At 42.2% G+C, this 134,675-nt stretch overlaps 1 protein-coding gene across 1 annotated transcript; it reads left to right on the plus strand.

Moving 5' to 3' along the window:
• The first annotated feature begins 268 nt into the window (after positions 1-268).
• On the plus strand, positions 269-102,512 carry SERINC5 (serine incorporator 5). The gene is made up of 12 exons (XM_079145555.1): positions 269-458; positions 43,107-43,274; positions 75,748-75,926; positions 76,469-76,551; positions 78,006-78,099; positions 84,862-85,073; positions 86,878-86,973; positions 89,075-89,201; positions 95,009-95,075; positions 97,815-97,854; positions 98,468-98,612; positions 100,825-102,512. Exons 1-12 carry the CDS (start codon positions 432-434, stop codon positions 100,970-100,972), a joined length of 1,386 nt encoding a protein of 461 aa, XP_079001681.1. The 5' UTR covers positions 269-431; the 3' UTR covers positions 100,973-102,512.
• The last annotated feature ends 32,163 nt before the right edge of the window (positions 102,513-134,675 follow it).

The following is a 134,675-nucleotide window of genomic DNA, read 5'->3' on the forward strand; positions in this document are numbered from 1 at the left end:
AACCAGTCTAGTTCTCCCGAGCCGAGGCGGAGAGGCGCTGCGCCCTCCTCGGCGAAGGACCGGGAAGAGGCTTTGCTGGCGCATCAGGGCGGGAGGATCAGAGCCCCAGCGCCCCAAGAACAAGCGACCCCAGCCACTCAACAGCCTGACGCCAGCGGAAGTGCGAGCCCAGGGCGAGCCTGCTCCGCCGCCCGGCGCCTGGCGCCCGGGAAAGGGCGGGCACGGGGCGTGGCCGAGGCGGGGCCTGCGCCGCGGGGCGGGGTTTGGCGGCGGTTGTTTTTACCCAGGCCGCGGTGCCCAGCTCTCAGCTGGGGCTGCTTGGTTTGGTTGCGTGAGCTGGTGCGGAGAGCGGCGCTCGTGTGGCCAGGGAACCAGGAGGGCCTGAGTGGCGTCGGGAGCGGGTAGCGCCTCTGTTGTCGTCGGCCGCCACGATGTCTGCTCAGTGCTGTGCGGGCCAGGTGAGCGAGGCCGGGCGCCAGAGGGGCTGTCAGATCGGTGAACCCGGCCAGGAGCCTTTGAGTTTCGGGCTGGTCTGCGTGAGCGTCCAGCTCCGCGGCCGAAGGTGGGGCTGGTGGTGTGTGTGCTCGGCCTGACCCCGCGCCGCCTGAGTGACGTTCTCGGGCCCGAGCTAGAAGCGCAGCGGTTCGAGAAACGCTGTGCAGCCGGCGGGCGGGAAGGACCGTGGGGAAGCCCGAGAGGCGACCCGGGGTCTTTCTGAACGGCCTCCGGGATTCCGTGTGGGGCGGGGCATGCAGGGTTCCACTGGGGATCCCCATGTCTCCAGAGATGTGTCAAATTCCGCATGAGACACGGGCGAGAGGCGCCTAGTTCCCTAGCCCTCCGGGTTCTGTCTGTCGGATGAACTCAAGAGAAGACGAGGGTTTGGATAACATCTCCTTCCCCAACCTTGAACAAAACTCAAGTCAGACAGTTCAGGCAGGTTGCATTTGGCATCTCAAACCCAGAACTTGGTCTCTGTATGGCTGAGAATGTTTCGAAGTCTAATTTCCAAACCCCCGGGCTCAAGTCTGGGCGCAGGGGAAGTTAAGCTTTGCTTCCTGAGTGTTCCGACCTGTCTCTTCTTGGGTAGGGCGCTAACCTTCCCGTCCCTTTGTAACTCAACTTGCCCGAACCTGTTTTATAATCTCGCTTGTTAAACCCATGGTATCTAAGCCATATAGGTCCACTTGGGATAGGATCTTCTGCCAGTTGCATCAGGGCAGAATTAGTAATGTTAGCCCTTTAATGCTAATTTCATTTCTTTCTGTAGGGTTAGAAAAAACGAAGTAGGTAAAACCTGCCAGATTTGGAGTTCCATGTTGTCGGTATTTTTGTACCAAGTTTTAATGGTGTATTTTAAACATGACTGATGGCGGGGGCCGTCAGGAATTCAGGTGCAGGAGGGGTGTTCTTGCTTATATTCAACTTCAGGACAATCCAGGCAAAGCTGTAAGTGATGCAGGGGTTAAGCTGTGGGTTTCTGTAACCCACCGATTATAGGGGTAGATAATCCGTCCTCTTTGGAGTAGCCGTGTGGAGTTATCTTGGTTTCTGAGGTCTAATACTGTGCTTGGCATGCATTCAAGTTGGCATTTTCAGAGAAGAGGAAATTGAGGCTTTTTGACTTTTAAGCAAAATAATTTTTTCTCTGAGACAGTCAAGGGAAGAGACAACAGGGATGCTCCCAGGGCTTTTGAGACCAAGACACCAGAGATGTTTGTTTTCAGAAAACTGCAACTATTTTTTTCTTTCTTTTTGGGGTACTGGGGCTCTAATTCAGGGCCTTCTGCATGCTAGGTGAGTGCTACTGCTGAGCCTCACCACCAGTCTCCTGCAGATCTTTTATTCTAGTTGTTTTGAGATAATATTCTCTCCAATAATGTGATGCTTTTCATTATGTAATAATTATGTATATTTAAGATGTTCATCTGATTGCTTGAAAGTCCCTTGAGGATTTTTCAGTGACACCCAGTACTCAATTTAGGGCTCTGGAAATTATTACCCGTAATCAAATGGATATTGTAAAAGAATTATTGGTACCATTGATACTTCGCTGGGATGTAATGACTTGTTTCTAAAATACCCCCACTCACGATGTTGGAAAGAACCAAATCCTGGCCATTCATCACAGGAAAGTTAGCTTCTGCTTTCTCAGTATTGCTGCAGGCATCATCATAGTAGTAGGTTTCAGTGCAGTGAGCTGCTGACCAGTCCATGATTTTATGTGAATGGAGCTGTCAAGAAGTTTACCTGGCTGGACTGGGTGGCACAAACCTGTTATCCCAGTAGCCCTGGAGACTGAAGCGGGAGGATTGTGAATTCAAAGACAGCTTTAGCAAAAGTGAGATGCTAAGCAACTCAGAGCCTGTCTCTAAATGAAATACAAAATAGGGCTGGGTATGTGGCTCAGTGGTCAATGCCCCTGAGTTAAATCCCCCCCCCTACTAAAAAAGAAAAAAAAAAAAAAAAAGTAGTTTACCCGGAGGGCAGGGAAGTCTAGCGTCTAGCTCAGTGGTAGAGTGATTGCCAAGCATTCAAGAAACCCTGGATTTGATCCCCAGCACAAAACAAAACAAACAAACAAAACTCACAGTTCAAAAAGAAGCTAATTCTGCCAATTTTATTGTTTGAGCACCTATTATGTTCCGGGGGGTGGGGGTAGGCAGATTTATATAAAATAGTAAGATAAACAGACATCTTTTCCTTCAGTGGTCTGTGTGTGTGTGTGTGTGTGTGTGCGTTGTGTGTGTGTGTGTGTGTGTGTAGACAGAGAGCGAGAGCACATTCCATAAGCATGTAAACAATGGAACAATAAATTCACTAGTTCTGTAACAAGGCCTTGGAAGGGTTGTTGGTAGAGGAGTCTAATATGCCCCTGTGGTTGATCAGTGCAGAAAGGCACCCACAGCAGGACCTGAGTAAGGAGTCTTCCAGGGTGTTCAAGGAATAGAAGGGGCTGAGTGAGGTCTGAGAGGTGAGCCAGTCCAAAGAGACTGTCAGCCTGTAATGGAACAATGGATGGCGCTTCTTGGTGAGTACATAGCTAAAAAACACAACCACAAGATTAAAAACGAAGAGAGATTTATTATTTGCAGTAAGGAAGGAGAGCACTGGGACAACTCCCAAAGCAGTGTGTCTCTAACCCAAGGAAGCAAGGGGATTTGGTGGGGAGATTTATGCATATTCATGTTAGAGCTGGGCATATTTCTGATGTGCTTAGTTTGAGATCAAGCTTCTTTATACATGGCATGTTCAAAGATTGCCAATGGGAATACTTCCAGGTCAGAAAATCTAGCATTATAATGAAATTATAATGAACACGGTTTACTCTAGGTCAACTGGAAGAGTAACTGGGTGATTTTGGCTGGTTTAATCTGGTTCCTGTGTTTTTTTTCTCAGGGCCTTGTCTGTTTTTTGTTTGTTTAGGCACTGGGGATTAGGCTCAGGGGTGGTTTACCACTGAGCTACATCCCCAGACTTTTTATTATTTATTATTATTTGTACATAATCTTTTTGTTATTATATAATTATTATATTATTATTTTATTATTTTTTGAGACAGGGTTTTGCTAAGTTGCTCAGGCTGGCCTGGAACTTGTGATCCTCCTGCCTCAGCCTCCTGAGTGGCTGGGATTACAGGAGTGCACCTCTGTTCCAGGCTAGACAACCTTATCTGAAATAAACAAAAAAACCTGAAGAAGGAATGCTAGCAGTCTTTGCCCAGGCTGGTCTCGAACTCTACAGCTCAAGTGATACTCCTGCCTTAGCCTTCTCCAAGTGCTGAGTTTTGGGATTATAGACTGGCACCACCCAGCTCAGCAGTCATTATAAGGGGACCACAGCTTCTTCCACAACAAGCACAAGTGTTTGCTCCTAAAAGTTCCTGCCTAGCAGCTAACAAGCCTCAATGGGAATGGAATTAGAATTTTATTCTGGTTTCAGTGAGAAGCTGTGGGAGGATTTTGAGCCGTGGTGAGCTGTGGTTCAGTTTACACTCAGAAGATACCTTTGGGTGTATGTAGACTGGACTGTATCAGGGCTGGAGGGGAGGTAGGGAGAAGAGTATGAAATATTTTATCAGTTACTGTTCTTTAGCAGCCACTTTGTATAGGTGAGCAGAAATTCTTTTCTGATGGAACTTGAATCCTGGTAACCAGCTGTTACTGTGTAAGAGGACAGAGCATGGTACTTTGATTTAGGCTTTGGCTGTAGAAATGGGTTCAGTGAGGTGTCTTTGGTTTCATAGAGGTAGAGCTGAAGTTTAGAGGTAGAGCATGGATTAGAAGTGGTGAGTGGGAAGGAGAGAGATTTGGTGTTTGAACTGGATAGGTGATGCCATTTACTGAGGTCAAAGTAGGAGACTGAAAGGGAGGTGAACATTTGGCCAGGAAAACCTGTAGTTTTCTTTGAGCCTTGTTGTATTTGAGATGCCTATTATAAATTAAGTGGAGATGGCAAGTACTGTAGTTTTAATGTGCCCCGCAAATTTCATGTGTTAGCTGAATACTCAAGTTCATAGATTAATGACATTTGGAGGTAGAACCTTAGAGGAGGTGGTTGGGTCATTGGGCCTCTGCCTTCATGAGCAGATCAATCCATTAATGGATAAATGGGTTATTGAGGGAGTGGTTTTGTTATAAAATCCAATTTTCCCTCACACATTTGCTCTGTCTCACCATGTAATGCCCTCTGCCATGTTACAGTGCAGCAAGAACTAAACAAGTGCTTGACAGCAAACCATCAGTTGGACATTTAAGTCAGAGGGAAAAGTTTGAGGTCAAAGTTAGAAATTTGGCTTCTTTTGGTGTATGTGTGTGTGTGTGTGTGTTGCTAGGAATCAAATCCTGGACCTTATGCATGCCAGGCAAGCACTCTACTGCTGAGCCCCAGCCAGTGCTGGGTTCGAATTGGGACATCTGGACAAGAGCTGTTATATCTGTGGACAAGTCACTTGCCTTCTATAACATCAGTTTTCCTCCACTATAGAATGGGTGTAATCATACTTCTTAGGGTTATTATGATTATTACATGTGATAATAAAGTCTTTATTACAGGGTTCTGCATAGTGTGAGGAACCTCTGAAATTTGTTTTCTAGTAGTCTACAGATCATCTTACTTTCTTTTTGTATCTACTCTTGATATTCCCTTAGGTTTTGCTTTGGCTGTTGGCTAATGGATGTTATTGGAGGCCCAGATGATAGGGGAGTGGTCACTCAACTCTTGGATATAGAGCACTGTGATGGGCTCCTTGAGAGAGGGAGAGGGTGATAAAGAGCTTCTTTACTTTTCTAATTTTGGGGCTGGTTAGGAGGGGAGGCTAGATATAGAAAAGGGCAGTATACACTGTCAAGGGAGAAAAGAGGTGTGTACTTAAAAAAAAGTCTAGACAACCCTTCAAAGGCAATTTGAAAATAGAGCCTGGCAGGGTTTACTGCAGATAAATATAAGAACTGATGATGAGGATAATAATAATAGCTGAAATTTATTTTAGCACTCAGTATGCTATATATTTTTACAAAAATATATTTTGTTCTTCATAACAGCCTGGTGAGGAGGGTTATGTTCTACTTGGCCTCCTTTCACAAATGAGGCAACTGAAGTACAGAGAAATGAATTAACTGATGGATGTTGCATGGTGGGGCAGCCAGGTCTTTGAACCCTGGTCCACATGGCTTAAGTGGACCACCTCTGTGCTGGACTGATACTCCTTATTATTCTTAGTATTACAGTATAAATAAATAACTTTCAAATGGACTTAAAGCAGTTTTGAGTATACATTGGTAAGGCTGTCTTGGTAGATACTATTGGCTGCCAACAGTGGAATTTAGTTTCTTCCTCATACTGATCCAGGTTATAAAAAATCAAAGTTACAGACCAAATTCTACCATACATACTGACATTTATTGGTAAGCAGGCACAGAAGTCATGTAGTCTGTCCTGAGGCTGCGTGAAGTTCCAGCTCTTTGCTCTTCTTAGTGTGGTGGTATGTATCTTGCATGAAAAAGTTCACCTGGGACAGATGTGCCAGTATTCCAAAGGAAGGCCTTGGCTAACTTTCTGGGTAGACTCCAGGCAAACTAAGACTACTGCACCAGCAGAAGGATCATGTTAATTGATCAACTCATGGTTCCCATTCAGAGTGAAGACTCAGTCTGACCTCAGCTAGTTCAGGTAAGGGCAGGAATGCCCCTGCAGGTATTTCCAACCAGCTCATAGTCCCAGTCCCCTCTCCCCACCTCCCTGCATTGCAGATCAACTCTAGGGCCTCAAGCATGCTTGGCAAGCACTCTGCCACTGAGCTACACCTCCAGCCCCCCTGTTTTGTGTGTATGTGTGTGTGTGTGTGTGTGTGTGTGTTTTGAGATAGGGTCTTGCTAAGTTGCCCACACTAGCCTCTAGCCTTGAACTTGTGATCCCCTTGTTTCAGCCTCCTGAATAGCTGGGATTACAGGTGTGCACTGCCTACCACACCCTGACTTATATTTCTTGATCACTGAGATTTCCTCAATGAAACCCCACTTCTGGATGTCTATTATATTAATTAACAAAACCTTGAATACTACCAAGGACTATCCATCATCAAAGATAAACAAAGAAGAATCTTAGTTAAAGGATAAAAAGATTTTATTCAGTAACAATAGGGGAAAGAACTGAGCTCCATTCCCTTTTGTACAGAAGTAAGTAGGCCTTTTAAAGGGAGAAGGGAAGGGGATAGGGAGGGAAAAAGTGGGACTCACTCAGATGGAGTCCAAGAAGTTATAACTTAAAGTTACAAAAGCTTGGTCAGTGTAAATGTGATTAAGTCATCTGGGCCTACTAGCTGGATCTGATCAAAGTTAGGATCCTGTCCTTAGAGACTGGGAGATAGGATCTCCATCCTTGTTGATTACGTTTTAAAAGAATGACTTTAGGTCCTTTTTTTTGTGTGTGGGGGGGTACTCTTGCATGCTAGGCAAGTGCTCTGCCACTGAGCTACATTCCCAGCCTGTTTTTAGATCCTTGAGAAAGATACTCTGCAGCATTGTCCCTGTCCCTTGGTATTGACGGGGGATTTGTTCCAGGACCTCTCCCTACCAAAATTTTTAAATGCTCAAATTCTATTATAGCAAATGGCACAGTATTTGCATATAATCAATGCACATTTTCCCATATGCTTTAAATCATCTCTAGATTATAAGACCTAATACAATGATGCAATGTAAATGCTATGTCAATACTTGACATGCTATGATTTTTAGGAAATAATGGCAAGAAAAGTCTGCTGATGTTGGGCTTGGTGGTAGACACCTGCAATCTCAGGGTTTTAGGAGGCTGAGACAACAGGATTATAATTCGAGGCCAGCCCCAGCAATTTAGTGAGACCCTCAGCAATTTATCGAGGCCTGTCTTCAAAATAAAAAAGTAAAAAGAACTGAGGGGGGGTGTAACTTGGTAAAGCAAAAAAAAAAAAAAAAAAAAAAAAAAAACAAAGCAAAAAATAAACAAATAAAAGTCTGTGTTCAATACACACACGTATTTTTTTTCCTTTTTTTTTTTTTTTTCCTACCAGGGATTGAACCCAGGGGTGCTTAACCACTGAGCCACATCCCCAACCCTTTTTTGTGTTTTATTTAGAGACAGGGTCTTTCCGAGTTGCTTAGGGCCTTTCTAATTGCTGAGGCTGGCTTTGAACTCCCGATCCTCCTGCCTCAGCCTCCTGAGCCTCTGGGATTATAGGTGTGCACATCATGCCTGGCTTCCAAATATTTTGGTCCTTGTTTGGTTGAATCCATGGATGTGGAGGTCTGACTGTACATATATGTCCTCAAAGGAACTGAGGAAGATTCATAGGTGTAAGTTCTTTTAGTAAATGCTCTAAGAAAAAAGATTAGGTGCCTATCTTCAGATGTTGACTAGAACAAACAGTAAATTCTGACAGCTCTGAGCTTTTCCAAGTTGGGATTCAAAAGGAGGCTGGGTCAGGGCAGGGGAACCCTGTTGCAGTCTGGCTGAGTCTCTGAGTATGGGAGTTGTTGAACAGAGTGAATGCACAGAGAGTTCTTGCAATCCTTATCATTTCTCACCTATGCAATTCACAAACCCTCTGGCATCATGAGAGTTGGAAGCAACTAAACCCCAACATGGGAGACTTCTTTAAAATGTGACCTCTTCTCACTGAGTATTAGCTAGAGTGGGTGCGCCCCCCTCAGGGCAAGTGATTGAGCACTTTCAGATTGTAGCTTAAAACTCATATGCAAGTTCATGAAGACTTATTTAAAAGGTAAATTACTTTGGGCATGGTGGTGCATGCCTATAATCCCAGTGACTTGGAAGACTGAGGTAGGAGGTTGGCAAGTGTGAGGCCAGCCTCAGCAATTTAGGGAGACGCTCAGTGACTTTGTGAGACTCTGTCTCAAAATAAAAAATTAGAAAGGGTTGGGGGTTTGCTCAGTGGTGAAGCATCCCAGGGTTCAATACCCAGTACAAAAAAAAAAAAAAAGTAAATTAACACACCACTTAATAACAATGATACCCTTGAAATGTCCTTTCTTCTCTATTAAAACCCAATCTCTATACTTTCAAGGATATTTCCCCAATGTAATATTAATGTTGTCTATCAAAGTTAAACCTGCAATATAACACAAAAAACATGGTAACCTGAATTTCACCCTGTATAATAGAGCCGTTTAAGTTAGGAACCATGTGGTGTGGGTCAGAATGTCGCCATTTTATAATTTCCCATGGGTATTCAGGCACAGCTGTAGCCCTCCCCAATTTATAAATAGCTAATCCGTAGATTGAAACTCGAACTCTTCCTATCAGAGCAAGGGGCAGCACTTCATTAGGGATAAAAGCAGGCTGACTGCCTGGCCAGGTATGCTTGTTCACCAGATTCCTTCTGTAGAAGTACAGCTTTTGCCTTACCCACCCATTTTTGAGCCCATGTTTGATTTCTTGTAGCACCTCTCGGTATTTCTAACGCCAGTAATGAGCTTTCTCTTAAGGGTCTTTGCACCTAGAACCTGCCCACACCACCTGGTTTGGTCATGGGATTGCATTGGAACTGTATCCTGTGTATCGCAGGGGTGTGTTTGGGTCTCTTCTGGGCAGAGCCGTATATACAGTGACCTTGTGGGACCTCTGTTGAGTGAGGCCTTTTGGTTACAGTACCCTTGTTTTCCTACTGCTCTTTGTTGTTGGTAGTGATTGGAAATGAATGTTAGGTCCTCATGTCACATGTTGCTTCTACCCTTGGAAGAGATCCAGACATAGAAATTCATTCTTTCCATCACCGATGCTCTTTTGAACAATATGGGGTATTTGCGAAACAGGGAAAACCACATATTATTACTACAGAGAGAACTATTATTTTGATGTTCTACGTCCAGTCATTTAAATTTAATATATGTGATTTTACTTTGCAAAACTGGGATTATATTGAAGGTGCTGTATGTGATCCCATTCTTTGCTGAATTATCTGGGTGACCACAGAAGTTTTTAACATGCTCCAGCCACTAATTAGCAGCCATTAATGCTTTCTGGGTTTACATGCAGATGTAAATAGTCCTACCTTCAAACCAGATTTCTCTGGAGGTTTTAAACTTGGATGTGTGAAACTCAGTTAATGGGTTAATGTGTTAATAGGTTTGGCGTTAGTGTTTCTATTTCCAAAAGACTAAGGTACTGAGGAAAACATCTAATCATACCTCCTTAAGATGTCATTTATAATATATTTCAGTCGTTTTCAACTTTTTCTTCAACTTTGATCTTTTTCTTTACAGCTGTGTACACAGATACCAGCTGTCCAGTGGTATCTGAGTTGCTGTTTTTTGATTTTTCCTGGTTGATGGGGCCCAGCCCCTCTTTGTTTCAGATGCTTTAAGTTTGAATTTGGTGCTTTTTATCACTAGTATGGGACACTTTTTTTCTTATCATTTTTTGTAAAACGCAGGTACAATGCAGTAAAATACCCCCACACTGGCTCTACTTACTGACACAGGTGGTGATCCTGCTGTTGTTGAACTCTGGCTCTTGTGGCTCACAGTGAGCTGATTCTGGAAGAGTGGCTTGGGGAAGTCCTTGTGTGCTGTGTAGTTTCAGGGTCTTGGAAAGATAAGCCTCTGCCCCTAACCTCAACAGGACGGGCTGGAGTCGGGGGTTGTGGTGTTAGCTGAAGAGCTGGCAGGAAGGTTGTTCCTTCAGATAGTTTTCTTGGGCTGCCCCATAGCTGACTTGGGCCAGCTGACAGATAGCTCTGGTCTGCCATGAAACTGAGTGTGAGAACTGCATGGAGGACTGAGGCAGTCTGCAGGGAATGGAAGGCAGCCTCTGACTCATTGTGTTGAAGAGATAAAAGGTAACACCCTGCCCCACTGTAGGCTTCCCAGCCCGCTTTCTGTGTAAACACAGGCAGTAGATTTCCCACAGATACTGAATAACTGGGAGTGGTGTATGAAACTTGGAAGGTTTACTTATCAGTTTCCCAGGTGTTTTAACCTAATCAGCATTTAGGAACCTCAGAAGGAAACTGAATTTGCCCCGCCCCCTTCTGAAATTGGGAATAATTTCCTCAGGCTGACAGCGGAGACTGTAATCCCCCCTCCCCTTGCAACTGTTTCTCCAATCTATTTCTCCATCTCTAACATCCTCTCTTGGTGTTCTAAGTTCTGAAGAAAGCACTCTAATATCTTTTCTTCTCCTCAGTTAAAAAGATAGCATGCTTATCTAAAAGGGAGATACATATGCTGGCCCCAGGAAGTCCTAGCTTCTTTTGATAAGGAGGCTCCAGGGACGTGTGAAACTCCTTTCAGCCAAGGACTGAAGGAAGCTGAACCTGTGAAGCTCTGGGCTTTTGTCTTAATACATGCCTTCCCCCCTTGAAAGCTTTTCTCACCCTGGAGCTTTTCAGAGATGGAACTTTCTTTTTTTGAACAATGAAGTTTCTTCAGTCTTTTTTTTTGAAGCTGGCTTTGAATAAAGCCCCTCTTGCTCTTGCTCTCTTTTTTTTTTTTTTGGTACTAGGGATTGAACCCAGGAGCACCTAACCACTGAACATATCCCCAGCCCTCTTTATTTTTTTATTTTTTATTGTGAGACAGGAGCTCCCTAAGTTGCTGGTTTTGGACTAGTGATCCTCCTGCCTCAACCTTAGTCACTGGGATTACAGGTGTGTGCCATCTTGTTGGGCTAAAACCTCTTTTCATACCAATTTGAGTCTGAATATTTCTGGAGCAGTGAGCATTATGGCCTGGATTCTTTCCTCCCCTGGGCAGGATGTCACCTGGTAACAAGTAGAGCAGTGATTGTGGCAGCACTTGGCCAGCTCTTCTGTGATAATTTGACCTTAAAAAGGGAAGTTCTCATCTAAGATAGTATGTCTGCAGAATGAGGCAGCGGTTGCAATTCCTTTTTATTCCTTGAACAAGCTGTTTTCAGTATTATAAAAAGGTGGGAGTTCCTGGCTAATAGCTCAAGATTATGTGTCTTCATAGTGTTCACCATCAAGCAGCCTCCTTGCTAGTGAATTTTCATCACATACTGCTGTTGTCAGTTGGATGTAAGGTTACAACTGGGTGCTGAGAGCAGTAGCCATTGAGTTACTGATGTAAACCACTGTGATCGTACCAAAATATTAGGTTTCTCAAGTAGTCCAGAGTGAACCTCTGCAACCCTATTTAAAATGTATTTAAAATATTTCCTATATTTTTCAGCATGTATTGAGTGATATTTTAGATGATTTTAAAACAATCTGGAAGTCAGGGTAGTGTGTGTAAGACATTCTAATAGTGGATTGGTCTGATTTATATAAAACATCTGTTTGGATTTTAAAGGAAATAGGGTTTTACTTTTGGCTTTTAGTCTATAGTTTGTCTTATGAGATTAAAGTTGCTGATGTTTCAGGAAAGCAGCTGTTATGGAAAAACTTAGATTGGTTTTTATCACAGTTTTGAAACACTTTGTGGGTTTGAACTAATGTTACCGTATATAGGGATTAGACAGCATTTTTTTCTTCTCAAGAAAACTGTCTAGTCAAAACAAAAGTAGGATGAAAACCACACACAACCCCTTAAGTCTTTTTACAAAGAGTTGGAAAATCAGGCTTATGTTTGTTTACTTATCATTTTTATAAACTGGCTAATTACATTTTGGAACACAGTTCATGAGGTCTTAGTGGAATTTCTTTGGCAGATTTTTTGTTCTTGCATTGTATCCCAGTAATCTCCTAGTGCTCTGATCCTTGGTAAGCATGGTTCACCAAAACTGGGGAGGAATTCAGTCTTTTGTTCCTGACTCCATGCTCATTGATATCCAGGGGTGTTCTGGGAAACAATGGCAGTATTTTGTAACCATAGTGATGAAACTGGTCTCTATGACAGGAGTCTACTATCTATGCACTTACTTCATCTTTGCTATATTATCCTAAGGATTTAGGACATCACTGACTTATTTCATTTGCTATTTTTGTTTTAAAGTTAACAAAATCCCTAAAGTAGTATATCAACTGATAAATATTTATGGGAACCCAGAATAATATCATTCGAAGGCTGTAACTAGGTCCACTTTTGTGCTCTTGAGCAACTTGTGAATTGATGCTGGGTTTCCCAGCAGTGTAAGATGGCCCCCGAGACAGAATTTCTTTATAACCAGATGGAGGGTTTGTGTACCCCAGCTTTGAATTTTTGCTTCTGAGGAAAGGAGAGGAGGCTGGGGGTCCCTTGGTTTGGACACTTCCTTTGGGAGTAGGTGAGCCCACCCACAGGGGCATGTGGAGAGTGGGTTCCCATGAACGGGCTCTAAGGCTTTCATGGAGCCCTGTAGTTACACACAGTTGTGTCTCTGGGTATTCTGAACACTTTTCCCAAGAGGGTCCACACAATTTCTCAGCTTCTCGAAGGAACCTTCTTGCTTCAAGAAAACAATGCTATAGAATAAGAATAAAACATGAACATGGAACCTTGAGAGACACCTTCATTTAAAAAGTAGACATTCCCTGTAGCGAATGAGGAAAGAAAGAAAATTTTAGTGAGAGTAGAGCCTTCCTGGAGAGGAAAGAACCTGGAGATTGGGTGTAGGTGCTGGAGCTGCTGGCTTGATTCTGTGACACCCAGAAGTCAGGAGAGAGGCAGATTAATCAGTGCCAGGGCTTTTGGCAGCCTCATTTTTGTGGGATTGGAAGATAAGAGTACTGTGTTGGGTACTGGAGAGCTGAGGAACTCAAGCCAGGGAAGAGAGATTATTATTTTTTAAGATAAAAGGAGAAGCAAGTTGGAAGCCTCGGAGGTTTGAGCCTATTCTTGAAGAGTGGTGGAAAAGTGGCCTGAATACTTCCTGCCCCTAGATTGCAGGATGCTGAAATTGAATTGCTCTTTAGCACTGGCATGGCGGATAGTCCAGCACTATTGAGGTAGAATCGGGAGGAGCACTTGAGTCTGGGAGTTAAAGATCAGTCTCTGCAACATAGCAAAACCCTGTCTTTTACTCCTTAAGTTATCTTGTAAAATTTTACCCTGCTAAAGTTTAGTCCAGAGGTAGCCTCTATCCCTTTGATCCATGTTTTCTTCTTTTTTCTTCAATATTCCTGCCTTTTTTCTGTTTAAATTTGCTGAATCTTTTGGTAAGTTTTGCTTTTAATGTTAATTGATGCATAATAATTGTACATATGTGTATGTTACCTCTTGTTGTTCCACATGTGCATACATTGTGTAATGATCAAATCAATGTGATTAGTATAGCTATCACCTCAAATTATCACTTCTTTGTGGTGAGAACATTCAGAATCCTTACTTCTATTTTGTGACATATAATATGTATTGTTAATTATAATCACCCCACTGTGCAATAAAACACCAGACCTTTGTCCTCCTAATTATAACTCTGTACCTGTTGACTAATCCCTCTTCCCCTCTTCTCTCCCTCCCCTAAATTTGTGGAGTATTATTAACTGGGATTCTATTCTTTGGAAAATTCTAGAGAAGTAAGTCAAGTTTGAAGAGGTAAGTCAGGTTTTGCTGCCTTCTTATTGATTTTTGAGGCAAATTAAGGATTCAGAGACACTCTTAGAAGAGGCCTTCAAAGTATTCCTTTAATTTACCACCCAAAGTTCATATGTCCTTTTTAATGCCTCTCTGTGTATCTTTTTGAACCTCTTCAGTATTGGGGGACTCACCGCTGTTCCTAGTTCTTAAACTTTCTGGGTTTTGGTTTCCTTGCTTGTCAAATGGGGAAAATTCCTGTCTTGATTTCCTCATAGGATTACTGACAGGATCAAAGACATTATAAAGAGTCTTTGTTACCTGTGAAGATGGTGATGCCATTGTGTCAGGGCTTTGTGCAAGAGGCTGAGACCACTCTAGGTATTTTAAGTAGAAGAGGATTTAATGGAGGAAATTAGGTGTTTAACAACAGTTGACAGAACTAGAGTAACAAGGATCCAGGGGGCTGCTAGGCGTGGTGGCACATGCTTGTACTCAGGAGACTGCTGCAGGAGGATTGCAAATTAAGGCCAGCCTGGGCAACTCAGCAAGACCGTCTCAAAATAAAATAAAAAGGGTTAGAATGTAGTTCAGTGGTAGAATGTTGCCTATCATTTGTGAATCCCTGGGTTCAATCCCTAGGGCTGGAGAAAAACAATCAGAGGGCCACTGGGGAACTCTTGAACTTAAGAACTCAGTGACCCAGAGGCCAGGGGCTGATGCTGCTCTACCACCTTGACGTCTACCCCTGGTGGCTTTAGACAGGAGCTCCAAGTCTGATTGCTGCAACTGCCTTTCCTTTTCCAATATGACAGGGAGCTAGAGGCTACATTTGCTAAAAGCACTGACTCTTCACTGGAGCCTGCAAATGCCCGATAGGTAACTAAAGGCATCTTTGCCTTCTGTGTCTGTCTCCTTTGTTACATTAAACTTTGGGTCAGATTCCCGTTCAACTCTGTGTATAGGCATGCTTATCACTTACGGAATGTGTCTACAGACTTGTAATAACAGGTTTATTAGCCCTAAATTTACCTAACCTTTCTTGTCCTCCTTTGAGACTGACAGTTCCAAGTTAAGATAATTAACTATAAAGTATTTTCAAGATTTGCAGGGCCATTCAACTGCCAGCTTTCATAGAAGCCTGTTCCAGAAACCCTTAAATCTTCAGTCATTGCCCCACACCTCACAGGAACAGTGGAAACTTGTAAGCAGATCACCCCTTGATTAGACTGTCTCCCCAAGCAGGAGCAATCATCTCAGGAAAACCAAATTGCCCCAGATCAGATAGATACAATCAGATAGGAAGCAATGGAGAGTGCCCCTGAGCAGAATCAATTTCCTGGACACTGAAAAGATTATGTGACCAGAACAGATAATGATCAGCCAGACCACAGTTTGACCAAGACTCCTCTGCTGTGCATACCTCCTGTTCCTACGCCAGATCTTCCTCAGTTCAAACCTTAAGCTCATGTCAGTACCCCTGAAAGCAGAGTTGGAGCACTTGATCCCTCTTGTCTTTCCAGGATAGTTGTATTGATTAAATTCCTTTCCTGTCTTTCACCATTACTTTCTCTGTGTGATTTCTGGGGTGAGTGGCTGGACCCAATTTGTTGTAACTCTTTGAAGTCAGTCAGGTTCCCTATTATCTATTTAGGTCTCTGATAACCCCAGGACATTGCCTGGCAGCAGAAGCCACAGCGGGAGGGTGACTTGTACCCCATTGTCACTTTCTAAATATTATGGAAGCCACTCATTGTCAGGACCCCAACATCAAAGTCTGTTTAACTTTGGGAAATGCAGTTTAACTTTCCAGATTCTTGAGTACTGGAGGATACCCTGGAGAAGGTGGACATGGAGGCGTGTGAGATGATGGAACGTATGGAGCGCTAGCTGTGAGCAGCAAGTATAATAAACCCTAGTACTTGCATGTACTTTTGGGATATAAAACTACACAGAAGAAAATATCACTTGTAATCCCAGAGAGAATAAACCCTCTTATACTTCGTTGTATTTCATTTAGTGTTAAAATAAACTGTATCATTCTTTATGTTCTCTTTTATATCCTAACAATTTCACATAACATTGAACATTTTCACATATCATGAGAATTCTCCAAAAGTGCTGGGCATGGTGGAACATGCCTGTAACTCCAGTGACTCAGGAGGCTGAGGCAGGAGGGTCACAGGCTTAATGCCAGCACCTAGTGAGGCCCTCAGAGACTTAATGAGACCCTCTCTCAAAATATAAAAAGGGCTGGAGATGTGGCAGAGTGGTAGAGTGTGTTCTTTCCCCAGTATCAGAAAAACAAAACAAAAGCAAAATACCCCCAAACAAAACTGTTGTACGTTATGCCTTTTATTCTGGCTAGAGCCCTGGAAATTGTCTTGCTATATAACACAGTATGACATATGAATGCTAAAAATTACCACATTGTGAAAAATTGCACAACAAAAACACAGAACTTATGGGAAAATTTGGTTAGGGACACAGCGTTCAAATACTTTGTTAGTAGCATGTTTAAAAAAAAAAAAGCCTGGTAAAAATGGTATTACAGTTTTACAAATGTTAAATAGTTAAAAATACATAACTACTATGATAAATTTGTCCCTTTACTTTGAAAAAGACTTGAAAAATGTTTATGGAAGTTGATGTCGGAAGTTACAGCTTTTAAAGTTATGAAATGGTAGGAGGACGGGTATGTGAAATTGGATGCAGGTTGTACCACCTGCAGGGGTGTTTTGCGGTGACTCTGAATGCACTTGTTAAGTTGTGCATTTGGATATTACTATGCAGCCCAGTTCAGTTGGGCAGTTTTCTGCCTTCACGTTGTGTTTCTTGCAGACAAAATTGGATTTCCTGTTATGCTCGCATTGTTCCCTAATGTGTCAGTCTGTTACAGGGGTCCACTGACGCGTTCAGTGTAAACCGTGCTGCTCTACTGCTGCAGCTTTTTAAAAACATGTTTAACTGACATGTTTCCCCCATTTCTTCTCCCTTTCCTTCTCCCTAACCATGGGGAAAGCGAGATTAACCTTCCCTCCTCGTCCGGGTTATCTGCCTTGGGTTATCTGCCCTTTGACTCAAGGACCACAGGAATGAAAGAATCCAGACTTCAGGACTGGCACCTGCAGATCTAAGAAATGGCTGTCTTTCAAGGCTACAGATGAATTATGACTCCTGATGCACAGCTGGAGTGTAGCCTTTGTATCCCCTCTTCAAAAATCCACCGTTCCCCCTGCCAGTTAGAATCACAGCCTCTGGGACAGGAGTCCCCTGTGTTTCTCCTTTGCTAGCAAAACAATAAAACTTTTTCCTTTTTCTTGAAACTTTGTCCTTGTTATTGGATTGGCATCAGGGACAAGAACGGAGCTTTTGGTATCAAATCCTGCTGGAGCAAGTGTCTATTTTCAAAGCAACTGTAGGATGAAAAGCTTAGAAGCCTTGGACTTGCAGACTTCCTTCTGGAAGACTGACCGAGCCATACTTCAGTTGACTGTGTCAGGTTTGGAGCTGACCCAGCAGACTCCCTTTGGACCTGATCCCAGAAAGTTGGTGCTGGAAGGATCTTCTGCTCTTCTGACCCAATTGTGCTCTGCTTTCTTATATTGTAATAAGCAAACAATTCCAGAGAGGGAAATTCCTGTGTTCTGGGGCAGCTCTACTTTACTCTTAGGGACCTCTGGTTTAATTCCTCTTCCTGCTAGCCCTTTAAGGCTGAAGTGACTCACTCATCCTGGAGAGGGACACAGTAGTTTTTCTATAATTGAGTTAAAAGGGGTGCCATGGAAGGCAGGCCTCATCTCTGGCTCCTGTGCCCTAGAAAAGTACATTCAGGTTGAATTCTTGCTTCCGGTTGTGAGAGTCCCCCGTGTCCACCCAAATCACAAACTGAAGATTAGGACATGATGACAAAAGAGAATCATGCCCCAGGGCATGAGAAATTTCACTTGGAAGCTAAAATATTAGAACTTATAGCACATTCATTGAGTTCTAGGGTAATAGGCAGGCAATTTGAAATTAGAACCATTGTGGGAAGTCTTTGATTGTCAGGAAAACAAAGTCTCACTGCTTACTGAGGAGATTTCTGAGGGGAGAGCTTCCCAGGGCTCCAGGTCAGGGTTACCATTCTTAGATGGCTGTGGAATATCCAAGGGGACTCTGGGAAGTCACTCAGTCCTCTGCAGATTGGAAGATCCTTAATGGAGTAGCATGTTCACTCTTCTCAGTATTGAGAAAGAAACATGCAGTGGACTTTGTTCAAGGCCACACAGCTTACCAGAGCATAGCAAGGACTGTCACCCAGTTTTCCTGGCTTTTGCAGTGCCCCAGTGCCCAGTACACAGTTGATAGTAAATGTTGAAAGTGAGTGGGTGGATATTAGGCTAATTCTGAAGTTATATGCTGACTTTGCGGAGCAATGCAACAAAGAGCTCAGAGCTATAGATTTTAAACATCTTGTGGTTTAAATCTCAAATCGTTTTTTATATTGTATTTTTTTGTAATAAAGTCCGTTTATATTTTATATTTTTTGTCTTTTCCTGTTAAGCTCCCCAGCAATTATTGTTTTTCCCCCCAGAAAATTCTACTCTGTATGCAGATCATAGGATTTAACAGAAAGCAGTTTTAAGAACACACTTTCTTATCCAGCGATGTAGTTTGTGAAAGTTGCAGGTTGCTGAGTAAGGAGTATTAGGCATTTAGACAGAGCTGGTTAACCAATGAGGCACTTTATGCAAATCGCCTTGCCCAGCTGCAGCTTCTGGCTGGAGGCTTTGAAAAGCATGAAGCAGTAAGTTATTTCCTTATGATGGGGGGAGGGTCGGGATGAAGGCTGCTCCAGAATTGCCATTTCTTGGAAGCTAGAGGTCCAGTGGAGCTGTCTCTGATGTCTTTTTCCCTTGCAGTGGTGTGGCAGAAAAAAAGCAGGACTTAAGCGTTTGACAAGAACCATGATGCTTATTCCATTTGCCCTTCTTTATGGATGGTCAAAGGGTATTTCCTGATTATTAGAACCCCTCTTCTGCCACTCAGCATGATCCTTCCATTCCTCATCCCTGACTTTTGTAAGACTTAGGGAGTAATAAAAATTAGCTACAGTAAACAAAGCCTAAAGCTCCTGATCAAAAAAGTTATCTAGTCTATTAGGTTACAAGCAGGAGAGAGTAATGAATCTGTAAGTGAGCTGCAGAACTGGCGAGAAACAGCCTCAGATGGAGCTTCCAGTGGTAGTGCTGCCAGTGTTTTGGGTGGAGAGGTTCTTTCTTATGAAGGAGGGGTCGGTCCTATGCACAGCTGATGTTTGACATATCTGCTTGACCCCCAGATGCCAGAAGCACTTATCAGTCTTTGCAAAAATACTGCCCCTATTTTTACTACCAAGGATCTACCAGACCTCTGAGAATATGATGGGGTTGATTTTTTTCATACAACTTTGAACTACCGGAAACAGGATCAACCTTGCTACTGGTAGTCCAGAGCTGCAGACATTAAATAAGACAAAAATAAACAAGGTAGATGATTCTAACGGTAGCACCATCTTGACATACATAACATACACACTTAAGAATATCCTTTACATCCTTGACATAAGGATATAAAGTTGTACTTTAGTTTACTTCACACTTTGCCCAGAAGTATCACATAAAGATTTGTATAAATTAAGCTTGATAAAGTTATGTTTGACTTGGAAAGAGAAAAACATGTTTTATAGCAAGATAATTCATTTAAACATTTTTGGTGTGCATTTTTAAAGCTTTTTGATCAGCTAGTGTAGAGGCAAGGTGGCTAAATAGTTGAGAGCCAGTTCTGAGCCAGGCATAGTGGTGCACACCTGTTATGTCAGCTGTTTGGAATGCTGAGGCAGGAGGATTGCAAGTTTGAGGCCAGCCTAGACCCTGTCTTAAAATAAAAAGGACTAAGGATGTAGCTCCGTGGTAGAGCTCTTGCCTAGAAAGTATGAAGGCCCAGATTCATACCCCAGAACCCCTGTCCCCACAAAAGAGCCAGTTTTGATAACAGGAAGCCTGAACTTAGAGGTGTTTTCTGTCACTTAGCAGCACTGTGCCCTGGATCAGTTACTTAATCTCTCTTTCCTTTAGTTTCTGGATCTGTAAAATGGTTAAACACTAGTATTGCCTTTATAGGATTTTGAACTTGGAACACTGGCTGACTCAGTACAGACTCATAAATGTTATGTGCTGCTGTTATGGGGAGAGTTGTTATTCTCCCTTGGGATAGCAGCATCCAAATTATAAACTGTGAATAAGCATCTTTGGAAGTTTGATTTGTACCTTTTACTTCAAAATAATGTGCAGTTTCAGTATTTACTTATTTCTTTCTTTGAGATGAGGTCTGTGTTGCCCCAGCTCAACTTGAACTCAAGCGAGTCCTCTGCTTCCTCCTCCCAAGTAAAGATCCACTGTTAGTATATATTAAAGTGGGTTACAAATGGCTCCATCAAAAACATCAAGAAGCCGGGTGTGGTGGTGCATGTCTGTTATCCCAGTGGTTGGGGAGGCTGAGACAGGGAGATCACAAGTTCAAGACCAGTCTCAGCAAAAAGCAAGGCGCTAAGCAACTCTGTGAGGCCCTGTCTCTAAATAAAATACCAAATAGGGCTGGGGATGTGGCAGTGGTCCAATGTCCTTGAATTCACTCCCTGGTACCCCCCGGTCCCCAGAAAAAAAAAAAAATTAAGAAAAGATGGGCAGATGGGGAAGCTTTTAAAATAATAATCTTAGAATGGCCAAGGTTTTTCTAAACATGTCATAACATCCATAGAGAAATTAATAAATCTGACTGTATAAATCTTAGAGACTCATCTATAGCAAAATATAAGCAAAGTCAAAACACAAATGAGATCCAGTGATTTGTAGGCCAGAAGTCTGCTTTTTAAGTTTATACCAAGTATAAATTAATAGATAAGCAATAGAAAAATAATGTGGAAAAAAATACAAATGGTCAACAAATGTAAAATGCTTCGTCTTATTCATAATTAAAGAAATATAGTTTAAAACAAGATATTTTGCACTAATCACATTTGTAAAGTTAGTAAGTATTAATACCCAGAGTTGACAAGATGATAGAAAAAAAATTGTTTTTCATGGTATTACCTCATGATAGCTCAGCATATGATGGCTGAGCTACACCTTCAGCCCTTAAAAACTCACTTTTGTGGGTTCATATTTGTTCACCTTTGGAGAAAAACTTAAATTAGCATAATCTCTTTGAATCGTAATTAAATATGTCCATGTTCTGTTTCTTTTATCAGAAGTAAACTGAGGCCCTGACCCGGTAATCCCAGCAACTAGAGAGCCTGAGGCAGGAGGATTACAAATTTAAGACCAGCCTTAACTTAGTGAGACCCTGTCTCAAAATAAAAATTATAGGGCTGGGAAGGTAACGCAGTTGGTAGAGTGCTTGCCTTGCGAGCACAGGGCCCTGGGTTCGATCCCCAGCACCACAAAAAAAAAAAAAAAAAAAAAAAATATAGGTCTGGGGATGCAGGTTTGAGCACCCCTGATTTAAATCCCTTACTGCCAGATAAACAAACATACACAGACACACAATTTAATATGATTAAGATTGTATGTTTTGTGTGTTTTTCCACAATTAAAAAAATAGGAATGAAGTAAATTTGTGTGTGCAGAGGAGTCAGCTAGGATGGTGTGAAGTAGTGGTGTTAAAAAAGGAAGTTAAAGGATAAGGTGCATTTTGAATCCATGTGTACGGTTTTCAAAAAGGAAAGGCACTTAAATATTTATATGTGTAGCTATTTGTGTATGCATAAAGATTCCTGATAATTTAAAAATGTACCAGGGGTATAAGTGGAGTAGGAGGAGGAAGATGGACAATGTGGGGTGCATTTGTTTTTCATTTGATATCTTGCTGTGCTGTTTGAATTTATCGTGAGCATGTGTTGGTTAAATTTTTAAAGCTTATTTTTGCGAACCTAAATGTTTGAAATTCCATGTTAATAATTACATTTTCTAGCATTGTTTTCATTTTGATATTATTGAAGGAGGAGGCGGAGGTGGTTGTGTATAACATATTCAGGAAGAGAGCCTGGCAGTAACAGATTTAACCTATTTTTGCAATGGAAGGGAAGCTGAGATTATCAATGTGGTTGCACATCTGGTGTGAATATGTGGTATAATTTATTTTCATCTGTGTGTCCACAATTTACATATGTAAATGTGAATTTTTCTTAACTAAAGTACTGAAATGAATAGAAGTAGAGAAAGAGAGTGTGGCACCCGTAAAAGGGGGCTCTGAGATAATAGTTAAGCTGTCAGCTCTTATTCTGTCCGAGTGCTCCAGCTGGCTGTGGATTGTTAGGAAGCATTGTACAAAGGGCTGCTTTGGTAGAAGACAAGAAAATTGTAGAGAAATGGGAGCCCCGGTGCTAACGGTGAGCCATTTCAAAGTATGCACTCTCTTAAGAAAACTAACCATGGAAAGATCCATAAAATTCTTTATGTAAACTTTACAAAGCATTTTACAGCAGACTAATAACTTAAGAAGCACATGAAGCAATTTCAGCTCCTAAAGTGCTGGGAATTTGCCTTTGGGGACACTTTATTCCTGTTTAAATTAACAGGTGTTCAAAAAAACCTGTTTTATTTTTATTCTTAAAGTGGAATTGAAGAAATGCCCAAGCTTTTATCGCTCCTTCAAGCAGAAATGTTCAAATAGCTTAAAAATTATTATTTGAGGGTTTAAAAAATACTTCATTATGTATCCTAAAAGAACTATTTTATATTAGATTTTAATTCAAAATCTTCATACAAATTAAAAAAAAAATAGTTCATTACCATACTGCCCATCTGATTTAAGTCTACAAAAATTCAGTGATTTTTTTGGTGTATTTACAGGGTTGTCTACCTGTCAACACAATCTTAATTTTTATCTCCTCCATGCCCATTAGCTGTCATTCTGATTTCCCTCCAAACTCACCCAGAGCCCTGGCAAATATTAATCTACTTGCTGTCCCTATTCTGGACACTGCATGTAATGTGAACCTTATAATGTGTGGCCTTTTATTACCATCTTCTTTCATTTAGCAGGTTTTCAAGGTTCATCTGTGGTGGCACGTGTTGGCTCTTCATTCCTTTCTAAAAATTATGCCATATTTTACTAGCCATTTATCAGTTGATGATCATTTGGGTTGTTTCCACTTTTTGGGGGGTGGGTACCAGGGATTGAACTCAGGGGCACTCAACCACTGAGCCACATCCCCAGCCCTATTTTGTGTTTTATTTAGAGACAGGGTCTCACTGAGTTGCTCAGCATCTGTTTTTTGCTGAGCCTACCTTGGAACACGAGATCTTCCTGCCTTGGCCTCCCAAGCTGCTGAGATTGCAGGTGTGTACCACCGCACCCGGCTTGCTTCCACTTTTTGACAATTTAAAATAATGCTGCTATCAACATTTGTGTGCAGGTTTTGTGTGAATCTGTTTTTATTTCTCTGGGTGTATACTTGGGAATGGAATTGCTGAGTCTTGCAACTATTAACCCTTGGGGAACCACCAAACTGTTTTCCAAAGAGGCCGCTGAGGGTTCTAATTTCTCTACATTTTCACCAACACTTATTGTCCTTTTTTTTTTTTTTTTAATAGCTATTCTTGTGAGTGTGAAGTGGTATCTCACTTCAGTTTTCATTTGCTCTTTCCTAATGACTTATGATATTGAGGAAATCTTTCATGAGCTTGGCCACTGGTACCTCTCCTTTGGAGAAATGTCTATTTGGATTCATTGACCATTTCTAAATTGGGTTGTCTTTTCATTATTGAGTTTTTAAGAGTTCTGTATATTTTGAATTCCAGATATATCCCTTATAAGAAAGGTGACTTGAAAATATTTTCTATCATTCTGTGAACTGTCTTCACTTTTTGGAACACAAAGTTTTCTAATTTTGATGAACTGTAGTTTACCTATTTTTCTTTGGTTGCCCGTGATGTCTAAAAACTTTTGCTTAACTAAAGTTCATGAAGATTAAGTCCTGTTTTCTCCTAAGAGTTTGATAGTTTTAGCTCTTCCATTTAGGTCTTTGTTCTATTTTGAGTGAATTTTTGTGTATTGTGTAAGGACGTACCATTTGTTGAAACAACTACTCTTTCCCCATTGAATCATCTTTTTTTTTTTTTTTTTTTTTGGTGCTGGGGATCGAACCCAGGGCCTTGTGCTTACAAGGCAAGCACTCTACGGACTGAGCTATCTCCCCAGCCCCAGTGAATTATCTTAGCACAGTTAATTGACTGTAAATGTTCACATTTATTTTTGAGTTCTCAATTTTGTTAATGTTTCTTAATTGATTGTGCTTCTGGGAAATTCATCTGGGATTTATACCCAGTGGGGCAGGTAGTCATTAGTTGGAGACTGCATTTTGTGTACTGGATGACCTGTCATTCTTAGGTGGTTGACTCACCTCTGTGTGATCATGAGGTTAAATGTTTATAGAGATTTAATTGTAAGTCACACAGGCCTGCAGGAGATGCTGTAGTGGCATGAGAGATGATTTTGTTTACACAAATCACAACACATGCATACAGTGGCAGTGGTCACTGGAGCCATCCATGTATCACAGTTAGACTGCCCCTGAGTAATGGAGTCGTCAGGACTAAAGTATCCTTTTTTGCCATATGGAGTAATAACTGGAATTTAATTTTATACACTCATTTATTAAGCAGTAGTTTAATTGGAAAATGAATTTTGATTTGACTTCTTGAAATAACCGTTGGCTTTTAAAAAGAGTTCATCCCCTTTTCTTCTTTGCACATTTGGTTTTGTAAGACAGTGAAGAAGGCTGGCTTTGAAATTACACCAGGTTTCTTTCACCCCTTTCTTCACCCCTGAGAAACTGTGGCCTTGGGCAACTCTATCCTAGAACCCAAATTTCCTACTGTCCTAGTGGAGGTAATGATAATAGTGACTGGGTTCCTTTTGCCTAGGGAGTTTCCTTGAGCATCAGGAAGAAAGCTGGCAACCAGGTAAGTCTCCCAGTCTAAGTGTCAACTCCATGTCCAGTTTGGGGAAATGAGAAATTAGTGCTTCCAAGCCACTAGGTACAGATCCCAGCTTATAAAGCTCTTGAACTTCCCTTTCAAGGCATCAAGAATAATATTGATAGCTAATGTTGTTGTTATTCCAGGTGGTTTGAAAACATTCTTAATGCTAATAATCCTATGATTTAGGAACTATTATCTCTATTTTGTGCGTGAGGCAACACAGGCACAGAGCAACTGAGTAACCTTTTTCGAATGAAGTAAGCATTTAATAAAAGCCAGTGCTGCACACTTACAGGCACATGTTCTAAGCACTTTACAGGGCTGTTTGTTCCATGTGTCCCTTACAGGTGTTCATTATAACTTGATATGGGTATACAAGTGTCTATCTGTCTCTTTTTTGTATTCCTTCGCTAGCTAAGAGATTTCTTCTTGCATTAGGGAGCCATCTTCTGCTATTTAAGTTTTACCCTTTCCTTGTATTGACTTATTTGTGAATATTTACTAGAGGTCAGTTCATATTCTTGGTTTTTTAAATTCTTTAAATCAGTCATTCAATCAATCAGTGCTGGAGATCAAACCCAGAGCTTTACACATGCTGGACAAGAGCTCTACCCCTGAGCTATGATCATTTTTATTCATTTGATAACTTTAAATATTGATTGCAAAACTATTTTGTTTTACGTAGTCAGTGAAGAAAGATGATCCCTAGATGCTAAATTAGCAAAAACTTAGTTCATATAAGTTTGTAAAATATTGGTGATATTTCTGAGGGAAAGGGAATTTTCTAAACTTAGTACTAAATTTGGTTTAAGCCTAAATATAACTTTTGTTTTCTTTTGACTTTCCCTTTTATTTTAGTTCACTTTGAAGAGTTTGGAATGATCTTTTTATTTGTTTTAGAAAGAGAGGAGGTTCTAATGCTACCAGCGGGAAGAATATGACTTGTGGCCATTATGGAAATGGTCATTTTGTGCATACAGTGAATAAGAATGTAGACAATTAAAAACTTTTTTTCATAATAACAATTGAAAGAGGAAGGCAAAGATGAAAGGAGATCTGGTTTGTGGTTCAAATTTTGTGCTTTCTACAAGTGCCAAACTGAGTTTTCACTATTTTATACCGAGTGTTTAACTCAGTATAAACTAAATAGCCAAAATAATCTCCAGGAACCTCTGAACTCCTCACCCTGCGCTGACAGTGGCTCTGTGGGGCACAACACATCGTGGTGGGACTGTGTGGAGGAGGCCTGTTACCTCATGGTGGCCAGGAAGCAAAGAGAGAGACAAGGAGGGGTTAGGGTCCCAATACCTGCTTCAAGGGCAAACTTCCTTCCCCTGGGCCCCATCTCTTTAAAGTTCCCACAGTAGTGCTGTGAGCTGGAGACAAAGCCTTTATTTAGTATACAGGCCTTGGGTGGACAATGAAAATCCAAACTATAATTGTTATATTGTGTGTATGTACAAATATGTAGCAACAAATCCCATCATTATACACAAGTATAATGCACTGATTAAAAAATGTGAAAGAAAAAAAAAATCCAGCCGGCACAGTGGCTCAGGCGGCTGAGACAAGAGGATCGCAAGTTCAAAACCAGCCTTAGCAACAGCGAGGCACTAAGCAACTCAGTGAGCCCCTGACTAAATAAAATACAAAAAAGAACTGGGGATATGGCTCAGTGGTTGAGTGCCCCTGAGTTCAATCCCCGATATCCTCCCACCCCCCACCAAAAAAATCCAAAATATAGCAACAGTTGTTGGAAGAATGAAATGAATCCGTGCCAAAACCTGAGGACCCTATTTGGCACTTAGAAAATATACAATGCAATTTTCCATTACTTAAAAAATTATTATTCCTATCACTGCAGCACACTAGTGGGTTCCCTGAGGCTGTGGCTATGTTGTTATATCTGGAGGTCAGCACTTGCCCTGGGTCAGGGCAGGTGAGGGAGATGCAGCATCCAGTGGGCTCTTCTGACTGCCTCAGGACTTAACGTGCATGGACCTGCTGTAGAAACTCTTTGAAATATCTTTTGACCTTTCTAAATGGTGATAGGTGGAGGATGGGTCAAACACTGTACTCTAGATATCATGGAGATCTGGTGAAGATTGTTGTTGGAATCCTGATGGGTTTTGGAATCAGAGATCAGGATTCTGGTTCTTTCCCAAAGCAGCTTCTATAATGTCATTTAACCTCTCCGTGATAGGTTTCCTTATCTGAAAAACGGTGGTTGTGATGCTTACATCATAGGGTTCTTTTGAAGATTAAATAAAAGAATGACAGCGCCTTAGTGTAGGACCTTGATAATAGCAAAAATGTTCAAGAACGGCAGGTAACTATTATTTTAATGAGTACTAGATGCCTAAGACTCTTCTACCTTTAATCTTTGGTGTTGATGGAAGCACAACATATAATTCTCTGTCTTCTTACCTTGTTGAACTTATTGCAGGAGCTTGACACTGTGAAGTTAGGGTTGGGACTCTGGGCATTGTTTTGACTGGGGTTCTGCTTGCTGCCCTTGGGTGGGCACACACGTGTGTATGTGTGAGTATGTTACATCTGCATCAGAATAACACTGCGCTTTCAAGGTACTATCAAGGCAGCAAAGCTGTTGACTCCTTTTCTAGTCTCTGTCAGCATCATGTAGGTTTTTGCTGCTCGTCCCTCTTATTCCTGCAAGGTGCTGCATTAGAAAAAAAAAGAATGTGTTCTAAAAGTAATGTACCTGATCCTGCTTCACATTCGAATCTATAATAGGAATAATGCTTGCCTCTTGTGTAGAGTGGATATAAGAATAGTATGAGAGGAAGTTTGCAAAAGTGTTGAAGTGTTTTACCGACAATTACACTTCATAAATTAGTGGCAAGAAATGGTTAATGATAACATAGGGTTGTGATGAATGTTAAATTCTCTAATGTAGAAAAGTAATCTAGAATATGGTAGGTGTATGATAGCTGCTCAACAGTTTGTGTGTTTGTATACACTTGGCAGTGGCTGTTGCTTCTATAATTGTTTTTTGTACTGCCTATTTTACCTTATTTTCTGCTTTCCTCCAGTTTCTCCACTGGTTTCTTTGCAAAGACTGAACTTAAGCTAAAATGTCTGTCCATCAAGTACCCTTACTTTCTAGAACCCAAGTAGAACCCAAGTTCGACTTTTGGGTTTTCATCTGTTTCTGGTCATGGTGATAAATAACCACCCCCTTTCCCAGGAAAGCTTTCTTTCAAGTCATTCTGGATACCTAAGAGTACCAGAAATTAGCTTGTAAAATTGTTTTATTTTAATTTAACTTAATTATAACACTGATCCTCAAACTTTAGTCTTTGTAAAGCATGATGCTCCTGTGTACTATAAGAAAGTTAGAGATATAATTAGATAATGATTTTATAGCAGAATATGATTTTATATATATATTAGATAAACCCTCAAGCATGTTTGTTCATGAAGAAAAGCTAAATATCATCTATTTCCTAATTTTCTATAAATATTTGTGGTATGTAAGTAACATCTGCCCATGTGTAATTAGAAGCAGGTGGTGAAGGCTTAAAGAAAATTTGTGGGATTAAGAAATGAAAATTAAACCTTTTGTGCGTGTGTTTTAAAATGTAGGTTTTATTATTATTCAGGTATGGTAAGGTCAGCAGATCAGGACACAACTGTGATGAAAAGAGTGTGTTACTCACAGATCCCATATGGAAGGGCAGACCATACCACACAGGGCCACATGGGGAAGTAGCAGGTCAGGCCCGAGGCAGAGGGAGCCAGAGGAGGCATTGGCATGTGCTTTTCTTGTGGTTTCCATGGATGGGCCAGGTAAGCTGTTTAGGATTAGCTGGACCGAATAACTCTGGGGTATTTGTAGATGCTGTCTGGAGTGACTGGGGCAGAGGTATGTTGCCTTCTTGAGTGTAGATAGAGGTTCTTGGTAGGATTGGGCCCTGGCCTGGTTGGTTGCATCTGAAACAGTTCTTACAATATTTCACTAAGAATTAGCTAGCCTTGAAAAGGGCAGCCTTTCCTGGGCCAGCAAGGCCTAAGATTGCAGAGCATTAAGAATTTAGGAAATAGTAACTGCATTATATTTTGTTCTTTTGAATAAGGAGAAAACAGCCCTGCTTCTTTCAGTGATGAACCTCTTGGTCTAGCATGTGACATATGGATATGGAACAAGGAGCTAGTTAGAACTCCCTGGTTGGAGGTGGTGAGGCCCAATTTTGGATTGGGTCCTTGTGTGACCAGTTGTGTTCCCACAGAGGAGAGCTCTGTTCAGGAGCCTACATAGCCCAAATTCTTGTCTCCTTGCAGACACTGAGCTTGTCCACAATGATGAGAGGCAATTGGAGATGGTGCTTCAGCAAAGCTTTGTCCCATTGCTGAGGAATGACCTTGCACAGTAGCTCATCCTTGGTTGCTTTGTGGTGTGGCTCTTCTTCAGGGAGGACAGTACAGCAGTGTGTTTCCTCATGTCACATCAATGCCATTTTTATTAAAACTGTCCCATGTATTGTATTTTTCTTCTGATAATCTTTGATTTTTGCTCTGGTTCTCTTACTTTCTTTTGGTGCTGGGGATAAAATTTAGGGCCTTGTACTTACTAGGCCTGCACTGTACCACTAAGCTACATCTCCAGGCCAGAATGTTTTCTTTCCTTTTTTTTTTTTCTTTTTTTTTTTTTTTGTGGTACTGGAGATTGAACTTAGGGTCTCATGCATGCTGGGCAAGCACTCCACCATTGAACTATTTCCCCAGTCCTCCTCTTACTCTTTAGTGTATACCAGTAGAATGTATTTATAAGTAAAATGGACAGTGGAGTGTAGCAAATTAAATAAGTTTTTTAGTTTTCTATCTTTTTTTCTGGACCAGAAGATTTCTACACCGATTCTTTATCTTTTGAAAATTAAAATTTTGTATAATTTTTCTCATTCTTTAAAAAACTTACATAATTTGCTAGGTGCACGCCTGTAATTCCAGCAACTCAGGAGGCTGAGGCAGGAGGATCACAAGTTCAAGACCAGCCTCAGCAGTTTAGTGAGACCCTGCCTCAAAATTAAGAAAAAAGTAGAAAAGACTGGGGGTGTAGCCCAGTGGTAAAGTGCTCCTGGGTTCAATCCCCAATACCAAAAGAAAAAAACAAACAAAAACCAAAAATACCCATACCAACAACTTAGGAAATATATACTCCCCATCCCCCTCCACAGTAGAAAATTGATAATCTTAGAACCTCACATGGTGGTGGAGCATGTGCTCCACCAAGAAGCTACTTCACCGCCTGAAGTTCATGCTTAATGTTAAAAGCCTGGAAAGCTAGGGCAAGCTTAAAAAAGAGAAGGTCTTCTAACATCCCACAATCCAGCTTATATTTTATTGTATTTATCTTTCATAAGAATATGCCCTTTACCATTTTTTCTGTGTTAAATTAAAGACATCTTTTTCACGAATTGTGCATTAGTCTGTCATAATTCCTGTATCTTGTTATGTTGAAATAGTGTTTGATCTCACTGGAAACTTAATTTCATTGCTATTACTGAAGGGACCTTCTGAGTCAAGATATAGGTATGAGCTTGTCATCATTTAAATGCAGTTTTTAAACTGGGAGCAGTGGTGCACGCCTGTAATCCTAGTAACTTTGGGAGGCTGATGCAGGAGGATCACAAGTTCAAAGCCAGCCTCAGCAACTTAGTGAGGCCCTAAGCAACTCAGTGTGACCCTGTCTCTAAATAAAATATAAAAAAGGGCTGGAGAATGTGGCTCCGTGGTAAAGTGACCCTGGGTTTAATCCCTGGTACAAAAAAAAAAAAAAAAATGGCAGTTTTAATTTTTTGTATTGCTGGGGATTTAACCCAAGCGCTGTGCATACTAGGCAAGTGGCAAAAACTCTACCACTGAACTGTATACTCGCAGCCCAACAGAGGACTGTTTAAAGGTGCAGTTTGAACACCAGCTTGTGCCGCTGTTGGCTGGTTTTAGATGGTCGCCTGGGGGAACTCCTGTGATGCCCATGCTGCTGGCCTGCGAGGCACGCTTGAGGGGTGCTCAGGAGCTGAGTACTTTAGGAGGCGCCACGCGCTCGCTGCTCCTCTGAAGCAGGCCCTGCTTTTGTTCTGCGCCGAACTGTCTGTGAGGGGGCCCTTTCCACTTTCTGGCTTCATCCCTCATCCGGGCACTCAAGACTCCAGCTCTTCCCAGTGGCCTTTACACATCCCCACACTTAGCAGACCTCTGTCCTGTTCACCCCAGAAGACTCTTCAGTTCCCAGGACCCTCCTCCTATCAACACCACTACCACAAATCAGGACCCCAGAGGTTTTTTTAGTTACCTCCTACTTTGTCGCCCCTCTCCACCCAGTTCCCTGTCTGGGAGCTCGGGTCGAGGGCTGTTTCCTTCCCTTCCACGGAGGGTGGTGGCTCTCACTTCAGAGGCACCATGGCTCCCCACTTGGGACTCTGAACACCAAGGCCTTGGATTTCCCTGGGAGAAGGAAGGAAGGGCGAGACAGATCCAGTCTTCAAAGGAACCCTGTTTGTTCAGTCCAGCATCACTCCACCCAGCTGACTGGCAGAAATGCTAGGTTTGACTGAACAAATAACAGTAATTAAGATCCATTTCCTGAACTGCCTACCCCTTGGGCCTGTTTACCCTGCAGCCCAATAATAGTTCATTTAGTGTATATGTTATCCTTGTTTTGAGGTCTCTTTGTTTGATTCTGATGATGGAGTGCTGGCCTTTGTAGTATAGGGCTGACAAGAGTTATACCTTTGTAATTTCAAAAAAAGTAGAGGGAGCACCACTCCCAGGGTGAGCAAGTGGCTTGTTTAATGAAAAAGAGTGCCCCAGGGGAGCCCGGTCTTTAGGCCCCCACACTCTCTTGCATTGCCTAATGAGTAAGAAACAGGAAAGTGAAGATTGGAGCTTCTTACCGTGGGGCAGCATATGAGGTTATTTTCATTTCAGTTGGTGTTTTGATGAACGTATGATTTCTGGCCTTGAGGCTACCGAGGAATTTGACTGCCTCAGCCTCCTGGGAATACAGGCATGTGCCACTACATCCAACTGTGGACCCTTTTGCAATGTATTTTGGGATTGGTGTACTGGGAATTTAACCCAGGGACATGATATCTCTGAGCTATATCCCCAGCCCTTTTTATTTTATTTTTTAAATTTTGAGACAGGGTCTTGCTAAGTTGCTTATTAGAACCTTGTTAAATGACTGAGGCTGGGCTTGAACTTTCAACCTTCCTGCCTCAGCCTCCCAAGTCACTGGGATTACATGTATCACTGCACCCTGCACTTTGGTGTATTTTAAGAACCCCAACAGGCCGTTTCTTGGGTTGGGGGTCCAGAGGGAATTCACTCACGTGATACTATCTGAGTGCAGCACTTCTCAGGCTGTTGGGGTTGTGGGCCAGCTGGCCTTGGAATGAGGACCTGGTCCAGAAGTGGGTCGAGCGTGCTAAGAAAATCCAAGGGGTATCTGGGCAGTGCTTCACTGTTGAAAAAGCAATGAACTTTTGCTTGGTGAAATAGAGCACACCTTTTTATTCCTTACTCTTTAAGCTAGATGTGGGAGAGGGAGATGAATTTCAAGGATGAAAGAAGAGAGCTAAGAAGAAGGCTTCCTCAAGTCTTGAGGGACTGATGGAAGGTAAAGTTTACTGTGAGAGAGTGTTTTCTCAGCTGTAGGAAACCAGTACAGCTGTTACTCCAAGAGAAAGCTGTCCTACAGAGCCTTTCATGTACCGGCAGCCTTTCATCCAGAGAAAGGCGGGTTAGAGAGGCAGAGGTGACCCTGTAGGAGGTTACTGTGGGCCTTTCCCTCCCTTTGCCCTTTCCGTGCCCTGCCTCTGAGCGCTGACACCATCCAGTACAGTGATGGTTTTCCAAACCAGAGACGTGATCTCTGACTTTTCTTTTTCCCAAACCAAAGATGTGATCTCTGACTTTTCTTTTTCCAAGTTGTGTTTTTATTGATTTGAAAAATCTTATTTATCTGAAAAAGTAGGATTATCTGGCATCCTGACTGTCCTGGCCACCTCAGTGTAGGTGAAGTATATGCAGATTTCTTCAAACCTAGAGGTACTTTACTACTGAGCCACATCTCCAGCCCTTTTAAGTTTTTATTTTGAGATAGGGTTTCATTAAGTTTCCAAAGCTCACCTTGAACTTGGTATCTTCTTGCCTCAGACTCCCAAGTGGCTGGGATTACAGGTGTGTGCCACTGTGCCAGTGAGGCCGACCTTCTTGAAAGAAAAATGACTTGTCACTTGGCAATGGTCAGAGGTGTTATTTTGAGTAGTGACCCCCTTCTGTGGCATGGGGAGGGAGAGTGGCCAGTAGTTGACCCTGAATATGTGTTGTGAGTGGGGTGCAGAGGAGGGGACATTTTTTGCTGTCTGCTCTTGAGGTGGGGAAAGGGAGGTAGGTATATTAGGAGTGGGCACTGATCATGGCACAGACTTAATTATATAAGGGCACTTAGTTTTGTGGCCACTCTGGGGTTTGTGTGCTGTGCTCCAGATCTTCATTTTAACTGTGTTGTGATGGAAACCTTTCAAAAACCTCCTACTTAGACACTGCCTTCTTACTGGGGTCACCATAGCGTCTTTTAAACCTGTTTGTCGTGATTTCTCATTTAGCTGTTTTGAATGTCTATTAATATATTCTAGATACTGAAGTGTGAACACAGAGGCCAAATTTTTGGCCTGACCCTCTTCCAGACTGCTGAGTTGTTTGCACCAGTGTGGTTTTTGCTTGTCCATCAATGCCAATCACTAGATTTGTCCTTGAACCAAATCACCTCACCCTTCTGAGCCTCAGTTTTCACTTCAGGGAAATGAAAGGCCTGGGTGAGATCAGAGATTTTTGACCTAAGTTCTGGGACATGCCCCAGTTTGGGTTGAATTTTCTGGATGCTGACGTAGATTAAAATCTATTAGAATCTGAGCTTTATGAGGGCAGGGCCTGTACTGCTAGTTCCTCAAGCAGTGCTGCTCACTGAGAAACTTTGGATAAACATTTGCCATATGAATCTTTACCTTTATAGCATTATAGTTCATTCACTTCTCATACACCGGAGTTGTGCGTAGAAGTTTGTTTGGAAGAGAAAGGAGTGTGTTCCTTCTAAGTTGTGTGACCGTGGCTCTCCTGATCTCCGAGGTCCTCCCTGCTCCAGATCTTCAAGAGAAGTGAAATGAGCTCATTTCTGTTCCCCATCTCAGAACATATTTTTTCTTGCATCTGTTGGCTCTGTGGCCCTATCACCCGCCTGTAAAGCACTCTGTGGCTTGGCAGGTCTTGGGGATTGGGCTGGCATAAGGCACCTCTTGGAAAGGGTTTGCCAGATTTCTCCATTGCAGCATAATCTCCATGACACAATGAGGCAAATTTTGGGTTTAGTGTTTCAGTAGCTGCCAGTCGATAAGCTGTTATTTGTAAAGTGGAACAAGAAGATTCCACTCTTGCTCTTTTATGAGAATAATTTGAATTTTTTCCTTTCTTTCTTTTCTTCTCCTCTTCCTCCTCCTCCTCTTCTTTTTCCTTCCTTCCCCCACTCCTTCTTCTTTGTGTGTGTGTGTGTGTGTGTGTGTGTGTGGTGTGGTGCTGGGGAGCTCTACTACTGAGAATACCCCCAGCCTATTTTGCACCAGCACACCTGGCCATGGCTTCATTTTCTTACCCCTTTCCTCTAGAAGTTGAGCTTAACTCTTCTTTTGCTGCCATGTTCTGCTGCAGGTATTTGCTTCTTCAGAACAGAAATAACTGTTCCAAAAGCCTTGTTGTTTCCTTAGTGGAAATAAAGGTACAAAGATAGCTTTGGGGGCTGGGGATGTAGCTCAGTTGGTGGAGTGCTTGCCTTGAAAGCACAAGACCCTTTAGTTTGAGCATTTGACAGGCATTTTTATCCACATAGAAGGGCCTTTCTCAAGTTGCTGGGATGCTCCTTTGGGTTCAGACCTAGGTTCATACTAGGGCTATAAACCTGGGCAGGTTGATTCAGTAGCTACTGCTCTTAACCCTTAAATCAGTGGTTCTCAGCTGTGGAACAGTTGTCTGGAGACATTTTTGATTGTCAGGAGTTGCAGAGGAGTAGCTAGTTGCTACTGGCATCTAGCCAGAAGAGGCCAGGGATGCTGCTAAACATTTCACAGTGAGCAGAACAGCCCCCATGGTAATGCAATATCCATCCCCAGTGTCAGTAGTGCTTGGTTTGAGAAACCTTGATCAAAGGATCTTCCTCTCAGGAATATTTGTTTTCTTTTGAGCCCTCAGAATGAGGTAGAGTTTTTTTTTTTTTTTTTGGGTGTGGTGCTGGGGATTGAACCCAGGGCCTTGCACATGTGAGGCAAGTACTCTACCAACTGAGCTATGTCCCCAGCCCTGGAATTTACTTTTAACCTTAAACCCTACAGATTCTATCAACCTACTAAAATATATAGTGGCCCCCTCTTATGTGGGGGGAATATGGCACAAGACTCACAGTAGATGCCTGAAACCCTGGATAGTACCAAACCCTGTGTAGACACTGTGTTTTTCATATACATACATATGACAAAGTTTAGTTTATAAATTAGGCACAGTAAAAGATAAATATCAATAAGTAATAATAGAATAGATTGCCATAATAAGCTGTGTCTTTTATTGTTTTGCAATAAAGGAAAGCTTGCTTATATCACCCAAAATAAAATAGAACAATTATAACAATGCACTATAATAAAAGTTATTTATGACTTATGAACTGTTTATTTCTGGAGTTTTCCATTTAATATTTTCAAACCTCAATGAACTGAGAGTAACTGAAGGCATGGGAAGTGAAACCACAGATAACGAGGGACTGAATCAAGGGTGGTAATTCTATAATTATGCAAGTAGAGAGGGTGATGTGATGGAATGATTGATTGAAAGAATTCAACTGCTGTCTGAGAGCAGAGAACCTGATAAACATCCTTTGGTGCTAAGAGTAACCCTAACCTTGTGAGAAAGAGACTCCAAAAAGAGAAGAGCTGTTGTGTTCAGGGCCCATTGAAACCTAAAGCTGGTTGCAGGCTTCACGTGAGTTCACGCTTGCCCAATTCAGACTTGGGTCCAATGGCTGAGGGTACCAACTTAATGCTCAACTGCACTTTTCTCCTTGGAAACACTGTTGAGGGTGGAAACTAGCATGTTCTAGAACATTGAAATCTGTGTGAGAAATAACCATTTTCTTGTGTACAGTACAGCAGGAATTTTCTTTTTTTAATGACTCAATTACAGCAATAGTTCACTCTGGCCATTTTCTACCAATGGAGTAGCTGATGTAGGCTTCCCTTACTCACTGACTGATTCATTTAACAAATATTTGAGTGCTTACCACCTACAAGATGGAACAGGAATGCTGTTTGGTTTTCTTCCCAAACAGAAACTCGTGGTCATTTTTTTCTAATTATAAGATATGTGCATATTGCAGAGTTTGGAAAATACAAAATAGCATTATCACTCAATCCTACAGCTCTCCTAACTACTGCTCACACATTGGTATATCCTTCTAGATTGTTTGTTGTTGTTACTGCCAATCTGTCTGGTTATGTTTTTAGCTTAAATGCTGTTGTCTTGCTTAAATGCTGTTGTATTCTATACTATTGTGTTATTAACTGTTTTCAGTTGATACTATGTGGACAGCTTTCCATGGCAGTAAAGTTTTCCTGTATAACCTGAGTAATCATTTTAATGAGTGCATTATATTCTATAACATGAATCTATCATGATTTAAGTGATCAGTACTCTCTTCATTGAATATCTAGGTTTCCTTTCTCATCTTAAACATGCAGATGGCTATATATGTACGTGTGTTGTGTATGTATTATATATATAAATATATATAACAACATATGTAATGCATCTATATATGTTTGCTTGCTTAGTAGAGAAACAAGATCTCTGGTTACTACTGTATTCACAGGAATGAACACTATACATAGTAGGCCTGCAGTAAAAGAATACTGGCTGAATGAGTGAATGGTTTGGTTATTTCTTAGGATTAGGAAATTTTTTTGGTTTGTTTGTTTTTGGGGGGCGTGGCGAGAACAGGGTCTTGCTATGTTGCCCAGGATAGCTTTAAACTTGGTGCTTTCCTGCTTCAGAGGAACTGGACTTTTAATATGGGGCAAGACTTGGGAGTGAGGCAGGGAGCTTGGTGCTTGGGTGCTTGAGCTGCTTGGGAATAGCTCTGTAGAAATCACTGAGGACCCTGCAGCCAGAAGTTGCATGAAAGACATAAAGGGGCACAGAAGGACAATGACTTCAGATAATTGACTGCTTACTCTACACACAAGGGACAAAAGACCAACTGCTACTTTCCTTATTTCCTCCTTTCAGCACAGCCAGCCTCCCTTCTGGAGGAAACCAAGGGTTGGGGCCAGTTTCAGATCAGTGTGACCCGTCCTGTTCACCTTCTTAAGCCAGCAGGAAATGGATCAGAGTGGCAGAATCTTCCAGGATTAAATCTTGGCTCTACCACTTACCAGCCCTTAACCTTAAGTTGCCTTACTTCTCTGAGTGCCGGTCTCATCTCTGTTAAACAGGGTTGATGATAATAATAGGTAATAATAATAGTGGTTGTACTTAGCAAAGAAAAAGAGATTAATAAGTGTTAACTACTGTTACCTAATATTACTGAAGATTAAGTAAGCTTAAAAGGTTGCCATATATTTGTTTGTGTGGCATAGATTTGCTATAAATCCCAGATAAACCAACTCCCTAACACATGGATATGTGTTATTCTCTAGAGCACAGTCATCTCATGAACTCAGATCTACCTGCAGCTGCACTGGTTGTAATAAGACTCCTTTATTGAGCAGAGAGATTTTTGTTCGTGTTCTAGCTTTTAAGTCCCATCACTCCATTACCTCATTGTTGGTAAAGTGTGGTCCCTGGCACCATGATGGTGAGAGTTGCTATTGACTGACACCCCCACCCCCATCTCCTCACTCTCTAGTGGGATAAACTCTGTGTAACCTTAGTGGGACGTTTCTTCTGAACTTGGGGCAAGGAGAAATGAGATGCAGAGTGTTGGTTGTGGTGTCCAGAATTCAGTAAACATTGCTGTTAAAGCAAAATAAATTGCTCATTTCCTCTCTGCTGCCTGCAGGGTCTCAAAGGTAATTCTAATATCTCAAAGGAGCAGGAGGAGAAATGGGCCCTGGCACAGTATATTACTGAAAGATGCAGAATCTGAATATAGTTATAGGATATAGAGTGTTGTCTGAATTCAGTTTTATGTCTTTGATGTTTTCTTTCATTTCCTTGATATTGCAGAATCCCTAGCATGCCCAGGAACACCTGAGTTTGCTTCTAGCAGCTTGAGTAGCTTTGATCATTTTGAGGTCTTTTCTCTGACTCTATCTTCTACCATTTATCAAGAAGCAGTACTATCATTTTCATAGTTAACAAAAATCTCATGCCTTTCATGAGCTCTGCTAGGGCTCTTGTGCTTCCAGAAATCAGAAAAAGGGACTGAAGAAAGGGTAGTGTTGGACTTAAGGATGTCTTTCCTTTTAAGATTTGGACTTGGTTAAGACACATAGGCCACCTTGGCTATCTAGGACCATTAAAGAGTATGTCTTTCAGAATAGGTGTCTCCCTCATTGCTAAGGGCTTTGCATCCTCACAGACCCAAGCCTTGAAACTAAAAATGTGATCCAGGTTTGGGATCATTCTTTTTGTGACAGAGGCATCCTTTGCCTTTTTAAATGGAATGGAAGGGAACTCATTGCCTGGGCCATCATCATGAACATGAGTCACTACACCACTGGGCATGACAGGATACCATGCCAAACATAGACCATGCAGCACCTGGGGATGCCTGAAAGGCTCTTGTGTGCTCTACTTGTGAGCTCTTGCTGTTCTCTCCTTCATCCATTTTCTCTCTGGCTTTGGGGTTGACCTGGCTGACTTTCCAACCACCATGTTTTCCAGCATCTAAAACTTTATAACTGACAGGGATGTCCTATCACCTCTTGCAGAGAGATGAGAACGTGGCACAGATGCCACCTCTCTACCCATGCTTCTGGGAATGAGCATTCATTGGTCATTCATTGCATGTTCCCTTCGGAGATGTTCAGCCTTAGAATCTTCCTCATCATAGAGTTCCAGGCAGCCACTGGTGTCAGGAGGATGTCAGATAAAATCTGCTTACCTACCATCCACTGTCTACCTAGCCTCTTTCCAATTACAGGGAGGAAAGCCAGGACCCAGAGCCACCTGGAGGAGAGTTCTGGTTCTCAGATGGGTGCTTTTATGTGCTGTGGGCTTCAGAAGCCTGGTAATCAGGCTTTTGGAACTGTGATTCTTCCACTTGAGAGGGGAGAGAAGGGCTCTTATAAGAGAGGTGTATGTTGTACACATGTGCATGCTATTCTGTGCATCTGTTTGGCTTTCTTCCTGATTCTTTGCTGTTTCCAGTTGGTGTTGTTGCCAACTGGGAATTCTAGGTGAGGAGGGTATTGTGCTTTTTAACTTTATACAAGTACCTGAAGTCAGTTCTGGCCCTAGCTCATGGTTCTGTGAGCAGTTCCGTACAGGCCTCCCTCAGACCTTGGAAAAATGATCTGTGCCAAGGCTAGAGGGGAGGCCAGGGAGGGAGACTGGCAGTTTTCACGGAATGCGTGTTTGTGCAGTGGGTCCTGTTCGTAGGAGAAGGAGAAAAGCTGTGACGGGGAGGCCCGGCCTCAGGTAGTGAGCTGCCAGCTTATCTTCTCATTTTGACCCTTTGCCCAGGCAAAGACAAAGCACCTTCTATTTATGAAAGCCTTTCTGTTCTTGCTCTTGCTATTTCTAAGGAAGAGCAGATGTGAGGGTGGGAAAGGGCTCTTTGAGGGCAAGATTTTTCTTCATACTGTTTGGGGGAGGGGAAGGTTCTTTGGAAAGAGAAAAATCACATAAGTCCATTCAACATTTACAAATGCTTTTGTAGCAAAATCTTTGTTGCTTTTCTCAAGTAGTCAGAGTTCTTATTTCTTTTTTTTTTTTTTTTTAATTTTAAGACTAATGTGCATGTGATAAATACTCAAAACAGCAGAGCAGAACAGTGATAAGTATATGTGTTCTATCCCTTCACACATCTGGGCTCACTCAACAGGTAATTAGCATTAGCAAGTGGTCTTGTGACTCCACACACACTCCATATGCCTGTGTGCATATGTGGAAAATAGCAGTGTGTAGAAACTCTGTTAGTTGACTGGGGCTGCCATAATAAAATGTCACCATCCATGGGGTGTAAAGAGCAGAAATTTAATCTCTCACTTCACATTGGATTAGGGACCACCCCTAATGAACTTATTTAACCTTAACTACCCCTTGAAAGACCCGATTTCCAAATATACTCTCATTTCTGAGATACTGGGTATTTGTACTTCCACATAAGAATTTTGAGGGGATATAGTTCAACCCATAATACTGATATACTCTGTGTGTGTGTGTGTGTGTGTGTGTGTGTGTGTGTGTGTGTGTGTGTGTTACCCTGGGCTGTGCGTATACTAGGCAAGTGCTCTACCTCTGAGCTCCATTCCCTCAGCCCTTTGTATTTTTGAGGGAAGGTCTTGCTAAGTTGTCTAGGTTGTCCTTGAACTTGCAGTCCTCCAGCTTCAGCCTCCCAGGTAGTTGTGATTACAGGCCTGTGCCACTGTGCCCAACTCTGATTTACTCTTTAGTATAATATTCCCTTATGAAAGCCCATAATTCATTTAACCTCAGCCCCTGTATAGCTGGAAAATATGGCTTTTTCCAGTGTTTGTGTCAAAATCCCTGTGTTCTTGTGGAAATGTACCTGTAGGATAAGCTTCTAAAAGGATTTTAAGTATAGCTCTCTAAAGAGATTGTCTGATTCCCTATTGAGGATAGAATGATTTCTCATGGGAAGGGGAGAGTGCTATATCTAATACACTCTGTGATACGATGCTGTGAAATATTCAGAGTGCAGGGCACAGTTCATGACTTGCACCCCAGGGAGCAGAATCCACAGCCACTTTGAGGAGTGTCAGTGTCTTGGCTTTACTGCACATTATTTGGTCATCATTCATTTATCGAGCCACCATGGGCAGGCACTGTTTGGCTCATTAAAAAAAAAAAAAAAAAAAGACTTTATTTAGAGGAGTTTTAGGTTTACAACAAAATCAAGCACAAGATAAAAGAGATCTCTCATGTTCACCCTGCTCCTATTCATGTACGAACATCATTCATTATCAATACCCCCACCAGAGCGGCACATTCGTTTCATCAGATGAATCTACACTGACATGTCTTCACCAGACTTCACCCAAAGTCCCTAGTTCATGCAGGGTTCTACATTCGTTTTTTAAGACTCGGCTTGTTTTGCAAAAGGCTTATACCCTCTGGAACCAGGGACAATAAGATGCTGTCTCTTCTGTCCAGCCTTGTGACAGTCCTAGAGTTATGCTGTCCAGGAATTGATGTTTCCAGTTTTAAAAATGATCAACTAGGATGAGTGACATGCTCAGGGTAATAAGCCTTAAGCGACAAGGGCCATAGTTGTGTTCTTTCAGAAACAAGTCAGCAGGGCTGTGAGTGTTTCCTAGAATGCCAACCTAATTATCTACTTCCCAGATGTTGTTCTGGATTTCTTCCTGGTATATAAGTCAGGGTTTAACTTAAGATAATGTTTTTGTTTCCTTGGTTACTGGCATAGTTTGCTTTGAAAAATAACTTTTGGGCTAGTAGAGAAAGCCTCTTATTGAATTTTATCATATGGAATGTGTGTTTATATGTACACATACGTACATACATAATATATTTTTTTAAAAATTTAGTTACCTTTGCCATGCTGGATTCAAACCCAGCGCATTGCATATACTAGGTAAGTGCTTTACCTCTGAGCCACAGCCCTCGCCCACCATATACATCATATGTGGACAATTGTTCCCTTTGAGCTTCAAGTTGTATACTTCCATTATGTTCTACAGAGGTGAGTGTCTGTAAGCATAGCCTTTCCCACCCCAGTGTGTCCCTGGGTCCTCGTGCGGTTCTTTATTAGGTTCTGAATTTTGGAAGGTCCTGTCCTTGGGTCCATCTTCTTGCTTTTCATGTTTTTCTTACCCTACTTTGTCCTTTTTGTGGTTCTTGGCGTCTTCTCTTGCTCTTAGCTGATCCCCCAAATTTTTCTTTTGTCTAAGTGTAATGTTTTCTCTAACTGTGCCTTCCTGTTTATTACTGGCCATCTCCCAAGCCATTAATGCTGCTCAGGAAAGACAGTATCAGACCAGTTCTGGTGGAAGCTCTGTCTTATACTAAATTTGTCTGTATGCCCTGTGGGCAGGGTGTCTAGAAAGAATGGTCATCTTGGAGCTTGAAAGGTTGACCTGCAGAAGGTTGGGGTGAACATGTTTTTAAAGTAGTGGCTCAATATATGACACCAACTGAGTGTCCTACAATTTAATGCAGCCTCGACACCACCCAGGGTTAGTGCAGACCTCACAAGTTAAGGGCTCAGTCCCACATGATTGCTTCCACTTCACACCACTTGTAAATTTGGATCTCCTATATTCTGACCGACTGGCTATAAATAGGGGTTTCCACTAGCTCACCTTGGGATCAGTAACTTCCTTGAACAGCTCACAGAACTCAGGAAAATTCTTTATTTTTATTTTCTGGTATATTATAAAGGATAGAAGGAACAGTCAGGTGAAAAGGTACCCAGGGTGAAGTCCAGAAGGGCCCAAGCCCAGGAGCCTCTGTTCCTGTGGGATTGGGGCAGACCATCCTCCCAGCACATGGATTCATTCACCAACCTGGACTCTGAATCCCATGGATCAGTGTCTTCATGCAGATGCCATTATGTAGGCATGATTGATGAAATCATGAAGCTCTTGGTAATTAACTCAATCTACGTTTCCCCCCCGCAGGGCTGGGGGGTAGGGAGCTGAAATTTCTAGTCTGCTAAGCCACAGAGCAGATTTCTTCTGCCTCTACTCTTGAAGCACCTACCCTAAAATATCCAGGGGCTCACCACAAGTCACCTCATTAGCACAGACTCTTCTTCTCCATCACTCTGGGAATCCAAGGGGTTTTAGAAGCTCTTATGCTAGGAACCCGGGATGAGGACCAAATATGTATTTCTTATGAAGTCACAGTATCACCCTCTGAGGATGTTTGTGCTCTTTTTCAGTTGGCCTGCTGCTGTGGGCCTGCAGGCTGCTCCCTCTGCTGTGGCTGCTGCCCCAAGGTGCGACAGTCTCGGACCACCCGCTTCATGTACGCGCTTTACTTCATCCTGGTTGTCTTCCTCTGCTGCATGATGATGTCACCCACTGTGGCTAAGCAGATGAAGGAGCATGTAAGTTTGCCTCTCTTCAGCTCTTGATACTGCTGCTGTTGAGGGTGGGTGGGAAACGTGATTAAGAGGATGGAACCCTGTGGTTTGGGGTGTGGTTATTCTCCCTGAACCCTCCTAGCCAAGCAGGCAAACCTCAACAGCTCGGTCTTTAGTAGTGGGATGCATATAGTCTGATGCTTACGGTGGAGAGTGTTTATATTAGAGGACCGTGTGTTTTGCCTTTGCTTTGTTTATACTGTTCCTGGTGAAATATACAGGCTTCTCTCGTAGATGTCTGTACCTTTCCCTTGTCATAAGGATGACTGCCAGTATTTCAAGTAGCAGCTGCTATAAATAGTTCTGTATGAGAAGGAGGATACAGCTTAGATAGGTCCACAGATAATAGGGAGTGGGCTCTGGGGTGGTTTTTAACCTTACTGGGAAGACCTCTTGCAGGCTGGTGTTTCCAGGGGTGAGGGATAGGTTCCTATTTCTTGGGCAGTGTGTGCAGACGTAGGCCTGGCATGTGATGCTCGTGGAGGCACATCAGGCCTTTTTTTGCATTTCCTGCTTGGTCTCATAGTAGGCTCTAGATCAGTCAGATTCTGGGGGAGTATGGTGGAATCTTTGAGGAAGCCCAATAAATAACACCCTTCTTCCTCTGCTAGGTTCTGAACAAATTGATAAAAGAGATTAGATGCCAAACATCACCTTCATTCCTTACAAAGTGATGTGGGACAATGTGGCTTATATCTGCGGTGAGGTGGGCTTCTTCCTACTGAACCCCTTCATGAGTCATACCCAGCTGGGCACTGTCAGCGGGGATCAGGGCAAATTTCATCTGCCAGGGCACAGGCAGTGGGGAAGAGAGAGTGGCCATGTGTTCATGAAGGCAACTCTCATCCCATGCAAAGTTGGAGAGAAAAAACTAGCTGTCCAAACCCCATTTTCCATAGAAATTCACATCAATGCTATATCCTCTGGGGGCTAATCAGTGAGGAGGTGGGAGAAGCCAGCTCCAAGGTGAAGATGCCTCACAAGGAGCAACTCCTGGGGAAGCAGGAACTGCGACTGTTTTAAATGCACTCAGTTACTTTTTTCTTCTTCGCAGTGCTGCAAATGGAACCCAGTGCCTCGCCCATGCGGGGCAAGCACTCTACACTGAGCTACATCCCCAGCCCCAAAACCATTTTCTTAAAAGCAGTTGGCATGTTTTTATCCATTAGTTAGAGTAGGTCTTTTTGAAGCTTTTTCTTGGGTGAGACACTTGTAATTGTTGTATGGTGTTGGGTATAGTGGAGACTTCTGCCAAAACCTGTGACATTTGGATACACTGATTGTTTTAAACTTGCAACTCAATGAGGCCCTGGAATGGGAGCATTCAGACATGGAAGGAAGCTTATCATTTGGAAGAGAAGATAGGGAGTCTAAAACAAGGTCGACATGAACAAGTGCCACCTGAAAGGCTGGATGAAGTGCCATGGAAGTTAGAGGCAGGGAGGCCAAGACCTGAGGCTGCCTCATGGGTCTGTGCCAGGTTTTGCTCTGGATCCGTGTGTTTGCTTCCTGATTCCCTCCTTCATCAGGGTTTAACCTTGTATGCAAGAAGTTGGAGAATTGGTGTACCCAAAGGGTAGGTTCGAGCTCTTAATCTCCTATTTACTACTTCTGTTTTTCCAGGAGCATAACATTCTTTTTAAATTCAGTAAGCACTGGCTTTATGATCCCCTGTGGTCGCGTGGTGGGAACTCTGTGTCCCAGATGTCTGTGGTGTGATTCCTGCTCTTCGCAAGTTTTAGTCCTGGTGGAATTACTGGGATCCAAGACACAAAATCTGTAACGGTACAAACATGTAGTATCTCTTAGGGGTGCATTTGTCAGAAATATTGCTCCTGGATGGTAGAAGTAATTTTATGAGACATAGGTATGTGTTTTAGAACACAAATTTCATGATAATTTTAATGCCTGATTATACCTTCCAAAAACCCACCCCATGAAACAGTCCCTAACAACTGCAGCCAGTATCTGTGCTTTCTGACTGTTGATAGAACATTCAAGGAGCAGATGTTGCCTGGTGTTGCTAGGAAAGGCTTCATGGAGGAAGGGGCCTGTATGGACTATGTAAGCAGTTTAAGAGCTCGTATTTATTGGAGAATACCACACGCCAGGCTTTATTCCGAGCATTTTACCTCTGTCTTCTCCTTTACTGCCAGTATACTGGCCTGAACAGTAGGTGCTGTTATTCTTCTTGTTCTAGAGATGAGGAAACTGAGGTGCCAGGTCTCCAGCTACTGGGTGGTAGAGTTGGGATTCGAAGTTGGTTTGAATGTGCCCTTAGCTACAGGACTGTAGCTCAAGAGGAGGAAGAGCAAGGGCAAGGCATGTATAGATGGACCAGAAGAGTAACAGATGGTCAAATGACCAAACCACACAGGAATTTCAATGCTAAGGTGAGGTGTTTGACTGTGACCTGGTGACGAATGGAAGCCATTGTAGATTCTTGAGCTGGAGCCCATCATCACTGAAATGGAGAGATTTAAGGAGGTGAGCTCCATGTGGTGTGTGTGGGGTGGTTTGGGGTCAGAGGGTAGATGGAGGGAGAGAGGAAGGGAAGGGGTAGCCCTGACGCCTCCAGGGGCTTTTGTAAACATTTCTGTGCCTACCCCTGAATGTACCTATTAAAGTGGTTTGGCTGGGCTACATGCATAAGGAATGAGGTCCCTGTGGGCAAAAACCAACCCATTTCCATCTTTAGAGCCTTGCAGGGGGCTAGCCATCTGGCCACAAAGTCGGCTTGTTCCGTGGCCTTAGAAGGAGGCTGACCTCATCCTCAGGCGGTGTGTGAGGGTGGGTGTTGAAAGGTCCCCTTGTGTGACGCACACTGGGCTTCTGCACACTGAGGCCTCGCCCCCTCATTGTTTGCCCGTGGAGATGCTTGAGCATGAGATTGGCAGGGGGAAAGAACTGAGTGCTTGTAGTGGCCCGATGGTGATGTGTCATTGCCGCCCACCCCTCATTCTCTCCTCTGCATGCTGGAGGGACCCTGCCAGAGTCACACGGGCCTTTGATGTGTGGGCTGAGAATACAGCACGAGGGTAGCTCCCCGTTCAGTTGTTTTCAGTTTTGCCTTGGTTTCAGAATGTGGCCTATGATTACCACTCAGTGAGGGAACTACAAGGAGGTGCTGGGCCAGCTTTTCCCTAGGGAAACTCCTCTTTCCCATGACAGCTTTGGCTCAGTGTAAGCGCTCCTGTCCAGGTTGAATGGGCCGTGGTGTCTGCCTTCTTTTGGAATATTTTCCCCATCTTGAAACATAAGGAGCCATTTTACAACAGGTCCTTCTTCCCATATACTATATAATTTAAACAGGTATAAACTAGAGATATTTGATGCCTGACACACTTAAAATCCATTTTAGAATGTAGAACACAGTGGTGCACTCCTGTAATCCCAGCAACTTGGGAGGCTGAGACAGGAGGATGACAAGTTAGAGGCCAGCCTCAGCAACTTAGTGAGACCCTGTATTAAAATAAAAAATAGAAGGCTAAGATGGAGTTCAGTGGTGTAGTACCACTGGTTTAAATCCCCAGTACTTGGATGAATGTGGTGGGGGATGGAGAATGTAGCACACAAAAGGAAAAATAGAAATAGGCAAGAGGACAAGATCGCTTGACCTGTACCACTGAATCAAGATGTCACTGCTCGGAGACATACAGAGACAGTTGGGGTTTGGATACCCTGGGGAGCTCCATGGGCATTCAGGAGAGAGGAGAAAGGAAGGTTCTTGTTTCTTGGGGATTAGGAACCCCTAAACCTAGCCTGCACTGGAAAAGGAAGGACAGGTGACCCAGGAGACCCTTGGTCTTTCTCCTGAGAACTCACTGTGCCATGGTCAATGTGGGAAGAACCTTACATTTCTAACTGGAACCTTCTTAGATTTGTTTTTTTTTTTTTCATCCTTTACTCCACTTAACTCCCGAGATGCTCTAGTTGAGTTTTTTGCATATTGTTTTTGGCGTACAGTGTGGAGAGGACTACCAGGCACGAAGACTGGTTTTGTTTGTGTAATGTGTTCATCTTAAATTTAAATTGTGAACTATTCACTGTACTGAGAGGAGAGTCAACTAAGGACTCTACTTTCATTGCAGTCTTTTTTGTTCTTTATTTGTTTTGGAAGGCATTGTGTTTCCTTTATAATCTTGTTTGGTCTCTTTTGGAAAGGTATTTTATTTTACATTATTTCTTTTCACATTGTTTTCTGCTGGCAGCTTTGGGCAGTCCTCCTTTGAGTGGGTAATAATATGAAAACCACACTTCTTTGGTTACTGCCACCCTCAGCAGGATGATAATGTACCAGGATACCAAGGATTTCAGAGGAACATAGGACAGGATTGAATGGGATCTGGATGTGGGGGTGGGGAGGTCATGGTTTCATAAAGACCAAGGCCTCTCTGTTCTGCTCTCTCTCTGGCCTTGACGAAAGCAAGTCTGGTGGTTAGTACTCTCTCCACTCTGACTCAGCCAGTGCCACATCCGGAGATGAGCCCAGATCCAACACCTGGATGTGTCTAGCCATGTGTATAAATTGGTCTGCAGGCTCTCCTTTGGCCAGCAGGTTTCTGCCCCCCGTTTACATTTGGCTGACTTTAGAAGGGGCCAGCATGCTGTACTGAGGCTCCAACCCTGGATGTTTACGTACATCTTATTTCATACATTTACATAACTTTCTGCTCCCAAAGAAAGGCATTTGCAGTTTCTGGAATGGTTTAATCATCTTGAGAACAAGGGTTTCTGAAAAGTCTACAAATGTCAGGTGGATACTACGGCTCTCATGCTCCACCCCAGGGTGCGGTTCAGGGAAGTACGTTGCTGAGCATGGTGAAGGGGTCCTTGCAAATTTACCTGTTGTGCCTGGGCAAGACCCAGGAAATCTTGCTCTGCCATAGCTGGTCTGCCCCTTACACATCCAGCTAATATCTGACATTTTTGCGTCCAAGAACTATTTAGAAATTATCCTGATCCCTTTGACTCACTGTACTCAACAGACCACTCAGCCATGGTCTGCCTCTCTGTTCATTCACATGGGATGGAAGACACTGTCTAAACCAGTCCTCCATTTCCCAGGAAGCAGCCATTGCTGGTTCCGTTATTTTTCAATCTTTTGTCTTCAGTATATACTTGAACTATAGTTTCTTTTTTATTTTTATTAAACTTTTTAAAATTTGTTCTTTTTAGAGATACATGACTGTAGACTGTATGGAACAGTTTCTACATTTATCATGAAGTCCAACACTCTCTGGAGAGGGACAAGGTTCCTTCTTTGATGAATGTGAGGCCAATAATTGTGGTTTTAGGCTCTTTGGATTAAGTTAGCAGGATGGGCTTAAAGGATTTTTTTTCTTTATCCAGAAAGTTCACCCTCTCAGAACACATTCCATAAGGGTGAGATAGATATATTTAGTCTGTATTTCTCAGTTATTTTCACTTCTCACTATCATCCTCAATGGAGAGGGAGATTATACTAAAGAAAAATTCATGCGTATTAATGACGCTGATGTAAGATTATATGGAAAGTAAGTCAAAGTGAACTAAAGAATTATTTGTAACCATTTGAGTCTCACGGCCACATCCCAAATATTGATGTCATCACAGAAATGTGAACTTCTCAGATTTCTCTCTCCCCCCTCCCCCTCTCTCTGTCTCTCTCTCTCTCTCTCTCTCTCTCTCACACACACACACACACACACCAGGGATTGAATCCAGGGGCACTTAATCCCCGAGCCACATCCCTAGCCCTTTTTTATATTTTATTTAGAGACAGGGCTTTCTGAGTTGCTCAGGGCCTTGCTAAGTGGCTAAGGCTGGACTTGAACTTGTGATCCTCCTGCCTCAGCTTCTCTAGCTGCTGGGATTACAGGTGTGCACCAACATGCCTGATTCAGTTTTCTTAAACATTAAAAATGCCACTCTCTGACTACTATTTCTTACCCTCCTTCCCGTCTCCTGGGACTTTGTAGCCTTCTGTTCTGCTTTCTAGAGAGTTCTGACCTCTGACTCTTCTTTTGCTTGCTGCTCACAGCCTTTCAGCTTCCCTCTGCTTTTTCTTGCCTATCTATCAAGAATCTGAGACACCACCGGAGCTACTCTCTCACTGCCCACTTGTTTCTCTGCCCTCCTGTCCTTTGTCCTCATCTGTTAACCTGGATCCTAGACTCAGACGCAGAGGTCCTTCCTGTGGGTTCTGCTCCCAGGTGGCCCAGCACCAGTGCATGGTTCCCTCCAGCGGCAGCAGCTGCAGCCTCGGCACCGGGCTTACGCCTTCTCACAGCCCTTTTCCTTCTCTCCTTCATTCTAGATCGCATCTTGCTGAGGTGTCCCTCCTCATTCCTCTTCCTCCTTCTTAAAACCACAGCCACCTAGTGATTGATGTCCCCAGCTTCTTGTGGCCCCTCGTTTCCCTTGACGTGCTTACTCCTGCTGTCTGGGACTGTGGACAGTGGTTCAGAGCCTGGGCTTGGAAGCCAGATGCCTTAGTTCAAGCACGCTCCAGCTTTCTACACTCTCCACCTCGATCTCCTGCCTAAAAAATCATAATGGCCTACTCCATAGGGTTCTGTGAAAACTCAGTCAAATGAAATGATAAAAACATTATCATAAGAAACCAAGGCCTAGGGAAAGGGTTAGTTCCCCTCCCCTTCTGTCAAGAGTTTCTTCAGGAAACCTGATTTACCATAGGCACCTACCAGCATCCCTGTGCAAGGTTTAGGCACAAGGCTAGAGATTTCTTGGAGGCTTGTGAGAAGAGCCAGTTTCTCCCCTTATCATTCTGCTTCTGTAAATACACTTTCTGCTAGAAACCCCATGCTCTGCCCTCTGTCAAGTAGACTAAAACTTATGGCACCAGAGAACCTATAAACGTTTTGAGAAGCTGTGGATGGGGGCTCAGATGGGGAGCTCTCCCATTCTCTGAGCGCTATTTCCTGCTTCTTGACCGTCTGCTTCCTGCAACAGTAACTCCTTACTTAACCTTTTTTTTTTTTTCCTTTTTTGGCAATACTGCTGGTATTGCAACTGGTGGTTGAACTGAGGGACATTCAATCCCCAGTACCACCAAGCTACATCCCAGTCCTTTCTTATTTTGTATTTTGAGTCAGTATCTCTCTAAGTTTCCGAGGCTGGACTTGAGTGTGTGGTCCTCCTGCCTTGGCCTCCAGAGTTGCTGGGATTATAGGCATGTGGCACTGTGCCTGGCTCTTATTTCACCTTACGAGGAACTGCCATACCATTTTCCAAAGTGACTGTATCATTTCTCATTCCCACTCCCATGTGGGGCATTCAGAATGACAGAAGGTGTGAAGGTTCAAATTCCTACACCATCACCAACGCTTTCTGTGTATCTTTTCCATCTCAGCCACCCTAGCATGTGTGATGTCATGCCCTCTTTGCCTGTGTCTTAAATGCTGCCCTCAGCCCTGTTTTCACTTGCTTTTCCTGGAGCTGCTCATTCATTTCTGGCTTTGATTATCATATATGTAAAACTACTGGCAAGGGCACCCTTTACTCAGAACAGTGCTGGAGACGCTGATAGATTCTTTCTCCGTCTATCCTCCCATTTGTAGATCCAGTGCTAACCATGTGCTTTCCCCAGACAGGTCATAAAAGTATTAGTTTCCACTCTGCCTTCCAGTCGGTCGTGATCCAGCCACACCAGGCTTCCTGGTGTTAAGTATTCCATTCACCTCGTCTGGACTCCCATAGTTCCTGTGTGTCCCCAGCTTCCCTCAGACTTTTTCCAGATAGCTGATTCTGTGGGCGAGCGGAGGATGCTGTTTGCTACTTGAATTTCTCCCAGATGATATCCTATTTCTGAATTCTGGGGGTTACCATGTGACTCTACATGAATACAGAATCCATTTTCCTCAGAAACAACTTAGATTTCAAAATATATCTTCTCGTCAGAGCACAGTGACATTTTACAGTGCTTTGGTGGTCCCTGGAGTTGCCAGAGCTTTCATCCAGCGTGTTTAAGGCTCTGCAATTTGGTAGATGGGCTGCTTTGTTTCCCATTTTCAACCTAAAGAACTAAAGAGGAATATGAAGGCATATTTGGAAGAATAGTTTTTGGGGGGTGTTTTGGTACCAGGGATTGAACCTAACAGTGTTTAACCACTGAGCCACATCCCCAGCCTGGAAGGATAGTTTGTGGGGAGCCCCCCATGTGGTAGTCCCAGGGATCCCAAAGTACCTGAGCCAAGGTCCTTAGCAAAGGATCCAGTTAACAAGGTAAGTGGGAAAAGGATGCAGCTAACATTCGCTATAAGTGAAAGCAAGCAGTCCGTGATGTTAAGTGTTACAGAAAATAATGATCTTTTCTAATTCGAATAGATGGTTTGAATTTTTAAAGGTAGACGAGTAATACCAGCCGATTGAGAGGTCGACTGGTGAGAGGTGGTGGCCCCAGAAGTGAAGTGAGTCTTCCAAGGTGCAGGACTGCTGGTCACCTGGCCTGTGCTTTCCTGTTTGGGTGACTAGGTTTGCTTGCTGGCCCTAGATTCACATATGTCACAGTGAAAGCCTTGTAGCAAGCATAGCCTTCCTCAGGTCCCTAAATGTTCTTCTGGGCACAGTGGCAGGGAGCAGCATTTCTTCTGGAAAAATCATCTTCCCTACCTGCCTCCTTCCTGCCTGACGGCCAAAAGCTGAATTCAAGGGAAAACTGTCAATCTGAAGTGGAAAATGGGACAGCCACAAACATAGTATGGGTTTATTTAATGGTGGCTTTGCATGTAAAATGGAACCACCTTCACGTTGTGTTTGGTGTGATCATTTTTTAAAAGAAAACAAATATTGGTGGAAAATGTACCACTCCAATCCAAAACACCATGTATTCTGTCCCAGTACAGAATGACAGGTATTCATGCTGAAGCTGGAATGTCTGGCTGTGGTTTTGAATTTGGTCTTTATTGGTTAAATGTTCAGAATTCTGTGTACTGAAACCTAGCATCAGGAATTGTTTAGGCACATTGAATCCCCTAGTAGAATTCTCCATTCTCCATTCTCAGTAGCCATCTTGTGATGTTTTTGTGTCAGGATAATGTTGAATTACTAGATGCTGTGGCACATGCCTGTAAACCCAGCTACTTGGGAGACTGAAGCAGGAGGATCCCAAATTTGAGGCCAGCCTCAATAACTTGTCAAGATACATACAAAAATACATACATAAATCAGTCAATAGGCTGGGGATAAAGCTCAGTGGTAGAATGCTCCTCTGGGGTTCAATCTCTAGTATTACCAGGAAGAAAACAGAGAGAGAGAATGATGTCAAATTAAAAAAAAAAAAAAAAAAAAAAAATTGCCTACCCAGATCTTTGGTTCTGGAGGGGTTTTGTTTGACCCAAGTGAAATGGAATGCTTTTCAAAAGTTCTCTTCCTGACAGCCCTGAGCTCACTGAATTGCTGCGGATACCTTATGTGTTAAGTGAAGTGGGTTTGGGCCAGAATCTCGAGGCCATTGTAGAACACTGAGGGCCTGTTAGGGTTTGCCTGTGGGTCTGAGTTCCCTCCCCTCCCAGTAGGAGTGACTCTGGGAACATATGTTTCCAAACAGTTTTATTTTTGGTCTAAATTCCATCCAGACACAACACCATGTAGGAGAAAGCCAAGAGTCCCTGCACTGTTAGGCCCTGGCTCCTCTCATGGAATTGGGGTGGGGGATCCTCCCACACACCAGAGAAGGGGGAGGTAGAATTGTTTAGTACCAGAGGCAGCAATGTGAACTAATGGATATCCTGCTGAGACCTCTTTTTCAGGGTGGGGGGGTGAGTCTGAACCAAGGACAAAGAGGTTTGATCCTTGCCCAGTAATAATGAGGTCTGTCAGGAGGCAGAATGCAAGAAACTGAGATACTTACTGTCCTTGGTCTATGAAGATTCCTTACCAGAGCCTTTTGGGGGCACCCGATGTTAATTGGATCTTTTTAAAGATTGGTCTGTGGGAGGGAGAGAATGAACAGTGAAAATGGGAGTTTCCCTAAGGCTTTGTTCTGGAACCAGCTGTCTGCAGATGGGCCTTGAAGACCTGCAGATAAATACAAGAGAGGAGAGTTTACAGTTGGAAATGAACACTGTAGTTACAAAAATGGGACCAAATGAACAAACAAATGGCGCAACACAGAGTGAACTAAGATGAAGTAGCCTCATAATGAAGGGAACTGGAAATAATGAATAAATATTGTAAATACAGTGGCTCCCCTCCCCCATCCGAGGTTTCGCTTTCTGTGGTTTTTGTTACCTGGGGTCAACCACAATCCAAAAAAATTTAAATGGAAAATTCCAGAAATAAAAAATAGTTAAGTTTTTAAATTGTGTAGTGTCCCACTTTTTCCCAACTGGTCATCTTGTAACCTAAAGCTCTGTCCTTTTCCTCGATGCCAGTTCAATAACCAGGACATGGTTTTGAGAAAAAAGAAAAGGAAGTTTTATTGCTCTGCTAGCGAAAAAGAAACACAGGGGGCTCCTGTCCCAAAGGCTGTGATTCTGCCCATCAGGAGGGACAGTAAAGGAACTCTTCAAGGGTTACATTGCAGGTATGCTCTGCTAGGGAATTCCATGGCAATTCCATGGCGCTTCCGTGGTGGGTTAGGGGTCACTAATTTGGGAGATAGTCATCTCCCAGATCCTCAGCAGGCATCTCCTTCCTGTGGAGCACAGATAGTTCAGAGGAATCTTGATCCCTGCCCCCAGGTTAGGGAGGAGAGAGGGAGAAAAGGAAAACTTGTCCCTTTTAAAAATAAGCCTCAGAGCTATATTCAAAAGGCCAAGTGGACCATTGTTACATCCCACCCCACTCAATTTCTGCATTCCATTTCAATGAAAAATGGGTGCTGACATCGCCACACTGTTTCCTGCTGAGAGAGGGCAAAGTTGAGGGGAAGTGACCCAAAGTCCTTTTCTGTGAGGTGGGGTGAAAAGTGAAAAGGCACTCAGACAAACCACTTTGGACTTGGGAACTCACTCAAGAGATTTTATTAGGCAGACAGTATCTGCCCTGAAGAGAGAGAGTGCGCGGGAGAGAGCATGGCGGGGGAGCTTCGCTTAAATAGTTGAATTTCCCAGGCTAAGGACGATCTGGCCAATCGCTGAGCAGTTAAAATTCGCAGCCTATGGGTTAAGCCAATGGCTGCGGAGCACAGACTGACAGGCGGACCAATGGCTGGCTAGGATGGCAGACTGACAGCTGGGGATGCTGTCATGCCACCTTGCCTTCCCCCACAGGCTGCCCTGCGCCCTGCTCTCCAGGAAGGAGCCCTAAGGTCGTAGGGTCCAGGCAGCAGGAGGCCCTAGGTGAGAGCCAGTCTGCATGGCAAACCCAGCGCCCTCCTGCTGCCTCCAATGGCCAGGTGACACCCAGCAGGTTCACATGGGCAGAGTGCTATGTTGGCGGCTGCGGACCTGCCGTGCCATTTCTGCTTGCTGGGCAGCCCACTGAGCACTACATGGGGCGTGGACAGTTAGGGGTTTTCAGCATCACAGCAGTCCAGAGGTCCATGGTGGCAGTCGGCAGGTGACTGAACAAGGTATACACAGGGCAAGGTTCGTGCTAGGACAATAAATAATAATAAAGCATTACTTTTTTGTGTGAACAACTAATACAAAACCAATTAGTATTTCAGCCAGTTTCTGAAACAGGACAAACTTGTGTCTCTAGAGTTCTTTGTGATAATTAACTATTGGGCACTCCCACAAGAACCCTTCCTTTACAGCCTCCAGCTTTACTTACTTTTGGTAGGGCTGATAGTGTACATCTTAAGTTGTATTAAGAAAAAAAAAAAAAAAAAAAAACATTGTTTTTCCTTTAGTTGTCCATGTAGGACTGTGCTCAGGCTGTACTCTCCTTCCAGGTGTTTAAGACCAAGCTGGTCAAAACTGACCTTGTTCCTATCTATTCTTAAGGGTCAGCTGATATTCTTCAGAGATTGCTCTTGGGGATGTGTGCGAAGCCTCCTGGCTCCTTTAGATTTCCTCTGTCTGTGGTGCCATGTGCCAGGAAGGGTCAGGTCAGGGTCTTGATGACCACATATGGCTTCTCTTGGAAGCATTAGGCATTTCACTCTCCGGTGACCTTCTGCTTTGCAGAATGTGCACTGACCGATTGGCTTCCTGTTCTCTAGTGTCTACTCGATCTCCCTGATCGGCACATCAGGTAACTCACCAGAGTTTCAGAGCCTTTAGAGGGGTCCTGTCGTTCTCTGGGTACTGACTGTGACCTTAGAGGGCAAGGGCCAAATACTGGCTGCTTTTTTCTTGGCCCTTTTACTTTCTTGACTTTAGTCTCCAAGCTTTTGGTTTTAAACATCCAGCAAGCCAATTTCACCAGTCTTAAAGAGGGAGTAACAGGTTATAACTTCAGTATCTATAATTCTATAGTCATTAACCCCTCAATTTAATTGGGGTCTGTATTAGTACTGGAAGTTAGCCTTACATCCTGTCTGTCTTCTGTAGATGATGGCCTATTATCTCAAATTAACTCAGGTTGTTATATTAGAAGTTACATTTCTGTAAGGCACTAACAGATAACTGTTAAAATTTCCAAGGAAAATACAAAATGAAATTAACGATAGCAAAAACACACTGTTTGTATAATAGCTATGGTCCAAGAAACATATATTTTTTTTTTATAATCCCAAACCTTACTTATATTATATCTCTTGTTTATTTTGAGATCACAGTAATCTTTACAACAAAAATCAATCTTTTGAACACAACTTTAAATGAGCTGAAGTCTAATTCCTATTTTGGAGACATTCTAACATGGAGTAAGGTAGGAGTCAGAGCCTTATCTCAGGTAAGCCAGGGCTCTTCACGAATAACAATATAACATTACATCTGAAACATGAATCAAAGAAAGGCTAAGAGAGCTTTTAACCCCTTTTTTTGTGGAAAAGTGGCAAAATGTTTGCATGTTTTACAATATCCACCTTTAATGAATACATCAGGCTCTCATTATCTTTTAAAAATACATTTCAAATTTCTACCCCAGTGTAAAAAGTAAAGTAAAATTTTATATACATCTTATTGATAATAGGTCCAGTTACAGAACATTAAATGATATAAATTTCTAATTTAATTCATTATTTCTATAAGATTTAAAATTACAATTTTAGACTACTTTAGTTTGGAGAATACCAGCTTGGTAAAGTGCTCTTCCAAGTTTTATGTTTTAAAATTTGTATACTAGAAGAACATGAATATACTTAGTATACAAAGAACTAATAGTGTCACCATTACACAGATGTCCTTACTAGGTTTAATTTTCACAGTAAAATTCAGAATCCAGATATTTACAGGCTTGCAGAGTTCAGCAGTGCTAGCAAGAATCAAGGATAGACTTAAATCTCATACATTTAGGTAACAGTGTTAATCAGAATTAGACAGTCACAGCAGACAGATATGTCCATCTTTTAATTGGCAGTGTTGCCCTTTTACGCCAGATGCAGTGTATAGAAGATAGCACTTATTGGTTAAACCGGTATGAACCTTCATTTTATAAACTTTTACAGAACATTCAGATAAGCCTCAGACAAACATATTTAGTTTCAGTTCTATACAATCTCTAGTCATGTATATTTAGGTTACTCATGCAAACCAAGCCTGGTCAAGATCTTAAGTCATCTGTTTCTCTGACAAAATTCCTAAAAGCAATGGACATCACAATTTAATATTTTATAGCTCTCAAGTCTTGCACAAATTGGCACTCATCAGTGTGAGGTTTTTTTTAACAGGCAGAAGAGGCAGAGTAGGATATCTGGCAAGACTGACTCATTATACAATTTAAACAACTGTCTAGAAGAGCATGAATGTCTCTTTCTTATTAAGGGGTTATTATTATTTTTTCCCGTGGGGCAAGTTATTTTCTCCTAAAACAAATCTTGATTAAGATAACATTGATCTCCTTTCTCAGGGTCCCTTTGGCCACCTCTAATAGACCTCTAGCAGAGCAGGTTCTTTTTTCTTTTTCTGGAAGGCACTTGCAAATGAAGTTGTTAATTTTGGGGCAAGTATGTTATCTGTACATTTAATTTACACAACAAATTTTATCCCAGGAAAGGGATCAGACAGTCTGGCATATTTAAAACAAATCCTGTGCCTGAAATCTTTTTTATTCCAATTTGCACTCGGGGTTGGAACACAGGTTATTGTTCTTTGACAAGTCTCCCATATCATCATCATAATACCATCAACTTTAAGTGAGTACCTCACTCTCAATTGTACCCAGAGACTCTCTTTATATACTTAAGTATCTAGGGCACTGGGTCTAATGAAGGTCACATTGACCACACAGAGATCATTAGGGACCTCTCTTCAGAAATCAGCAGGGCCAAGACACAGGTGCTCAAATTCATGGGAATTCAGGGAGGCCTTTGTATTTTAGCTCTGTGGGCAAAAGGCAGGGCAGCGTCCAGAAGTGTCCCCTGGCCAGATAGGGCAGATCTCAAAGAAAAAGGGGAGACTATTTTGTCCCCAGGTTATAATTAAATAATACTGGAACCCATTGCCCCATTCCTTGTCACTGGCAGTGTGCATCTTCCATCCCCATTAAGATAGGCTAGTTAATCGTCAGATGTGAGTATAATGGGTCCCAGAGAAGGTTTGTTTTTTTTTTTTTCAAATGTAAAGGCAACCCTGTGAGGTTAAGCATTCCAGTCCACAATAGGGAGTGGGGAGGGGGAGGATGATGGAAATGGGGTTGGACCCAAATGGAGGTTACAAAAAATTCAGACTTAAGAACTAAAAGTACCCAGCCAAATAGAAAGTCATGGGCCAAGCCAACAGCCTTGATACCTTCCCAAGATCTTAGATTTCAAAAATTAGCCTTAATGCTTTCTGATGTCTGTTCAGCATGGACTCTGATCAATGCCTTTATCCAGAAGCCTAAGTCCCTGAACTAGTATATTCAACTGGAAAAGTTTTCCGCCAATTTCCCCCTCACATCACAGGGAGTTCCATCTTTTTTCCTCTCATTTAAAACTAATTTTATTTCTTTTATTTTTGTCCTCTGCCACCATCCTTGGATTTCATTCTTTGAACCCATGAGACAAGAATCCAGAAAGAAAATCAGTGAGGCCTGTAGCTCACATAGATTTAATTTATCTGTAGTAGTGGCAAACTGAGCCCTGTTCTCAAACTCCAGTTTTATTCCCATGGGCAAAGAGTGGCTGGAAAGCAGGGTAGAGGTCAGGTCCTTTTGCCCATTTCTCTACAGGCAGCTTTCCTGGGATTTTCTTTCTCCCTTTTCTCAGAATTGGTGTCCCTGACCCTTAGCAGGATGATTTGCAGCTGCCTGGGGTCAGGCTGAAAAGTAGTATTCAGACTGTCAGCACCAGGTTGAAAAGAAAAAAAAAATTTTTTTAAATCCTCCTTTGCTGCCCTGCTATACTTACACATTAGAGGGAGCACCTTTTTGCATCCAATTTAGTTTTGGCCTGTTAAGACTCCTTATTATGTAGTTGCATACATTCCTGTACATAGAGAATCTTTCACTTATTTTATCTCTGACACCAGTTCCCAACTGTAAGACTTTACAATAATTCAGAAAACCATTCAAAGACCAGATTATTACAATAAAACATCATCTTTTTCTTAGGTTTATACCTATAGGTGGCCCATTCAGCCAAGATCTTTCCCAAGAAACAATCTATAGGATTAACACAGTATTGCCCATGTCTTAAGGGGCCAGAAACAAATGCAAACAAACAAACAAACAACAACAACAACAACAAAAAAAACCAGAGACAGACAGAGAAGATCCCCAAACCATGGCCAACAGACAGGAACCTTTAAAACAAACAGACCAGATGGGGGAAATTCCCCCACGTTCCCAACTCCCGCTTAACTGTGAGTTCTACAGCAGTGGCGCCATAGATGTTCCCACAAAAAAGGACCAGATATTCCCACAAAGGGGAACCAGATGTGTAGAATCAAGGGTCTCTGTGTGCACTCCGGGGGAGCTTACCGAATGGCCAAGGTGTCTTTACTGCATTCAGTTTCTTTTTCTCAAAGTAGATAAAGATGGAGCAGTCCTCACAGTGCAGGGAAGGAAGGTGGGGGTTCCCTGAAGCAAAAGGGGCTTCAGCAGCTGCTGGGCATCCCTCAGTTCCTCCTTTTACTTATAGGAATAGCTCCTCTGGTTAGACACAAGGCATACTCGCCCATCTGCTAACTTTCCAGTAGTCAGCTTTCAGAAAGTTCACTTTACATCCTCAGCACAGAAGTGCAGTTGACTTGGAGTGTCAGGCCTGCCCAGAAAGCTGGAATGGAGGCTGCTTTCGGGTCCCATTTAGGGTGCCACATTTGTAACCGAAAGCTCAGTCCTTGTCCCCAATGTCGATTCAATAACCAGGACATGGTTTTGAGAAAAAGGAAAAAGAAAGCTTACTGCTTTGCTAGTAAAGCAGAAACACAAGGGACTCCTGTTCCAAAGGCTATGATTCTGCCCATCAGGAGGGATGAGGGGGGGCGGAGTTAAAGGAACTCTTCAAGGGTTACATTCCAGGTGTGCTCTGCTAGGGAATTCCAGGGCGCCTCCATGGTGGGTTAGGAGTCACTTGTTAATTTGGGAGATGGTTATCTCCCAGATCCTCAGCAGGCATCTCCTTCCTGTAGAGTACAGATAGCTCAGGGTAGTCTTGTTCCCTGCCCCCAGGTTAGCAAGGGAAGAAGGAAAAGAGGAAAAGGAAAACTTGTGCCTTTTAAAAATAAGCCACAGAGCTGTATTCAAAGGGCAAGTGGACCACCATCACAATCTTGGTTGTTATTATTGACTGTTGGTGTGTCAGTGCTTATGTTCAAGTAGCTTTTATTCTTTAAGTTCCCAGCGTACAGGAGTAGCAATGGTGGCAATTTCATTAAAATACATTGTTATAATTATTCATTATTGTAAGTCCCTTATAGTACCTAGTTTCTAAATTAAACTTCATCATAGGAATGTGTGCATAGGAAAAAACAGCATATATGGGGTTCAATACTAGCTATGGTTTCAGAGATCCACTGGAGGTCTGGGAGTGTATCCCCCACAGATGAAGTGAGGATACTATAGCCTAACTCTGATACTCTTCATCAAGTTTAATAAGAGGTCATGTGTCACAGGGCTGGGGACTTCCAGGAAACTGTGGCAGTGCAGAGACCCCCTATTTGAGCCCTGAGTCTTGTGAAAAAGTCAGAAAGATTTCAGACATGTTGCTTGGAGTAACAGACATGAGTTTATTGAAAGGATAAGAAAAAGATAAGGGGACAGTATCAAGGGAGAGAGTGGGCCCTCTGAGAGAGCAGGGGACAGTGTACTTCTCCTGCACTCCAGTTTTATTTGGGATCCATCCCAGAGAAGTTTCCAGAGTCCTGCCCAGGTCCACCTCTTGACTTTTGACTGACAGCAGGGTTGACATCAGACTTTCAAGTCTCCACTGCCATGACAACTCATGACAACTCTAGGTCACTTTGGCCCTTGATTCTAATTGGATTCTTAACAGTACATTCTTACAGATTTTATGGTTAGAAGGAATTATTCTTATCTTCTAGAATTTGGTTTGTGAAAATGGTCACAAAAATCTCTCCCTTCAAAGTAAGTTGGGTTTCTCTTGTCAACTTTATTTCCTGCCTGCATTTCCTTGCAGGTAACAGGTAGTTTGCTGAGGAAAGTGACATATTTTATCCACTTAGACCAGGCAGGACTTCAGGTAAATTGCTTTTTGGCAAGAAAACGTGTGGGTCAGCACAGTGGGCATTTTATAGAATTATTCTCTTAACCTCACATTCTTACCATCCTCATTTGTCTGTCCTTTAACAATGTTATTTTGACTAAATTGTAACCTGAGTACATTCTTCAAAACTTTAAAAAAATCTGCATTCATTTATTTATCCGTTGATTCATTTAAGTACAGGCGCCATGCACTCTGGGGCATACTGGGGATGAAGGTGTGATGTAGATGTTATCTCAGGAGCACTGAACTTCAGGTAAGGGAATAAGAGGACAGTGAGTGTGACCTGGAGCAAATGTTGGAGACAGTGGAGTCAACTCAACTCTAACTTCTCTTGGCTTTTGGGATCACATCAGAATACAGGAATGCTTCTCCCTGTCTTTGGACACTGAGAGTGTGGTGACGAGGTGGTTTGTAATAGGGACTAGTGTACTGCCCTCTCCAGCTGGGTTGAGTATAATCACAGAGGTTGGGTATTTTGGGGGTGTGGTATTGCAGTTTCAGGGAGACAGTTTCTGCAGCCTTCACATAGTCTAAAATTATCTTTCGACATGTCGGCTTTCATCAGTGTGGGTTTTATTTTTGGATGCGTGGTCTGTATTTGTGTAACAGATGTGAGGACTTTTTCTGTTAGAGCTATTGAGGGCTTCTGAGCCATGGAGAAGAGACTAGGAAGCTCACAGACACGTTCACCCCATCCTCTTCCACTCCCTCCAAAAGAAGATAAATTAAGATACCTAATTTGATGCTCTAAAAATGACATGCAGGAACTGTACAATTTGATTTACTTAAATCCAAGTTCCATTGAGGACAACTCTGGAAAAGGGAGAAGGTCTAATGGAAGAAGGGAATTGGGACACCCAGAAGAGCAGCTCATCTCAGCTCTCTGCTGATCCTTTTGGCTTCTGATCCTTGGAGTAAGTTATCACCAGTTGTCACTTGCCTTTGAAATGTTAATTTGTACTTCAGCCATTAACAGTTCCCATAACTCCTCAGCTATTCTTGCTGGTAGTGCAAGGATGTGCAAAGTTTCCCTATAAAGAGCTTGCTACTAAGAACTATGGGCTGTGGGCTGTCATTGTAGTACAAAGGCAGCCCAAACAACATGCCAACAAATGACTGTGGCTGTCTTCCAATAAAACTTTATTTACATAAACGGGAGGTTGGCTGGATCTGACCTGCAGGCTGTTCTTCGCTGCTCCTGTATTAGACCCATGGGCTCGGTGCAGTTTGCAAGCAATATCCTCCCTTCTTCTTGAGGGAGTGGGCCTAAAGCTGTTACCAGGGACTTTGTTCCCAAAAATCAAGTGGAAAAAGTAAGAATGAGAAACAGGAAAGGAACTTTAATCAATATTGCCATATTTGGAAGTAAGAGGTGCATTTGTGTGCATTAGGTTTAAATAGAGGATGAATTGGGTTGGGGGTGAGAGACATGCACAGTCAAACAGTCTTGGTTAAACTGTGGTCTGGCTAATCACCTCAGTTCTGATCACACAGAATCCTATCCACATGCCCCTGTTCCATGTGTTTTGTAGGATGTTTATCTATCAGACCTGTGATCCTGGAAGGTGGCAATTTGGTGATTGCTTCTGCTGGGGGTGGGGGAACAGTCTCATCGTGGGCCATCTTCTTCAAAGGCTCACTGTCCCTGGAAGGTGTAGGGAGATTTCTTGAGTTCCCCTCTGCAGGGGGTTTGGAACAGAGCATTATAAATGCTAGCAGTTGAATGTTCCTGCAAATCTTGAAAATATCTTATTGTTATCTTGGTGGCTTCAGTCTTAAAGAGGGAAGAAATAGGTTAGATAGATTTAGGAATAGTAAACCTTGTATGACCATTTTATAGACACACTACTTTATTGAGTAGCTTGTCTACATGCAGAACTGAGCATGAATCTGACCCAAAGTTTAGGATGATAAGGGAGATTGATAGAAAATGAAGGCTGAAAGGCTAAGCTTTTTCTACTTTTACTTACCTGTTTGGCATCTGCAAGCCAAAGTGAAAAGTGAATGCTTCTTAGAAAAGGCAGTCTCCCCAAGTCTCTGTTATCCTATTATAAAACCTATATATATATGTGGCTTTTTTTTTTTTTTTTTTTTTTTTTGGTGCTTGGGATTATGACATTTTGAAATAAATGGAAAAATTACTTATAAGTAACACTGATTTTTACATATCCAAATCAAATATTTTTGTCATAGGAGAGTGGGGAGCTAAAGCTCCAAACCCCAGTTTCTGTTCTGACAAAAGAAAATTTGAAGTTAGACACAAAAAGCTAAGCAAGAGCATTTTATTGTGAGTGAAAGTTACAGTAAGGCTCAAGCAGAGCATTCCTGAGAGAGTGTGTGTCTCCTGAGCAGAGCAGAGAAGGACAAAGGAAACAGTGCTATTTACAAATTTACTGCTGTTTGACGTTTATCAGGAAACTGGCTTCCACCTTCTGCAGTCTTTACTTATCAGATGCTCAACTCCTCCTTCACGTAGGGCAGGGATGTTTTTTACCCTCCTGGGTCCCTTCTGGAACTGTCATGGTGAACATCCTTTTCAGGGGTTTCATTTCAAGTCAGTCCTACGTTAAATGCAGGTGCTGGGGTCAATGACTGGGCAGGCTTTATCTCAGTGTGTCTGTGCTATTAATGAAATTTCCCTTTTGAAATACTTTGAGAAACTTGTAGCCATAAATCCTAACTTTACAGTGACCTCATTAGACCCTGTCAGAAGTTAGCCCCATTGATCTTTCCTTCTTGACATATTTCTTAATTAGCTCCCTTTGTTCCTTTCTGTTTATTCTCAGGGTTCGTGCACCTGTTATTTTTCTATAAGTAACTTGATTATTCGTTTGCCTTAAAAGCAATTTAAAGAAAACCTGCCACCCTTGCATGTTATTGGTTTGCATTCCACTGCTCATTACTAACTACTACCTAACATTTTGATGATCTCACAGTTGTGAGGATAAAGAAAATGAGCACCTGGGCATCCCGGCTTCCCTGAGCCTAGGGAGCCCCAATTCCAGGTCTCATGTGTAATGGGAGAGATGCTGAGGCTGAAAACCCAAATGTCTGGGTATTTACTCCTAGCACTGGGAACAAGTAACCAGGGGTTCTCAGGATCTTGAGGTTACAGGTATGTTGGGGTCCTATAGGTGTGTTGAGGATAGTAGGTTCTTTTTTTTCCCCGAGTCCCGGGTTCAAACTGATACCGCCATTTACCGGTGACGAGATCTGCTTCTTCCAATGTTGAAGTTTGAACACTAGAGAAGCACACCAAGGCAAGCATATTAAGCAGGTTTTATTTAAAGGTAATAATACAGACTTCTCCCGGCAGGAAGAAGGAGGCCATGGCTGATGTTCTAAAAGTCCCAAGAAGTGTGCTCACCCTACATCTTTTATAGATTAAAGTCTCTTTTGTTCTCCAGTTCTCTCCCCCCTTATCTCTCCTTCCTGCCTACTTGACAAGGCCTTGTTTTGCATTAAGTGAGAAGCCATGGGCAGGGGGAGGGCCAGGGTGATTCAGGCAGATAAGGGCCCAGGGGGCACCAATTAGCAGCTCCTTATTTGCAGTCCTTGATAAGGGCAGGTAAATTTGGTAATCAATGGCCTCTGGAGATCCTTGACATTCCATTCTTCTAGGGGCAGTCTCGAACTTCCAGAGGTAGATGGCTTTATGGCCTCCATTTCCTCGATTTGACCTGATCCCCTCTTTCTACACTAACTACCTGTTCTTAATTCTGGCTTCAAAACCTGGGGCACTTAATCATGGAACCACATCCCTAGCTCCCTTTTAGAGACAGGTCTCATTAAGTTGCTTAGGGCCTTGGTAAATTGCTGAGGGTGACTTTGAACTCATGATCCTCCTGCCTCAGCCTCCCCAAAGCCACTAGGATTACAGGTGTGCACTACTTACCTGGTGAGGAGAGTAGATTCTAATGTCCCACCTAAGGTGAAAAATCATGAATATTAAAATCAACTATGAAAATACTTGAAATATCCATGAAATAGAGCATATGGTTGTATGTATACAGTATTTCACTAGAAAGTTAGCTTCTTGTTAGGAGGGATTTTATTTTTTTCAAAGCTGAGGATTGAACCCAGGGCCTTGCACATTCTAAACAAATGCTTTATTACTAAGCTATATCCTCAATCCTTAGTGTGGATTTTAAACCTATCTTATTCACTGCTTGTATCCCCCTAACCTGAAACAATACTTGCACACAGCAGATGGAAATGAGCACATGATCAAACCCTGTGCTGTATTATATTTGTGTGTGTTATGTAGCGTGTGGTAGAGAATGAAGAGTGTACGTGCAAACTGTAATTTTACTGGGTTTTTCAGAATTACACAGAAGGTAGTCATGCATATAGTTGTATTTGTAGATAATGTGTCACCACCGCATTCCATGTTCACACATTTGCAGAGAAAGTTAAGCAGATTTAGTTAAGTGATTTTCACTTAAAGGTTCTGAGTAGCCCCTGAATGTTTGCATTCCCCTGGTTTCCAGGCTGGCCTTACCTCTGCCTCCCTCCCTCTCTTCACATTCCTTTCTAGGAGGTTATTCACTCCCTTTGGTTGCCTCCTTTGCTGTGCTTGTGCTGGTTACTCCCAGATCTTTATCTCTAGTCCAGCTCTCGTTCTAGAATATCCTCGTTGAGTCCTCTGCCCACTCTTCCCCTTGGTACAGATTCCTCCTGTGCAACCTGCCTGAAACTACCCTGAAACTGTTCAGTTGCCATTCCTTTCCAATTTGGCATGCCAGCCTTGAAACCAGGATTCCTAGTCCTGAGTTCCTCTACCTTTATCCATAGGCCACCTCTGATCAAACAGGACTGCCCATCACTGGCCCCCACTCTTCACTGTTGTTACGTCATTCAAGAACTTGTTGTTGTTATGTCATTCTTCACTGGGATTCACACCTGTTTCTCCTTCAAGATCAGTAACTAACTAGTGTGACTCTGTGCATATTCTGCCTGTAGTTTTACCTGATGCCTCAATGCAGGTTGAAATTCACAGAATCCATTCCGTTTCTGTGGAAGAGCCCCCTTCTTCTCATCTTAGTCCTTTGTAAGTTGTCTTGTTTGGACTGAAAGCTTTTTTAGCAGTTGGATTAGAGCTGTTTGATCATGAGGGCCATGAAAAGAGGAGCTTTGAACTCTCATGGCAGTCACTCCTGTCCCTCCTGCCGAGCTTGTTGAGGCTCTGAAGACTTTCTGTTTGGGGACATGGACATCCTGGTTTGAGAGGTGACTGGGTCAGATAAAATCCAACTCTAGAATTTTAATTCCTCTTTTTGTTTTTTAGTAAGGATAAAATGTAGACTTTTCTCTTAAAAGATGTTCAGATATCTAAGCAAAAGAGAAGTGAGTACTGGTTGTTGTTACTGTATTTTAAATAATACCCCCAGATTCCTAAAAGGGCCTCAAGGATGCTCACTTACTGAGCGAAGAGCCTTGGCTGTGGACAGAGGCCCTCTGAGGGAGGGAGGAAGCTAGTCCAGGATTGTCTATCACACGTCTGCTGTCTACTGCTGGGGAACAGGCAGATACCACTTTCACAGACCCTGAAATTGTTTGTGGAGAAAATAAATCATCCTGGAAAGTTTGGAGATGAATGGAATCTCAAAACGGGGTGAGGCTGACAGAGTGATGCTTCTCATTCCATTCCAAAACTATTTTTTTCAAGTGAGGAATAAGCAAACAGAACTTGCAAATCTTGTTCTTCTAGTTTGAGTGGGCTTGATTTGTCACTCACGCTGAGCTGTCTAAGCTTGGTTTCACTGGATGCCCTAGAAAGTCAGTACAGTGAAGCGTAAGAATAATTAGCTTTGCTAATACCACACTTTCATCTCTCAAGTCATATTACATTATAGAACTCTCACCTTTCTCTCCATTTCTGTAACAACCACTCCCAGAACCTGTTTTCTTCCCCCTAATTTCGCATCATCTTGGGACTTTGGCCAACTAGACCTGCAGGCCTTTCTGTAGTTCTGGTTGGGGACATTGCTAAGCCTCTCTTCTCTGTGGGCAGAATTGTATGGACCTTCTTCTAGCTTCCTTCTCCTTGAACTTAATACTTGTGTTCATGTTTTGGAAATGTTTTCCCAGAATTCTGAGACAGGTATACTTTGTTTTGGGGTTAGTAGCTTGTGAAGGATAGATAGGTGAGAGCTATTTTTCTCAAATTCAGTTCTTACAGACTCCTGCCATGGAAGGGCTTACCTTATTGAAAGTTAGCTTTAGTGAATCCCTTGGTAAAGTGAATAGAGTATGTTCTGAGCTCTGAGATGCCCAGGTGCCCCCGTGTTTAAAGCAGAATGCATCCACCAGTCTCAGTGGTCTATGCAGTGTGCCCACCTCCGTCTCTGGAAGTTCTTTTTCTAATGGTTCAGAATTAAGGAAGTTTTCGTAGTGACAGCTATGGGTTAGGAATCGTGTAAGCACTTCACAAGGATTATCTGATGTAAATCTCAGGACAACTCAATGAGATCATTTTATTTTACAGATGGGGAAATTGAGACTGGAGGGAGGTGTAACTTTTCCAAGTTAGCAATGGAATCAGGGTTGGAAGTCTGTGTAAGCTGTTTATTCTTAACTTGACAGTTTGTGGCTTTGAGGTTGGTTACTTTGAGGGTTGGGAGGAAACCCCTTGCTCTTAGAGACCTGCACAGAAACAACACAGACTCATGTGAGCCTGACTTGTGGCCCATGTCCTTGGATGCCCAGACCAGACTTGAGAGGCAGCACCCCACAGTGTGGAATCTGTGTGTGGTGTCTGTTTTCTTTTTCCAAACCTGGGATGGAGTTTGGAACAACAAATATTTAATCAGTGCAAATTCCTTTTGCTAAAATCCTGTCTGCTTGTTCAACTAGGAGGTTCTTTGCCTAAAAATATTCACTACTTATTGAAGGCTAAATGTGCTAAGTCACCCACAGAGCATAAAGGAGGCTTGGTTAGTGTTTGGAGCAGAGGGTTATTTGCCTACTTTTATTTTGGATGAAATGTGCAATACCACATACTCACCCTTGGATGAGCCTAAGGGGTTCTGGGCGCAGTTGAGGGGGCCTAGAGTAAACACAAGAGGGCTATGTCTGTTGGTGGTTAGAGGGAGAAGAAAAGGAGAGCAGTGGTTTGGGGTGGGGAGGTGGACAGGAGGGTAAAGGTGAAAGATGGGCCGGTGTTGACAGAAAAGTTCTATCTTAGTATAAAGAGGGGTGTTTTAGGAATTAGTGTTTAGGAATTAGTGAAGACAGAAGGGAGAGAAGAAAACAATGTAATGGACATCACAAATCAATAAATCCCATAAATAAAACAGCCTAATAAATAAGATCATGTAGTTTTTCCTTTATAAATATAGCTTTTCCAGATTTAAAGCAATATTGCCTCATACAGATGTGATTTTTGTTTTGGGTTCGAGTCCCTGAAACACTGATTTTGTGCATGGGCTCCTGCTGCTTCAGTATCTGAAGATTTTAACCATGCTGGATGCTCACCCACTTTACAGCACAGCTAGAAGTTCAGACTCCTTCAGAAAGCACTCTATGGCTTCCCTGCATGGGGGTCTTCCTGTGTCTTTGTGTTCAGTTTTAATTGCTGCTGGGAAGCAATATCCAGACCAGGCATCTCACTGGGATGCCCCAGGGTGCCCCAAACTCTGTGTTAAAAAACAGAATCCTGGTGAGAGTCCCACCTTTCCTAGTCATACTCTCCCTCCATCCCAGGTAGTAAAGTGTTAAAAAAGAAGATCCCTCCTCACAATCCTTCATTTGATGTGCTTCCAACTGGAAATTCTTTTTACTGCCCCTGGCCTTGGTCAACCTTCTTTATCTGTTCCTAGTGGCCTTCAGACTTGCCCTTCTGCCTCACAGCTGCCCCTTCCATACCGTCCTCCACTTTGCACGCAGGTGTTCTCACTTACACAGTGCTCTGCCCTTCCCTACAGAGTGGAGCCAGATTCCAAGGATGGCATGTACCCGGCCTTTGCCAACAAGACTGTGTCTTCTGCAGCTTCCTCTCTTGCCAAAGAATTATTTTTTTAGGATAAGTTTGTCCTGTGCGTTCATCATGTAACAGTGGTCTTCTTCACCTTTTCAATATAGCCCTTGCTGCTTATTTTGAAAGGGACATGTTTTCATTTTCCTCTTCTCCCTCTCCCCTTCCCTGATCTGGGGAAGGGAACAAGATTACCTTGAGTTATCCGTGCTCCATAGGAAGGAGGAATCACCAGAAGAACTAGGAAGCGACTGTCTCCCAAATTGACAAGTGAATTTCAGCATACCACCAGGGCACACCTGGAATGTAGCTTTTGAATAGTTTCTATTTTTCCTAATGGGCAGAACCACAGCCTCTGGGACTGGAGTCCCCTGTGTTTCTCCTTTGCTAGCAAAGCAATAAACCTTCTTTTTCCCTTTCCCCAAAACCTTGTCCTCATTATTAAATTGGCATGAATTGGCATCAGGGACAAGAACAAGCTTTCAGTAACATTCAGTCTAACTATGTACCAAATATTATATGGAGCATACTTAACACAAAAACATTATCCATTGTTTATCTGAAATTTAACTAGTTATTCTGCATTTAATCTGGTAACCATGTGTGTGTGTGTGTGTGTGTGTGTGTGTGTGTGTGTGTGTGTATTTGTATTTGTGTTTGGTATCATAGAGAAGTTAAAACTTTTCCTGAGGGTGTTACTGGGTGGCACTGTAACCCCTGGGGAAGAGGTTAAGTCTCCACCTCGCTGTTCCACCGATACTTGGAGTCAAATTGGTAGGAAAATAAAGTTTATTCAAAGCCAGCTTTGAAGGAAGATAGAATCTTTTTGTTTCAAAAATTCTGTCTTCCTGAGATGTATAGAAAGCTTTTAAAAGACAAAAGAAAGAAATTAAAGAGATTCAAATAGGAGAAGAGCTCAAACTATATCTATTTGCCAACGACATGATTCTATATTTAAAAGACCCAAAAAAACTCTACTAGAAAGTTCCTAAAACTCATAAACAAATACAACAAAGTATCAGGGTTTAAAATCAATACTTACAAATCAATTGCATTTCTATACACCAAGGATATATAAACTGAAAGAGAAATCAGGAAAACTATCTCCTTTACAATAGCCTCAAAAAAAAAAAAAAAAAAATTGTCAACCTAACAAAAGAGGTGAAAGACCTCTATAATGAAAACTACAGACCACTAAAGAAAGAAATTGAAGAAGACCTCACCTCAAAAAGTGGAAAGATCTCTCACATTGCTGGATAGGCAGAATCAATCTTATCAAAATGACCATACTTCTAAAAGCGCTGTATAGATTTAATGCAATTTCTGTAATGATCCCAATGACATTCTTCACAGGAACAGAAAAAGCAATCATGAAATTCATTTGCAAAAAAAAAATAAGAGACCCAAAATAACCAATCCTTAGCAAAAAAAGTGAAGCAGGAAGCATCACAATACCAGACCTTAAATTATACTACAGAGATATAGTAACAAAAACAGTATGGTCTTGACACCAAAACAGACATGCAGACCAGTGGAACAGAATAGAAGACACAGAGACACCTACATAAATACAATTGTCTCATCCTAGACAAAGGCGACATAAATATACATTGTAGAAAAGATAGCCTCTTCAACAAATGGTGCTGATAAAAACTGGAAATCCACACGTAAATAGAATGAAATTGAACTCCTCTATCTTGCCCTGCACAAAACTCAACTCAAAGTGGATCAAGGACCTAGGCATTAGACCAGATAGCCTGCACTTCCTAGAAGAAACTGTAGGCCCAACTCTCCAACGTGTTGGCTTGGGAACCAGCTTCCTCAACAAGACTTCTAAAGTGCAAGAGGTAAAATCAAGGATCAATAAATGGGATGGTATCAAACTGAAAAGCTTCACAGCAAAGGAAACAATCAAGAACATGTACAGAGATCCTATAGATAGGGAGAAAAATCTTTACCACCAGTATCTCAGATAAGGCATTAATTTCCAGGATACACAAAGAACTCAAAAAACTTAACACCAGAAAAATAAATGATTCAATCAATAAATGGACAAAAGAACTGAATAAACACTTCACAAAAGAAGAAATATGAATGGTCAAAAAATATGTGAAAAAATGTTCAATATGCCTAGCAATTAGAGAAATGCAAATTAAAACAGCCTACTGCAGTGACACAGCCACATCCATGTTTATAGCAGTGTTGCCAAAAGCTCAGTTCAGTTCTTGTCCACGATGCCAATTCAATAATGAGGACATGGTTTTGAGAAAAAGGAAAAAGTTCTATTGCTTTGCTAACAAAGCAGAAACACAGGGGACTTCTGTCCCAAAGGCTGTGATTCTGCCCATCAGGAGGGATGGGGTAGGGGGGGTTTAAGAGGTGATTCAGAGAAAATGAGATTAGGGAAGAGAGATCAGGAAGTTCAAGGAGGAAAAGGTTAGGGAAAAGAAGGTCTGGGAAAAGAAGGTCTGGGAAAAAGAAAAAAACACGTAAGTTTCAAAGTCACAAGGGATAGAGTCAAGGCACCAAGTGAACCCCTGTTACAGTAGTGACTAGAGACCTTTTTGTGGGAGGAAATCCTCATTCCAGTGATGAAGTCAGTTAAACTTAGCTTTCCCTGTTTATGAAAATCTTTTCTTGCTTATTGGAAGTCCTAATTATTATTGTTTTAAAGAACTTTTCTGGAGGAGAAACTAAATTCTCTTTGATGCATTAATTTTACTTCCAGCTTTTGAGTCATTATTTCCCTTGGTGACATTTGTATTTTTTTCTTATGAATAACTGAACACCTATAATGTAATCTTTGACTCCTTTTCTGTTCTGAAGAGGGATCACCTTTGATTTTGACTACAAGCAAGTTCTTTTTAAACCTAAGTGATATTCATTAAAATGCACTACTTGTGTTAGCACATGAATGAGTGAGTAGGAAAGAGATAAAGTGTGGCCCCTGAAGCCACACAAGCCTTATCTGAGACACAAGCACCTGGAAGGTAGGGGCTGTGGTAAAATCTCCTCAGTTTTAATTGAAAGCGAAAGTACACAAAATGGGGACAGACCTCAAGGATCAGTGATGCTTTATTAAGCAGCAAAGGGGCAGGGCACATTTTCAGCAGGAAAATGGCAACTGGTCACAATTGGGCTCTGATTTTTATAGGGTGCAGGGAAACTTAATCATAACAATGTGTTGGTTAGCAGTCAGGGAAGCAGTTGTAGAAATTGTGAAAGTCCAGAGCCCATTGTTTTCCTTCTCTCTCTGGGATCCATGGTCCCCCTTTTCTCCCTGGGGGTTGATGTTTTCTATATCCTTCATTAATGACCGTGTCTTCACGATCTGTTATAGCCAAGTTTGGGACCCTTCCTTATCACCTAAAGTATGCCACAACCCCCTATCACCCTGATAGCCAAAATATTAAGACCTCACAAAACTTGATCAGGGCTATTCGAAGGGTAATGAACCAATTAAGGGAGCTGGAAATTGAGGCAAAACCAGGATGACTCAATTTCCTTAACTCCTCCTCCATGGGTGCCACACATCCTGTCTTGGTCCATATAGTTCCTATGCTGTCATTAGAAGTCAGATGGACTTGAGTGGGACTCAGTAACCTTCCCTGGTGTCACAGAGCTGGGGCTTCCAAGAAACTGAGGCAGCATGAGTCACCACCCCCCACTTCAAACCCCGATTCTTGCCATCAAGTCAGAAAGATTTCACATATGTCACTCAGAGTAACAGGTATGAGTTTATTGAAGGAATAAGAAAAAGGAAAGGGGACACTCTCAAGGGAGAGAGTGGGTCCTCTCAGATATGAGAGGGACATGACTCTCCTATACTCCAGGTATTTTTGTTGTTGTTTTTTGGTTTTTTTTGGATGCTGGGGATCAAACCCAGGGCCTTGTGCTTACAAGGCAAGCACTCTACCAACTGAGCTATGTCCCCAGCCCCTGTACTCCAGTTTTATTGGGGATCCCGAGAAGTTTCCAGAGAGTCCCAACCTGGTTCCCTCTTAACTTTGGACTGATGGTAGGGTGACGTCTGACTTTCAAGTTCTGATTGTTATGACAACTCAAGATCACTTTGGTCCATGCTGGCTGTTCTAATTGGATTCTTTTTTTTTTTTTCTAAACATGAAATTTATTTATGTCTCATATCCACCTTATACATATAGCATGAAGGTAATTTATTTATTTATTTATTTTTTATTGTAAACAAATGGGATACATGTTGTTTCTCTGTTTGTACATGGCGTAAAGGCATACCATTTGTGTAATCATAAATTTACATAGAGTCTAATTGGATTCTTAACCATTAATTCTTACAGAATTTAAGGTTAGGAGGAATTATCCTTATTTTCCCGAGTTTCGAGATCTGGTCTGTGAAAAGGGTCACAAAAGTCTTCCCCTTCAGGATAACGGGTTCCTCTTTGCAACATTATTTTGGGCCTGCATTTTTCTTGCAGATAACAAGTGGTTTGCTGAGGAATGTGACATAGCCTGTCTACTTAGGTCAGGCAGTGCTGCAGGTAAATTACTTTTTGGCAAAGAAAGCATGTACCAGTGAGCCCACGGGGCCCATTTCATGGTATTATTCTCAACCTTGTGTTCCCAACCATTTGCACCTCTCTGTCCCCTAACACTGGGACTCCCAGTAAAATGGAGGGCAGGAGGGAGGGGTGCTCCATCCCTCTTTCTGAGAGGATCCACTTTCTCTCTTAAGAGTTTCCTTTTCCCCTTTCCTATCCCTCTGATAAAGTCATGCCTGTTACTCTGAGCCACATGTCTGCAGTCTTTCTGATTTGATGGCAAGAATTGGGGTTTGAAGGTGTGGGTGGGCCTCTGCACTGCTTCCGTTTCCCGGCAAATCCCAACCTTATAATACATGTCCTCTTTGTGGAAGATTTTGATTTTTCTGATAATAGGTTTTACATTGAAAATTTCTCATTGGACTAAAATTAACTGATAAATGTTGCCAACATTTATCAGAAAATTTAAGACCCATAAATAAAAGGTTGCAGCAGCTCAGGAAAACCTAATTAATAGCCAATTCAGAGAAAAATGCCAAAGCCAAAAGTTTAAGATTCTAAACCTTCCTAGTTATTGAAGACAGAGAAAGATACTAGTTTTTAGCCTCCCCATCCCCCATTCTCTATCTTTGATCTACATCCCTAGCCCTTTAAAACATTTTTGGTTTTTGTTTGTTTATTTTTAAACTGGGGATTGAACCCAGGGGCACTCAACCACTGAGCCACATCCCTAGCCCTTTTTGTATTTTTATTTAGAGACAGGGTCTCACCGAGTTGCTTAGTGCCTTGCTAAGTTGTGGAGGTTGACTTTGAACTCGCGATCTTCCTGCCTCAGCTAAATCATTTCCCCCCCTTTATTCTGAAATGGGGTCTTGCTAAATTGTCTGGGGGCCCTCGAACTTGAGATCCTCCTGCCTCAGCTTCCCCAGTGCCTAGTAGGTCTGTGCCATCATGCCCAACCCTTGAGTTTTATGTTCTTGTTGGGAAAGCGAACAGTCTCAGATATTACTGGAGGCACTTTAAAAGTGTGATTTAACTTTATGTTTTGAATTTTAAAAGGTACATACCACTAGACCACTAATTTCTAGCTCAGTAGTCTAAACTGCCTTAATATGCCTAAATTTATGGCATATGTGCAATGAGGCATAGACAACAATGTTTATTGAACCAGTGTTTGTAATAGCAAGAAATAAATATACAAGACAAAATAAAACAAAAACCCCTTCTCAACAAAAATAGTCAATGTGGGAATGGTCATCATCTTTATCTAGCCTTACTATAAAATATACTGGTTAAAAAAAATGGAGTGGGATTGTGTATATTAACAGGCAAAGAGCTCCATGATTTTCTGTTACCTTAAAGGAAAAAAAAAGTATCACGTAACATTATGTACAATACTTCTTTCCTTCCTCCTTCCTTCCTTCCTATCTTTTATAGTTTTGAGGATTCAACCCAGGACCTTACTTATACTAGGCAAGAGCTCTACCACTGAGTTACATCCCCAGCTCAAATCTTTTATTTTCAAAGGCTATTCATATATATATCTACCATGTGTATAGCATCATATGAATATATATGTGTGTGTTCTGTATATGCACACACACACACACACACACACACACACACACACACTTTTATATATGTGAATTTTATATAATAAAATTCTCTTCCCCACGAAATTATTTCCTTTCCCAAAGAGAAGAATGACACTTTGGGGTGTTAGTGAATGTCATCTTTTTCTCTGTGTTTGTGCATTTCAAGAAAAATATACTCATGTATTAAGAATGTAATGAAAATTCTGATACTAAACTGCAGAAACTTTCGGAACAAGTAAAGGCTAAATGGCACTTTGTGAGACTGCATCTTTAAAAAAGAATTCAGAGAAAATTAAGAAAAAGTCTGCAGAAGATTTTCTTTTTCAGTTTTCATTTTCTTATACACAGGATTCATTTCCACAGTGGATTTTGACTTCAGGCTGAATTGACATTCCCCGAGTCCCTGTCTAACCCAGTTCGTACCCCTGCTACCCCTGACCCAGGATCGACCCCAGGCCCTCTTCACCACTGAGTTACATTCCCTTTTTTGTTTGTTTTTGAGATAGGGTCTTGCCAAGTTGCCCAGTTTGGCCTCGATCTTGCAAGTTTCTCGCCTCAGCCTCCCAGTAGCTGGGATTACAGCTGTACACTACTGATCCTGGTTTTTCTAACTCATTTTTAACAGACAACTTTTCTACTTTTTTTTCCTCAGATTCCTTTCTTTGAAGATATTTGCAAAGGCATTAAAGCTGGTGACACCTGTGAGACGCTGGTGGGGTACTCTGCAGTGTACAGAGTCTGCTTTGGAATGGCTTGTTTCTTCTTTCTCTTCTGCCTGCTGACCTTGAAAATCAACACCAGTAAAGGTTGTAGAGCCCATATTCACAATGGGTAAGTCTCAGTCTTCCTGGGATGGCTCGTATTAGGGATAATGTTAACTGCTCTTCCTCTTGGTGATCCTGACTTTTTTTTTTTTTTTTTTTTCGGTGGTGGTCCTGGGGATTGAATCCAGGGCTTTAGTGTATTCTAGGCTAGCACTCAACCAGCTAAGCTATATCCCAGCCCTTGATCTTGATTTTGAGGAAAGTAGAACTTTTGTTTGTTACCCAGTGGCTTTAGAGCTGGAATACTGTCTGTAACACCAGGTACCATAATGAGAGATTCAGTGGAGGCAAAGAGTTTATTTCTTATACCAAGATCTTGGGTCATTTCCAGTCCTGCAATGAAGTGGTGTCTTGCACAATTGGAGGCTGTTCCAAGCGTGTCTAATTATGAGGAAAGGCATTCTTCAGGCACTTAATTACTTCCCCTTGGTTTGGAGAGAACATTAGCAATGGCAGAATCATGGATTGACATGGCACCTTCCAAGAGGTCTTTTGTCCTTCTTTGAATATCATTTAAATACATTTCCTCTCTTTCCCCCCCTCCTCCAGTTTTTGGTTCTTTAAACTTCTGCTGTTGGGGGCCATGTGCTCAGGAGCTTTCTTCATTCCAGACCAGGAGACCTTTCTCAAAGGTACAAATGGGGTATTTGGGGGTGCCTATTTATTTTGTTTTTATCACTGAGTGAAATTGTGCAAAGTGCAAAGGCGTAATCCAGAGTCCCTTTGATATTTTGAATTGTGATTTTCTTGTGGCCTAAATAAATAAATAAATCCTGCCTTACCTACCTGTACTTCATGCCTCCCACACCTCTTCCTGCCCCCCACTTCCAGGCACTCGTAGGAGAACCTTTTGTTACTTTGCTGGCTGAAGAATTGAAATGATAATTTTAAGGTTATTGGCCTGAAGGGAAAATGAGTCACTGAAAACCATTTCGGCAAGTCAGCTTGACCCCACCAGCCCACGGAGACCTTGTTCCTCTGAGCAGCACACAGGAAATACAGAGCCTTTTAGCAGTGGAGATGGGATATGGAAGGCATCTTCCAGTCTGTACCAGGGATGGATCCCAGGGCTGCTTTACCACCAGCTGTATCCCAGCCCTTTTATTTTTTGAGACAGGGTCACACTAAGTTGCCACTGAGTTGCTGAGGCTGGCCTCAAACTTGTGATCCTTCTGCCTCTGCTGCCATGTTGCTGGGATGATAAAGGCATGTGCCACCGTGCCTGGTGAACCCACCTAAATTCATTTAACATGAGGCCTTTAATCGTAGTTGAAGGGCCCCTTCTTCATAGGAGCTAGAGTGCAAGGGGCTGGGGGACCCTGAAATTCAGTGGTTCAAAACACTGTTCAACTCAAATGGATTCACTTTCCTAATTAAGATATCAAAAACATTCACATTATTCCAGTTCATAAAGAACAGCCATAGATCCCAGGTAGTTATATACGGGTCCAGCTAAATTTTTAGGATTATACTAGTTTTTCATTAAAATGTTGTCTCCAAGTCTTGCTTTTTAGACTGTTAGAACTAGTTTTGTATTCTCCAAAAAGTCCTCATTTCAGCTCTGTTGTTTTCACAGACAAGTTACAACCCATGTGACATAGTTCTTTACTCAAGGTCATAGCTTCTGTTTGGCAGAATCAAAAGTAGAGTTGAGTTCTTATCCCCCAAGTCATAACCTCATTTCCTCTGTGGACTTTGGTAACTCCTTAGCCAGTAAGAAGTAAGCCCTTAATTTTTCTGGCATGTATGTTGTTACTTTTAAATTGTGGGCCATTGTGGATAGTGTGAATTACTGCATCTGTCAGGGTGTCTGGCAGTTTAACGTGGAACATAAACTTGGATGCTTCAGAGCCAAATGGCCTGTGTTCAAATCCCAGCTGTGCCTGTTGCTGACTCTGAGGCTTTGTTAACTCATACACCCTCTCGATTTTTATCAAGTAAATTTAATAATAGTATCCCGCTGATGTGGTTGTGTGGGAATGGAATGTGTTACAGGTACAGTGAGCATTCAGTAAAAATTATTCCTTTCTTTTGAGCTGAACACATGGAGTGCTCCTCATTGGCTCCTTGTGGTCTTCTTTTGCAGCCTGGCGCTACGTGGGAGCCTTTGGAGGCTTCATCTTTATAGTTATCCAGCTCCTTTTGATCGTGGAGTTTGCGCATAAATGGAACAAAAACTGGTACGTACTTTTAAGAAAAGCTTCCAAGCCAGCCCACTCATTGACTCAGAGAAGCTCCCTACTGTTAAGTAAGGCTCTGCTATGAGATTAGCAGGCTCTTTACACCAAAAACAATCTGTGCCAACACTTTTCCCTTTACACCTGTGCTTTGGACCTCTCCATTTACTCCTCTGTAAGGCCCTGCTTTGTGGTGTGTGAGAGTGTGTGTGTGTGTGTGTGTGATACTAGGGATTGAACCCAGAGCCTTACAGGTGCTAAGCAAGCACTCTACCACTAAACTACATCACCAGTACTACTTTTCTGTCCTTTCTTCCCTTCCCTCTTACACTTATTTTCTTCCCACTTTTTGATGTTCTTTTCCCCTGGACTCTCTTGTTTGGACTGTAAGTCAATCAGTATTTTACGTTAGCCACACTGAACCCATTGCTGGGACCCATTGGTCCTGGCTCTGTGTTTTTTATGGTGGCTGTAAACATGGTTAGACTTCATCTTCGGCATCTATCCCTATAATATTAAAAACAAAAGAAAACTACTATGGAGCTGGAGAGAGCTGGAGATTCATCTTTTGTAAAGTGATAGAATGGTTCCCCCCCCCCCCCCCCCCCCCCCCCCGGTGGTATTGGGAGTTGAATTCTCTCACTGAACTACATCCCCAGCCCTTTTTATGTTTTATTTTGAGACAGGGTCTTGCCAAGTTGCCCAGCCTGGCCTCCAACTTTTGCAATCCTTCTGCCTCAGCCTCCTGAGTCACTGAGATTATTGGCATGTGTCATTTTATTTCCCTCCTTTTAAAAAAAATTGTGTCTCATCTCAACTTCTCAAGAAGGGAATGATTCCTTCATCAGAAGATCTATTGTCCTACCTTTGAAAGTCATCATGCCTTTTAAAAAAGATGACTCTTTTCTAAGTGCCTTGAAAATAGAATTCATAGCCCAGGCTGAATGGGAAATTCCCAACTAGTAATAGCTATTTTTGTTGTTGTTGTTGTTAAGCTACATTGAGGAAATGACAACCAGACAATCAACAGACCAAGTTCTAAGGCCAAGTTTATTCTCTTTGTGATTCTGGTTTTTTTTTTTTCCTGATTTTGGACAAAGCACTTAACTGCTTTCTGTCTTACTTTCTTTGCAAGTTTTTTTTCCCCCTTTGTGATACTAGGGAGTGGACCCAGGGTCACTACCACTGAGCTGCATCCCCAGCATGCCCACCTGCCACCTCGCAACCCATTTTTTTTTGGAAACAGTGTTTCATTAGGTTGCCCAGGCTGGCCCTCAATCCACCGTCCTCCTGAGTATGTAGGATTACAGGTGTGTGCCACTGAACCTAGCTTTACTTTTTCTTTTTTTGCTTTCAAAATAACCCCATGGGCTGGCGATATAGTTCAGTTGATAGAGCACTTGCCTTGAAAGCACAAGGCCCTGGGTTTAATCCCTGGCACTGCAAAAACACAGAAACAACCCCCAATTGTACCCAGTAATGCTTTTGGGTTTTTTTTGTAGATTTTGTGGGCATCATTTTCTTTTACACTACATTTTGAAAAAAATCAAAAATCAAAAAGTGCTATATGAATATATGAGTTTTTAAAAACTCGGATAAGGCAAAACAAAATACACTGTCCCAATTTTCTCAATACTTTTTATTTTGAATATACTCTTCAGCTTGGTAGTTGTTCTTTTCTTCTGCTTTTGTGTTTTAAAAATCAAATAGTGAGATACAGTTGCAGGGATACATCTGTAAAAAGATAGTGTTAATAATTATTTGGTACATAGTGGGTTAAGTACAGCCAAATAAGACCAATTCTTTAAATGTTTACAGAATACTACATAGTCAGAACACACAGTACTACTGTTTTAATATTTTTTATTTTTTATTTATTTATTTTTTTTTTAATTTTTTTTTTAAAGTCTTAATCTCTACAATTATGGATTTCCCAATTGAGTCATGCTCTAATGTTAAAATTATTGCATGCTGTCTGCTTTTTGAGTCTTCTTTAAAACCTGGTGACTTATGTTGTGATCTCCCCTAGATCATGTTTTGAGACAATAGAGTTTTTATAAAATAAACCAAATGGGTAGTGTGACTGTAGTTTTATGCAATTCTATTCTCTCATCTGTACAGAAGAAATACCCAAAATATGTTGGAAATGCATTTTAATTAATTAATATGATTCCCCAATAAGTCTTGATGTATGTACTTTTGCTGTGACTTTAAAAGACAAAATAAACATGCCATCCTAAAATTAGGGCACTTCATGGTAAAATATTAGTATCTCAAAGACTGAGGATTTGATTTGCCCATAAAATAGACTTCCCCAGAGGATCCTGGTGCCTCTTCACTCTAGCTTCGATGCTTTCATTGATTCTGAAACCATTTTCTGGGACTAATTATTGATGCCATGTTTTAACAGGCACTTTGGAAGAGTTTGGTTGTTATAAAAACTTTCTAGAAACTTCTCAATAAGAATAGCTTAAGAGCTTTGCAAGAAATAGTGTTGCTATTGTCCTGGCTTTGAGGCCAAAGTCCCCACAAAACCCCTTTTTGTCAACATATTTATAGTTGCTTTGTCTGCCTAAGATTAGGAATAAGATAGGAAGCTCACTAATATTGCTCTTTTCTTTTATATCTATCTAATTTGGTAGTGGTTTTAGCTGTGCCCTGCAGGCCTCTGCCCCCACCCCAATGCTTGGGTTAAAATCCCAGGTTTTTAAATTTTTTTTTTTTTTTTTTTTTGGTACTAGAGATTGAACCTAGGGACACTTTACCACTAAGCTATATCCCCAGCCCTTCCTATTTTTTATTTTGAGACAAGGTCTTGCTAAGGGCCTGTGGCTGACCTTGAACTTCTGATACTCCTTCCTCATACTCCTGAGTTGCTGGGATCATAACCACATATGCCTCCCTGTGTTTTTAAAGACAAACTCTTACTTTCAAGGTTAACCTAGAAAATATGCTTCAAATGGAATAATAACAGTACTTTTCATTTCTTTTTTTTCTTATTGGAGCATGTGATTTTCCATAGTAGTTGGGTTCATTTGACAAAATCATACATGCATGGAATTTGATATCAATCTCTATTTCCCCCACTTTCCCTCCTCACTCCCTCCTAGTTTCCTTCCTCTACTCAACTGATCTTCCTTTCACTTATTTGTTTATTTATTTATTTAATTATTTATTTATTTTGGGGGGTACCAGGGATTGAACATTGAGCCACATCCCCAGCCAAACCTATTTTGTATTTTATTTAGAGACAGGGTCTCACTGAGTTGCTTAGCTTTTGCTGAGGCCAGCTTTGAACTCGCCATCCTCCTACCTCAGCCTCCTGAAACACTGATTACAGGCATGCACCCCCGTACCTGGCTTATTGATTTGTTTTTGATTGGTACTTTCTACACATACATAAATGTGAAATTCCCTGTGGTGTAATCATATAACTTGATTTTGTTACATTCATTTCGTTATTTCCTCCCCTTTCTGATTCTTCCTCCTCCCTGTTGATCTCCTTCTACTCTACTGATCTTTCTTATATCTTTGTGATACGAAGAACCCCTCTGCCCCCTGCCTTCTTTCCCTTACTTTGCTCTAGATCCCACATGTGAGAGAAAACATTTGACCCTTGATTTTGTGAGTCTGGCTTATTTCACATTTCATAATGTTCTCCATTTCTGTTCACTTACCAACAAATGCCACAATTTCATTCTTCATAGCTGAGTAAAACTCCATTGTGTATATATACCACATTTTCTTGATCCACTCATTTATTGACAGGTATTTGGGATGATTCCATTCCCATTCTCTTTTCTCTTTTTGTAAATATATTGAGAAGGAAAAGATCCCAAAAGCAGCAGGATAGAAATGCCACGGACCTGGAAGCCAGGAGAACGCAGATTTTAGTGTCCCTTATCCTCTGGCTTGCAGTTTCACTTTAGGTATATCATTTGGCCTCTCTGATCTGGATGTAGGAATTATAAAATAATGTGTTGGGTTAACTAGATGTTTTAACTTTTTTTTCTAACTCAAATTTTGTGATTTGAAATGCCAATTTTATTTCAAAATTGAAATATAAGTAGGTAGTATATTCAGATATTTCTAAATGTACTGATCTTAAATTCACTTTCCTGTGTTTAGTTTAATCTTAACCCGACCCTAAGCCTGAGCCCTGCTGACATCCCCAGCCTGGTGCCCACATGCTGCTGTGGCCCTGGTTGCCTGGTCCTTTTCTATTCTCCATCTCAGTGCTTCGAATTTAGCCAGAGTATTAACTGTGTGCCAGACAGCACAATGGTTGGCATGGAGAGTAAAGATAAATAGATCACAGTCCTTACTTGGGCTGTCTCCAAAAACGAGGACATCAGGAGGACCAGAGGAACTTGGAGGAGCAGGACCAGCAGCCTCTCTGTTAACATTGCCATCCAGAGTGATTTTTTTTAAAATGGGTGACAATTTTGGTAGTGAACACCAATCATTTTCTATGCACCATTTTTTAAAAATGTCCTTTAATTTTTAAAAATATACGCAGGAGAAGCCATGTGTTTTACATAGGAGTATACACATCAACAAAGCATTTCGTATAGTTTTCCAAAACTCTTATTTTATCAGTCTGAAATTTATAAATTGAATATATCAGAATTTTTTAAGTTAAATGAAATTCCTTCCTGACAGTGGTAGGATTGAAGGGAACCCAACCAGGGCTTGTCCTGTGGAACTAGATTCTCCTGTGGGGGGATAATCAACACAGAACCAGGCAAACATGCCATAGGTGCACTGGTAAAAAATAAAGCTGGAGTTGGCTTGGGAGAGCAGGGCAGGCTATCCTCTTATGAGTGAGAGCCTGGGCAGGACTCAGCTTGGTCTTAAACTTGCTGGGTCCCTTTAAGGAGCAAAGGGGCATCCACCGTGGCTGGAACCCAGTGGTAAAGGAAGCATAGGGGAGATGAAATCATAGCTGGCTCTGGGCCAGATGGCTGTGCCTTTGGGGGCCAGCATAAAGGTTCTGATGTTTAAGTAAGATGGGACACCCCAGAGTTGTGAAGGGGAGAAATATAAGGTAATCTGATTTTAAGACCAGAGAGGGTCACAGGTGCAAGTAAGGAGACCAGTGGGAGATGATTCAGGTGAGAGAGAGGTAGCTTGAAGAAAGATGGCAGCAGCAGTCAGATTCTGATATAATATGAAGATGGAATGAGTGGAGATGGCTTGGGTGGGGGTGGGCCAGGGAGAGTCCAGCGTAACTGTAACTCTCGTTCTGCCCTGCCTGCCTCCCAACAATGGCAGAGTGGAGTTGCTGTTCTTTGAGACTGGGAAGGTTGCACATGACCATGTTTGGGGGAGGGAAGTGCAAATACAGGCAAGTTGGCCTGGACGTGCTGAGTTTGTGATGCCAATCAGACCAGCTGATGGAGACATTGAATAATACGAGTCTGGAGTTCAGGGGACAGGTTAGGGCTGAAGATTGAATTTTGGGGATATAAATCTGAAACTATAAGAAACTTCATATACTAATAACATCATGCAAAAGACTAGTGGAAGAAAAGTCAGATGCTCCTCCCACACACCAGTCAGCACGGTTACCTTTTTATGCATCATTCCCTCTGTGTCCTTCAATTATTATTTGGTTCTTAGATTTACCTCCCCTTTTTTGAGTCTCCTTTTCTCTCATTTCCTTTGTGTGCTTTTTATGTTAGAATAATTCTGTGGTCATTCAAGTTCCTGGCTTAGTTTCAGGAATACGATGGCCATTATCATTTTGGCCTTTCCTCCCTGTTTTCTTTGTCTCTGGCAGCATAACTTTTCCATCATTAAAAATTTTAGCTGGGTTGCTTGAACACTTTCCAATTTCATGAAAACATTAAGCAAGTTGCTTTCTTGGTTACGGTTCAGGAGAATGTGGTCACAGAGAGCAATTGAGTCATCAGGCAGATGACAGTGATCCAGTTCAGTCACCCTGTTGTTCTGTTCTTCATTCAGCACTTATAAACATTCTTCTTTGTTCTGAACAATTTCTATGAATTTAAACCACTTATTTCTTCTATCCTTTTATTAGTACTCTATGTCTATCTATATATCCCTTTATTAATAATATATAATAATATATTAATTCTTCAAAGGAGTTTGTTTATGGTATGTACCAGTAAAATTTTTCTTTACTTGATGGCATTCACTTTTTAAAAATGCCCATTTCTCCTTTAATATTTTCTGATATTATTTTCCAATCCAAATGCCAATCCTCCTATAAGCACAGGGAGAGAGGAGCTGGGGCCAGCCAGACTTGCTTCTCTGTAAACAGAAGTTGGCTTTACCTCAGTGGAGCTGCTGGCAGTTCTTGGAGCAAGCAACTGTGGCAGATCTGGGTTCAACATCTATGGAGAAACTTGAAGAGAACTTCAGGGAAGAGCCACCTTTGCCTCCTATCTTAATACTTCGGCACCAGCGTGGGGACATTTCACATTTAGAGTGGAGAAGCTAGAATAAGCCTCATGGGTATTCATCCTAGTTCATGAGTATACTTGAATCAAAAAATGAAATTCTTTCAGTGTTTAGAGAAAATTTCTAGTCTGAACCAAGAAGTTTGCATATTTACAGGAACTTTGTAGCTGTGATGGAGCATAATCATTGCTAAAAGCTCTCTCAACTCCTCGAAAGGGTGGCCTTGGTGGGGCCTGTTCACATTAGTTAATGCCTAAGGGATGGAAAATATGCAAGATTGGAGGCCTTCATTGATTTGTCTTCTCTCTCCTCCCTCTTACCCACTTCCTGGAGAAACAGGACTGCAGGCACCGCCACTAACAAGCTGTGGTATGCCTCCTTGTCCCTGGTGACTCTCATCATGTACTCCGTTGCCGTCGGGGGCTTGATTGTGATGGCAGTATTTTACACACAGAAAGTCGGCTGCATGGAGAACAAGATTCTCCTGGGATTAAATGGAGGCCTGTGCCTGCTTATTTCAATGGTAGCCATCTCACCCTGTGTCCAGAATCGTAAGCACACTTTTCCCCTTTTCTTCCATGTTTCTAAATGCCTTTGAACAAACTCGGTGGAGTTTTTTGAAACCAGGGTCATTTTTGAACCTACTATAAATGGGTCAGCAGTAGGAAGGGTGGGGCGCCAGTCTCTTCTTGTTCGTTACCCAGGCTGGATGTGATAGCCAGGCTTAACCTCCTGGCCACAAAGATCTAAACTTGCTTTATGAAGCAAATAATAGAGATTGATTATACACTAGAAGGAGCCTTTAATTGGAAGTGTACTTAGTGTATGTTAAGCAAGGTGTTTATGAGTTTTGCCTGTAACCTCTGGGTAAAACTTAAATGACAGGACTCTGGAAGGAGCTGTTTCTGGGGTCATCTTCCACTCAAGGCTGTGGACCAGAAAGCAAGGACAGTGTGGTCTAGGTTTCAGGAAGCAGGAAATCCTATCCTGGTAGCAGCTGGCCTTGTGAGCTAAGTAACCTTCCTCAGGCCCAGGTTCTTCCTCAAGGAAGTTAGCAGCGAGCCTGACCTTGCTCAGAGTTGTTTCAAAGCCCCAAAGGAAGAGGCAGTGTGGTTTGAAAGGGTTTCATAAAGTAGAAATATGAATTGTCATTTATAAATTACCTCTGATGTCTCTTTGGGGTTATAGAGATGTTCCTAGTCCAGTGTTTCTTGTAGTGATCTCATTCTATAAATGATTAACATGCACACGACATTCAGATTTCTAGGTAGGAAAAGGAAAATATGGGCAATAAGTTTATAGCCCCCTTGAATTCCTTCTAAAATTGTGGTTTTAAAAGGTAACTAGTAGCAAATAATCATCTCTGTTAAAAAACTTAAGTCCATTATTGCAATTAAGATGATTATTCTCCCAATCCCTTTAATTATTCAGTTAGAATTTCTTAAAACAAACTCTTGATGTTTAGATTAAAATTTATTTTGGGTTAAATCCTGCCTTTACATTTAACATATTGATATATTTGGTTTAATGCTATTAGTTGCTAAGTTAAGTCTTATTTCCAGGCCAAAGAGCAACATTATAAATGAGTCTATTCCTATGCCTTTATGGGTAATTATAATTTGATAATGATAATTTTGGAAACCAATTAAACCAGCAGGAAGACTGAGTATTTTCATTTCAACAGATAGTTGAAAATTTCACCAAAAAGAGAGAAATCCCTTGTCATATACTAGTTACTCTGAATGATCCAAACACAAAGTTAATTTAAGTATTATAACTTTAAAACCCTTCTCCCAATGAATCCAAGGCCCATAGCTTTCTTTTTAACCCTGGACCATCTCTTGTACTCAGTGTGCCCAGCCCCCATTTTTTTCCCCATTGACAGATAAGGGGTTTTTTTTTGGCTGGGGGGGGTGCCAGGGGGGTGTGCCATTTTGGACTACAAGAGTGTCTGATGGCCTCGTAGAATCCAGGATACATACCATGTGAACTCTGTCTTATCATTTATTCCACTAAGCTGTGTGGTCTCACAAAATAATAGTGGTAAATTTTTTCTGATCTTGAGGTTTAAGAACTAAAGTTATTAACCTCAGAAGGACAAAGCAGTGTGTTTACAGATAGTTACAAGTTTGATAAGGTGTTGGTGGAGAACTTGGCAGAATTTGGCATGTTTAGAATACTAGCATTAGGCTGGGTATATGATACCCTCCCCGTGAATTTTAAGTTCTCTATGGGAAACACATTATGTATGTATTTTCTCTCCTAGAAGTGCACCTTCAAGTTGAAAGAGTTTAATTTTGGTGGGGAGGGGGTCTATTAAGACTTATGTTCACTCTGTCTCTTGTCCTTTTCCAGGTCAGCCACACTCTGGGCTGCTGCAGTCAGGGCTCATTAGCTGCTACGTCATGTACCTCACTTTCTCAGCTCTGTCCAGCAAACCTGTAGAAGTAGGTAAGCCAGCCTTGTTAGGAGCCCATGTCTGGTGTGGATATTTTCATAAGCTATTGTTGAAATATCAAGGAGTCAATAAATCAAAGATGATGGTCTAGACTGTTTCAAGAAACAAAGTTTTTAACTTGGACTGTAATGAAAACTCCTTCTGGGTCTTCTTGCTCTTAGGTCTCATTTGTATCTTGCTGCTTTACTATTCTCAAGAATTTTTTTATTTTTTTTTTGCTTTATTTATTTATTTTAGTTGGTTATCAATTTTCTTATCTTCAGGAAATTATTTCTCTATAACAGAGACAAAATGGAAATATGGCAGGGAAAGGAAGCAGGAAACAGGGTTTTAAGCCATATCCACTACTTGCTGGTAGGGTGACCTCAAATTGCTCATCTTAAGTGACATTTATTTACAGAGACAACATAGTCGTTACTGTGATCTTTGGAGCCAGACCGCCTGGGTTTAAAAGCTTGGTTCTATAGAGTGGTTTTAAGAATTTAGTGAGAATGTCTGTCAAGTTATATATATCAATCACTCAGAACCATTCTCATATATAATAGGTGCTATGTAAGAGTTAGCTGTTTCTATTGTAGAATTGTTCTGGATTGTTTAAAAAGGGGTTTTAAGCTAAAAACACTGATATTCCATGGTGTTAATATGAACCCCCAAGAATTGCCAGTAAAGGATAAAATTTTCTTTTTGATTTCAAGCTCATATTTTATCCTTATCTTTATCTCTTGTAATATATGCATGTACACATATACACACATACACATAAGAATATATGAATATGTGTGTTTGGGTATCTTTCATCTTACATAAATTGAGTAAATGTAGTCTCTTTAGAAAATTGAAGACTTCTAAATTTAGAAAGTAAAGGCAATGATAATTTTGAAAGTTTTAGCATATATGCATACTATTTTTGTGTCTTGTCTTTATAGCTATTTATAATGGAAAGTGATATAATTGGAAGGCTTACAGTAAGTGTAGCCTATCCTGGATTTAATTTAAAAAAAGAAAGATTCTGTAAGTATTTAAATCCAGTTCGCTTTCAGATTTTCTTTTATGATTGTTTGTATATTAACCTCCAGTTTTAACTTAATGGGATTTTTGTTTACAGTGTTTTTAATAGCAAATATCACTTAAAAATAGCGAAAACACTTTTATTTCTTCAGATGGTACCACTTAAATGGAAAAGTGATAGTTTGTTCAAAAATTTTCATTGGCCTAAGAATAAAGATTTTTTTTTTTAAACCACAACAGCTTAGACAAAAAGTAAATTACCACTGATGGTAATGTTATAGACATTTTTTTTTTTTGGTATTGGTGATTGAACCCAGTGCACTTAAACTCTGCACCACATCCTCAGCCTTATTTTATATTTTATTTAGAGGCAGGGTCTCACTGAGTTGCTTAAGGCCTCGCTACATTGTTGGGGCTGACTTTGAACTCATGATCCTTCTGCCTCAGTCTTGGGAGCTGCTTATAGAAATCTTCATAGGTAGCTTTTCAGATTTTTTCAAAATTCAGACCACCTTAGGAATCGCCTATGTTACAGACCAAAATAGGTCAGGAACTTTGCATTATCTACATAAACTGATCTCTCTGGATTAGGAACCTGGGCCAGGTGGCTTTATACTGCTCCTGCGAGTTGGTTGTGGCTGGCCTCAGCACCCTGACCCTCTCTCTTCAGAGACTGCCAAATCAAATGACAAGGGATAGACTTTTTCTTTTCACTATTGTTTGAAGAATACTAAAAAGAAGTTATACTCCATATATGAATGATGTGTCAAAATGCATTCTACTCTCATGTATAACTAATTAGAACAAATTAAAAGAATTAAAAAATAATATAAAAGAGAGTCTTCAATTATTCCCTTTAGCAATAAAGTGGATTGTGAGAGTTTCGCTCCAAGTATTTGCCAGTGTAGAAGAGTGGTGTACTGAAATAGCAAAAATCTAGTCTGAATAGACTTGGACTATAGAGTAGAAGTGTCCAGTGATTGAGGAGTCACAGCAGAGTTACCTGAATTTTCCCAAAATGAATGCTCCTGTGAATTACAACAGGCTTTTCTAATTGGACCTTGATTACTTTGTTTTCTGTAAAAGTTCTAGATGAACATGGGAAGAACATTACCATTTGTGTGCCCGACTTTGGTCAGGACCTGTACAGAGATGAAAACTTGGTGATTACACTGGGTACCATCCTCTTGATTGGGTGCATCTTGTATTCTTGGTAAGTCTTAGGAGTTCTTGAGGCCATTTTGCAGACTTTAAAATTATAGAAAAAGAATTTAAATAAGTTTCAGCCCCTGTGAAGTAGCAAAACAAATACTATCTGAAGAGGGGAGAAATGGCCAGAAGTAACAAAGAGGTATTACAATGTGAACTCTCCATGTTTGAACCATTTACCTTACTTGTATTTATGGGATAAGTAAGAATAAACACGTGATATGCTGTAGCATCATTGCCTAATGCCCTTTGAAAGACAGTTGAATATTAGTTGCTATAGCATTTCTGAAGAGCAAGTGAACACAAAGTAAGGAAGAATTAGTATGTGCCAGAATGTTCTGGCAACTTTCTAATCCAAGGGAAGTCACATTTGCTCTGTTGTTGCTGGAGAGTACAGAGCTGTGCATATGTGGTCATTCTGTGCATGGTTCAGGAAAGACAGGAAATGTCCTTTATTTATGCTAAAACTCACAGTGTTGTTAAGTAGATAAGGCACCCCTCCCAGAGTAGGTGCATTTCAGATGCTTAAGAGGAGGTACTCCACTTTGAAAAGGTTTCAAAGACTGCTGGAGAAAGAATAGTCAAGGACAGGAATGACTACTTATCCTGGGTACCTACTTCATTGATAATTAAACTTCCTTTTGACAGTGATTTTTTTCACAATTAGGTTTTACTTCTGTTTGTTTTATATGTTGTTTGTTAATGTTTCAGTGCATAAGAAATTTACCTTGTCATGGGCACATTATAATCTTCCTTTGCTGAAACTCAACAGTCCTGGTGGTCATGGATTATATAAACAAAATGTATTCTGAGCACGTGGTCACTTTTTCTCACAACAAGGACATAGACCAGAGTTATGTAGAGGCCAGAAAACACTTGCCATGTCGTAGGTAGTTAGAATGATGGTAGTCTAACATTGGTCCTCAGTCTGTCACATGGTGACGGAGTCTTCTTGTTGCAGCCAAGTAGACTGTGGTGATTATTTTCTGCCCTTTCTTTTATTTCTTTTTTTTTTATTAATTCCATAAATTGCTCACTGAGTGCCTGTTATCTACAAATCAGCAAATGGAATTCAGGCCCAAGTCAGTGAACGTCTGAAAACATCCATAAAGTTACCGAGATTTTGAATCCTGATCCTTGGCTCTTCCTTCCTTGAGTAAGCTTTTCCTTCCTGAGTCTGTTATTGTTGGGCTTTGCAGGGAAATGGCAGAAACAAGCTCAATTCATGATTTCTCACTCAGTTGTTTTCTGGATTGGCAGGCAAAATGCTTGTAAATCAGGGGAAGAGAATTATGTTATTAAACTACATATTTAGAATTATTTCATTTTTAAAATAAGCTATAGTTGTATCTACACATGTAGAAAAAAATCCAGGAAGAAGATAAATCACTTAGAATAATGGCATTAGAGATAACCACGTCCCCTGCCCCGCTTCTTTTTATTCTTTACAAATTTTTTTACAGCAAGATAGCATTTCTTTTTTAATTTTTGTATTACAAGAAAAAATACTATAAAGGTATTTGACAGAATAAAACCGTAATTTTGTTTTGTTTTGGTACTAGAGATCGAACCCAAAGGTACTTTACCACTAAGCCACATACGCAGCCATTTTAAAAATTTTTTTAGTTTTTTATTTTGAGACAGGGTCTTCCTAAGTTGCTTAGGGCCTTGCTAAGTTACTGAGGCTAACAAACTGCTGGGATTACAGGCATGCACCGCGACACCCAGCTAAACGGAGCTGGAGTGTCACTAGAACACGAGGCGGGGGCAGTTTATCACTTAGATAAAATAGAATTTGAATTTGCTATAAATGGCAAAATTTTTACTTAATGGACTGTATAAAATTACCACATGGAATGGAGTTATTTTATAGCATAGAATTTTCACTCAATCACATCTTCAGTTTTCTAGTAAGCACCAAGAATCACTTTTTAGCCAGCCTTGAATCTGCTCTTGAGTGAGAAATGATACATAAAATATCTCTTTCAAAATTAAAGCATTACAATGGAAGTTGGGCAGGGCTAATCTGATATTCACCGAAGATGTCAGTTTTCAAAGCTGACAGCTACCATTTAAAATCTGTCTAAATGCCAATAACAAAGCTTATTAAATGCTGTGAATTAAGCTGTAGTAGCCAACGGAATGGTGAGACATAAAATAGCAGCTCACATAAAGTGGAGCTGAGAGTAACCAGCCTACTCTGTGAGATGTTTCTTTAACCCAGAGGCATGAAAACGCTCAGTGCAGATGGACAGTTTATTTTTCCCAAGAGCAAGCAAAGCACCATATGGGGGTCTGATGATTGACGTTTGCTGTAATTATCCACTGTAGCCCCAGGAGATGTCAGCTTTGAGAAGGGTCTAAACAAATCACAAATCAGCTTCACAGAGAAGTGATGGGCCTTAGCCCATTTGGGGCTCATCAGTTCTTCTTAGAGTTTACATTTTCCTCCATAGCTCAAGAAGAATGGAAGGTTGGATGAGGTTACAAAAGGAGGCCACATTGTTTGGGTGGAAACTCATTTGGACATGATTGCAGAGATGGGTATAATTCTTGATAGAAATTGTAGGAAGTTAGAGATTGAGTAGTGTACAAATTAAAGTGAGAAAAAAATCACCAATGTTCATTGCAAGGCCCAGATTGCCTGGGGTTCACTTTTAGTGAGGTTAGAAGGGTCGGCCCACTGAGCTGTCTTCTCACATCTCGGGAGTCTCCCTAGCCCAGCACCCAGACACTTAGTCTTTAGGGGCTCACTCAGTCATGAATGCTGCTACTGGGGCTTCACTGAGAGTATATTGTACTCTTTCTCAGCTAGGAAGAAGGGCTCAGCTAAAACTTACTTCCTGGCTTTCTACCTGTGACTGTCAATTCTTCAGAGCCCCCCTCCCTTGCACCCAGGAGTGATGGCTGTAAGGAGCATCCCAGTTTGAACTGAGGTCACCCCCACCTTGGCCCACTTGCAGGACTTCTTTCTATGAGTTCACCCCTCTTGGGCCTGCCCTGTGAGTTTGTCAGGGAGGGCAGGATCTATGACATCCAGTTGCAAAGTCTGGATATGTTCCTTAGAGACTTTCAGTGACCCAGGGGACTTTGACCAGCTCCAAAATCAATGGAAGCAGGCACTAAGGGGAACCGGCATTGTGCATCATTCTGCCAACGTGAAAGAGATTTTGCCTACTGCAATGGTTTGTGGGGGGAAGCATGGGAGGGAAGGAGGGTGACATTTTTGGGGATTTCTCAATGGCTGCAAGGCTCTGCTAGCATTTGTGGGCAAGGGCCTGGAAGGGTGAACACACTAAAGTGAGTTAGATGCTCTTTGAAGATGAAGCATTGCCTGGGCCTCTTACCCTCTCAGGAAGTTCCAGGTTAAAGTCACCTTAGCCCTGAAGAGAAGACCTTAAGAGAACCTGAGAAGTCTTTTATAGCTATTTGTGCTGTGCTGATCCAACACATGGGTCTTTTTGTAACAGCCTGCATGCAGGCAATACGAATTTCCTAATTTAAAGAGCTTGCACAACCAGTATTTTCTTGATAATTCCAAGAAGAGTGTTTTACAGGGAAAACTATGACTAAATTAAGACCTTGTTTTATATTAACATATACTTATAGAAATCATGGCACTAATGAAGAACTGGAGATTAATTATTTTAGAAATAAAAACAAACCCTTTCACATGTTTGGTGCTCTCTGACAGTGGAAATGAACTGACGAATGTGCTAGAATCCAAAGCTTTGTCTTTCTGAAACAGTTTTATTCCAAAGAATTTATAAATGGGATTGCAATTAAGATTTCACTTTTACTCTTGAAGAATATTCATTCATCCTCTTTCAGATGAAAATTTCAGGTACCAATCTCATTCTAAAATTAAAAGTTTCCCCTGTGAAAACTATATACTATATTAAAGCATAATTCATATGCACAAAATATCAAGCACTCTTAAATGCAAGAGCACTCTTAAATGCAAGAGTTAGAAAGTAGGAGTGGAGTGGACTGCACCAGCATCCGTCTCTTCAAAGCAGAAATGAAAGCGATGCTGCTGGCCTTGGGCTGCAGAGCAGCAAAGTGCATGGATCCCAGAGGACCTGTTTGTGAGCAAGTTTTTTTGTTGTTTCTCTGCAACTCACTGATCTCTTCTTTCCTTGGGAAAGAAGAGAATGAGCAGAGAAGGCTGTGCTGCCTCATGAGGTTTATTTGGTCAAGATGAGTCTGTGCCTGTCCACTAGCAGCCAGCTTCTTAAGAGCAGCACTCCCATCCCTGGGCTAGCACGGAAGCTTTGTGAGCCCAAATTGTTGCTTTTTTCACTTCCAAGTTCCCACTGCTCAGAACAGAGCCTGACATACAACAGATCTTCAGTACATATTTGCTAAATGAGTCTGTCAAGTTAATACTGGAACCTTAAGTATTGTATATATTTATATTATTTATATGTGCTTAAAATATTTGTTTTTGTTTTTAAAGAAATAAGACTAGGTTTTACCCTTGTAAACCAAATTTTATAACATTTTGCCTCTCTAGGTGTGGGGAAAATGATGGGCAGAACTTTTTTTTTTTTTTTTTTTTTTTTTTTACTACACTAAAAACTACTCTGTTAAATTTCCAAAGGGAAAATGTCCTTGTGGCATAGGCTGACTATTACAGTAAATGACTGTGACCTTTGTATTCGTGCTTTTGCTTTCTGTTGCCACCTCTGGACTCCCTCATAGCTTTTGATTCCCTCTAAGTAGACTACTCAAAAATAAGGAAAAATAAAGGTGAAATCAGGAAATTATTCTGACATTTGAAGCAAAAACCAGTACTAAACGCCAAGATAGAGGACCAAAGATGATCTTATTTCTCAGTACCTCTCTTTGCATAGAACTATGTAATGCAATTCACATAAAAAGACATCAGCTGAAGACTTGGACAGTCAGTTTAGAAGTAAAGTGAGATATTAGACTAGACTACAGCTGGGCACAGTGGCACACACCTGTTATCCCAGCAATGCCTTAGGCTAAGGCAGGAGAATTGCGTATTACAGGCCAGCCAACTTAGCGAGGCCCTAACCAACTTAGTGAGACCCTGTTTCAAATTTAAAAAAATTAAAAAGGGCTGGGGGATGTAGCTGAGAGGTAAAACACCCTAGGTTCAATTCCCAGTACCAAAAAAAAAAAAAAAAAAAAAAAAGACTGCAGTCATCCAGTCATCCCTCAGTGTCTGTGGGGATTAATTAGTTCCAGGGTCCCACCCTGAGATGCCAAAATCTGCAGATGGTCCAGGCCCCTATTTAAGATGATGTGGTATTAGCATACAACCCACGAACATCCTCTCTATACTTTAAATTATCTTCAGATTATTTATAGTACCTGATTCAATGTAAATGCTATGTGAATAGTTATTACCCTGTCTTATTTGAGGAAAAGGGAAAAAATTTTTACATGTTCAGTATAGACACAGATTTTTTTTATCTGTAGTTGATATAATCTGAATGTGAGGACAGGAGAGCAAGTGTACTTTATTTTTGGTACTGGGGATTGAGCTCAGGGGCACTCAACCACTGAGCCATATCCCCAGCCCTATTTTGTATTTTGTTGAGAGACAGGGCTTCACTGTGTTGCCTAGCATCTCGCTTTTGCTGAGGCTGGCTTTGAACTCACTATCCTCCTGCCTTAGCCTCCCTAGCCACTGGAATCACAGGCGTGCGCCACTGTGCCAGCTTGTACTTTTGTTTAAGCAGCATCTTACAAGTGAGTGTCTCACTGGAGCTTTCCTGTTTTCCAGACTATTAACAGACCATGTTAATATGCCCTGCTGACCTTTTGTTTGTTTCTTAGTTTGACATCAACAACAAGATCAAGTTCTGATGCTCTGCAGGGGCGGTATGCAGCTCCTGAACTGGAAGTAAGTTTGTTTCTTTTCCTGCTTGAACTCAAGACCCACTTCTCAGGAAGACCTCTTGTGTTTGTGTCTTTATTAATCAGCATTCCATGATCCTCTTTTTCTGCTTAGGAAAGAATAACATTCACACACACACACACACACACACACACACACACACACACACACACTATCCTGTATGTAGTATGGGATGACAGTAAATCAGTTAGATTGGAGATATAGCTCAGAGGAAGAATACTTGCTAGCAAACAGTGAGCCCTGGGTTCCATCCCCAGCGTGTGCACGCGCGCGCGCGCACACACACACACACGCACACACACACAAATAATCAAGTAATTCTTAATTTTTCCTTCAACAGTATTGGCCTCCTACTGCCTACCCCCCACCAAAGGCTTGCATAACTTTTTCTTTGGTCATAACAGGTGTGAGTGCTTTAACTCCTGCTCCACTCATCTGTTTTCTATCTGATGTGCCCTTCATATGCAGCATAATAACTATGAGGTTATGCAATAGCTATTTTGAAGGGAGAGAGAAAGATGGAAAAGTGAGGGAACTGGGTGTCCTGTGCAGACACTACTGAACAGGTAAGTACATGAACTCACTTAACTGTGCATCAGGTGGGCATGTCACTGGGTAAAGAATTATGAACAATAAGTACACTGGTTTTAGGCCCATCAATTCCTTTTTCTATGTGTCCAAAGAATTAAGGTAGTCAAAGTCTCTTTCTGGGGCATTAACCAAAGTCAGAAAGGTCCAATGAGATGGAGATGACCGGGAAAAGACTCAGCCATGACCCCCAAAAAGGGCATGGACCGGGGATTCCAGTGCTGGCTAGGATGGAGAGCACTTGCATGTGCTAAGCACTATTCTAAGCTTTCCATATGTGATTTCTTTAATCTTTGTAAAAAAAACTAGGGAGGTGTTAGCTATATCTCCATTTTTACAGGGGAAATGGAAAAGTTAAGTCATTTAAACTTGTAAGTTTTAATTTGAGTATAAACCATGCACTGCAGACCCAGTGCCTGTGTCCTTGACCGTGCTATCCAGGGTCTCAGCTGCTGTCTCCTGGTCCTTGCTGCTGGCCTTGCCTGGCATCCTGCCACTGTCTGCATTCTAATGGTTTTCTCTGGATGGAAGAGCCCTGGTGTCTGTCCAGTTATGGGCACTTTACTCTGCAGCTGGGTGTCTAGGGATGGTCTTTCCTGCACCTGACCCGGAGATAGTGGACCATTATGAAGGCTTGTCACTCTGCCAGCATCATTCACCAGCTCTTTCTGTCACTTAAAGAAGAAAACTGTGAGGAGTTTGAATAGGTTGCTGCCTTCTATACAGAAGAGAATGGTCTCTAAGGCAGGCGTTTGTTCCCACCACTGACTGGGTGGCCACCTGCTGAGGCTGGATGCTTATGGCTTCAATGTCCCTATTGTGTACAGAGTTCAAGCTCAAAGAAAAACAAGTCTCTAAGTTAAGGTTTAAGAGAGGATGTTGTTCTTCTCACTCCAAGGGGGAAATGGCCCAGTATGTTTCCCTCTGAGCAAGTCAGTTTGTTCTCCTGTTTCACAGGATACACCTTTGAAAGAAAGAACTGATATTTTCTTGTGGTAACTTAAGCTTCAAAAGAACTAGGACCTCAGCATACGGTGTCTTGGACTCACTGAGTGAATTAGCACATTGAATCTTAGACCATGTCACACACTCCAAGGCTCCCTCAAAGCTGATACCACTTTACACATTTATTAGCCTAGCCATTCAGGAGGGAAACAAGGGCTGGCCTGGATATGTTCAAACAGGACAAAGTCCAAAGCTCCCACATCGTCAGGCCTGGCTCTGGTTTTTTTTTTTTTTTTTTTTTTTTTTCAAATGTGTTCTGCCAGAAAATTATGATGACCCAGCAGTTCCCAGACTGTCTCAGTAGAAAATGTGGATAGGCCTTGTCCTTCTAGATTCCTTAACTTTCCCATTTCAGATTCTGTCAGTTTTACCCTCCTAGGTATCACATCTCACTTATTATGACTTGGGCTCTCCATCCTGCATTTGTGTCCCAGCTGTGACACTGAGCTAGTTTGGTGACCCCAGGCTAGTTATTTAACCTACCTAGCCTCAGTTTCTACAACTGCGAACAGAATAATAGTCCCAGTCTCAGAGGTTAAATAATAGTCTAGTGATGAGGTTTCACTAGAAGGGAGTATAAAGAGAGGGGGACCCTCGTCCTTCTAGATGGCAGAATTGGACAGAGGGTGAAGTTGAAGGGCAGTACAGGCTAGAAAAGTCTTATTCATCCCAGGAGGTGCTTGTGTGACCCAGAGCATGTTGTCCCTGAGGACCCTGATGTTCTGAAGGTTCTAATGGTCCTAGTGACGGGCCCTTCTCAGTCATTCCTCGGGGGAAGCCCAGGTGGGGTTTGCTGTGGGGCAGGGTGGCTCTGCTGCTGACATGCAGCTTAAAGGAGTGACATCTGGAGGCTCTATTCCCAGCACTCAGAGGATAGGGCAAGCACCAGGCTGTTTGAGGGGGGTCTGGGTGACACATCTCCATGTCTGTGGTGTTTCAGTCACCAGCACCTGGCACACCGGGGAAACAGCGCATCCTTAGTCAGACCTGAGGAGATGAAGTGTGCAACTCAGGGCCTAAGACACGGTTCCAGCAGGGCCAGGTTGGCAGGTGACTGTCCCTTAGTGCTTTACGATGGGGAAATAGCAAGCAGAGAACAGGCATCTGACTGTGCTGCGCTTGCTTTCACAGGTAGCTCGGTGTTGCTTCTGCTTCGGACCTGATGGACAGGGTAAGTGACACACTCTCATTCCATGTGGCCCTGTGGCCCTGTGGGCTCGCTGCTCTCACTGCAGGCATTTGCAGTTCAGATGCTAATACTCTAAATACTAAGGGGAAGATTTTTGTTCCACAATACTTGCCCACTCTTCTCAAGGATAGCTGGGTTTTGTTTGTGTTGGTATTCTGGTAGGGAAAATGAGTCTGTATTCTAATTCATATTTAAGTTAACTAATACAATAAAACTTAGAAAAGTGGAATGTGTATTTTTTAAAGGAATGATTTAGAAAATAAAAGATGTCCTAACATCTCATTTGGGAGCCATTTTGTTCCTTCAACTTACTGTGTTTTTAAAGGGAGAGCCCCAGGGGTTACTCTCCCTGTCTGCTAAGCGTCTAATGTGCTTTATGTTTTTCAGAGCTCTCTTTCTTTTGCTCTGCTAAAGTAAACATGGTGTTTAGTGACTCCTGGTCAGGGGAGTTATGGGGTGGGGATGGGGCTACAGATGGCTCTGGACAGTTTTTTCTGTTCAGCTATTGGGACATTTGAAATGAGTATGGTGTTGCTAAGACCTCGGGTGTGCTTGTGTTGACTCTCTGCACTTGGGTTCCCTTTGTGATTTGCAGACACTGAAGAGCCGCAGAATGTGAAAGAGGGACCACGGGTCATTTATGATGAGAAGAGAGGCACAGTCTACAGCTATTCCTATTTCCACTTCGTATTCTTTTTGGCTTCCCTGTATGTGATGATGACTGTTACCAACTGGTTTCAGTGAGTGGCCCTTTTGATTATTAGAAAAATCAAGTTAAGTGCTCTTTTTTTTTAAAATGGCAGGATGCAGATCAGACCTCCTGGAGTAATTGAACTCTTCTCCCAGTCTTGCTGTACCCACAACCTTAAGAGCAGTCCTCACTTGTCCTCACCTATCAATTGGCATCCTTTGCACCCTGAAAATTGTTGGTACTTACTGCAGCTTTAAGAGTTGGAAGGTCAAGCTCAGTGGTAGAGCTGAGACCCTGGATTCCATCCCTAGCACCTGGAAACAAAACAAAATGGATTAACTCTACAGGCTGACTAGAAACACAGTAATAGCAATGGAGGATAAAGAGAAAATATCCTTTTGTGTTTTCCCTACTTCAACTTTTATCTTACTTTTTTTTTCTTTTTGTAGTACTCAGATAGAACACAGGGACTCTCTACCAGGGTACTACATCCTTGGTCATTTTTAAATTTTATTTTGAGACAGGCTCTCACTAAGTTGCCCAGGCTGGCCTTGCACTTGTGATCCTGTCTTAGCCTTCTGAGGAGCTGGGATTACAGGCATGTGTCACTGAACCTGACTTTTTCCAATTTTTAAAATTTTACGTAACAGACCTGACTTTCTCTGTTATTACATGGAAATTCATACCTTCCATACTGATCTAAAGTTTCCATTGTTTCACAATTTGTTTGATAACTTAGGATAGATGCTGGAGAGAGAGTAGGCTCTTTGATTCAGCAAGCGGGTCCTCTCATCACACTGTTGTGGGTAGTAGGACTGATGGTAGGACTGGGAGAGACATATCTGATTCGAGTCATAAAGTGAGGAGTACCAGGACGAAAACCAAAATGAGGCAAAGAGATAAAAACTACCAGTGGGGTACAGTGGCCATTTTAGACCCGTTAATTAGAAAAGAGTTTTATGAGGACAGTCTTCCTGAACATCTCTTTGTGTATGTCAGATACGAGGGATTGAACCCAGGGATGCTCTACTACTGACCTATATACCCAGCCCTTTTAAATTTTTGGTCTGAGACAGGCTCCCACTAAGTTGCCCAGGCTGGTCTTGAACTTGTGGTCTTCAGCTTCCTGAGTAGCTGGGATCACAGGCCCATGCCTGCCATCCTGAACATCTCTATGTGGGAGGGGAGGGAACTTTTAATGCTTCCCTGTGATGCTTTGAGAATTCCTGGGGAATTTTGACTTGGGAAGCTTAAGAAAGGATGAAGAGAGCTATAATAACAAAGGCAGATAATGACAAATGTTGTTGAGAATTTGGAGAAATTGGAACCCGCTTATGTTGCTGGTGAAATGTAAAATGAAGCCACTTTGGAGGACATTTTGGCAGTTCCTTGAATGGCTAAATGTAAATATGATCCAGTGATTCCATTGTGAACTATAAAACAAAACACAAAAAGAAAATTATGTTCACTTAAAATGTTGTACACAGATATTAATGGCAGCATGATTCATAATAGCATAAAGACAGAGATAAGCCAAATGTCCAACAACCGATGATTGAAAAAATATGCCAAGTCCATATAATGAAATATTATGTAGCAATTATAAGGAATGAAGTATAGATTGAGCATCCCTAACTTGGATATCTGAAATACTTTGAAATCTGACTTGACACTCAAAAAGCTTCCTATTTGGGAACATTTAAGAATTTGGACTTGCAGATTAGGAATGCTCATCCAGAAATGTCTGTGCAAATATTCCAAAATCTATCTATCCTAAGTTATCAAACAAATTGAGGAATAACTCCAAAATCTGAAACACTTTCGATACCAGCCTTTAGATGAGGAGTACTCAACCTGTACTGATAGGATCTACATCATGGAAAAAGCATTGAAAACAATATGCTGAGAAAAAAATATGCTAAATAAAAAAATAAAAAAGAGGCTGCATGATTCCATTTATATGAAATGTCCACAGTAGGCCAGTCTATACAGACAGATTAGTAGATTAACGAATGTAGGCAGATGGCGGGTCTAGTGTAATGAAAATGTTCTAAAATTGATTGTAGTTATGGTGCACAAGCCTATAAGCTTATTAAAAGCCATTGAATTATATATTCTAAATGGGTGTGAATTATACCTCCACTGGGTTTTTTTAAAAAAAGACAGTTTAGTGGGGCTAGGAAGCAGGGAGGCCTTTAATGGCAGAGACCCTCCTCCCATTCCTTTCCTATTCTGATGGCTGGGTGTCTTGTTTCCAACAGCTACGAAAGTGCCAGCATTGAGACCTTCTTCAGCGGGAGCTGGTCCATCTTCTGGATCAAGATGGCCTCCTGCTGGGTGTGCGTGCTGCTGTACCTGTGGACCCTGGTCGCTCCCCTCTGCTGTCCCTCTCGTCAGTTCTCCGTGTGAGGATGTCAGCAGGTCCCCTTGCTCAGCAGGCTGTGCTGGAGGAGCTGTCCTTTGAACAAGTGTACCAGGGTCTGAGCAGCAACTGGCACCCTATGAAAAGCTGATGCCCCTGGCTGTCTTGAGTGGGTCTGAAAAAGTTTTCAGGGGGATAAGAAAGAAAAAAGAAAAAACCCAAATTAACTTTCTAAATTCTGAAACTCCAAAAGAAACTACCAATTTGTCCCAAAGAAATTGAAATTTTCAACCACCTGACCTTGGGTGATACATACCTTTTTATGACTTACCCCTAGGAACTGGGTAGTAGTTATGTTACCGTTTTCCTTGGGTATGCTTTTACCAAGAGTGGTACAACATTTTTTTCACAGGGATAAAAGTTATCTTGTGTGACCTGTTATTCTCATCCTTGGAATTAAAAAGCAAGCAAAATATTGAGTTCCCATCCCCCAAAAGAATCCAGACCCCTCTCTTACTTTCACCTCCTGGATCATTTCCTGGAGCCTCTTCCCCAGAGGGCTCTGCTCACAGCTCCCTGGTATTTATAGGGTACAAGAGGAAGCGCCTGCCTTTAAATCCACCCTCAGTGCCATCTCCTCATGGTCCCGAAGCGTTTCCCTTTGTGGTTGTGATGCTGGGAATCACAGCCTTCACTCTCCACCCTTGGCCTTCCCAGAGGGCCCCTTATCCTTTCTGGGTTGAGCATCTTTGTAATAATGTGAAAAGCACAATTTGCCATCACTATCCATGTGGTCCCCCACCGTGTTAACACTACCTGATCCAAGTTACTGCAATAAGTAGGGCGCTTATCTGTGGTGGTGTTCATGTGATTACAGAACAGTACTCGTGTTTTCTTTGCCTAAGCCATGGAGGGCTATGGTTTCTTCTTGTTTGTGCGATTAATAATAATACTTTAAGGACCTTAACAAAAAGTTTCTTCTTGGCTGAAACTTGCTGCACCCCCTTTTTCAGGTGTGAGGGTCAGCATCTCAGCTTCTCTACCTTGAGGCCTTTTGAAATTGTAAAAGCAAAAGAGCATTTGTTTCCTGAATTTGCAGTGTGACCACACCATTAATATCCATTGTGGTTTCATTTCCTTGGAGTAGGTTTGCTGAGGTGAGACTCCCAGGCAGCCCCTCAGATAAGGCTGACCAGACAAGTCTATTAGAAGCTATGGAGTAACTAAATACCCTTAGAAGAAGAGGTGGGTAATTGGGGATATTTAATTAAGCCATAAACAACATCTATAGAAATTTCCAAAACGTATTTGTAGCGTAACATAAGAATTGACTTTTGGCAGCTATGAGAGATATATGTTTTCAGTATTGGATGTTCTTCTCAGGGAGGAGATTTGCTCAGTGGAAACTCCATTAAAGACCCAGTGGAGATGCCATGAGAATCTTTTTAAACCCCTGGAAGACTTGACCTAGACTCTCTGTGTCCCTCCGTATGAGCTAAGTAGAACTGGCTCTTACCTAAACCTGGCTCCCATGTGCCAAAGTGCTGATTGGGGAAATTACTCAGATTCTTCTTTTAAACTCACTCCTTTGCTCTCTTCTCAAGAATTTCAAGAGGGAAACAAATACAGGGGTGAATTTCTTTAGGAATTTATTTATAGTGTTTGAGATTCAGTTTTAAAAGGCTCTTCATGTATGCCTATGTCAGTGTGTGCATGTTTCTTTTTCTTGGGTAGAACTCTGTACTCAGCAGTTCAGAGCTGAATCCAAAGTCACCAAATGAGTTGCACACAAGTCTGAGACCCTAGTGAAGTCAGGGGAGTGCCAGCTCCACAAACCAGTGGGAGTTCAGGAAGTGAGGCTGTGTGTGGCAACCCCCTGGCAGAGGCCACTGCAGTGCCTGGTGCAGTGACGTGGGGGCTCTGGGTAAGCCAAGGTCACCTTTAGGAAACACCTTAAGAAGCCCTTTAATAGTCAGCATGGAGCTGCAGGCAGTTTCCTTGGGTTTCTTCCTGCCAAGGTCTAGTCGAGTCCTTGATTTGTCTTCCCATCTGGGTGGGTCTGGCAGCCAGCTGGGGTAACTTTAGAATTGGCCCTTACACCAAGTAAGGGTCCAGCTGACAAGGCCATACACTCCTTGGCATGCCTTTGTTGGCCCCTTTCCTCTGCAGAAGGACACTCAGGGAAATAAAAGAGGACAATGCCAGTGGTGGCCCCTCACACTGGCCCCTTGTAGCTAGCCCAGCCCACCCCCATTGTCCATCTGCACACACCTTGGTTTGTGGCACAGTGTTCTCCTCTGAAGGTGAGTCTGATGCAAGAGGAAGAGTTACAGTCCTAATTTTTATTCTCAGTGCTAACAAGGTTCTGGGAGGCCCATAGGAGAGGTGGCTGCACTCTGAGAACTGAGGGTATATAGGTGAGAAGTCAGCTTTAATGATTGTAAATAATGAGAAACGATATTCAGGTGATAAGTCAACATTGATAGGGTTTTTTTTTTTTTTTTTAATACCCTATGTTTTGTGTTATTGAGACTTAAGAAACTGGAAAAATTATGCCAGTTGCTTTGAGTTGCAGTAACAATGCAATCATTTAACTCACTGATGTCTTTAAACAATAACAGACCTTTGCGTCCTCCAACTTTTTGTACCTGATTACAAAGGTGCCTTTCCTGAAGCTGCTGGTCAGGCTCCTCTAGAGATGAAAGCTGAAGATTTTAAGAAACTGGGGACATATGTTTCCTCTAGGCCATTCACCTGATGTGGAAATTTTCTCCCTCATTGTCATGAGCGAGACTCTTCTCAAGTCTTCTGAAAACCTGCCACATCATTACTGTGTTGAGCTTTTGTAATCCTGGTTGGTTGTGGTTTTATCCTCATAGTTTCTTGGGAAATCGTCTACAAATTGTGTTTGCCAGACGTTTATTGAGTAGATAGACTATGGGTGTAGGCGGGAGGGAGGGTGGAGTTGCTGGGACTCCGGGGCTATGTTTCCAGGAAGTAATGGCCAGCAGGGGAGTTCCTACATTGAGTACTTAGAGTTCCTCAGAGGATCCTTCACTGTGAATGACCTCAGCCTACGGTTAATCACCCCGCTCCTCAAATTGTTGCCCTCTGCCTTTTTAAGATGATGTACTTATTTAATTTTTGCCGGACAGTTTACCACCATTGGTGCTTCATGTTCATCCTGTGAAGGGAATTCCAGGGCCTGTATTTAAGCTTCCTGGGCTTTTTTTCTTCCTATTGCCTTTCTAAATAATATCTCATTTTGTTGTGCACTCACATCCTACACCTCTTGGAGTTGAAAGAGGGCTTTGCCCACAACCAAAAGGGTTCTGATCTTGAGCTAAGACCCTGAACACCCAGAGAGACCAGTGGGCCCTCCTCCATCAAGGACAGTGCAGGTAGCCACTTGGCTCAAGGAACCGTGAGATGTTCTCTGCAACTTGCTAATAAGCTGAGTTTTGCATTTCAGGCAGAGAAGGGTTCTCTCAGGTTGAACCTGTGACTTCAGAGGATGGCAGAGCTATTCACACGGATCTTTAGATCTCTTTTCTTCTTCAGTAGATATTCACAGAGTTGGTCATTTTTGAAAGGTTGAAATATTCGGCTTTTACCAAAGAGGCTTTTTGTTTTTATTTTAAAGCAAAATCCTTTCAGAAAAAACTTAATGGGGGAAGGGAAGATTAAGAATGCATATGTCCAAATCCACTTCTGTAGAAGTTTAATCATATTCATGTGAATAAAACGATAGAACTGTTCAAAGGTAATCCTTTGGGATAAAGGATCCTGGGAAATTCCCTCAGGTAAAGAAAGCTTACAGCAGATGCATAATATATGTCTTGAGAGCTATTTATAAGAAATTTAAGAGGATTGTTTTGTTTCCTTTATTAAAGATTTAAGCTTTTTATTTTGCAAAGAAAAATGACAATTTTATAGTCAAAACTGTTAATTTTTTAAACTTTTCTGAAACAATTAGCTGTAGCCAAATTTTGTGGTTACGTTTTGCTATATTAGAATTTGAAACTGCAATATGTGTGGTAAATCTACTGTTCGAAGTTTATAAAGGTCTGTGATATGGTTAGATTTTGCTAACTTTTGAAATATTTTTCCCTTTAGTTACAAAACCGATTATGAATTTGTATTTGTTTTTTGAATGCTAATTTTTCTATAAAGCACCTGAAGTTGATCAGCCTTTTCGTATGTAGAAAATCAAAACTTGTTAACTCTGTACTTTAATAAAATGTAAAATAAAAAACCATGGTGTTTTTTCCCCTGTTAAGATACATTTAATTCAAGTCCTCCAGTTAGTGTTTTCCAAAGGTATTGACTCACGTGTTGTTAATCGGGTCTCTTCAGCCTTGTAGTGTCTGTGCTGATTTTTTTTTAAAATTGACAAATAAAAATTATATGACTTACGATGTCAAATAAGGTGTTTTGAAACAGGTGTACATTCTCGAATTGTTAAGTCAAGCTAATTAACATAATTACATGGTCTTTTTTTATGGTAAGTATACTTAAAATCTGTCTTCCTGGCAATTTAAATATACATTAACAATAGTCACCATGGTATTCAATGGATCTCTTGAACTTATTCCTCCTGTTGAAATGAAATTTTGTGTTCTTTGACTAATATCACCCAACCCCACCTCAACCCCCTGGTAACCACAGTTCTCTCTGCTGCTATGAGTTTGACTTTTAAAAGATATCATATGTGAGATCACGTGGTATTTGTCTTTCTTTGTCTCCCTTATTTCCCTTCACAGTGTCCTCCAGGTTCATACAAAGTGTTCCGTGTTGCAGGAATCCCTTCTTTTTTAAGGCTGACGAGTAGTGCATTCTACATATGCCTCGTTTTCTCTATCCATCCGCCTGTTCTCTTCATAGGGAAGTAGCAAGGTCATCATGCAAAAGACTGAGGTGTGAGATTTTAACAGCTATCTTGGGAAACATAATTTCCCATACCCTCTAAATGACTTCTCATATCATTCAAAGGAGAAATCAGGGTTTTTACAGGGCCCTGCAAAACCCTCCATGATCTTTCCCATCTAGGATCCATTATGACTGGCTTCCCTGCTGGTGTTCACGCTTACGAGATGTGTGTCCCCCTCTGGCTCTTGCAGGTACTCTCCCTTGTTTCAGCGTGCCTCCCTGGGATTGCGGCTACCGGACTGCTGCTCTCATCATCCTTGCTCTTCTGCTCGAATATTGCCTTTCAGTGGAGTACTCCCTGACCACTCTAAGATTTTGCCCTCTTCTAGTTCCCTAGTTCACTTCCCTGCTTTTTGTTCTCCATGGTATTCATCGCCATCCGACCTACTATTCATTTTCTTGTTTGTTCACTAGGGCAGGGATTGTTATCTGTTGTATTTATTCCAGTGTCTCCAGCATCTCAAATGACACCAGGCATATCAGAGCTGCTCAACAAGTAGGTGTGGAATGAATAAATAAACAAGTGAATGACAGTAATGGAAGATAATGCTAGAGCTGTGTTGGGTGTCCCGTGAAGGGCTTTAAATGCTGAATTAAATGTCTAAAATCACTGCAATTGGCAGTGAGCTTTGGAATGGGGTGGTTATAAACTCTAGGTATATATAAAATTAGGTGCTGGAAGCAGAGATTGGGTATTCCAACTTGAAAGATCATATGAAGCGTTGGGGTATAGCTCAGTGGAAGAGCATGTGCTTAGCATATTCAAGGCCCGGGGTTTGATCCAAAACAACCCCTCCCCTGGAAAAAAAGAAACTGTCAAGGCTATGACAAGCCAGGAAAACTAAGCAATTTAAGTAATATGATTAAAGGTTAATAATATCTACTCTAATAGAAGAGATAATTGATAATCATGCAAAAAGTGTTCATTTTGTTTCACCAAAATGACAAGTACTTTTTAAAGTGACAAAGATGATGTTGATGAAAATGGCATTTTTGTGTGTTGTGCCAGTGGCTAGGTTGCCTAGGTCACTTAGCAGTGTGTATCAGAACCCTTTATAAATAGCATACGTTTTGCCCTGGCAATTCCAATTCAAGGAATTTCCCTAAGAAATCACTTCTAATCGACAAACATTATTTAGTTATAAGAAGATCCTGTGGTGTTTATAAAAGCAAAATAATAGAATTAAAATACTTGTAGAACATCTGTACGTCGAGGTGATACATAGCTAGTGAAATAGCATAGAAAAATACTTTGTTGTGCTGATGTTTAAATGGAAAATTTAGAAAACTATAGTGCAAGCCAGTTTGCACATGTGTGTATATGTGCACACACATGCAGGAAGTGTCCCCCAATGTTCACCCGCTGTTTTCACAGCACCCCATCCTCCCTCTCTCCCTCTATTCTTTGGGAATTGTTCCCACATTTTTAACAGGAGTAGCCTAGTTGTTTGCACACAATTCTCTTGCTGCACCATAGTTAATTGGTCTAGGAGTGGGTTTTCCATCAAGCTGGGCAGTCTCTCCTGGACATCTGGACTTGAAACTGGAAGAGTGCCGTTTTAGGCTGGCTGCTGTCCTGAATTGAGAAACAAAAGATGTTGTTGGTAACTGTTTAAGGCATCATGGACACAATAAGCCAATTTTCAGGAATATAGAGGATTAAAACAGATGTGCAGAGGAGCAATTGTGAAAGGGAGGGAGGAGAAAAATGAACGGACTTTCTGGATTTCCTTAAAACATCTCTAGTTCTGATCCATTCTGGAGGCCCAGCTGAATCAAGCAAAATTAATGATAGCATTTGGTGAGCACCGAATGTGTGCGTGGTGTAATCCTCACGACATCCCGTGGTTGTCACTGTTCTGTATTCCCGTGGACACATGGGGAAACCAACAAACTTCTTCTAAAATCCTCGCTAAGTCCATTTGCTCTTATGGGAGCAGCCAGATCTCTCCAGCTCCCTTTCCACCTCCTCTTCTGCTGTCCACCCACCCCCAACCTTGCCCTTCCATCCAGTCTTTGCTCTCATAGGTAGTGCTTTCTCTTGGTTTCCCTATTTGTCTGGAAGGACTCGCACTTGACTAACAGATGTACGGCAGGGACTTAAAACACTGGGATGTCGGTTCCACTCACAATGCCAGGCCAAAGATTACTGTGAATGTCTCTGTTTTCTCTCTTTGGCCCCAGGGGCTCTGCTTTGCAGACTTGTCTCATCTACATTCCAACCAAAAGTCCAGGACAGGGGCTAGACTCTGGAGAAAAGTACATTCTGTGTTTTATGACAGGAAATATCAAGATGAGTTTGGAATATCTTGTTATCGCCAGAAAACAAAATACTTTCAAAGACCTTTGATGACGAGCTAAGTTATGTCTAGCTTAGGAATTTTATCTAGAAATATATGTTGTAATCATGGCATTATTGTATGTGCTGTTTCCTGTTTTTGTAAGGTAAGTAGAGACTGATGTATTAGACAGAAAATGTTAGCAGAAACTCGTAAGAAGATACAGGTAATAAAGTTTGGAGACAGTATTCTAAGGTTTAAATGATAGTATTTATTAAACTTAGGTTGTGTGTGCTGGGGATCAGTAAGATTTAATGAAATTTTAGTTTTAGTTTCAAGTGTAGGAGTTTAATTGTATTAGAAGTGTAATACTAATTTGGCTTTTTGAAGGTCAGAAGAAAAACAGTTAAAGGTACATTGTAATTTCGGATTTCTAAAACTAAAAGTTTGATAAAAATTTAGGTGTATTTTTTCAAATTTATAAGCTAGTTGGGAATTCATCAAAATATAAGATTTAGGTGGGTACAGTGATGCATGCTTATAATCCCAGGGATTCAGAAGGCAGAGGCAGGAGGATCACATGTTTGAGCCCCAATAACGTAGATAGGCCCTTAGCAAGATCCTGTCTCAAAATTAAAAAATAAAAAGGGTTGGGCATGTAGCTCAGTGTTTGAGCACCCCTAGATTCAATTCCCCAGTACCTCCAATAAACAAAACATAAAATCAATAAACTATTAACAATTAATGGATTTATAAATAACACAAATTTTAAAACTTCAAAATCATTTTAAATGTATGAAATATAAGTTGACAAGCAAGTATTTATTTGTACAAAAGCTCTGCAGACATTAAAGGACTCAGTTGACCTTTTGCAGGTAGGTGTAGCAGAGAAGGCCAAGTTACTCTCTGTTAGCAAGCAACTCCAACAGTCTCAGGGGGTAACAGTGACCCATGTCCAGTTCTTGATTGCATTACATGTCATGGACTTTCTGCAGCTCTGCTCTGAGCTCTACCCTGGAACTGATGCTGCGGTCTCTATTTGGAATACTTTCGATTTCATGGGAGAAAAAGAATGGTATAACTCATGACGATTCTTACAGCTATAGCACACATCACTTCCGTTGTCACTGCATTGTCAAAGCAAGTGTCATGGCCACTCTTGAGGTCAGCAGGGTGGAGTTGGTACGAAATCCTCAAGGGAGGGCACCAAGTCACATACTCAAGGCTGCTGCAATGAGAGGGAAGTTTTATTCTCCCCTACGGTGGGGCGGCAAATATTTTGGACGATAATATAATCCATTTTAATAGAGAATAAGATTTTTTTTTTTTTGGTGGTGCTGGGGATCGAACCCAGGGCATTGTGCATGCAAGGCAAGCACTCTACCGACTGAGCTATCTCCCTAGCCCAGGATGGTTTTTTTTTTAAGGTCATTTATATTTTCCCCTGGCATGTGCTGTCAATATGTCCTAACTTTCAGAAGTAATTGCTTTTGGACATTGGAATTCTAGTGATTTTTGCTTTCTTCAAAAACTTTCTACAATGAATATCTATTTTTTTAATCAAAAAATTAAAAAATTATTTTGTAGCCAGAGTAAAATTTATAAATTTCCTTGGGCAAGAAAGGTAGTGGGTAGCTAATTTGTTGTTTTTTATACAGAAAAAGTGGCGTATGGAATGGTACCTTTAAAAAAAATGCATTTTACAGGGCGTAATCTCCTGGGCTTAGGAGGCTGAGGCAGGATGAGCCACCCTCAGCAGTGTATCAAGGTCCTAAGCAACTTAGCGAAACTATCTCAAAATAAAATTTAAAAAGGACTGGGGATGTGTGGCTCAGTGGTTAAGACCCCTAGGTCCGACCCCTAGGACCAAAAGAAAAAAATAAATGCATCTTCCAACATTGAAGTTAAAAATATTTATTTGGATATATTTATTCACGTAAGCTTCAGAACATGAAATGGAGTGTTTGTTAAACTAATGAATGATAATTGTTGGTCAGTTGGTTAGGGAAAGGCTGCTTGCGTTACAGGATACATTCTTCTGTGGTTTTCTGAGAGAGATCATGGAGTTCTGACTTATGCTACCAGGGAAGATTTTATTTCTCTTTGGCAGGAAATCTACAATCTGGACTTTACTGTGTATTGTCAGAGTAAAACTTTTGTGTTTACTTGACTCTTCATTTGCTTCTGATTTTATACTCATTATCAATTTTACAGCCAGGACCCATCTTACTCAGAAATCAGCTTTTTATAGTCCAAATTGAATCTTCAACTAATAGATTGTTGCTGTCCCCATTCTGCCTCGTGGGCAATATTAAATTAGATTTTCAATTCTTCCCTTTTCTTCTTCTCCTTTTGGGTTTTTGGTGTGTCAGTTGAACATTCATAATGATGACTGTAAAGTGCTCATCTCTTCCTTTGTCCTATAGACATAAGAAAAATCACCAGGCCACACTGATGACTCATAAACTCCTCTCCCTTCAGACAGAATTTCTGCCCTGAACAAACTTTAGTCTGATTCGAAGGAAGGGTCTTGATTCAGCCTTGTAGTTCTGCCAAGTAAACAGTAATAGAATCCATCTCTTTCTCAAGTTTTCTTTCTTTATTTCAAGTCATAACTCGTTTACATATTTCCCCTCCCAACCCCATCCCACACACTGCATGACTTTTTCTTGACCCACACAATGTCCTCTCTTGAATCGGTTTCTCTTTTCCATGTCAAGGCTGCTATCTTAAGCCACCTGTGTGACTCCAAGGTTACTGTATAACTGCCCCCTAAGTCTTCCCATCTCCAGACAACCCAATCCATTCTCAGCCATGATAACCTTTAGTTTTCCCCAAACACACTTCCCTGGCAGTGAACCTTCCTTCTGGCTGGGACACTCTTTCTTCACCTGTTTCTATCAACTTTCCTCATTTTCAAGATCCCTCTCAGGCATCGGATTCTCTAGGAAACATTTTTTGGCAGCCACATCCTTAGCCCAGCTCCTGATCTGATTTAGGTTAGTGACTGAGCACAGCACTTCTCACAGTATATTAACTGTTCATTTATGTGGTGTTTTTTCCCTGCCACAGCCTGAGGGCAGAGAGTACGTTCCGATTTCCTTTTACTTTGTCTTCCTAGCCCCTAGCATAAGACTGGGAGGCACAACTGTTCATTCGCTAAGTGGATGAATGGTGCCTTTATAAGGAAAATCAGTAACTAGACCATGCTGGTCAGTGCCACTGGGATGGTAGGTGTGGGGTCTATGTCTATGTGGCCACTGTCCATCAGGAATAGGTGGCCTCCTGTTGCTTTTGTCTGCCTGCCTACATTAGGTGAGTGGGGAGACTGTTCTCCTCTCTCCTCCTCCCCACATGATTATAGGAATGGGCTTCTGATCGCCAGGTTTATAATAGGACTGATGGCAATCATGCCCCACCCCTGGGTGGGGGTGGGGCACTCAGTAAATTGGTTTTGGATGTCATTCAGTCCCCAAGGTCTGCAGAATCAGGACTTAGAGTCATCCTTCTCAGGTGGCTATACAAGCACAGTCCCTGTCCATGATTATGTTTTCTGCCATTTGGACCAGAGAAACAGAAACCTGTTTGCAAGAAGACAGATTAAAGAACATTATCTGACTGGAGATGCAAGAGACAGAAAGAGTTGTGATTGCTTTTCCAGGCTCTGGTTCTAGGATCTTCCCATGGTCAGCTACTTTCCTTGTGGTTGCATGCAACACTCCTGCAGCCTTCATGCAACACTCCTGCAGCCTTCTGTGAAATTTCCTTACCTCTCTGAGCCCTAAATCTGCCTGAAAAATAAGGACTGTGGGAATAAATGAAGACCACCCAAATAAGAACAAACTATTTGGAGCTTACTATACAGCAAGGGAGTCAGCCACCATCCCTTTCATTTAGCAGAGACTTAAAATTCAAGCAGAGGGGCAGGAAGCCATTATCATAGGAAAGAGGGAAGTCTTTAGGTAGTCCTTGATTAGAGGACTTTGGCCCAGGGGAAGCTGAGGTGGGTCAATCATCAGTGAGGCATTGTGTGTGATTGACTAGAACAGTTTTGGCTTCCTCTGGTTAGTCCACAGTTGGAAAGTGAAAGCAGCAATCATTCATCAAGTGCTGGTCCTGTTGGGTCTATTACTACAAGGGTTACTCTTTGGCTTCCTAGAGCAGTTGCTGCAGATAATAAGTGGGCTTCTTGGGCTACTTGTTAGGTTGCAGGTGTGGGTTCTACTTTAACATATATAACCTAGCCATTTGTATAGTTGGCATCTCTTGGCAAACCTCTATCACCTTTCTTCATGGGACGGTTTTTAAAACTTTAAATTGACCTGATTAAGGGCACAATTATGCTGGAACACTTTCTGCTTTTGGAGGGAAGATGTTCTAGGAGAAGAAGGTAATGTGCAGTTGTTACTTGGAAGTGGGGAAGGGGATGAACTTTCCTGACTACCTATTATGTAAAAATAGGTCCTAAAGGTATATGACCTTATGTCATTTGCAAAACATCCAAGGCAGGGGTTAGGGTTGATGGGTGGTTTTCTTTTACCCAATGATTTAGGTACCCAGGCTCCTTCCATATGGTAGCTCCCCAATTCCCTGGGGCCTGTCACTTGCATCAAATGGTACAAAGTGAAAGAGAACATGGAGAGACATATCTATTCTTTAAACCTTTGCCCAGAATAGGCCCAATAACTTATATGTTACGTTCCCTTGGTAAGAACTAGTCACTTTGCTTTGTTCAGCTGCAAAGAGTGCAAGCCATGTATCAGTGAAGAAGAGGAAGTGGGTTGCTGAATAGTAGCATCCTCTGCTTCAATCTCTTATGCACTGGCACTTACATGATTCTCATTTAATTAACAACATTCTTGTATTATTCTGACTTTATGGAAGAGGAAGCTGAAATCCAGAGAAATGGAGTAACTTGCCAAAGTCCCAACTATTATATGAAGTACCTCAAGACTGTTTGAATCCCAAACCCTTACACTTTCCCATAAGACATATTGGCTTCATATGTGGAATGTTTGGAGCTCAGGTCCATGACCAGGAATAGGTTGAATTATGATGTGATGATTATGGTTGGTTTTCTCCAGTGAATCAGAATTGCCTCAGGGGCTTGTTTAAAATGATTCCTTCCTGCCAGGCACCGTGGCACACACCTGTAATCCCAGTGGCTCAGAAGGCTGAGGCAGGAGGATCACAAGTTCAAAGCCAGCTCAGTAACTTAGCAAGGCCCTAAGCAACTCAACAAGACCCTGTCTCTAAATAAAATACAAAAAAAGGGCTGGGGATGTGGCTCAGTGGTTAAGTGCCCTGAGTTCAATCTTAGGTATCAAAAACAAAACAAAACAAAAAAACTTCCTTCCTATTTTCACCCCAGTAAAGCTTCATTCAGTCAGTCTGGCTGAGGGCCAGAAATCTGCATTTAAACAAGCTCCCTGGGATATTCAGATGTGCTGCAATGAAGTAATAGACCAGAGCAGCTAGCCCTTCTGGGACAGGGGAAATGATGAGGTGAATTCCTAGTTGTGGTCTAGAAAGGTGCCCCTCAATAGAATTTGGGGGTCAGGTTCTGTGAAATGCTGGAGCTTCTCCAGAGTAGCTGCCCTCCCATCCCCAGGAATGAAGTCCTGGGAGAGATTTCAAGGGATGGTGAGTTCAGATGGTTCTATGTCTGACCTAGTGACCCTATTCTCTGTCCAAAGCCCACTCAGCTGGTTCCCACAATGTTCAGGCTGGGGTCACTGTTGAAACCTTCTAACAGCTTCCATTAGATTCCTGAAGAATTTGAAACACCTTTCCTAATCCTTCAGTAATCCATGTAATTGTTGCAGTAACAGTCTAAGCCACCTCTTCAGCCAATTTATCAATCATCCTGTCTTCGTTGAGGTACTGTCTGCAGACTTGTGCTAGATCTGTGAAGGAAGCAAAGAGATGGTGCCTCGTCTCACAGCTTGCAGTCTAGGAGGGTAAACTATGATATATTGAATACCTCTGTCATATTAGCTTATTTAATTCACACAAACAACCCTGAGGAATAAGCATTGCTGGCTCTTTTCCAGAAGCTGAGGTTCAAAGACATTAAGTAATTAATAAAGGTGACTGCTGCAGTTTAGATCTGAAATGCCCCCCAAAGGCCTTGTCTCATAAAGACTTGGTATCTAACTGGTGACGTGACTGGAAGGTGGTGGAACCTTTAGGAGGTGGAGCCTAGTGGAAGAAAGTTAGGTCTTTGGAAGATATTGGAACACTGGTCCTTTCCTTTTTCTCTTTGCTTCTTGGCTACCATGAAGTGAGAAGCTTTGCTCCACCACACACTCCCTACCTTGATGTTCTGCCTTGCCACAGGCTCAAAAGCAACAAAGCTTACCATAGAATAAAATATCTGAAACTGTGAGCCAAAATAAACCTTTCCTCTTTTTAAATTGATTTATCTCAGATACTCACCATGGCAACAGAAACTGATTAATACACTGACCCAAGTAATGGATTTGCGGGTGGCCAGCAGGTGTTCAAATCCAGATCAGTCTGCGTCTTAAGTCCATGCTCTTAGTTACCATGAGTTGTAGGCTTAATGATGGAGCAATGAACTGAGTTTGTCTCCCCAAAATTCCTAAGTTAAAATCCTAACCCCTAAATCCATCCCACTATTTGGGAGATGATTAGATCATGAGGGGGGAAGCCCTGATGAATCGGATTGGTGTCTTTATAAAAGAGACCCCATAGAGATCCCTGACCCTTACCACCATGAGGACATGTGAAAGGGCCAGTGGCATATGAATCAGCAAATGGGCCTTCACCATACACCAACTCTGCTGATGCTACAATTTTGGACTCACTAGCCTCCAGTATCATCAGGAATACATTTCTATTATGAGTCACTCAGTCTCTGGTACTTTGTTATAGCTGCCTGAAAAGACTAAGATGGGTAGCCCCCAAAAATATATGCCTTATATTCTAGTCCCGGATTTATAAATGTTAAGTTTGCAGATGTAATAAGGATCTTAAAATGATGAGATCATCCTGGATTATCTGTTGGGTGACTACTGTCCTTATAAAAGACTGCGGTGGAGAAAACAGAAGAGAAGGTGATATGAACAGCATGCAGAGATTGGACAGCTGCAGCCACAAACCAAAGAATGTTGTCAGCCATCAGAAGCTCCAAGCGGCAAGGAGCAGATTGTCCCCCAGAGCCTTTGGAGGGAGCACAGCCCTATAAACAACTTGATTTCAGTCTTCTGGTCTCCAGAACTATGAGAAAATAAATTTGTTATAATCACCAGTATTTGTTTGTTTGCTATCAGCCTCAGGAAAACTAATACACAGTGTTTGCTTTATAAAAGTAAAATCACCAGGGATCATATAATTCAAGGCCAAAGTGTAGTGTAATGTGTGGACAGATGATAAGAAAAGCTAAAACTGAGATAAAGAAATCACTGAAATTGGGGTCAGTTGGCCCTAGGTTTTTATCAGTTGGTGTCTGTCCCTTTCTTTTTGTGTCAGATTTACGTCATCATCATCACCTACTATTGAGCACTTAATATGCACTAGGTTCCAGGTTAACTGCTCTACCTGAATCCACCAATCTACAAGGTAGGTACTAGTAGTTTAGTAGTAGCCTGTTTTACAAAACAGAAACTGAGGCTCAGAGAGTAAGTGACAGAGGAGTGGAACTGAGGCCTGTCTTACTCCAGTCTTGGCTTTGGCATGTCCTTACATGGTCTTCCCTTTAACTTCGTTCCTCATGCAAAACATTCATCATTATAGTGAAAAGTTCTACAACTGCAGGTGACCAGAACTGGAGAGGTGAAATGAGTCACAGTTTCTGTTTAATCCACTCTTTGTTACTGTGACCAAAAGGCCTGAAAAAACAACTTAGAGGAGGAAAATTTATTTAGACTCATGGTTTCAAAGGTCAGTCCATGGTCAGCCGACTTCATAGTGCTGGGCTGGAGGTGAGGCAGAACATCATGGTGGAAGGGCATAGTGAAAGGGCATGGTAGAAGAAAGTTGCACAATTCATGACAGCCAGGAAGCAGATAGAGCCTGAGCACAGGGAGTCACAGATAACATAACCCCCAAGGGCATGCCCCCAGTGACCGCTTCCTCCAGTCTCACCCTACCTATCTATAGACACCACCCATTAGTCCATCAAATCGATTAATCCCTAATTAGGTTACAGCTCTCACAACCTAATCATTTCACCTCTGAACATTCCTGCATTGTCTCTCTCATGAGTTTTCAGGGGAAACTTCATATCTAAACCATAACATTCTCCATGAACCCCAATCCTCCTGTATACAGCATCTCCCTCCAGGTCCAAGCAGGCCTGGCCCCATGGACATGGTTCTGAATGAGCTCATGTGCAGCATGGGATGCCCACTGACGTCTGATCATTTTGGGGCCACTGGAGGAGGTTATGTCATCCTATTGGCAAGTAAGCCTCTAGTTTCTGAGCTCTGTTACTTAGCATCTGCTCACCATGCGGGGAAACGCAGGTAAACACTGACTCTACAACCCCCCTCACCACGGAGCCCTGGGTGTGGTGATGGTGGGGCACAGAGACATGGCATGCAAGTCCCTGAGATGGGAATGGAGAGTTTGGACTAAAGTTTCTGATGAGGTTCATAGTAATCAGGACTGATGGGTCTGTCCCACTCTGTCCAGTAAGAGGAGGGACTCTCAAGGCTAGACTTCAATTTCTATACCTATCAAGCCCATATGATGGGCTTGATATGAACTCTGTCTTCTTTCCCCTGGTTTATGGAGCGTCACAAGCTTCGGAGTTTTCTTCTCTATAAAATGGGACTAACTCACTTCCACCTCATTCTAAAACCTTGCTTACAACTTGTAGGCAGGGTCACTTGATAAGAAGCTTTTGTGGATGGCCAGCATGTTGACTAGTCAAAAACATTTAGCTTTGATTAGTTTATTAGTTCAAATCCATTCCTTTTAACTTAACATAGAGAAGGTGGCTGAAGAAATGGGGCCCGGGACAGGTAATTGTTAATTGAGGAAGGATACTGGGAACACTGAATTGTCTCAAGGGCAGCACCCAGAAACAGGAATATGAGTGGAAATACAGGGAGTCTAATAACAAAGGCAACCATCATGGGGAACCATGCCAATAGAAGGGAAGCCAGAGCATGTCAGAAGCCATGGGTGGGTACCATCCGGAGGTGTTCCATGCTACCATTAGGCTTGTTCTCTCCTTAAAAAGCATCCACTGAGGATGCTTAGAGACGACCCACAGAGGAAGAAACATGAATGGCTGCTAAATGCAGGAAAAAACTGACCGTAGTGCACTTTCACTAAACAAAGTGGAGGCTAGGAAACATGCTATCTTTAACCTACCAAATTGGGAAAGAATCAAAGAAAATAATGCAAAATGCTGATCACTTTTTGAAATAAGTACACACTACTGCAGGGGAATGGATTCAGTAAAGTTTTCTGGAATCAATTCACGATCAGAAATTTTAGGGGTATTTTAACTCTTTACTCCAGTATCTCAATCCCAGAAATTTGTCCTAAGAAAATAAGGAGAACATAGGATGTTTCAGTCAGCTATTTTGCTGCTGTGACTAAAAGGTCTGACCAGAACAACTGTAAAGGAAGAAGAGTTTATTTGAGGGCTCAGGGTTTTAGAAGTCCTAGTCCATAGAAGGCCAGCTGCATTCCCCAGGGCTCCGGGTGAGGCTGAACATCATGGTGGAAGAGTGTGGCAGAGGGAAGCAGCTCACATCATCAGGAAGCAGAGAAAGTATCCACTCAACAGATACAAATGTATACCCAAAGCCACGCCCCAATTCCCACCTCCTCCAGCTACACCCTACAGCTTTGATTACCACTGTTAATCCCTATCTGGGGATTAAATCTCTGATTGGGTTCAGACTCTCACAACCCAATCATTTCTCCTCTGAACCTTCTTGCATTGCCTCAAACTTGAGTTTTGGGGGAACACCTCACATCCAAACCATAACATAGGGGTAGCGATTTCAATAGAAAGATAGCCAGAATAAAATGATTTGAATCAGAAAAAAAAAAAAAAAAGTAGTTCCCCAAATAGGGCAAGTGTTAATAACGCAAATTCTTAGGATATCAATTTATCATTATTAGGAATCATGCTTTCAGTGTTATTAACATGGCTAAGAGATTTCTCTACAATGTTTACGTTAGGGAGTTTGGGAGCCCAATGTATAATTGTATACAGATCACCACTATGTGTGTAAAAGATTGGAAGGACATTTTCCAAAATGCTCAAACTGATCATCTCAGAGTGGCAGAATGATAGGATTATTTTCATCTGTATATTTTCAACATTTTCTAAATATTCTAAAATGAGTTGCACTGTTTTTATAATTAGGGCGGGCAGGAAGATGTCACTGAAAAATGATTGCACCTGATCAGCTGCAGTTTGTACTCTTTGTTTTTGGCAAAAGACAGATTTCATGAGCCTAGAGGCTCTGCCAGGAAAAGTGCAATTAAGCAGAAGGAATCTACCCTGGGGCCTGTTCCTGCCCGGCTGGAGGGAGAGGAGGTACAGAGAAGCCCAAAAGCAGTGGGGTGGCGGGGGCAGTGGTATTTTCAGGTGCATTCCCAAATTGAGCTGCAAATTGAGCTGTGCCTACTTATGAATTCCCAGGAGCCTAATTGTAGATTAATTGCTGGTGCTGGCCTGAAAACCCAGCTAAATGCCACCTTGACTCTGGAGCTGTATGCCCAGAGCTGCTTGAAGTGTGAGGGAACATGACGGTGCAGAAGCCCAGGGGACCTGGCTTCATCATCCACATCTGAGCAGCTCTGAGGAGCCTGGGGGAAAAAGACACTTGACTCTCATCAAGTGCTTGGCCTATGGGAGTCCAGGTTTCTACTTAAAAGAACTTGAGACAAAAATTCCCTCCTGCTGTATTTTCTAGCACTTTCTGCCTCTGACCAGAGACATCTGCATCATCAGGGAGCCGGTTAGGGAGGCAGCTCAGCCCTCCACCTCCTGTGAATGAAGAATCAGAATGTGCATTTCAACACACTCCCAGCAAATGCAGTTTGAGTTTGAGTTTGCAGCAAGGCTGAACTCATCTTTCAGGTTGAACTGCAGGTGGGCTGGGCTGGGCTGGGAGAGCAGGGATTAGGGAGTCAGGGGAGGGACAAGGGGATTTCCTTTAAATCAGGTGGGAGGGAAGCAGAAGTAGCTCCGAAAGGTAGTCGAGGGTAGAGCACTGACCAGTGGCTCACTTCTGCCACTTAGGGAGAAAGAAGTCAGACTATAGTCTGTTCCAGGACAACCTCCACGAGGAATGTGGGGGGCCTCATGGATAATTTCTCCCTGTCCCTCACAGGATCCCTGGAGCTTGGTAGGACACAGAAGTTCTTATTTTAATTTTCCAGATGGTTTTATGGGGCAGGGGTGGGGGAGCCTGGGATGTTGCCAGCTGACTGAGGGCCCTCTCCTCGCTCTAGTGGTGCCAGCTGGTTCTCAGGCCAACCATGAGGGTTGTGCCCAGTTCACATCATTCCAGGTCCCTGGAGAGTTGCCAGGAATTGGGCTGTTGGGTTTTCTCATCACAGCTGAGGTTTCTCAGAGAAACAGAGAGACCTGGGCTGCTTTCTTCTTCTGTCTTTATTTCTCCTTCTCCTTTTCCTTCTCCTTCTTCTTTTTTCCCCCTTTCTGCCTATTTTATTCTTTCCTCCCAGATTCATTAGGTTTATTGGTAAATGTGGGCCACTTTGATTTGGGGAGAAGTGGTTCCCAATATATAAAAAGTTGCAGAAATGTTAAACAAGAAACAAGTCAAAATGTTAGGGTTTTTTTTATATAAAAATATTTACACTTGAAAAATAAATGCTTAAACACACACGACATGAATATGGATGAAGCGCTAGTTCTGAAGGGCTGCCGAAACAATATACTGGTGGCTTAAACAACAAAATTGATTGTCTCACAGTGAAGGTGGCCAGAAATCCAAGATGGAGATGTAGGCAGGGTTGGTTTCTCTGGAGACCTTTCTCTTTGACTTGCAGATGACAATTTTCTCCACATGTCTTCACAGGGTCTTCCCTGTTCAACTCAGAATGAATTCCTCCCCAAGACAGCCACAGTAGTAGCAGTGAGGCTTCAGTCTTAAAAGGACCATGACCTTGCAAGATGTCTCATATCCAGAGACTGTGGACAGAAGGGAAGAGTGACATCCTGCTGGGCAGGCAGGGCCACTGCCCTGGGTATTTCCAGGGAGTGCATCCACATTGTGGCCATTGTGGTAGGCAGAGGTAGAATTCCAAAGATATACCCTCCCCTGTTCCCTGGTTGGCCAATCAAGGCACTCATTTAGGTTCTGCTGGAAAGGATTTTGCAGGTGAATTAGGGTTACTAATCAGCTAAGGAGGAGCACCTATATTACCTGCATGAGCCCTGTGTTATTGAGGAAGAGAGGAGGGTAGAAAGGTCTAAGAGATACTGCAGGAGATGAAGTCCAAGCTCCTCCAGGCGTGAGAAAGTTCTGATGCCTCACTGCTGCTGAGCAAGGACTGCAGAAAGCCCGTAGGGGGCCAAGAGTGACCCTGGCTGACAGCCAACAGAGAAATAGGTCCTGAGTCCTTGAGCACAAAAAATCTAGTTAGCCTACAACCCAAATGAGTTTCCCAAATGCTAAGATCTTCTTTCTATCCAGGTCAGCACTTTAAAAGAAAGGAGCAAGAGAGAGGAGCTGAACTGATAAACAGATGAGGAGGACCCAAGGCAGGAGTCCACCCAAGACACAGCCTGTTCTGCCAGATGAGCAACGCCAGCGTGTTCCTTGGCCTGACTTCTCTCATGCAGGTGAAGCTCTGCGGTCCCATCTATTGCTGCTGGCAGCAAGTGCCAGCTGCTGTCAGCTTTCAAAAGCACCTGTGGTTCTGTTCTGCTTTGTCTGGCTTCCCAGATTGGGAGGAGCTGGGCTCCTGTCTCCAGCCTGAGCAAACCCATGGGCAGCCCCTGAGTGAGGTGTGGGGTGAGAGGAGGGTTGAGGTCTAGTGGCGGCTCCCTGCACCCTGCGACTTTGGAGGGCTCATGCCCTCCTGTGGTGTCCACACACACCAGCGGTCTCTGAGCCAAGTGCTGGCAGCGCAGAAAGCTCTTGATGGAGGCTCTCACAAGAGCTCTCAATGACCTGTGTTGGATCCTGTCTGGGGTCTAGGGTATGGTAAGACAGCTGGGACAGGGGCACGGGGAAACCTTCTGGGAGAGGTGTATCAAGTCTTGTGGCACAAGGTGCTTTGCTGGTGACGTCAAATGTTCCAAACCTGGAAAGTTAAGCCTGGAGAAATATGAAGAAGCCTAGTATATCTAGGAAAGTTCTTTAAAAACATTTCAAATATATGCAAAGGCAAGATTATTCTGTGTTGGGGGCTGGTGATGTGGCTCAGTGGTAGAGTACTTGCCTCACATACATGAAGCCCTGGGGTTGATGATTCATGGTTCTTAACCCAAGGTCCAGGGGATAAAGTGGGCTGACTCCTTGAAATCATACTCAAAATTTTTTGTGTGTAGCACATTAACGTTCATCACGGTGTCACAGGATTTAACTTAAAGCAACTAAATTATGTTATGAGAAATTTCTGTCCCAAGTATGAAAAAACAAGAGAGGGAGACTCTGGAGGGAGAATTCCCTGGTTTGAAACCTCACCCCACCACGTGCTCACTAGCTGCATGAGCTGGGGTAGGTCACCAAATGCCCCGCACTGTAGTTAGTTCCCTTGCCTGTCAAGTGGGGACAAAAATGGTAGCAGCTATTTCATAAGGTTGTTGGGGTGACTGAGCTGATTCAGTCAAACACTTTAAGATACCTGGCACGGGGCAAGTGTTTTAGTCCATGACGTCTACTCTTGTGGATGATTCATAATTAGAACCCTCCAATGGTAGGATAGGCCACCTCAGGTAGTAGTGAGTTCCTTGTCCCTCAAATAGATAACTAGAGCAGGGAGGATCTTGAGGGGATCCCTGAGTGGGGAGCTTCTGTGAATTACATTTTCCCTTGGGGCAGGTGGCACATGGTGAGCCTAGCCGTCCTCAGTGAGCCAGCCAGCCTCCAGCAGGAGTGACAGCTGCACTTGCTAAAATGGAAATATTCTTCTGAATAGGCAGCCTGTTTCCAGAGCCTGCTCCTGGCACACGCCCCAAGGGTGCAGAAGAATAGTTTGAAAAATCCAAGTGAGGTTTCCTCACCATCATGTGCAGAGAGTAGGAGTGGGGAATCATCCTTGGAGCCCACTGAGCTAATGCAGCAGGGGCTCAGAGGCAGGGTGTGCAGAGCAGAAGTAGGCTGCCTGCATCTAATCTCAGTGCTGATTAACAGTTATTTACTGAGCATTTACCATGTGCCAGGGGCTGGGTGTGATGGCAGATGGTGGGTGCCGTTAAAAAGATGAATGAGATCCAAAAAATAAATAAAAATAAGAATGAATCCAGTACTAATATTCTCATTGTTCTGATTTTGATTTTACTTATTGGACTTTGGGCTATTCTTGAAGGGGCAGTGAAGCCAGCTGAGTGGTTGTTGGATAAGGAAGCATTTGAGATTGTTGGTTCAGAGAGAAGTTAGAAATTTCTGTGTGTGTGTGCACACATGCTTATGAACACAAGGAATGCGTTTAAACCTAAGATTCCCTAACATGGACTAAGGAAAATCTGAGTGGACTACTTGACTTCTGATTGGCTGCCCAGAAGCGAACTCTGAAATAAGGATTTGAGTGTAACTACTTTATTTGGGAGCAAAGTCACCTAGTAGGGAGAGGAGGAGGAGGCAATTCCACTGGGGGCAACTGGAGTTTAATCATGCGGCGGAGGATGTAGAACTCTTTCTTCAGGGTCATCCCGCACAAGGCGAGGGGTTGGGATCCTAGCACACCAGCTCCTTTCGGTCCCTGTCAGAGACCATTCCTGGGGGTCCATGAGTCCCCTCACTGCCTCATGTGCTACCTGGGCAGAAACAGTGGCTCTGCACCAGAGAAACCCAGAAACCCAGAACTGCAAGTGTGGTGGTTTGACATCTGTGAAGAGAAAAAACATAAGGATGGGAAGGGCACCCCACCCTAGGGTCTGCCACAGCGTTTTTCAGTAGGAACTGAAATCCCCTCCGTGGAGCAAGACTGGAGATGTGCTGGAAGGCAAGACAGAAGCTCGTGTCTCCTCCAGCCCGAGGTTCCCAGGCCTCTGTGTACTCCACGGCACAGGAGGGCTGAACCAGCCTCAGCTCTGCTCTGGGCACCACTGAGTTGCAAGAACACTGAGGAGATGTGGTGGGAGTTGTCATGAGTGAGCCATCATTAACATAGACCAAACACATTTGTGTCTTTCACAATGTCAGAGTTTACCGAATAACCAGAAATTCACAGACCACACCACTTTCATCAGTGGCAGTTCCCTGAATACTTTTGGGTCCCCTGGTAGTCAGAAGCAGGGCAATCACAGGTTCCTTTATTCCAATCTTAATTTCTAATATCTATAACTCAAGCGACACATCATACCTCACACGATTCTATGTATAGTTTACCTTGGGGCTAGGAAGGGGTTAAGGCAGCCACAGGGGTTCATTCAGGAGGCTGAAGTCAGTGAAGGCAGAAAGCAGAGACAATGCAGAGTCACTGTAGGTGGTCAGATAAGATGGAGAACCAGCCAAAGAACTTGTTCAGGGCACAGAGCTGTGAAAGACCAGGAACTTATTCTAGGAGAAGGTCTGGGAAGACAGTAGCTTTGCTGTGCCTGGTGGAGTGGACTGCGGATACTCATCCAAGGCAGGAGAACTACACTCTGCTAAAGCCTGAGGACAGATATTTGGAGGTTCCTTACAGTTTTTTTCCTGGGTGAAGCGCTTGGTGAGTGACCAGATGATGGGGTCAGGGTGCCACCATGTCCACTCTTGGGGTGCTCCTCTTTCCATGGGCTCCGAGTGAGGACACCACAACATTTGATGGTCTGATGTGTTGGATGAGCTCATGAGCCTTGTTTTTCCAATATGAATTTGATACACCCAACATCCATGTGCTTCTTATTAATTCAATACGTCTGGGGTGGTCATTCTTATTGGCATGATTAATTTATCAGTTTGTGCCAGGCAGATGGTGCTTGTTTAATTGTACAAACGAGGTGTAGAGACATTTCACCTCAGCACTTAAATTCAAAATGGAGTAGATTATGGAAAACTAATGCTTAAAATATGGTGCAACTCAGGTTTAGGTACAACCTGAAAACTTCGTTCTATACATTAAAGAATAATTCAGAGCAAAGCCCACTCTCCACAGGGTTCCTTGGGTAAATGAAGACACGAAGTCTGTCAAGGGTGAGAGGAAGGTGCCTGAGAAGGGAAGCTGGGGCCTGGGCAGTCCCAGGGCATGCTTGTCTTCCACTGCTTGGTCTTCTCCCATGGAAACTGAGCGGCTTGCAGGCACATCCTTCCAGCACTTTTCTTTGCATTCCCTGGAGGGGAACAACGTTTTGGATTTCACAGCAGGAAAAGGAGGCCCATGAGCCTTCAGCCTCCAAACCCACAATCCAGCCCCAGCTCTGCTCCTAATTAGCCATGTAACCCTGACAATCACAGAGATGATGATGGTCATTTCCTCTAACTGTAAAACAAGGTTGAAAAGATGGTCCTCGATGATTCTTCAGAACTAAAGTCTGGTTATTCTACAGTTCTGGATTTATGAGGTCGTAAATAATGGTCTTTCTTGAATCTCCACTGTGTTAGGGAGGATTAAATTCAGCTGGAATAACAGAAAAGTCCCAAGTGAACAGAGCAATTTCTCTCACACACAGAAAGTGCAGTGGTAGAAAATTTTGACTGGTATATTACTCCACTGTGTCAGTTCTATCGTGTTCTCTGCTACCACACTTCCATTTCTAAGTTTTTCCCATCAATCCAGGTGACTTCTAGAACTCCAGTCATTACCTCTGTATTCTAGCCTAGGAAGATGAAGAAGAGGATGAATAAAAAACAACTATTGTCTTTAAAGGCAGATTCCCAGAAGATGCCATGAACTTTTTGCCTTGGCTGAAACTTAGATGACTACATCAGACTATAAGGGCATCTGGGAAATGTAGTCTTTTAACTCTGGGCATCCATTTTGGGCTCTTAACTATGAAAGAAGGGTAGAGCAGGTATTGGGAGTCATTGCCCCACCTTACATTTCTCCAGGTATATGATGGTCAAATGAGCCCACTTCACTTACACTCTGTCCCTTGCCACATGATTCAGTTTCAAGGTCTTCACTTTGTTTATTGGCCTCAACTTTTACCTCGGGGACTGTTTCTCATTATTTCAATGATGATCTAGAACTTCATTTGGTCTTTGTACCTTGCAAGCCCCAGGGTCTTTCCAGCTGCTGGAGAGAGTTGACTGATGCTTCAGGGTCCCCAAGGCCTCTCCATTTTTGTGGTTTGCTCAGAGGACTCTTAGGATTGAGCAAATAATTACGCTCATGGCTACAATTTGTTATAGCAAAAAGGATGATTAGCAAAATTGGCAAAGAAAAAGGCATATAATGTAAAGTCTAGAGGAAACCAGGGGCAGGCCATCAAGAGTCTTCTCCCAGCGAAGCACATGAGATGGGCTTCATCTCCCACAGTGTAGTGACAGTGCATGGGAAATAGTGACCATCTGGAAAGCTCTTTTGCAACTTGGTGCCCAGGGTTTTTATTGAGAACTGGTCACAGGTACCCTCTCCCAAACATGTACCAAAATTCCAGCTCCCAGAAAGAAGGCAGGTGCTTAGGATAAGCCATATGGCACAGTTGAGGCAAGTGAGTCACTCAGCAGCTCAGGGACTGGGGGAAACCCTCTAAGAATTGAAGCTTTCAGACCCCAGGGAAGGGCCATCTTGGCAAGGAGGCCTTTGTGAGAGTCGCCAGCCCTCTCAGACTTACGGTGTTAAATCTTCTCTGCATACCTGACAAGTGTTTTCTGTAACTATAAAATAACTTCTGATTTTAGAGCCAGTGATGCTGGGTTTGAATCTTGTCTTAACCATTTATGAGGTAGGTTTCTGCCTACCCAAGAAATTAGCTCCTGTCAGCAGGCCCTCTCCAGGAAATGGCAACAGTACCTTCTTCTTAGCCTTTCAAGGGTAGTGGGGAGGGGTGGGAATAGTTGCCCTCTTGTGCTTGATGGGGAGAGGGTAGAAAGGGAAAAATAGCAAGGGGATTCTTCTTTTTCACTCTGTACTTCATAAATAGCCCCTTACTCATGTCTCCTCAATGTCCAGTTTGAAGGTGTCACAGGAAAACTGGGAGCTGAAACTCCAAACTTCAGTTCTTATGTTCCAACCAAAGAAAATTTAAACTCAGGTTCCAAAAGCCATGCAAGAGAATTCTATTATAAGTGAAAGTAAAGCAAAACTGTGGTGAAAATAAAGTAAAAGCAAGGTGAGGCTTAAGCAGAGAGCACTCTCAAGAGAGAGTGGGCTGTCTCTGTGCAGAGAACAGCAAAGGAGACAATGCTGTCTCCAAATGTATTACTGTTTGATGTTTACTAGAACTGGGGACCGCCTTCTGTACTCTTTGCCAATCAAGCTTTCAAACTCTTCCTTCACCATCAGGTGGTGAGGTTTTTGACCTTAGTTGGTCCTCTTTGGAACTGTCATGGTGGCTGTCCCATTTAGGGGGGCTTCATCTACAAGTCAAGCCCATGTTAATGTGGGTACTGGGGTCAGTAACCGGTCAGAAATTACCTTAGTGTACCTGCCCTACTAAAGGAATCTTCCTTCCCAGACAATTGGAGCCACTTAGAGTCATAATTTCCAACTTCACATCAACCTCAGTGAACCCTGTCAGGAGTTGGTCCCATTAGTCCTTTTCTCTTAATGTGTTTTCCCATTAACTCCTTTGCTTCTGTTTATTTTATTTTTTACAAATTAACTACCACCCTTTGCTTTCTCGTCTACTTTGGAAGTTGTTTAAAGAAGACCCTAAAGTAATTTAAAGAACACTTGTGACCTTGCCTGCATTTCACTGCTCATTGCTGGCTACTACCTAGCAAAGGTATCTTTTGTTTGTTATGGGGACTTGCTGAGACATGGAGCCAGACACCTAGGTTGGAGTTCAGGCCCTGCCATTCACTAGATGTGGGATTAGAACAGGTTACTTAGTGAATTTTCAATCTGAGGGTCAGGGCTTCCCCATGTTCCCCATAGGCCTGACAGGGTGTCGAGTGGAAGATCTTGGACCTAATCACCTGTGGGGCAGGCGCTCAAATGAGTGAAAAGGACTGAATCATGGGGACATAGGCCCTCTCCAAGTGTCCTGGGTAGGAATGCACAGAGCATGGCCCGAACTTCTGATTTTTTAAAAAAGAGAGGTTGGAAATTCAGATTTTTATTTGTGGCCTTCCAGATTTTAAGTATTTGCTCAAGTTAATAAGATAAATATGAAACCCAGCAATAGTAGCCACCAAAATTCTATGAGGGCTAAAGAGTTTTTGACTCAGTTGACTGTGTTAAGAAACCCCTCCTGGGCTGGGAAGCTGCCGGGCCTCTGCCCCCTGGGAAATCATTCCTCCTGGCAGGGAGGTTAGACAAGGCTCTCCTTGGATTCAAGTAAAACCTATCGGGATGAAGCAGGTACAGCTTCTTCCAATAGACAAAAGCCTTCTAAATAGAACCAGAGAGCAAGAGAACTAGAGATCGGCTTTAAGACTAAATAAATTAGTATTAGAATGATGTAGGCTCGCACTCATACAGGCCCTGAACCAAAGCCGGCTGGAGTGGAGTACTCTTTGTATCCCTCACAGTGCCTGGGGCGGTGCCTGGCCTGTAATAATTGCTCAGTGGGAGTGTGAAGAGTGAAAGTGAACAAGGGATGGACAGATAAATAGTTCTCTGCTTTGCTCACAGAGATGCTCCTGTAAATTAAGGCTGAAGAATTAAGGGAATAGTCTCCCCCAGGCAATTCCTGAAATAAAGAAAGGCTTCTGCATTCATTGAGAGCCTAATATGCAAATAATTCAAATTTAAGGGATCATTTTCTGCATGGTGACATTGCTCTTTGTTGAGATGTTTGTTTTGGCAAATAGAATTGTCAAACACTGAATGATTACACTCAGCAGAGTGATAGGAGCAGAGTGTTTAATAAATTACGATGGTTATTTTACTTGCAATGAACTTGAGAAATTATTTTAAAAGGATGCAGTGGTTCACGCTTGTAATCACAGCTACTCTGAGACCGAGGAAGGAGGATTCCAAGTTTGAGGCCGGTCTGGACGATTTATCAAGAACTTGTCTCAAAGTGAAAAATAAAAAGGGGCTGAGGGTTTGATGGGCATGCAAGACTGCCTGGGTCCTATCTCCAGCTCTGCAAATAGCAAAACCTCTGCAGGTCATTGAGAACAGGCTATTTTTGGAGGATTGCTGCCATCTAGTGGATTCTATGGAAAGGGACATGCATTGGGAGTAGATTTCCCACTGTGGGTGTTGGCCTTTCCAGTTCCACAAGTACTTTATTGAGAGGTGGAGGGAATGATGCAAATGGCCCAGGTGGCATCCTCCAGGATCTCACAGGAAACCAAAGCCCTGAAGGGACTTTTGAGTTCATTTGCAAATCCTGAAGCTCAGAATTGGTTTATAGGAATTTTGGGAGTGGAATTGTTGGGGATAACTCATTAAAAATAAACTGATTGACAGGGAAATGCAAATCAAAACTACACTAAAATTTCAACTCACTCCAGTCAGAATGGCAATGTTCAAGAATATGAACAACAATAAATGCTGGTGAGGTTGTGGGGAAAAAGGGACACTTGTACATTGTTGGGACCGCAGACTAGTACCACCATTCTGAAAAGCAGTATAGAGATTCCGCAAAATACTAAGGATGGAACCACCATCTGACCCAGCTACCCCATTCCTTGTTATTTTACCCAAAAATCTAAAATTGGCATTCTACAGCGATACAGCCACCTCAATGTTTACAGCAGCATAATTCACAATAGCTAAATTATGGAATCAACCCAGATGCCTGTCAATAGATGAATGATTAAGAAATTGTGGTATGAATATGCTCAGCCATAAAAATAATGAAAGTATGGCATTTGCTAGTAAATGTGTGGAAAGGAGAATATCATGATAAGTGAAATTAGACAAATTCAGAAACTCAAAGGTTAAATGTTTTCTCTCATATGCAGAAGATAGTGTAAAATAAAGGAAAGGGGGAGAGAAAGATAAGATTACATAAAGAACCAATCAAATATAAATTAAGATGAGTGAAAGAAATATTCTTAGAGCAGAGGAAGAAGAATGGAAGAGGGGAATGAGGACAGGAGGGAAAAGGTGCAGAGAAAAGGTAGGGATCATGAACTGAAGTCGATTTTCATGCATGTATGTTTGTTGGAATGGACCAAATTACTATGTATAACTCTAAAGCTCTAATTTAAAAAAAAAGATTGTGCATTTTTTCAATTAAAATGTTCCTTCCATACATTTTCTTAGACAGTAGATATCTGCTTCTGTTTATTCTAGTGAGTGCTTATAAAATGAGTGATTAATGAATGACTACTTGAAACAAACCCCAAGGGTGGTGACAAATGCTCATGCTTAGATGGATGACTCTTCTTCCATGGTTATGTGATCTCAGCAGCAAGTTCCTATTGTGTCTTATACTGTGTACACTTACTTTTACATACCAGGTTAAACTTTATGCCACTGAGACTTGTGTGCTAGGTCACAGCCTGGATGATAAACTGAAACAAGTTCTTTTTTCAGAGTACACCAGGCAGGTTGTGATTTCTTGCGACTTCTCCCAGGCAGGGATGGGACTTGGGCTCAGCCGCTCATTTGCCTGGAGCACTGGGCTCGGAGGCTGTTTGTGGAATTTCTAGGGTAAATGATGTGGCCTGCTCTAAATACATGCATCTTTTAAGAAGCAGTCCAAATAGGAGGCAAATAATCCAGGTTCATTTGTAGTGGCTCAAGAAATGAAACTGAGTTCTAGCTTTATTGGTGTGAATTGAGAGGAGAAATGAAGAGTGTTGGTCTTATTTTAATTTTTGCCATTTATGTCATTTCATCACCTTTTCTTCTCTGAGCCGATGTTCTACTGAACCAGTTGCAGATGATTACTGGTTTAGTACTTTCTTGGGTTTTGTGCTAATCCTTTACTTACAGAACCAACACGCGAACAGGAGTTCTGTTGTTGTTTGCTTTTTGATACTGCAGAATGAACCCAGGGGTGCTTTACCACTGAGCTACATCTCCAGCCCTTTTTATTTTCTGAGACAGGGTCTTGCTAAGTTGCTGAGGCTGACCTTGACCTTGCAATACTCCTGCCTTAGTCTCCTGAGGAGCTGGGATTACATGCATGCATGCTCAGCTTGAAGGACTTTTATTTGACAATGATACGTGTGCTTTGTAGGTTTCTTATTTCTACATGTGGGTCTGGGATTGTCTGCTTCTGCCTCTGGTGACTGGAGGTTGGATGGACAGTGCTACTGGAAACACCTGTTGAAGTTAGGGTGTGGGGTCTGGAGGTGACCAGGGCTCTCCCCAAGGCCCAATTCCCTGCCTGGTGTGCAGGCCTTTGGTGCTGTTCCTCATGCCTGCTCCTTTAGGATTTTCTTTTATCTGTTCCCTTCTGTTAAGCTGAGCAGAGTTCAGCCCCTTGCTCTCTGTGAAACCACAGTTTGAGATGAAGCTAGATTCTCTGCTTCTGCTGGTGAATGGGGTCTGTGTAGGATGCAGGCCTCTGCAGCTGAGGAAGTCTGTTTCAATGTCAACAGCTAATCAGAGCAGGGGATGCTGTCAGCTCTGATGGTCACAGCTGTCAAAGCTGGATTCTTCTCTACTACTATCATGTGGTGTGTTGCAATTCTTAATGGTGGACCCTAGTGGCTCACCACTGATTTCTTTCTGGATCCTTGTCTCACAAATTTGAAGAATGAAATTCACAGACAAGAAAGAGTGAGCATAAAAGAATAGGATTTATTCAAGTGAGAAGAAAAGAGAATTCCCACAGGGTGACTGGAGACTAGATATGGGTTGCCACTTAAATGCACTAGTTTGGGGCTTATTGGCTACTGGTAGGGGCATTGATCAGTAACTATGCTAATCAGGTCTTGGAAAAGTACCAAAGTTATGGGTCAAAAATCTATGCTAAACAGGTATTAGAAAAGCAGTAATGCTATTGGTTTGGCCCATAACCTAGTTGGCTGTGCACTGTCAGCACTTAAGCTTGAGGTTTCTCGTAGCCTCCATTTGGGTCTGCCTGCATTCTGTTTTTACTGCTGCTCTGTAACAAAGATGTGGCTAGAATGTTTACAAGTTAGCCTCATGCAGTGGACTTTACATTAAAAACAAAACAAAACAAAAAAACCCTTTAATTGGGACCCGTTAACTATTCTATCTTATTCATCAGTATAAGATAAGTGATCTCTTGTATCAGTCCTTGGGCTCCTTCCTCACCCTACACCTTCCTTTCAGAGCCCTAGCACTCGCATGGATTCAGAAGATGAAGCCTTGTCTCTGTGGTTTCTGTTGCTACCTCTCTCTTTGGTTATAGGATGTTCCTGTGGTCCTCTACCATGGGGGTGCTTTTTCTGGGTGACTGTGAAGCCAGAATTGGGGACAGGCAGTTAGTGTAGAAATAGGGGATCAGGAAATGAAAGCCAGGAAAGCCATCTGCCTCTGGAAGTTGGAGACTGCCCCTGGGAGAATGGAATGTCAAGGATCTCCAGAGCCCATTGATTGCCAAATTTACCTGCCCTTGACAGGGACTACGGACCAGGAGAGGCTAATTGGGCTTTTGCCTCCCTGAATCACTTTGGCCCTCCCCCTGCCCCATTCCCTTCTCACTTTTTATATCTCATCTGCAAAACCAGGCCTAGTCTCCTAAGCAGGAAGGAGACATAAGGGGGAAAGAACTAGAGAACAAAAGAGACCTTAACCTATAAAAGATGTAGGGTGCGCTCACTTCTTGGGACTTTAGAACATCAGCCATGGCCCCCTTCTCCCTCCCGGGAGAAGTCTGTATTATTACCTTTAAATAAAACCTGCTTAAGGGCTGGGGAGATAGCTCAGTCGGTAGAGTGCTTGCCTTCCATCCACAAGGCCCTGCGTTCGATCCCCAGCACCGCAAAATAAATAAATAAAATAATAATAATAATAAATAAATAAAACTGCTTAATATGCTTGCCTTGGCGTGCTTCTCTAGTGTTCAAACTTCAACATTAGAGGGAGCAGAACTCGTCACCGGCAAATGGCAGTATCAACTGCAGTGATACCCCTCAAGGTTGGCTTATAGATGTGGCTATCAGGAGCCCTCACCTCTGCTGATGTGGGCTAAGTGTCCAAGTCACAGTGCACACAGTCACCCGGTGCACCATCAGAGGCTACTGCCACCGTCTCCTACTGCACAGACACAGCTATTTCAGACACCCTACCCTCTGCTACCCCAGCCTTGGGGAATTCCACTCTTTCCTTTCTCTGGCCTCCCTTCTCTGCCCCTTGAGCAACTCCAGTTTTAACGCTTGATGAATCTGATTTTTCCAAATAATATCCTGGGTGTCTGTTTTATTTTTTAGGTAGGGTTCAGATACCCAAACAGGAGACTACAGTTTAGACTGCCCCCAGGTGGGTTCATTCAGAATGTGGTAGGCTAGCACCTTGCAACGGTGGGTGACCAGCTCCGCTCTCAGATTTCTCTGTGCCCTGATCCTCCCATTCAGGCATGAAGTGGATGCTGAACTTGTCACCTTAGTGAGCCTGTGGTGGTGTGAGTCAGAGCCAGTCTGCAGACTGTTCTGACCTTCATGCACTAAAGCTAAGCCCATTAGGGGAGGTTTGGGATTTGGGGACTAAGTAAAAGAAGGCTAGGAACAGGTAAAATCTCATGGCCAAAAGCAAGAGGGAGAATGAGGTTTCATTCCTCAGACTAGAGAAAGATTGCCTCCATTCTGAGAAAGGAAAGGGATGCCTGTAGGAGCCCTTGGCAGCCCCACAGTTGAGGGTCACTAAAGAAATGGCTGCTTAGGTTCAAACAGACTTGGGAGCTCTACTTTTAACCTGTTAACCTCAGAGTATGGGAGTAAATGCTGACCACAGTAATCTCAGGAGGAATCTGTATGAATATAAGTCCTCCTCTGACTTTGTCAGCTTTCCTTTATATTATAAAACAACCTGAGATGATGTATTTGAAAAGAGAAAAGGTTTATTTTGGCTCATGGTTTCAGAGATTGCAGTCCATTATCGATTGACCCCATTGCTTTGGGCCTGTGGTGAGGCAGTATATCATGGTGGGACGTGTGGTGGAGCTATTCATCTTATGGCTGAGACACAGAAGGGAGATTCTCAGTATCCCCTTCAAGGACACATCCCAGTGACCAATGACTTCCCCTTGGGCCCTATCTCTTAAAGGATTCCCCACTTGCTGATAGTGCCACGGGCCTTTAACACCTGTGCATTTTGGGGACACTTACCAAACTCTAGCAACCCCATCCAAAACTGTGGTACTGAGAAAACACCCTGATATCTTGATTCTGTGAGAAGGATAGAAGCTGCAAGACACAGGTTATGTTTCTCTTGAGTGTGGTATAAGTTCTCACAGGAAAAACAAGATGAAATTTGGGTAAGTAAGTTATTCTCAAAAACCTGAGTTGAAGGCGTGATGCATGTCCACTTTGTAGATGAGGAGATAATGTCAGGAAAATCCTTTCATACTTTTATATTAAGCCAAGGAAATAAACCACAGTTTCTTCTCAGTCAAGTTGTTCTCCCGGAATAGGAGAGCTTTCCTTCTGTAGGCTCATTTCTCCCACCCGCCAGAGGAATACGTTTAAGCATCTGTCTACTTTGCAACGTAGTGGGGTGCAATGGAGGAGGCATCCCTTGTCACTGTCCCACAGGGGCCCCAGGTTAGGGCTAGCATTTCTCAACTCATGTGTCCTGATAAATGAGGGGTGTCTTTGTTTGTTTTCTGTTGCTTTAACAGAATACTTGAGTCTGGTTGATTTATAAAGGATAGAAGTTTATCTGGCTCATGGTTCTGGAGGTTAGTAAGTTCAAAGCCCTGGTGATGGCTCTCTATTGCTTTCAGCTTCATGGAAAAGTGAAAGGGAAGTGGGTACCTGCTGAGGAACATATGCTTTTGTGATAAGTGATCCAGTCCCACGTGAACAAGAACTCACTACCAAAAGAAAAGCATCAATCCATCCACAAGGGCTCTGCCCCTATGACTGGATGCCTTCCACTAGGCCCCACCTGCCATCATGCCATATTGAGGAATAAGCCTCAACCTGTGTTTTGGTGGGGACATAGCACAGCAAAGGGTGTGGGAATGGGGAGCAGCCTAGCCCTGGCCAACTGGTGATTCTGAGCCGGGGAGAGCCACACCAAGGTCCCTTCCACTCTTATGTAGAAAAGGCAGTGCTCCAGAACAGTTATGAGCCACTTATTTGAAGTTGAGGATGTATTTCCCCAGATCTCCCCCAAATAAAAAAAATTGCTGTCACTTTGCTATTTTTTAGTTTTAGTTTTTACTTATAAGGATAGATTTTGCATACAGAAAACACAATTTATGGTTAATTTGGTTTTTAAAGTTAAT

Source organism: Sciurus vulgaris (genome assembly GCF_902686455.1).
Source record: "Sciurus vulgaris genome assembly, chromosome: 6".
Taxonomy (NCBI): domain Eukaryota; kingdom Metazoa; phylum Chordata; class Mammalia; order Rodentia; family Sciuridae; genus Sciurus; species Sciurus vulgaris.

Excerpts from the sequence above, each read along its gene's own strand:
- SERINC5 (XM_079145555.1), top strand. The coding sequence starts at position 432 with ATGTCTGCTCAGTGCTGTGCGGGCCAG. Across the intron at positions 43,275-75,747 it reads CTAAGCAGATGAAGGAGCAT|ATTCCTTTCTTTGAAGATAT; the intron begins GTAAGTTTGCCT and ends TTTTTTCCTCAG. Across the intron at positions 86,974-89,074 it reads CAGCAAACCTGTAGAAGTAG|TTCTAGATGAACATGGGAAG; the intron begins GTAAGCCAGCCT and ends TTTCTGTAAAAG.